Source organism: Oncorhynchus tshawytscha, linkage group LG02 (genome assembly GCF_018296145.1).
Source record: "Oncorhynchus tshawytscha isolate Ot180627B linkage group LG02, Otsh_v2.0, whole genome shotgun sequence".
In the NCBI taxonomy this organism is placed as follows: domain Eukaryota; kingdom Metazoa; phylum Chordata; class Actinopteri; order Salmoniformes; family Salmonidae; genus Oncorhynchus; species Oncorhynchus tshawytscha.
This window is the reverse complement of record NC_056430.1, coordinates 41,983,126-42,127,304: the sequence shown is the minus strand read 5'-3', so window position 1 is coordinate 42,127,304 and position 144,179 is coordinate 41,983,126. Positions and strand designations below refer to the sequence as shown.

The 144,179-nt window shown below is 42.6% G+C and overlaps 3 protein-coding genes across 6 annotated transcripts in view; 2 read left to right on the top strand and 1 right to left on the bottom strand.

The window, feature by feature from the left end:
- cfap20dc (CFAP20 domain containing) overlaps positions 1-57,261 on the top strand; it is a 57,860-nt gene extending 599 nt beyond the window's left edge. Inside the window, exons 1-20 of one of the 3 annotated variants that reach the window (XM_024373874.2) lie at positions 1-410; positions 515-604; positions 2,904-2,997; positions 3,138-3,210; positions 10,631-10,742; positions 12,869-13,022; positions 13,688-13,834; positions 18,815-19,089; positions 19,928-20,054; positions 23,354-23,470; positions 23,606-23,683; positions 30,538-30,947; positions 35,073-35,549; positions 39,107-39,355; positions 40,709-40,770; positions 51,214-51,317; positions 53,547-55,163; positions 55,315-55,415; positions 55,751-55,868; positions 56,319-57,261. The exon at positions 1-410 is cut by the window's left edge and continues 598 nt beyond it. In XM_024373874.2, the coding sequence (XP_024229642.2) occupies positions 390-410; positions 515-604; positions 2,904-2,997; positions 3,138-3,210; positions 10,631-10,742; positions 12,869-13,022; positions 13,688-13,834; positions 18,815-19,089; positions 19,928-20,054; positions 23,354-23,470; positions 23,606-23,683; positions 30,538-30,947; positions 35,073-35,549; positions 39,107-39,355; positions 40,709-40,770; positions 51,214-51,317; positions 53,547-53,668 (2,712 nt within the window). In that variant the 5' untranslated portion in view covers positions 1-389 and the 3' untranslated portion in view covers positions 53,669-55,163; positions 55,315-55,415; positions 55,751-55,868; positions 56,319-57,261. Of the gene's footprint in view, positions 411-514; positions 605-2,903; positions 2,998-3,137; positions 3,211-10,630; positions 10,743-12,868; positions 13,023-13,687; positions 13,835-18,814; positions 19,090-19,927; positions 20,055-23,353; positions 23,471-23,605; positions 23,684-30,537; positions 30,948-35,072; positions 35,550-39,106; positions 39,356-40,708; positions 40,771-51,213; positions 51,318-53,546; positions 55,164-55,314; positions 55,416-55,750; positions 55,869-56,318 lie in introns of those variants that run through there. The other 2 variants (XM_024373881.2, XM_024373889.2) reach the window with 2 other exon arrangements.
- A 6,158-nt stretch (positions 57,262-63,419) lies between these two features.
- LOC112214866 (actin-associated protein FAM107A) lies at positions 63,420-76,329 on the top strand. Of its 2 annotated transcripts, XM_024373910.2 has the most exons (5): positions 63,420-65,197; positions 72,469-72,526; positions 74,525-74,741; positions 74,826-74,982; positions 75,337-76,328. In XM_024373910.2, the coding sequence occupies exons 1-5, from the start codon at positions 65,174-65,176 to the stop codon at positions 75,451-75,453; spliced, it is 573 nt and encodes a 190-aa protein (XP_024229678.1). In that variant the 5' UTR covers positions 63,420-65,173; the 3' UTR covers positions 75,454-76,328. The 2 variants fall into 2 exon arrangements, with proteins under 2 accessions (XP_024229678.1, XP_024229680.1); XM_024373912.2 differs by lacking the exons at positions 63,420-65,197; positions 72,469-72,526 and adding an exon at positions 73,395-73,746 and having other exon boundaries at positions 75,337-76,329.
- A 765-nt stretch (positions 76,330-77,094) lies between these two features.
- camk1a (calcium/calmodulin-dependent protein kinase Ia) lies at positions 77,095-141,194 on the bottom strand. Its single transcript, XM_042299143.1, has 12 exons — positions 141,047-141,194; positions 135,462-135,591; positions 93,977-94,108; positions 91,503-91,577; positions 90,811-90,949; positions 89,102-89,228; positions 88,607-88,682; positions 88,146-88,258; positions 87,258-87,336; positions 84,526-84,613; positions 83,775-83,952; positions 77,095-79,458 (listed from the first exon to the last, which is right to left on the bottom strand). The coding sequence occupies exons 2-12, from the start codon at positions 135,551-135,553 to the stop codon at positions 79,367-79,369; spliced, it is 1,191 nt and encodes a 396-aa protein (XP_042155077.1). The 5' UTR covers positions 135,554-135,591; positions 141,047-141,194; the 3' UTR covers positions 77,095-79,366.
- Positions 141,195-144,179: the final 2,985 nt, after the last annotated feature.

The window sequence follows — 144,179 nt, the reverse complement described above, 5'->3', positions numbered from 1 at the left end:
TAGTGCAGCCTCGTGCTACAGTGTAGCGTCTTGTCACCATGGAGACACCCCGACACAAATGACTAGGGAACTTGACTGTGGATTTTAGCTAGCAGAGTTTGGCATTTGCCAGTTAGCTAGCAAACATTGAAACTCACGGATGAAGAATTATTTCGAGAATTTGCTCTGTTTTGGAACACTCCTGTGGCCAGCGTGCCGACAATCTTTGATTGTAAAGCCAACACTGGACTGATAGCAAGACACATGCATGCCGAGGTTAAATAAAATGACGTTAGCCAGCTAACGTTACTGTAGCCAGCTATTGGAAGTGGTCAAATGCCAGCCCAGAATGTTATCTAGCTAGCTAACATTAGTGGTTGACAAAGGAAAGAAGACATCCTACCTGAAACATGTTTAAGAACGAATATCAGGTAAATCTTAGTTTAACAAATCTTCAATGTACAACATAGCCTGACCGTTACCTCTCAAACACTCACTGTCTGTGTCATGAAAACGAATGGCATTTCCTTCAAAGGGTGGAGCTGCTGTAGAGATCTTCAGTGCACAAGGGAAAGATCCTGTTGCAAAATGGAAACTTTGTGGAGGAAAATCAGCTATAAATAAAGTGAGTTGCATATTGAGCCAGACATATTGCATGATTTTTCCCATTCAATTGTAGGTCGGAAAAATAGCACCCCCCGCTATGCTTCTTCCGGGTCTCTGTCTGTCTCCCTGCCTGTCTACGCCTTAGGTTATACGTTATAAAAGCCAAGCCGATTTAGGCTGTATTGCAAATTAGTGCCTGTCAAATGTGTTCCCCTGAATCAACACTAAGTGTTAATTACTATTACAGGGCACCAGACTAACATTTTACACTTTTAAGGTTGGTGGCACCAGCCCATGATTTGGTCAGACCCAAAGCCTGATCACACCCAAATCATGAGAAATCATCTTATGAAATCATTCATAGTGTTTTACTAATATTAAGAAGTATAATAAATAGACTACTGAGGTAGGCCTATTCATGAAATAAGTTGTTTCACCTAACACGTCCAAGCAGGAATGCATAATTCAAGATGTTTTTATGTGCTAACTAATTCCAATCATTGTCATGAATTTTGGGTTGACAGTGAAACTATAGTTGTTATTCTACTGTCAAAATAGGACTCCAGAATTATTATTTTTTGTTCGTTATAGATTAATTACATACATCTTTATATGCACTAACTAATATCATAGGCATATTAATTTGCGATTACCCATGGGACATTCAGTGCATTCGGAAAGTATTCAGACCCCTTTACTTTTTCCACATTTTGTTACATTAGAACCTTATTCTAAAAATGATTAAATACACACAATACCCCATAATGACAAACCGAAAACATAAAAAACAGATACCTTATTAAGAATTCAGACCCTTTGCTATGGGACTCGAAAATTGAGCTCAGGTACATCCTGTTTCCATTGATCATCCTTGAGATGTTTCTAAAACTTGGAGTCCACCTGTGGTAAATTCCATTGATTGGACATGATTTGGAAAGGCACACACCTTCCTATATAAGGTCCCACAGTTGACAGTGCATGTCAGAGCAAAAACCAAGGCATGAGGTCGAAGGAATTGTCCCTAGAGCTCCGATACAGGATTGTGTCGAGGCACAGATCTGGGGAAGGGTAAAAAAAAATATCTGCAGCATTGAAGGTCCCCAAGAACACAGTGGCCTCCATCATTCTTAAATGGGAGAAGTTTGAGTCCACCAAGAGTCTTTCTAGAGCTCGCCGCCTGGCCAATCAGGGGAGATCGTCCTTGGTCAGGGAGGTGACAAAAAACCCAATGGTCACTCTGACAGAGCTCCAGAGTTCCTCTGTGGAGATGGGACAACCTTCCAGAATGATAACCAAATGTAGCCAGATGGAAGCCACTCCTCAGTAAAAGGCACATGACAGCCAGCTTGGAAATTGCCAAAAGACACCTAAAGACTCTCAGACCATGAGAAACAAGATTCTCTGGGTTGATGAAACCAAGATTGAACTCTTTGGCCTGATTGCCAAGCGTCACGTCTGGAGGGAACCTGGCACCATCCCTACCGTGAAGCATGGTGGAGGCAGCATCATGCTGTGGGGATGTTTTTCAGTGGCAGGGACTGGGAGACTAGTCAGGATTGAGGGAAAGATGAACAGAGCAAAGTACAGAACGATACTTGATGAAAACCTGCTCCAGAGCGCTCAGGACCACAGACTGGGGAAAAGATTCACCTTCCAACAGGAGAACGACCCTAAACACACAGCCAAGATATTGCAGCAGTGTCTTCCGGACAAGTCTCTGAATGTCCTTCTGTTGCCCAGCCATAGCCCGGACTTGACCCCGATCTAACCTCTCTGGAGAGACCTGAAAATATCTGTGCAGCGATGCTCCCCATCCAACCTGACAGAGCTTGAGAGGATCTGCAGAGAAGAATGTGAGAAACTCCCCAAATACAGGTGTGCCAAGCGTGTAGCGTCATACCCAAGAAGACTCGAGGCTGTAATCACTGCCAAAGGTGCTTCAACAAAGTACTGAGTAAAGTGTCTGAATTCTTATGTAAATGTGATATTTCAGCTTTTTATTTTTAATGACTTTGCTAAAATATATAAAAACCTATTTTTGCTTTATCATTATGGGGTATTGTGTGTAGATTGATGAGGGAAAAAAACAATTTCATCCATTTTAGAATAAGGCTGTAACGTAACAAAATGTGGAAAACATCAAGGGGTCTGAATACTTTCCGAATGCACAGTATAGGCCTATGCCTGCGCTATGGCATGTGCAAAAATTGGTCCAGCCCATCTGGCATTTGCCAGAATTGCCAGATGGCCAATCTGCCGCTGCTGATATGAATAACCTGATCATCATAATCTAGCATTTTTGCATTGCTCTACTCTAGGAGTTTGACAAAGAGGTCAAGAGCTTTGTGTACAGTCTGGAGGGGAGCAGCCAAGCTATTAAAATGCAGATGCCAAAGGATGGAAAAATGTCTCGTAAGTCTCAACCATATACTGTTTGAATGAGACCTAAGAATATTGTACCCAACTAGGCCTATTGAAAAAAATAGGGCACGGAGTCTATTACTAATTTACTGTAGGTTGAATAATGTATGTTTGTTTGATTGTCATTCCAGTTGGACTGGTACAGAGATTCTTGGTCCTCCAGGTGAATGTTTCCCAATGTAAAGACTTCTCTACAGAGCTTGTGTAAGTAGCCTACCAGACCAGTATCCTCTTATTTTCACTTACTTCATGGCCTTGCTTCATACCAGAAAAAACACTGTAATCACACATCTTTAACACGGAAGCTGTCTGTCAACCATAATCTAACTGCCCCTGGTCACATTTATTCTCCCTCCTCCCAACATGAGTTGATCATCTATATCCAGCCACTAATTCCTCAGGAAAACAGAGTGACAGTTTTATTGGTTCCAAAAGACATCCATTACCTTTTAATGTAGACATACGCATGCATGCACACAGACTCTGTCTCTCTGTCTCTCTGTCTCTGTCTGTCTGTCTGTCTCTCTCTCTCTCTCTCTCTCGCTCTCTCTCTCTCTCTCGCTCTCATTATAATGACAGTGAGTTAGTATTGGATAATTCTGTAATCTTTTGTCTACTGAAACTTCATTAAGTTAAGAATAAAAGCCCACAGTGGTAGTGTGTCTGAACTGAAGCAATGTGTTTGATAGGACCTGACCATTTTAATGAAGGGACTGACAAGATGTATCTCTGTGACACATTATACTGTGTCACGCTGGGCAGGCACAGGACCTTTATAGTTTGACCCATTAGGAAACTCTGTTCTGCAGGCAGTAGTATATGTAATTATAGTAGCAGATCATCATGTTGAAGGTCGGGTTAGCTTTACACAAAAGGATTACACATTGTTCACAGAGCAGCAACCATATGCACACACATATAAATGCACGCACATGCACACACACTTTAATTAATTCATTCACACATTCTCACACACACACACAAACTTAAACCAGTGTGCTTAGTACACAGTAAAGGAGAGATGGCATACACTCTAAACTCTATGTGTAAGCCTGTCATCCTCAGAAGAATTTCCATAATCAGAATTGCTAAAATCAACACTTCCGATGAGGTGGATATTAAAAAGTTATTATAAACAAAGGTAATCAGGTGTTACATTATCTAGAGTGAGCTCAAATCAAATGTTCTTTTTAATTCAGCAACCTTTTTCTGTTTGAGAGAGACAATAACACATTTGTAAAATTGGCTTTTAGCAAGAAGATAATCCATTGTGCTGCAAAACTCATTTCCAGATTAGAAAACAGGCGCTGGCAGTTGATCATATTCAAAGCCCTGGCTTGATTTGTAGTCACAATAATGAAGAGGGTGAAGTAAGTGAAGCAACAGTCTTGGCTGCACACTTTCTTTGCTGGTAACTTGTAGTTCATTTGGTTGAAATGGAAACTTAATCAGTTTGGGACTTTCGGTCTGCCAAATGTGTTCTTCAAACACTTTTGTGAATTGTTCTAAATTGAGTAAATTATAGGCCTTATTAATGTATTACCGGTGTATATATAGGCCCTATTATGGGCCGATAATAGGCCCTATATCATTGGACAGAGCAGACTTGTTGGTCCCGCTGCAGTGAAAACATTGATGTAATGTCGATGAATTGCATGCATCATCTTTCTGTGTAGTGTTTGTTATTCTGAAGCACTAATTAATAAAGATGCAATAATGGAAAAACGCAGCGTTTCGATTGTGTCCTGGTCACCGGTACCGTGTAATTATGTAAAACTCCAGGCTGGAGAAAATGCAATCCATTAGAGACATTGGTCATGGTTACTCGCTAGTGTTAATGAAGCTATCGTTCAGATGGAGGAGGGGGCTGTGTGGAAAATGGGCCAGAAGAACTACTTTAGGCTTTCAGTTTGCTTCTTTCCCTCTATTTCATAAATTCCTCCTCTCCTACCTACTTTCTCTCTCTCAAACTTCCTCCCTCCCCTTCCCCCCCTCCCTCCCTGCAGATGATGAAGATACACTACAGGACCAAATATATGTGAACATCTCATTCCAAAATCATGTGCATTAATATGGAGTGGGTCACCGCTTTGCTGCTATAACAGCCTTCATTCTTCTGGGAAGGCTTTCCACCAGATGTTAGAACATTGCTGTGGGGACTTGCTTCCATTCAGCCACGAGCATTAGTGAGGTCGGGCACTGATGTTGGGCGATTAGGCCTAGCTTGCAGTCGACGTTCCAATTCATCCCAAAGGTGTTCGATGGGGTTGAGGTCAGGACTCTGTGCAGGCCAGTCAAGTTCTTCCACACCAATCTCGACAAACCATTTATGTATGGACCTCGCTTTGTGCATGGGGCATTGTCCACCAAAAGTACAGTTGGCACTATGCATTGGGGCAGGTAGCGTTCTCCTGGCATCCGCTAAACTGTCGGGACTGTCAGATGGTGAAGTGTGATTCATCATTCCAGAGAAGACGTTTCCACTGCTCCAGAGTCCAATGGCAACGAGCTTTACACCACTCCAGCTGACGCTTAGCATTGTACATGGTGATCTTAGGCTTGTGTCCGGGAGCTTGGCCATGGAAACCCACTTCATGAAGCTCCCGACGAACAGTTCTTGTGCTGACATTGCTTCCAGAGGCAGTTTGGAACTTGGTAGGGAGTGTTGCAACCGAGGTCAGACGATTTTTACACTCTTCGGCACTTAACGGGCCCATTCTGTGAGTTTGTGTGGCCTATCACTTTGCGGCTGAGCTTCTAGGCGTTTCCACTTCATAATAACAGCACTTGCAGTTGACCGGGGTAGCTCTAGTAGGGCAGAAATTGAACAAACTGACTTGTTGGCATCCTATGATGGTGCCACGTTGAAAGTCACCGAGCTCTTCAGTAAGGCCATTCTACTGCCAATGTTTGTCCATGGAGATTGCATGGCTGTGTGGTCAAATGTATACACCTGTCAGCAATGGGTGTGGCTGAAATAGCCAACTCCGCTAATTTGAAGGGTTGTCCACATACTTTTGTATATATAGTGCAGATGAATAATAGCATAGTACATTATGATTGCATTCAGAACTGATCACAGTAATAGTAATTGGTGCTCACCAGTGTAGTACCCTGACATTGGGTGAGGTGAGGAGATGAGATGTTTAATCATATCTGCTAGGCGGAGTAGAGGTAACAGGTGAACACTGTTCCAAAGTCCATTACAGAGGAAAGACATGCTGGGAGACATTGGATGTCCCAAATGGCACCCTGTTCCCTATATAGTTCACTACTTTTGACCAGAGTCCTATGGGCCCTAGTCAAAAGTAGTGCACTATGAAGGGAATAGGGTGCCATTTGGAACTCTGAGAGAGGCTGTTTAGCATTAGGACAGCCATGTTGATAGGCCTTGTCTTAATTTGTGCCTGTGTGAATAGAGGTTAAACACACCATCTTAGCTGTAAGTAGAATAAGGTCGTAATGCTGTAATGCTTTCGTAGGCCAGATAGCTTGATCAGTTGTTAACATGGCGTGTGTGTGTGTGTGTGTGTGTCTGTGTGTCTGTGTGTGTGTGTATTGAGGACGGAGGAGAACCCAAGCCATGTGCCATATTCTTACGTGTTGTTGCTTAGAATCATTTCACGAGTAGGGTTGCAAAACTACCAGTAATTTACCAAAGCTACCGCAATCTTCAGTAATTTCTTCGGTATTTTCGGCAATTCTATGTTTAAATTTCAATATTTTTGTCCATATTGTCCATGAGTTTTTGGTGGATAGACCATATAGTTCAACAGAAAATAGCCTTATTAATAAGGTTGATGTTCGTGCCCCCTTCGTAAATCTAATTAGCATAATACAAAAATCCCCATTAAAATATGTCAGTTTAAGCTAGAGATATCAGTTGGATGCGGCTCAATCCACCGCATCCGCCTATGTAACACTTCCGAAAATCGGTCTTCTCACAAAATCGTCTGAACGGTTTGGCCTAGAAAAACGTTTATTATGACCCCTCCATGGAGAGATGAGAGTCTCAAGAACACGATGGTGTTCTCCGTGTTGCTCTACGACCCCCACACGTGTCTTGGGACTAGTCTGAAGTTGGTACAGCCGATCTGCCAACTTCTGTCTGTCAGTTTGAACTACACCCTAATGTGACCCCTCTGTGTTAAGGTGAAACTCACGAACACGTACATGCCAGTTGTTTTGCTCTAGGATGTCCACAGGCCTCACAAGTCTCGTTTGAATATCCACAATGAACCAGTTGTCAATGTACCAGTTGAAAAAAATGGGGTTAGACAGTATTTATGGAGACTGTTTAGTGACAAAATAAATTAACAAATGTTTCCGGATCAAAAACATTTTTTGACTCATTTTTGATACTTCAAGTGGTCTTAAAATTCTAAATCAAATAGAAAAATTATCCTAGGTATGACCGTCTTTAAAAAAAATGCATATAGCGTATGTCACGCCCTGATCTGTTTCACCTGTCCTTGTGCTTGTCTCCACCCCCTCCAGGTGTCGCTTATTATCCCCATTGTATTTATCCCTGTGTTTCCTGTCTCTCTGTGCCAGTTCGTCTTGTTTGTCAAATCAACCACCGGTTTTGTGTCTCAGCTCCTGCTTTTCCCAGTCTCTCTTTTCTCGCCCTCCTGGTCTTGACCCTTGACTGTCCTGACTCTGAGCCCACCTGCCTGACCACCCTGACCTCGAGCCTGCCTGTCATCTTGTACCGTTTGGACTCTGACCTGGTTTATGAACTCTCGCCTGTACCCGACCTGCCTTTTGCCTACCCCTTTTGCTATAATATATATCGGAGCTCAACCATCTGCCTCTTGTGTCTGCATTTGGGTCTCGCCTTGTGCCCTTATAGCTTAGTAGTACCTCCCCAGCTTTGTCATTAAATGTTTTATTTTAAAATCATATTATTTAATTATTTCATATATTTTACATGTGATAAGGCCACACAGAGGGACATAAATAAGCACAGATACCTGTGATAATCTGAAGTACCAAAAAAAAATGCCATTAGATATCATCTTGTAAAATTCCCCCAAAAACTTGAAAGCTACAAAAATTCTAGTAGTTTACTGGTAACATCTGCAACCCTAATCATGAGTAACATGCTTACTTGCACACACATAACTTAAAATTGTTTAAGTATACAACAGTTTTTCATCAATCTCTATGCCTCAGATCACACAGTCCTCAATTTATGACAAATCCGAACTTGAGTTGGCTCAAGTTGCCGAAAGCTCTCTGTACCCAAAGTAGCAAATGTTTCATTGTTCACATTGTTCAACTGAAGGTTGTGTCAGTTTCGTATCAATGATGCATGTATACTTAATTCAGAAGAACCATATAACCTTGAGACTGAGAGAAATGATTTGTGCTCTGCCTTTGAGCCATTTGGCTTTTAGCCCCCAGTGCTATTATGCTACTAAACTGTAGACGGAATTGCCATGCTATTTATTTTGTACTATGCCCTTTCATCTAAGATGTAACTTACTCTTGCATGTATCCAGAAGGATTTGGTATCACATTTGTTACTTTGAACACCACCAGCCAAGTCAATTTACCAGAAATGGTGGGTCAACAGTGTGTTTGTGTGTGTGATCTCCCCTTGGCTATTAATTTTAAAAAACTTTTTTTTTTACACCTATATGATTTTTTGATGAAATCCTATGTATCTGTGTTTGTCTTTGCAGAGAATGCATGCCATGTACAATGAATGCTGTAAAAGATAAGCCAATATACAAAATGTTATTATAATGACACTTTGTTTGATGTCTTAATAACACACCCTCAGGGGCTTTAAGCTAGCTGTAACATTACATTTTCACCCCTCAACACATCTTCATTCCTCACACAAATTGAATTCTGTTTTAGGGGTGGGGATCGGTAGATAGGTGCTATAATTCAGTGGAGGTGGTGAAAGTGAATTAGCATGTAAATTGATTAATTCCCTCTTCTCTTCTACCCTCCACCTCTAACAATGGAGGGGATGCATCTTATCACGCTGACACAAGGCAATAGATTATGCTCCTGAAAGCTGTGTTCGTGGAAAAATAGGCCAGCTCTCCCTCACTGTTAAAGAGGGAATCCGCATTTGAAACAACAATGGCTTTGGTTAACAGCTGAGGGACGGGCCTGGAGAAATGTTATTTGTTAAAGAGCTATTGATGCAAGGACCATCCAATTTCTAAAAAATTATAGCTGTAAGCATATATTGAGACTACAGTTTTGTGTACATTTAAAATGTTTACAAATATAGGAGAAAAACAAGCTTATATTTTAGGTTTTGACAGTTTAACTAAGCTCATGAGGCATTTACTAATTCTATTCTTCAAGAATCAATGAGTATATATCATCAATTTATATGTCCAAAAATGGATGTAGCAACTGCAGGTTTGTTCCTTTAAAAGATCAATCTTATTTTTCTTATTAAAACATAATGTTTCATTTCACATTTTAGTCATATAGCAGATGCTCTTTATCCAGAGCAACTTACAGGAGCAATTAGGGTTACAATGCATTCAGAAAGTATTCAGACCCGTTGACATTTTCCACATTTTGTTACGTTACAGCCTTATTCTAAAATCAATTAAATTCGTTTTTTACCTCAATAATCTACACACAATAATAACAACCCTATAATGACAAAGTGAAAATGGGTTGAATTCTTTTTTTGTGTGCAAATGTATTAGAAATAAAAACAGATACCTTATTTACATAAGTAGTCAGACCCTTTGCTATGAGACTTGAAATTGAGCTCAGGTGTATCCTGTTTCCATTGATCATCCTTGAGATGTTTAGATTGGAGTACACCTGTGGTAAAATTAATTGATTGGACATGATTTGGAAAGGCACACACCTGTGTACTGTATAAGGTCCCACAGTTGACAGTGCATATCAGAGCAAAAACCAAGCCATTCAGGTTGAAGGAATTGTCCTATAGAACTCCGATACAGGATTTTGTCGAGGGTACCAAAAAAGGATAGCATTTTATTTTTTTGCAGCATTGAAGGTCCCCAAGAACACAGTGACCTCCATCATTCTTAAATGGGAGAAGTTAGGAACCACCAAGATTGTTCCTAGAGCTGGCCGCCCGGCCAAACTGAGCAATCGGGGGAGAAAGGCCTTGGTCAGGGAAGTGACCAAGAACCCGATGGTCACTCTGACAGAGCTCCAGCGGTCCTCTGTGGAGATGGGAGAAGCTTCCAGAAGGACAAACCTCTCTGCAGCACTCCACCAATCAGGCCTTTATGGTAGAGTGGCCAGACTGAAGCCTGAAGTAAAAGGCACATGACAGCCCGCTTGGAGATTGCCAAAAGGCACCCAAAGAAACAAGATTCTCTGGTCTGATGAAACCAAGATTGAACTCTTTGGCCTGAATGCCAAGCGTCACATCTGGAGGAAACCTGCCACCTTCCCTACGGTGAAGCATGGTGGTGGCAGCATCATGCTGTGGGGATGTTTTTCAGTGGCTCTTAGCAGAGGGTTCTACATGGACAAAGGGTTCTCCTATGGGGATAGCCCAAAGAACCCTTTTAGATTCTAGATTTTTTTCTAAGACTTGAAAGTTTATTGTAATATATAATTGCTGTTCACTATTAACTCATGAATTCCTTCACTTGTTTTTCAGGATAACTGATTTAGGTCATCTGAAAAGGAGGCTGTACCTATCCACGGTTCATAAAGAGTTCTCTGCTACACCCTTGCATGCAAGGATACCTTTCGGTCTGAAACGCAACGTTGTGAGTATTGCCCTCGCCTCCACCACTAACATAAGTACAATATATCGAGGTTGATTGTGACTTAAGAAAGTTCTGCAAATTTCTACCAGTTCAAAAGATACTATCCCAGCTTACAATTCTAGGGAGAGAGAACATTTTAGTAATGTTATCTGTAATGTTCTCCTGATGTTTGAGTGTCCAGATTTCTGTTAGTTCTAGGAACATCCTATCGATGTCAGCAAAAAACCTTATGAGAGCCTATTTAGCACGTTTTGGTGTTAGAGTTAGGACAATTCCTTAATGTCAAACATAACTTACCGAAAACTTGGTTACCATGTTCTCAGAATATTCAATATTAGCGTTCAAGACATGTTTCATGGGATGTTGCAAGAACATTTGCGTGTCCTGTTTTCTGAGGGTTCTGAGAATATTCTATCAACGTCACACCAAACATACACAGAACATGGTTGCCATATTCTTAGAATATAAGATATTTATGTTTTAGACACATTTCATGGGAGGTTGCAAGAACATTTGTGTTTTCAGTTTTCTGAGGGTTAGGAGAATCATCAACATCACACCAAACATACACAGAACATGGTGCCATGTTCTCCAAATATAAGATAACATTGCAAGAGCATTCCTGTGTTCAAAGACATTTAAAACATAGGACATTCTATTATGGTCCCCTGGAGGTTTTTGTTTAGTTCCCGGGTTGTTCCGGGTGACTTCCCCAAATACGTTTTTCAGGATGTCGCCTGATGGTCCCAAAGAAACGTTCTCCCCCCCCAAAACAAATTCTGACACTCTTGGCATTCTCTCAACCAGCTTCACCTTGAATGCTTTTTCAACAGTCTTGAAGGAGTTCCCACAACTCTTGAAGGAGTTCCCACAGTATGCTGACCACTTCATATGCTGAGCACTTGTTGGCTGCTTTTCATTCACTCTGCAGTCCAACTCATCCTAAACCATCTCAATTGGGTTTAGTGATTGTGGAGGCCAGGTCATCTGATGCAGCAGTCCATCACTTTCCTTCTTGGTCAAATAGCCCTTACACAGCCTGGAGGTGTGTTGGGTCATTGTCCTGTTGTAAAACAAATGATAGTCCCACTAAGTGCTGACCAGATGAAATGGCGTATCACTGCAAAATGCTGTGGTAGCAATGATGGTTAAGTGTGATTTGAATTCTAAATAAATCACTGACAGTGTCACCAGCAAAGCACCCCACCCCATCACACCTCCTCCTCCATGCTTCACGGTGGGAACCACACATGCAGAAATCATCCGTTCACCTACTCTGCGTCTCACAAAGATACAGCGGTTGGAATCAAAAATCTCATATTTTGACTCATCAGACCAAAGGATAGATTTGGTGTCCTTTAGTAGTGGTTTCTTTGCAGCAATTCAACCACGAAGGACTGATTCACACAGTCTCCTCTTGATGTTTAGATGTGTCTGTTACTTGAACTCTGTGAAGCATTTATTTGGGCTACAATTTCTGAGGCTGGAAACTCTAATGAATGTATCCTCTGCAGCAGAGGTAACATCATAGCGCTTGGTTTTTGCAACTGCACTTGAAGAAACATTCAAAGTTCTTGAAAATTTCTGGATTGAATGACCTTCATGTCTTAAAGTAATGTCGTTTCTCAGAATCTTTCTTATATCTATAAGGATAGACACTTCAGAACAAACTTCCTTTAGATTTTTAGGGGGCGACTATCTGTTGTTTCTTATTGTATCTGTCTCTTTCTTATTCAATGTGTTTGTATGGGTTAAGGTCAAATAAATGTTTTTTTTTAAATTAATTTTTGATACTTCAAGGGGTCTTAAAAATTCAAAATCAAATATAATAATAATCTTTGGTATGACCTTTTTATTACATATAGTTTAGTAGAACAATCACAGTAAAGGTACTTAATTGTTACCCACAAATTATTTGATATTGAGATGAAAACGTCTGCATTGGACCTGTAAAGGAATGTTCTCTAAAGTTATGGGAGCATTTGATGTTAGCTGGGATATTGCTTCAACAAACTTAAAAAAAAAAAAAAAAACAGGGACAAGGAGGAGAGCTGTCAACTGTTTCAATTGCTTTAGATAGTCTGAACAAAACAATTTCCTTCTCTTCCCTCTTTTCTCATCTCTAGTGGTGCAACATGTGCATCGATCTTGTGTCATTCACTAGTGAGCTGTTTAAAGGTGCAGGGTTCTTATCCCTGGATGGAATCACTGTCTCTGCCAGCTGTAAGTTACGGAGAATCTTCACCATGAAGACTGAGCCTGCAGGGGCTTCTGATGGAGGTAAGACATTCAGTCAGTCAGTCAGTCATTCAGTCACACCAAAACACTCTAAACGCTCCATCATGGCAAAACATGTCTTCTTCATTTTTGTCCATTCCATGGATATTAAACTGTACATTTTTATTCTCATGAACATTAGGCCTTTTTGAAAATGGATGCTTGGCCTACCATGGTAGGTTGCTTAAACAGTCATGGTAAGCCGATGTGTATCCTGTGAATAGCCTACATGGTGAATCAATGATACACCCCAGGGTGAGTCCAACCTCACACCTCCATCCCTCACAGAGCATCTCGACAGTGATGTTTGATATGGCACAGCAACACCTTGAGCTGCAGATTACTGGTGTGTGTGTGTGTGTGTGTGTGTGTGTGTGTGTGTGTGTGTGTGTGTGTGTGTGTGTGTGTGTGTGTGTGTGTGTGTGTGTGTGTGTGTGTGTGTGTGTGTGTGTGTGTGTGTGTACACCCACTACACCGCCTGCCAGTTCATCTGGAAAATGGATAGGCCTGGATTTTTACATTTTTTAATGAATTATAATGCAACATGCTTATTTTATATTCCTTGAGAAAGCCAATACCTCCATGATTATGTTTTCAGCTAGATCACTTTTGGTTTATTCATTCTCTTGTTTCATGCGTAGTTTTTTGTTTTTGTTTTCCCTCTGTAGACCTATATATTGGTGTAAATGGTCCCATGGACTCGATCCCTCGGAGCTGCCAGTTTCCCCCTGACGTCCACCAGGTGATCCAGGTAAAGAACATGGAGAGGCTGAGACTGGCAGACCTGAAGACTTGCCCTCACAACTCTGAGTCTGGTGGGTGAGACAACACATCTATGAAGTAAATAGATAAAGAACCTACATCCCTTCTGTGAGGTGTTGGATACAAGTAAAAAAGAAAGTTGCACACTCAAAATCATGTGTGGGTGTGACTTTCTTCATTTGAGAGAACAAATGCTTGCGCTCTGTGTTTATTTCTAAACCCCCTCTTTGGTTGGAACAAGCACGTTATGGTTGGGATAGAGCTTGAGATCTTGTTCATCTGAGTTCTTGAGTGTCAATAGCTAACCAAGTGATTGTCCAATAATAGTAACAATAACCCAGTAATACAAAACAATCAAATCAAGTCCAGTATTTATTTTCATCAAACAGTTCAAGGCTACGTCCATTTTGTTCCGTCTTTGACCAAGAAACAAATAATAATTCAGTTCAATTAATTTCCATATAAGCCAGACTTTTCCATTTGTTTCAAACAGACACCAGTAATTCTCTGAAATTGGTTTGCCCTTTCTGGCTCCTTCTGTTTTTGTTTCCCTGATTGGATATGCTTCATGACTGGCTAAACTCAGCTTCAGACCCCCACATCTAACCAAAGTAAACATAGTCCCATAGTTGCAAACAGTTTTCCATTTATTGAAAGCAGCATATTGCAAATCTTTATCTTTGAAATGTAAAATGTGTTTTGTTTTTCAATATGTCCATAACATGTTTAAAAACAAATAAGCAGTCGAATATAGATTGTGCTTTTCCAGACACTTTTGTTGCATGTAATCAGATAGTTTGCTTGTCTCTCATGGCTTACATAATAATCTGTCAGTTCAGTAATCTCCTGTTGATTCCTGAGCTGCTATCACAGATGGTATGTAAAGTCTAATAGAGTTTCTGAGGGATTAAATACATAAAGACAGGGCCTTAAAGGCATACCCAGGAAGACAGCATCATCAGAGTACAGCAATGCCCATTGGGATTTTGTGGCTTTACATAACCATCCCTATAAGTTTGAAAGGCGGTCAAAGTTCCATTGTTGTTGTTTTGTGTACATTTTTGTTGTTGTTTTATGGTTAAAAGCAATGAAAATCCAGAACAGGCAGTAAGTAGTACTTTAAAGGACTTGCATTTATTCTCACCTAAAAGCTTCCACTCTGCTGCAGGCGGCACAGTGTGATTGTTGCACTCTAAAACCCAGGTGGCCTTTGGAATTTGGCTCGCACATCACCCCGCACCTGTACACCCAGAGAGAGAGAGAACAGCAATTATATGTGTTTATGAGGGAGAAAGACATGCGCCAGTGATTCACGAGCCCCACTCTGCTCCCCTACAGACAGACAGTACCTCTGTGGCCTTTTTATCAGCGCATATTTATTTGTTCTGACAGCTGTCTCCAGCATGTTGAGTCACTTGGCCGTGCCATTAGAAACGAACAGTAATCACATGCACACACACACTTGGACGCATGCATGCATACACACACACACACACACACACACACCAAGAGAGAGAGACACACATGCAATGCACACACTCGTGCACGCACACACCGTTCATTTTCTTGTAAATTAGTTCTCATAATTGGTTGGTCTAGTTATTAGCATAACATGCCTAATAATGATTAAAAGGGATTGCTATTAAAGTAGACATCCAATCTAATTGTGTAAAAAAGACTGTTGCTAATTACTGTTTCTTGAGTTTAGTACATTCGTCAGCCAAACAGCAAATTAAAAGATGAAACATTTATAGAGATTTTTTGTTGTTGTTGAGAGAGAGAACAGTTGAACCAATTGCATGCTTGGTTTTGTCTTTTCAACAATGGTGTGACCTTGTCTTTAGGTTCATCCAATTATCACTAGGCACTTTGCTATGGAAAAGTGTAGGCGGGTTGTTCCCTTTTGGGCAGTGTGGTGAAGAAAACCTTTATTTCCCCTAATTTTAACATTCTGTCATGACGAGCTTTTATGTTCAACTTTTACAACAAAAAAACAATCTCAAGAGGTTATTATTATTATTATTTATTTGTTATATGGTAAGTGCCTATTAAGTGCCAAAGAAAGTAACGGTGTTGAACGTAACAGAGTTGACGATTTCATCTTAAATCAGCCATAAATCCCCTTGTGACAGGGGGAATGGAAGTTTGTTGTATGCAGCAATTAGGGGCAATTGAATGCAAGCTTCACAAAGAAATAAAATATTGTGAAAAAATTATTGCCTGTCTATTTATGGGAAACGGGGTTGGCGTGTAATGCTCGACCCACTCAGTTTTCCACCACAAAACCAGAAAATTGCAAAAAAAAGTAGAACCAGCTCACCTGCTTTCACTATTAGATTTGACATTTTTTGACATTCCAGTCATTTAGCAGACACTTTTATCCAGATTGACCTACAGTAGTGAGTGCATACATTTTCATACTGGTTCCCTGTGAGAATCTAACCCTCAACGCTGGTGTTGCAAGTGCCAGGCTCTACCAAGTGAGTGAGGACTGATGTTTAATGTTTCTTTTGAAAAATCATTTTTAAATAGGAATAGTTTCACCATTATTAAAATGAGTTGTTTTTTTAACCTTAAAATAAATCAATAATCACCTTAAATAAAATAATAATCTTCAGAAACTACTGTATCAAAGCAACAAACTAACAAGGGGTATACAAAAATCTGATTTATTGAATTTTCCATATAGTCTATATTAAAGAGCACTTCATTTAATATAACAGGCTATTAAAATCCAATATTGGTGCATCATTTCTACTTAAAATATCAAAAGGACGCAAAAGGGACTCATGTTGTGGAACGACCCAGGCCTGTAAGTTGTGGTGTTTCAAACCAATCAGACTCAAGCTTCTGCATTTATATAAAGGAAGCTATGGTGCTTATTTCCCACTCCCAATATTTCTCTGATTAGTTATACCACAGTTTATATAACATAGCTACAGTTGAAGTCAGAAGTTTACATGCACCTTAGCCAAATACATTTAAACTCACAATTCCTAGTAATAATTCCTTGTCTTAGGCCTGTTAGGATCACCACTTTATTTTAAGAATGTGAGATGTCAGAATAATAGTAGAGAGAATGATTTATTTCAGCTTTTATTTCTTTCATCACATTCCCAGTGAGTCAGAAGTTTACATACACTCAATTAGTATTTAGTAGCTTTGACTTTAACTGGTTTAACTTGGGTTCAACGTTCCGGGTAGCCTTCCCCAAGCTTCCAACAATAAGTTGGGTGAATTTTGGCCCATTCCTCCTGACAGAGCTGGTGTAACTGAGTCAGGTTTGTAGGCCTCCTTGCTCGCACACGCTTTTTCAGTTCTGCCCACAAATTTTCCATAGGATTGAGGTCAGGGCTTTGTGATGGCCACTCCAATACCTTGACTTTGTTGTCCTTAAGCCATTTTGCCACAACTTTGGAAGTATGCTTGGGGTCATTGTCCATTTGGAAGACCCATTTGCAACCAAGCTTTAACTTCCTGACAGATGTCTTGAGATGTTGCTTCAATATATCCACATAATTTTCCTGCCTCATGATGCCATCTATTTTGTGAAGTGCACCAGTCCCTCCTGCAGCAAAGCAGCCCCACAACATGATGCTGCCACCCCGTGCTTCACGGTTGGGATGGTGTTCTTCGGCTTGCAAGCATCCCCCTTTTTCCTCCAAACATAACGATGGTCATTATGGCCAAACACTTCTATTTTTGTTTCATTAGACCAGAAGACATTTCTCCAAAAAGTATGATCTTTGTTCCCATGTGCAGTTGCAAACCGTAGTCTGGCTTTTTTTGTAGCGGTTTTGGAACAGTGGCTCCTTCCTTGCTGAGTGGCCTTTCAGGTTATGTCGATATAGGACTTGTTTTACTGTGGATATAGATAATTGTGTACCTGTTTCCTCCAGCATCTTCACAAGGTCCTTTGCTGTTGTTCTGGGATTGATTTGCACTTTTCGCACCAAAGTACATTCATCTCTAGGAGATAGAACGCGTCTCCTTCCTGAGCGGTATGACAGCTGCGTGGTCCCATGGTGTTTATACTTGCATACTATTGTTTGTACAGATGAAAGTGGTACCTTCAGGCGTTTGGAAATTACTCCCAAGGATGAACCAGACTTGTGGAGTTCTACAATTTTTTTTCTGAGGTCTTGGCTGATTTCTTTTGATTTTCCCATGATGTCAAGCAAAGAGGCACTGAGTTTGAAGGTAGGCCTTGAAATACATCCACAGGTACACCTCCAATTAACTCAAATTATGTCAATTAGCCTATCACAAGCTTCTAAAGCCATGACATAATTTTCTGGAATTTTCCAAGCTGTTTAAAGGCACAGTCAACTAAGTGCATGTACATTTCTGACCCACTGGAATTGTGATACAGTGAATTATAAGTGAAATAATCTGTCTATAAACAGTTGTTGGAAAAAAATATTGTGTCATGCACAAAGTAGATGTCCTAACCAACTTGCCAAAACTACAGTTTGTTAACAAGAAATTTGTGGAGTGGTTGAATTTTTTTTTAATGACTCCAACCTAAGTCTATGTAAACTTCCGACTTCAACACTGTCCATTTTTTAATCAATCTTGGATGAGAGGGGTGTAATTTTGTTTGTAAATGAATGTGCAGAGGGGTGCTAGTATGCCAATGTAATATCAAGCTCAAATCCATATGTTAAATCAGCTGGAATCTATTTGCAATGTCAGGATATCACTGCCTTTTTACATAGGTAGCGTTTGTCTCTTGCTGTGTTATTCTTAGCCTCGAGTAATATTAATGAAACACAAATAAGTGCAAAGTGGTGACAGCGCGAGTAACAGTTTAATAGTAATAGGCTGATATGCAACATTATGCCTATGTGTAATGTGTTTGAGCTGGTTACTTGAAAATTACACTAAACAGCCAGACATCGCTGTTGATCACTATCACAGTCACGATCACTATCTATTTCCCCAGTATTACATTGAAAGAGATGATCCCATGCGTTGTAAACATTGATAACAAATGAGTATCCAAATGATCCGTTTATTTTTGTACCTTCCAGATCAGTCAGGCAGTGGCAGTGGCAGGGTAGCCATTGCTGCTCGAGGCCCCAAGATCCAGCTGGACGCCTCCCACATCGCATTTGGGTCGAGGGTTTTAGGACCCCCTCCACTGACCGGAAGGAAGAATAGTGGACTCTCAGAGGGACAGGGACAGGACAGGAGGACACAGGACGGGAGGACACAGGACGGGAGGACACAGGACGGGAGGACACAGGACGGGAGGACACAGGACGGGAGGACACAGGACGGGAGGACACACCAGAGCATGAATATGGTAATACTCCCCTGAGAAGGGAGCTTGCTGTCCAAACATGGGTTGATTTCATATATAAATATATTGCAAGGGAGTGCTAGAGTCTTTCTTTTGAATACCCACATGAACACATTTATCATACAATGTGACTATTGCATTTACCAATAGTGTGAAAATAAGTTTTGGGAGGAGCTGTTGTTATTTTATTGTACCGCTGGCCCACTCTCCAAACATAGATATCACATCCACAAAGAGACCTTTGTGAATAGTATTTGAGGAATTCCTGCTTTTGTTTTCTCTTTTTCTCCAATAGTTTGATGATGATAAGAATCAACGGATGCTGTCTTGAGGCACCGGAAGTTATTTGGGTCTTTGACGCATTCTGAACTATTTCTGTATTATTATCCGCCTGTCATATCTCCCATCATTGGAAAGCCTGTGTCTTCTAGGACTCCCGAGAGAGATACGCTCTGTGATCCTCTTTTGTTGGTTTTTGCTTTTCTGTTTCTGCCTTTAGTGCTCTGATTTGATTTATGTTTTATAATATGTTTTTATACCTCTCTCTCTCAATTCAATTCAAATGGCTTCATTGGCATGGGAAACATATGTTTACATTGTAAATAGTAAGCATTACACTCACAAAAGTTGAAAAGGAATAGAGACATTTATGGCTATGTACAGTGTTGTAACGACGTGCAAATAGTTCAAGTACAAACAGGAAAATAAATAAACATAATGTTGCCCTTTTCTTGGGGCAACAGGTTGCAGATCTTGTTCTCTCTCTCTCTCTCTCTCTCTCTCTCTCTCTCTCTCTCCTTCTTTCTCTCTCTCTCTCTCTCCTTCTTTCTCTCTGTCACAGGGGTCTGTATCTGGTGCAAGAACAAATAGAACAGCTGCTTCAGAGAGACATCAGGATCATGGAGACTGGAGCGAGAAACAACCTGTTCCCAGTAGCCAGAAGAATGACTCCGTTTATGAGCTGGCAGGTAAGGACAACACTCTGTCGTCTGTTCCACACAACGTCAAGTAAAAATGCCATAGACATTTACATTCAACTGAAATGCTCAAATCAACCTACAACATTGTTTTACATGTCGATGTTAGGTAACCTTGTTGAACGGCATGTTAGGACAATACTTTTAGAACATAATATTTGAAATTGTTCAAGCTTAGAGAGATGTGGCCGCAGCCATATTGAAACAGCGTAATAGGAATGGTAGAGCGTCCGCGCGCCTACTTTACTCATGGCCTTTGGTATCCGTTCAGCGAGCAAGGTCTAGCTGTGTTAAACATTACAGTAGTTTTGACATGTGCATCTGATCATACTGTGTTTGCCAGCAAGCTAGCTAACAGCAAACAAGGTTAGTAAGCTAGCCAACTGCATGGTAATGAAGTCACTTTTGCAGATCGTGTACACAGATCGTATACACTATGCATGAAACGGTATTCAATATGGTTTGCAGTGAGGGACTTCACTTCAAACCCAGTAGAGGCTAGCAAGCTAGCTGGGCCAGAAACAGCTGGCTAGAAAAGGGAGTATTGAAGCTAGCTAGGTGTCTGATCTAAAAGATTTAGCAACAGACATGTCGGGTTGTTAACAGTGTCCACTCGTATTAAATCAATTGCAGCTAGTTGTAAGATTTATGAGACCAAATTATGTTACCAATGTCCATAGTGAAATCCATAATCCATAGTAAAATCCTGCTCTGTAGCAAGCTGTTCCGATAAACGACACTAGCATGCAAAATATCCATCAAGGATAGCTGAGCATACCGTGGTTTTGGACTAGCTGGCTATGATAGCCCACAACGCACAGTATAATTTTTTGGTCAATTTATCATGCCATATCGCCTGGTTTATGGATCATCAACTAGATTCAGCCACAGGCCAATTTTTTTCTTAAGCAGATGGTCAGGGGACCAGAACATAATTACAAATCATTTGTAAACTGCAGATTGACCGCAAGAAGCACAAACGGATATAATATTTAACTAAAACAGAATAATTTCAAACATTGCTTACATTTGTATATGATCGCATACTGTATATCTCTTTATTATGTGTGGGAATACATTGGAACAGATTTCTAAAATTAAAATCACTCGTTTTATGTTCAACAAGAAAATATATATCTATTTTTAAATAAAAAATGTTTTCTTACATTTTTGCTTAGAAAACTAAAATCACCCGCGGGACAAATTTGTCCAGTGGGCCGCTAGTTGGGGAACCTGACCTAGCTAGTCTATAACAGGAGAGCCTTCTAAAAAGGCACGTATATATTTTTTTATTGTTGTCAAAATGAAAATATTGTCAATGAGGCTACTAACATGCTGTTACGACTTCTAGGAGTAGTGGGTGCGGAGTCAGGCGCAGAGAGACTTCTAGGAGTAGTGGGTGCGGAGTCAGGCGCAGAGAGACTTCTAGGAGTAGTGGGTGCGGAGTCAGGCGCAGAGAGACTTCTAGGAGTAGTGGGTGCGGAGTCAGGCGCAGAGAGCAGAGGGTAAAGGACAACTGTATTTATTCCGGAGAAAAGTAGGTCACGCCAAAACACCAGGCGCATACAATGACCGGCCCGAAAACAGGACACAAACAGTCCGGAGAAATACAAAAATATCACATCCACAAAACGAACAGAGAAACAAGCGGGCCTACTGGGTTTAAATAGCCCACAATCAAAACTTAAACACAAAACAGGTGCAACTAATCAGAAACAACTAAAGGAAACAGAAAAGGGGATCGGTGGCAGCTAGTAGGCCGGCGACGACGACCGCCGAGCGCCGCCCGAACAGGAAGAGGAACAGGAACGAACATCTTCGGCGGGATTCGTGACACATGCATTGTAATCAGGGCTGCCTGTCAGATGAACCAATCAAGTAATGTCGTTAATGACACATTATCAACATGGCAACACACAGCCCTTTTTTAAATGTAACCTTTATTTAACTAGTCAGTTAAGAACAAATGATTTTTTACAATGACAGCCTACACCGGCCAAATTGTTTGCCATCCTATGGGACTCCCGATCACGGCCGGCTGTGATACAGCCTGGATTCAAACCAAGGTGTCTGTGGTGACGCCTCTAGCACTGATGCAGTGCCTTAGACAGCTGCGCCACTCGGGAGCCAGAGTAGTCAAATTATTTTCAATCATTTTAACATAAATATGAGTTTTTCAGCAGTTTTAAGGGTAGGAACATGCTTCTTTATCACATTTGGTTATCGAAATCACCTTAACTTACTAAAATGTTTCAGTTCATCTTTAATACTTTTGTCGTTAAGCAGACACTCTTAAGTGATTTACAGTGCAATCATCTTAAAGTAGCGAGGTGAGACAACCATATATCACAGTCATAGTAAGCATGAGGGTGCTGTGGGATTAATATTTTTTGATGAAGATAGGGCTTCCAGATGTCTGTCGGTGTGGATCCCACACTGTAGTGTCGACTGTTATCATTAGCATCAGCAAATCTCAAATCGTTGTAACAGAAATTCAAGCATGAACTGAGAGTTTTTTTATAGGCCATTAATAATGTGCATGCCACACTACTACAGAAACCATACATTCATTCCATAGTGTGCTTCCCACACTGACCAATAGTCACAATTGTGATTTGGGAAAATCTGAAAAACAACTTCCTCCTTAGTTTTGCCTAGCTTGCTTTATTCAGCCCCGTTTGTCGAATTACTGCTCCCCTAAGAGAAGTTAAATCAGTGTATATTTAATGTACTTTCAACAGCTGTCCTTTTCCACCAAGCTAACTAACCGTAAACACTGGTTCATTAGTACAATGGTATGACAGAATCATTGACTCCCCAACGTTCATCATAGTTCTGGTTTCCCTTTTCAATCTGAGTGCGTAATTGAAATATTACATAAGTATGTCTGGTTAGCATGCTCCTTTATGTGATAGTAATTCAGCCGCACACTGACTCTATACACTCACTGACCTAAATTCTAATATATTAGACTTGGTAATGCAGTACGTTTGAAGTGTGATGGAGTGTATAAGAAGATCATTAAAATATCTAGCTTTAGTTGTGCATAGCTAGCTTTATTTAGTCTGCTGCACTCGCTATTGATGGATTGGATAGAGCTCGTTTTCTGAAATACCTTTTATTGAGAATGAAAGATGGTTTTACTGTGGCATACTATTCAGTACTCCGTAAGCTGTTCCGCTAGCCATTAACAAACTGTTATCTGCTCAGGTTCTAAAGTTGCGTTATGTGTTTGTCAGGCTATTATTGTGACTCGTGTTTTGAATGTAACCTCGTTGTGTAATGTACAGGGAAGCCAGGGAGCCTGCAGCCGCGACCACCTAAAGACAGAGCGTCATCAGACAAGGCACGGTCCAGGAAGCTACGGGTACACAGTGCAGGGAAGGAGAAATTGGCGCCTGGCTCAGGTGAGCTGTGTATGTATAATGAAAGCTTTAGAGAGCCTGTCTGTGTGAAATGGATTGTGTGTCTAAGTGTGAAGTGTGTGAAGTGTGGTGGTCTTAGGGTAGATGTTCTCTTTTCTGTTGTAAATGGACCCATAGACGCTGGACTTAGCCACCATGGAGACAGGAACCAACAACTTTTGACCCCCAGTGAGACGAGTGGAGACCAAACAGAAGGTCAGACACTTCTCTAAACTGACAAACTTTTAAAAAATGGATACAGCCGGGCTCCGGCTAGTGCTTCTGTTTCTGATTTGGGAGTGAAGTGAAGACACTTTAACCCCTTTATCCAGTTCCTACTCCAGAGCAGACATCCAACCATCACAATCTGGAGCTACAGTATGTGGCAGATGGCTTATCTGGCATGACACTTCCAAGGATGGTTCTTACCAAGATTTACTTCCATCTACCTCAATTAATTGGCAAGTTTGGCCAACTTTAGCCATTAGTATATTTGCCTCAGTAGTTTCCAGCTACAGTAATAATACCCAGCTTCTGAAGTCTCACCCATTTCTACACATTGCTAAGGCTATGAAATACTTGTCTGAGTTTTTTTGTTAACCCCCCCACCCCAGCCACACTAAATGCACACTTTTTTTGCTCTAAGCACATTTATGGGCTGTTCCCATCTCCAAAAGCCTGGAGCTGTCCCTGTGCAGTGCAGGAGGCATAACTGCAGCCCTCCCCTCCTACTCTCAGTCTAAGCGCAGTATGTTCATTAATGGTAATGGCACATTAAATAAGAGTCAGAGGCGGAAGTCCTGTGGGTTTGGCTCAGGGTCTTCCACACAGCAGCACAATTAGAAAAGGTGATTATAGTGTTGAGACAAAAGTGCGCTGAATGTTCATAGACACTTCATACCACTGAACTACTAGGCTGCATCCCAAATGACACACTATTTCCTGTATGGTAAGTAGCCTTGCGCGAGCCAGAATGGCTCATAGGAGCAGGAGTCAGTGGCTTGAGGCAGCTTGATTTACAAGTACACCCCTTGGACAGGACAATAGTCTATCACAGGGACTTACTCCCAAGCAGAGAAGCATCAAATCAAATTCAACAAAAAATATTTTTTTATTTCAACTTTATTTAACCAGGGAGGCCAGTTGGGAACAAGTTCTCATTTACAACTGCGACCTGGCCAAGATAAAGCAAAGCAGTGCGACAAATACAACAACACCGAGTTACACATAAACAAACATACAGTCAATAACACAAAAGAAAAGAAAAATAGAAAAATCTATGTGCAGTTTGTGCAAATGTAGAAGGGTAGGGAGGTAAGCAATAAATAGGCCCTAGAGGCGAAAATAATTACAATTTAGCATTAATACTGGAGTGATAGATGTGCAGAAGATGAATGTGCAAGTAGAGATACTGGGGTGCAAAAGAGCAGAAGGGTAAGTAATAATATGGGGATGAGGTAGTCGAGTGTGCTATTTACAGATTGGCTGTGTGTCATGTCCTGACCTAAGTTCCTTTTTTATGTCTCTATTTTAGTTAGGTCATGGCGTGAGTTGGGGTGGACATTCTATGTTGTGTATTCTAGGTTTTGTTTTTCTGTGTTTGGCCTGGTATGGTTCCCAATCAGAGGCAGCTGTCGATCGTTGTCTCTGATTGAGAACCATACTTAGACAGCCTGTTTTCCCACTATGGGTTGTGGTTAGTTGTTTTCTGTGTCTGTGTTTTACCATACAGAACTGTTTGGGTTTTCATTTATTTCTCCTGTTCTTTTGTATTCAGTGTTCGGTTATATTTCATTAAAATATGGACACTTACCACGCTGCGCATTGGTCCGATCTTTCCTTCTCCTCCTCAGAAGAGGAGGAAAACCGTTACACTGTGTACAGGTACAGGTACAGTGATTGGTAAGCTGCTCTGACAGCTGATGCTTATAGTTAGACAGGGAGATATAAGACTCCAGCTTCAGAGATGTTTGCAATTCCTTCCAGTTATTGACAGCAGAAAACTGGAAGGAAAGGCAGCCAAAAGAAGTGTTGACTTTGGGGATGACCAGTGCAATATACCTGTTGGAGTGCGTGCTACGTGTGGGTGTTGCTATGGTGACCAGTGAGCTGAGATAAGGGGGGGGGGGACTTTACCTAACAAAGACTTATAGATGACCTGGTGCCAGTGGGTTTGGCGAAGGATATGTAGTGAGGGCCAGCCAACGAGAGCATACAGGTCGCAGTGGTGGGTAGTATATGGGGCTTTGGTGATAAAACGGATGTCACTTTCTACATCCAGTTTGCTGAATAGAGTGTTGGGGGCTATTTTGTAAATGACATCGTCAAAGTTAAGGATCGGTAGGATAGTCAGTTTTACGAGGGTATGTTTGGTGGCATGAGTGAAGGAGGCTTTGTCACGAAATAGGAAGCCGATTCTAGATTTAATTCTGGATTGGAGATGCTTAATGTGAGTCTGGAAGAAGAGACTACAGTCCGACTGTAGTTGTACAGTTGTTGTAGTTGTCCACATATTCTAGGTCATAAAAATGTTATGCCCCGAATACAACAGGCCTTACCGTGAAATTCTTACTTACAAGCCCTTAACCAACAATGCAGTTCATGGAAAATAGTTATATATTTACTAAATAAATTAAAGTATAAAAAAAAGTACATAACAATAATGAGGCCAAATGCAGGGGCTATCGGTACAGAGTCAATGTGCAGGGGGTACAGGTTAGTTGAGGTAAATTGAACATGTAGGTAGGAGTAAAGTGACTATGCGTAGATAATAAACAGCGTGTAGCAGCAGTGTAAAAAGGGGGAGGCGGTCCGGTACCGCTTGCCGTGCGATAACAGAGAGAATAGTCTAAGACTTGGGTGACTGGAGTCTATGACCATTTTTTGGGCCTTCCGCTGACACCGCCTAGTATATAAAGTTGAAGTCGAAAGTTTACATACACTTGGGTTGGAGTCATTAAAACTAGTTTTTCAACCACTCCACAAATTTCTTGTTAACAAACTGTAGTTTTGGCAAGTCGGTTAGGACATCTACTTTGTGCATGACACAATATTTTTTTCCAACAAGTGTTTATAGACAGATTATTTCACTTATAATTCACTGTATCACAATTCCAGTGGGTCAGAAGTTTACATACACTAAGTTGACTGGGCCTTTAAACAGCTTGGAAAATTCCAGAAAATTATGTCATGTCTTTGGAAGCTTCTGATAGGCTAATTGACATCATTTGAGTCAATTGGAGGTACCTGTAGATGTATTCCAAGGCCTACCTTCAAACTCAGTGCCTCTTTGCTTGACCTCTTGGGAAAATCCAAATAAATCAGCCAAGCCAAAGAAAATGGTGTACCTCCACAAGTCTGGTTCATCCCTGGGAGCAATTTCCAAATACCTGAAGGTGCCATGTTCATCTGTACAAACAATAGTACACAAGTATAAACACCATTGAATCATACAGCCATCATACCGCTCAGGAAGGAGACCCCTTCTGTCTCCTAGAGATGAACGTACTTTGGTGCGAAAAGTGCAAATCAATCCCAGAACAACAGCAAAGAACCTTGTGAAGATGCTGTAGGAAACAGGTACAAAAGTATCTATATCCACAGTAAAACGAGTCCTACATCGACATAACCTGAAAGGCCGTTCAGTAAGGAAGAATCCACTGCTCCAAACCGCCATAAAAAAACAGACTACGGTTTGCAACTGCATATGGAGACAAAGAAGAAATGTCCTCTGGTCTGATGAAACAAAAATAGAACTGTTTGGCCAAAATTACCATTGTTATGTTTGGAGGAAAAAGGGGGAGGCTTGCAAGCCGAAGAACACCATCCCAACCGTGAAGCACATGGGTGCAGCATCATCTGGTGGGGGTGCTTTGCTGCAGAAGGGACTGGTGCACTTCACAAAATAGATGGCATCATGAGGCAGGAAAATTATATTGAAGCAACATCTTAAGACATCAGTCAGGAAGTTAAAGCTTGGTCGCAAATGGATCTTCCAAATGAACAATGACCCCAAGCACACTTCCAAAGTTGTGGCAAAATGGCTTAAGGACAACAAAGTCAAGGTATTGAAGTGGCCATCACAAAGCCCTGACCTCAATCCTGTAGAATATTTGTGGGCGGAACTGAAAAAGTGTGTGTGAGCAAGGAGGCCTGCAAACCTGACTCAGTTACACCAGCTCTGCCAGGAGGAATGGGCCAAAATTCACCCAACTTATTGTGGGAAGCTTGTGGAACGCTACCCAAACTGTTTGACCCAAGTTAAACTATTAAAGGCAATGCTACCAAATACTAATTGAGTATATGTAAACTTCTGACCCACTGGGAATGTGATGAAATAAATAAAAGCTGAAATAAATAATTATCTTTGCTATTATTCTGACACTACACATTCTTAAAATAAAGTGGTGATCCTAACAGACCTAAGACAGAACATTTTTACTACTACTAAATGTCAGGAATTGTGAAAAATTTAGATCAAATGTATTTGGCCAAGGTGTATGTAAACTTCTGACTTCAACTGTAGGTCCTGGATGGCAGGAAGCTTGGCACCAGTGATGTATTGTGCCGTACACCCTACCCTCTGTAGCGCCTTGCGGGCAGATGCCAAGCAGTTGCCATACCGGGCGGTGATGCAACCAGTCAGGATGCTCTCGATGGTGCACCTTTTTGAGGATCTGAGGACACATGCCAAGTATTTTCAGTATCCTGAGGAATAGATGTTGTCGTGCCCTCTTCACGACAGTTTTGGTGTGTTTCAACCATGATAGGTCCTTAGTTATGTGGACACCAAGGAATTTGAAACTCTCAACCCGCTCCACTACAGCCCTTTCGATGTAAATGGGGCCTGTTCAGCCTTCCTTTTCTTGAAGTCCACGATCACCTTTGTCTTGCTCACATTGAGGGGGAGGTTGTTGTCCTGAAGTTCTCTGACCTCCTCCCTATAGGCTGTCTCATCATGGTCAGTGATCAGTGTTGTGTTGATCAATGTTGTGTCGTCAACGAACTTAATGATGGTGTTGGAGTCGTGCTTGGCTACACATTCGTGGGTGAACAGGGAGTACAGGAGGGGACTAGGATTGCACCCCTGAGGGGCCCCGGTGTTGAGTATTCACGTGGAAGATGTGTTGTTGCCTACCCTTACCACCTTGGGGCGGCCCGTCAGGAAGTCCAGGATCCAGTTGCAGAGGGAGGTGTTTAGTCCCAGGGTCCTTAGCTTAGTGATGAGCTTCATGGGCACTATCGGGTACCATTTACAGTCTTTGGTGTGACTTGGCCTGGAATCGAACTCCCAACCTTCCAATCTCTGGGTGGACACTAACCAGAAGGCCACTGAATTAAAATTCCAAATGTAGTGCACTACTGGTTTTAACCAGAGCTCTATGGGTCCTGGTCAAAATAAGTGCACTAAATATCAATCAAATTTATTGATAAAGCCCTTCTTACATCAGCTGATGTCACAGAGTGCTGTACAGAAATCCAGTCTAAAACCCCAAACAGCAAGCAATGCAGGTGTAGAAGCACGGTGGCTAGGAAAAACTCCCTAGAAAGGAGAAATACTCCAGATTTAACAGACTGACCCTAGCTGCCCGACACATAAACTATTGCAGCATAAATACTGGAGGCTGAGACAGGAGGGCTCGGGAGACATTGTGGCCCTGTCCGACGATACCGCCGCACAGGGCCAAACAGACAGAATATAACCCCACCCACTTGGCCGAAGCACAGCCCCCACACCACTAGAGGGATATCTCCAACCACCAACTTAGGGAATAGGGTTTAATTTGGGAAGCAGCCATAGAGCCTAGCTCGCTGAAAGTATTAGGATTCATTAGTTACGTTTGGTCTGATGAGAGTCACTTGAACATAGTGGATGGATGGGCTCTTGAGTGTGTGAATCACAGGAGTTTGGAGACACCTTAATTGGGGAGGACGGGCATGTGGTAATGGCTGAAGCGGAATAAGTGGAGAGGTATCAACATCTAACACATGGTTCCCATGTTTATGATACTATTCCATTCGCTCCATTCCAGCCCTTATCATGAGCTGTCCTCCCCTCAGCAGCCTCCACTGGAGTGAATGAACATGATGTGTTCCAAGTCTGGACCTCTTAAGTGGGCCTGGACTCCATTGGTGAACATTTCACAGCATACGTACACATACAGCCAATGTCATTGTCTGCAATAAGCCAACGCTACTATTAATCAGCTTGGATGACATGCAGTCAGGCCTCTGGAGCAGTGTGTTCCTGCCTGGGTGTTTTCTAATGCCAGGGCCTGTAGACAGACCCCATGGGCAGAGGTATGGGTGTGTGAGCGATGATTCTGCGGCAGAATGGCGCCCACACTACTAATGATGTCGTTTGTGTGCCGGCGGGTGAGCCCCGCTCTACCAAGGCGAAGCGTTTTTCTCCCCCAGTCCCTCCCTGCATACCACAGACAAATACATTTGCAATCGTTTTCAATGCTTCGGCTTCCGCTTATGCATATTTGAAATGCTCATTAAGGCATTATGCCTCTATTAACAAACGCCTGACCAAAATATATACATCTATGCAGGAGTGGAAATTAACGCAGGCCTGCTTTTGGCAACCGTGGCATAATCGAATTAATTTCATTCTGCCGTACTGTGATTAGGCAGTAGTTATTTGCATATATGAAAATGAACCCAGGCAGGCAGAGAACAGCAGGAGGTTTTCCTGATGATGAAGAAATTAAGATGGATCCATTGATCACTGTAATAAGATCTCTGTCATTATTCTGGATTCATCATCACCATTGCTCGTTGACTCAAGAGGGGTTTCTTACACAAGAGGCTTGGGCTGTGCATTAGCAGCCTACACACTCTGATATTGAATACTCCTTATGGATTGTGCAATGCAGGTTAGACATTGTGTTTTCATTGTATGAATTTAGTAAGGTGGAACTTAGTTTTAGTATCAATGATACAGTTGTAGCTAACGATCACGGGACGAGCAAATCGAGTCAACAAGAACCATTGGAGAAGACAATCAGAGCAGTCTCATGTTTTTATTGACTGTAAAGCTGTTGTTGTTGTTATTCTTCTCTTAGACAAGTTGTTGTCTCCCAGACCTGTTGACAAGGACAGAACCTGTTTGGAGCCCTCCAAATCTTCTCCAGAGCTTCTGTCTGGCCAGTCGACCCCTGTCCCTGACCTCCCCCCATCACCATTACCCCTGCAGGACTCGGACAGTGATGACAGTGAAGGGGAGAGTGATGTGAATGAAGTCTCTGAGCCTCAGTTCTCAGTGGAAAACGTGTTCACCTTCTCTTCTTGGCCCCACTCAGCCAAGCGAGGACAGGGACAAGGCTATGGAGACCAGGGACAAGGCCAAGGACATGGAGAGACCTGCTGGACTGAGGAGGCAGCTCAGGCCACTGACACCTACGGCCAGCAGGACACGGGAGGGCACAGGGGGGCCAGGCCAGACGACGACTTCCTCGCCAGCGAGAGTGAGGAGGTATGTCTATGTGTCTCAAACGACTGGGTCTGTTCCAGATTTGCTGGAGGATGAAGAGTACACACACACACACACACAAGACCCTGTGCCCCCTGACACAGTCCTCTCAACATAATTGTTTTTCTTCTTCAAAACATTTAGTTGCTCTGGTACATTTAGCTTCAATAGAAACCTCAATAAAAACCTCAACAATAGGAACCTCAGAGATTGTACAATAGAAACCTCTCTGACCCCCCATGACCCTCAGATCCCCTGAATAAGCAGTCCTACCACCGCCACACAACAACTCCAGTAGGAGCTGCTTCCTTAAAGCAATTGTTTGAAACGGGAAAAAAAGTTATGAGACACTCTATGGGCCAATAAAAGGATCGATTTGAAACTTAACCAAAGCATAAACTAAGTGTATATAATAACTAATTATACTCTTAAATCGTATATCTGAGACCATTAGTGCAAAGTGATTGTGATGTGTTATTGTCTCACCTACTTATCTTAAGATGAATGCTCTAATTGTAAGTCGCTCTGGATAAGACCGTCTGCTAAATGACTCAAATGTAAATATACAATGTAAGAAAGTGTTTACACAGCAATGTAACCCAGTAATAAAGAGCTGCTGATAAAGAGCTGATGAGGAGAATGTTATAAGTAACGAGTACAGAGGCTATTACCGTTAGATGTATTCAAAGGAAAACGAATTGTCTTGACTGTTTTTTAAATTTAAGAAGGAATATAATTATTCAGATTTAAGACTTTCATTAACAGTCAAATTCAGAATAAATGGCGGGTCCTTGAGGTGCTCATTGTTCTTTTCTTGGCTTTGCCTAATGGATTCCACAAGGAGACAAAAAAGCAGTGAGGGTCAGTTCTTTTATACATTCAGTCCATTTCTATATGAAAGAAAAAAATATGATTCAGTTTATTTTTTTATGGGTCCTGTATGAGAAATATAATTCAGTTTGTTGTGTGAGAAACATATCACTCCGCTGGCTCAGACTAGTTAACTTCCATTAGAATTGAGAATATATATTGTTCATCCTCAATTCAGTTGTGTGATAGAGAAAGATAATTTAGTTGTTGTGTTGATCCGTCTCTCTCTCTCTCTCCTCTACTGTCCTGAGGGAAATCAGTTTCATCTTCAACATACATATGCTCTGCTACTGTTAATTAGGCCACTTTGATTGATGTCTCTCTAACTGTGTGTGTGTGTGTGTGTGCGTGTGTGTGTGTGTGTGTGTTAGCTGCTCTGCTAGTCTAGAAGAACATATTGTAAAACCTCTGGAGCTTTCTATTTTTCTTTCAATTCCCATCTTGTTCTGTTTGCTTGTTTTCAGCCAATCATATTACTCTGGGAGACCAAGGTTAATTTGGATAAACAACAGACTAGACAGTAGTCACACAGCATGTTTTAGGTAATTCATGGGTTCAAATATCCAACATCACAGCTTACTACCATATCCACAGGTAGTCCCAATTGGCCTTAAAAAAAACTGTTATTAAACACTGAAAATAGCTTCCTCTTCTCCCTAACCTACAGTACCAGTCAAAAGTTTGGACACACCTACTCATTCAAGGGTTGTTCTTTATTTGTACTATTTTCTACATTGTAGAATAATAGTGAAGACATCAAAACTAACACATATGGAATCATATTATATCCAAAAAAGTGTTAAACAAATCATAATATATTTTGAGATTATTCAAAGTAGCCACCCTTTCCCTTGATGACAACTTTGCACACTCTTGGCATTCTTTCAACCAGATTCATGAGGAAGTCACCTGGAATGGATTTAAATGAACAGGTGTGCCTTGTTAGAAGTTAAGATGTGGAATTTCCTTCCTTCTTAATACGTTTGAGCCAATCAGTTGTGTTGTGACAAGGTAGGGGTGGTATTCAGAAGATTGCCCTATTTGGTAAAAGACCAAGTCCAAATTATGGCAAGAACACATATTTTATATTTGAGATTCTTCAAAATTGCCACCCTTTGCCTTGATGGCAGCTTTGCGCACCCTTGGCATTCTCTCAACCAGCTTCACGCATAATGCTATTCCAACAATTTTGAAGGAGTTCCCACATATGCTGAGCACTTGTTGGCTGCTTTTCCTTCGCTCTGCGGTACAACTCATCCCAAACCATCTCAATTGGGTTGAGGTCGAGCGATTGTGGAGGCCAGGTCATCTGATGCAGCACTCCATCACTCTCCTTCTTGGTCAAATAGCCCTTACACCGCCTGGAGGTGTGTTTTGGGTCATTGTCCTGTTGACAAACAAATGATAGTACCACTAAGTGCAACCAGATAGGATGGCTTATCGCTGCAGAATGCTGTGGTAGCCCTGCTGGTTAAGTGTGCCTTGAATTCTAAATAAATCACTGACAGTGTCACCAGCAAAGCACCTCCACACCATCACACCTCCTCGGTGGGAACTTCACGGTGGGAACCACACATGTGGAGATCATCTGTTCACCTACTCTGCGTCTCACAAAGACATGGCGGATGGAACCAAAATTCCCAAATTTGGACTCATCAAACCAAAGGATAGATCTCTATCGGTCTAATGTCCGTTGCTCGTGTTTCTTGGCCAAAGCATGTCTCTTCTTATTATTGGTGTCCTTTAGTAGTGGTAGACTGACCTTCATGTCTTAAAGTAATGATGGACTGTCATTTCTCTTTGCTTATTTGAGCTGTCCTTGTCATAATATGGACCTGGTCTTTAACCAAATTGGGCTATCTTCTGTATACCACCCCTACCTTGTCACAACACAACCGATTGGCTCAAACACATTAAGAAGGAAAGAAATTCCACAAATGAATTTCTAACAAGGCATACCTGTCAATTTAAATCCATTCCAGGTGACTACCCCATGAATCTGGTCGAGAGAATGCCAAGAGTGTGCAAAGCTGCCATCAAGGCAAAGGGTGGCTACTTTGAAGAATCTCCAATATATTTTTATTTGTTTAACACTTTTTTGGTTACTACATGATTCCATATGTGTTATTTCATAGTTTTGATGTCCTCACTATTATTCTACAATGTAGAAAATAGTACAAATAAAGAAAACCTCTGAATTAGTATGTGTGTCCAATCTCTTGACTGGCACTGTATGTCGGAACCAAAAGACAGATTGCCCTAAAAGTATAACTACATAAAATACAATGTTACCAACGAGGGAAATCAGATTATTCTTCCTTATTTATTCCATGTGTAACTCTGTGTTGTTGTATGTGTCGAACTGCTGTGCTTTATCTTGGCCAGGTCGCAGTTGTAAATGAGAACTTGTTCTCAACTAGCCTACCTGGTTAAATAAAGGTGAAATAAAAAAATAAAATAAAAAATGTATCCCTGATTATTACTAGATAGTTCATTCATATGGACATACTTTTTCGATGCCTCGTCCCAGTGGACATCCACATTCGATGCCTCGTCCCAGTTGGATCATGCTTAGTAAATGGCCATGCCAGAGGTGTTGACTCTAAACTGCGTGAGGCCTCTATCACACCACTGACATCAGTGCCCCACTCAATGACATACGATTCTGAGCATGAAACGAAAATCAGCAGAAGAAAAGGATGAGAAGAGAGGTAAAAGGGAGGAAGAGGAGGAGTGAAGAAGAGTCAATGGGGTTCGGGCTAGGAGTCAAACTTAACATGCCCTATCACCAGGTTGTCCTCATTAGTGAACCAGGAACCAGAGCCGTCTGCTTTCAAGCCAAACTTACCGAGACCATTAGCCGGGATGAAAGCCTAGCGCTTTACACTACTTTAAAGCCATTTTAGCCTCTGCCAGCTAAGCAAGACTAATGTTGAGTCTTTTCAGATAGCCTGCTAATTGCAGGTAATTTGGGACGTGGGATACCAGCCCACGGCTAGCCACCAGTATGGAATCGTACAGTACAGCCGTAGCTGTTTATTAGCTAGCTGGCCGGCACGCGCAATTCTTTTGCATTCATCTGTGGCAGGTTGTGCTATAATTCCCTTCTTGAGGCAGACGTCTTTTTCTTTCAAGGTGTTGTGTCAGTGCCTACTCTGTCCTTTTAGATATGCCTGCCTGGCTACCATTACTCATATTCTAATAATAAAATAAAAAAATAAATCCTATTTTTAAACTGTTCCTCTCTATTTCTCCCAGGAAGAGACCTCCTCCAGGTTCCTCTATCAGAGGTCCAGTGTGTCCCCCAGCCCTGGTACTCCTGGTGTTCCCCCCAGCTCCACCCCTGGTATCCCCGGATCATCAGGCCTAGATGAGGACACTCCGCCCAGAGCACGGCCTGGGTCCAGTGGGTCCAGTGGTGCAGACCGAACATTTACCATAGAGCGAACCCTAACCCACACAGACCCTGCAGGGTGTAAAACCAGGCTGGCTCCCCACACTGACTCCCAAGCATACAGGAGAACATTAGAGGTGCCTGGGATGGTCCCAACCCGCTGCCGGTCACCCTGTCAGGGTACCAGGCAGGGGCAGAGACACAGCAGTCTGGGCCAGTCTGGACCTGGGGGAAGAGAAGGGGGAGCGAGCCAGACTCAGGACAGGAGCAGCAGCAGGACATCACTGAGCAGGAGATCTCTGCGAGAGATCATCCCCCGAGGAGACGCCACATTAGACAAGGTTAGGTACTGTCTGTCTGCAGCCAGGCATTTAGTATTCACAATCACATCCTTATTATCGCACTGTCTTCGTCAGAAGCTCTTACCCGCCCTGTGGGACAGAACAGAAGCACATGATTTACCAAGAGAGAGAAAGTTCTGCTGTTAACTCCGCCATCTTCCATTTCCTCCTATACTTCTCATGTTATAATTAAGTGAGCAGCTGTCAAGTGACCATCAGTCCTGACTGTCTCTTGCCACTCTGGGATGGAGGCCCTGGGTGGAAGGGAGGCCCTGGGTGGGATGAGAGGGAGAGAGCCCCTAGGAGAGAAGGATGAGGGGGGAGTGAGAAAGAGGGAGGGAGAACCTGTCTGAGAGTCTAATTGAGCAGCCAGCCACATGCCTGATGCCACAACCGACGGGGATTTACAGTTGTCAAAACACATCAGATGTGCCACCGTGTGATTCCTCCCCAAGACAACAGACTGATCATCAGTAACTTCAAGTTATAGCCTAGTAGTCACATATACATGACATGGATGTATCATATTCAAGTTATAGCCTAGTAGTCACATATACAGGACATGGATGTATCATATTCAAGTTATAGCCTAGTAGTCACATATACAGGACATGGATGTATCATATTCAAGTTATAGCCTAGTAGTCACATATACAGGACATGGATGTATCATATTCAAGTTATAGTCTAGTAGTCACATACAGGACATGGATGTATCATATTCAAGTTATAGCCTAGTAGTCACATATACAGGACATGGATGTATCATATTCAAGTTATAGTCTAGTAGTCACATACAGGACATGGATGTATCATATTCAAGTTATAGCCTAGTAGTCACATACAGGACATGGATGTATCATATTCAAGTTATAGCCTAGTAGTCACATATACAGGACATGGATGTATCACAAGGGTGAAAGGATAGCATGTCCTCATATTTTCTCTTCAGTCTGCCTCATGCTTTGCTTCTTCAAGCTGAGATTCCAACTAGCTACTTGTGCCTATAGTACTTTATTTAGTTAAACCTAGAGTTCTCTGTGATTGTTTTTCTTCAGTGGTCTGTGTTTACAGTAGTATACTGTATAGTAGTTTTATCAATAGAAAAGCATTGCAAATTCCTGGATTTCCCCATCTGAAAACATGTAGTTACAAGTCTGCCGGTTGAAATGTCCCAGACCAGCTGAAAATAAATCTCTGTTTTGATACAGATAGATACAGTGAGTTTGTCTGTGCGCCTTGTTGATCCTCATTCTCCCACAGACATATCGCCAAAGCTTAATAATAGATAGAAAACAGGGAATCAGTGGCGTGGGTAGAGGGATACACAAAGAGCGAGGGAGTGAGAAGAAAAGAGGGAGCAGAGTGCATGTTGAACGAGGGATGTAGAATTATCACTGGGAACTGTAGGAGAGAACAGTCATTCCCCTTGACCTCTCACAACAGAAGAGAGCCCACTGTTTAATTAAAGATGCGGCGTGTGTCCCAAATGGCACCCTATTCCCTGTAACGTGCAATTCTTTTAACCAGGGCTGTGGGCAAAAGTAGTGCACTATATAGGGAATATGGTGCCGTTTGGGACACAGCCAGGAAAGTCTGAGAAGTCTGAAGAGAGTTTTCAGGGGAGAGGAAAGGTCCCTTTTGACAAAGAGTGGATATGACAGTCATGTGGCTGCCTGCTTTGTTCCAGTCTTTCTTTTATGGTCGGGGTTGACTCCTCTCCGATGCTCAAGTGGTTGCAGTCAGGATGGGCTTAGATAGAAGAGAGTGAGGAAGAGAAGAGAGAGAAGCTTAGATAGAAGAAGAGTGAGTGAGGAAATGTAGAGAGAAGCTTGTTAAAGGGCTTGGCATCGTGCTGTTCAGCTTCTGATGGCATGATGACACGCCGTGTCGCACCCGCCCGCCTGCCTGCCTGTCTCTCCCCTCATCCCTCGCTTCCCCTCATCTCCTCTGCTCACATTAAAGTGTGTGATGTACAGAGCAGAGCAGAGCAGTGATCTAAGAGCAGGTTTGTCAGTCATGCTGTGCTGAGGAGAAGGATTCTGCGATTTAAAATAGAGAGGGTGAGAGAGAGGGTGAAGAGAGGTGGGGGGCTAGCTGTCACACCTTGAGGTGCCCGGGGCTCACTCCCTTCCCGCCTTCCAGCCGCTCCTCCTAAGAGGAACCAGGGGATCCATGATCAGAGCACAGTATTTTGTATTTTTTGAAATATTTTTTAGGGATCCTCATTAGCTCTAGCTGACACAGCAGCTACTCTTCCTGAGGTCCACAAAAGACAGGGGAGTGGAGGGATCCCAAGCCCACAAAGGAGGCCTGCTGCCTGGGTCGCTGATGAGGCTCAGACACCCCCCTCAACCCTCACCTCATTGTAGTGGAACACAGCCCAGTAGCTGCAGTCTTACAACCACTGACACACCCTGCTCCATGTCCCCAGCAGGTAGCCAAGTGAAGGCTGTTGAGCTGTCCTCCCATCAAGTCAAATCAAATTGTATTTGTCACATGCATCAAATACAACAGGGGTAGACTTTACTTCCAAGCCCTTAACCAACAATGCATTTCAAGGAATAGAGTTAAGAAAATATTTACTAAATAAACTAAAGTGAAAAAATAGAATCAAAAAGTAACACAAGAAAATGACATAACAATAACAAGGCTATGGTTAGAGCGTTGGGCCAGTAACTGAAAGGTTGCTGGATAGAATCCCAAAGCTGACAAGGTAAAAATCTGTTGTTCTGCCCCTGAGCAAGGCAGTTAACCCACTGTTCCCTGGGCACCGAAGACTTGGATGTCGATTATGGCAGCCCTCCACACCTCTGATTCAGAGGGGTTGGGTTAAATGCGGAAGACACATTTCAGTTGAATGCATTCAGTTGTACAACTGACTAGGTATACCCCTTTCCCTATATACAGGGGGTACCAGTACTGAGTCAGTGTGGTAGCCACTGAGCTAGCCTATGGTACAGTAGAGTCAGGGTCCTGATTGAAATGTTGTCAGAGAGAGAGAAGACAGAGATGATTGTTGCGGTTCCCACTGGACTGTGAGGCTCTCTTTCACGCAAACAGCCATTGATCCTCTCTTAACCTCCAGGGTTGCCCCAGTTCTTCCTTTCGGACAAAGCCAGTTACCACAGAGCTCCAAGCCTCCTACTGAATCGATAGCTGGACGAGTTACTGTACACACACACACACACACACACACCAATCATGCCAGCCAAGCCACAGGCCAGTGGGTGATATCCAAGCCTGGGCTGGGCCCCGGATGGGAAAACTGAGACATGCTGTTTTAAACACACTGATTACTTATCTTTGTTACACGTACACAGGGGTTGGTTGGGCTCAGGTCATTGACCTGTTTCTTCTTATTGGACGGATCGAACAGAACTTGCTATTTGTGGATGTGATGAAAAAGGATGAATGAGATTCTAGGAATTTGGGGCATGTGCTTGATTACACACCATGGTCAAACCACAAAGCCCATTAAAAAAGCTGTCAAATTCCTTTACTGTAATGTTTGGAATGCAGTATGTAATCTATCTTGATTTTGTTTGTTGTCGAAGGTGGGAGAGGAGAGGGCGGAGAGCAGGCATGAGCCTGTTGGGTCCAGTAGCTGTGATTTGCGTGTGTTGGACAGCCTGCGTATGCAGGAGGAGGAGGAGCTACATATGCTGGCCAGTCTACGGCGGGAGCAGGAGGAAGAAGAGGAGGGGGGAGGAGCAACAGGTCTCAGTGCCTCTCAGATCCACCAATGTAACGTCAGCATCAGCACCAGCAGTGATGAGCCATCCACCTGGACACACATACCTATGGTGAGTCATGTATCCCAAAGATAGGGGACAAATGAAGATGTCTTACTCAGGACGTTTGCCATTGACGTAGGGGGTTAGTGTTGCTCATTTCATACTCACATACTGTAATTTGCAGAAGCAATGAAGTGGGCCCAGATATCTATTATGCCTTCCTATGTCCTTAAGCCCTTATTTACAGGCAGCTCTCCTGAGTGATAAATCAAGGTGCAAATGGGGCTTATTCAAACAAGCTCTCTCTCTCTCTCTTTCTCTCTCTCTCTCTCTCCCAAGCTGGCTGCTCATCTTTGTTGTGGAAAACGCGATCCAAAGATCAGGCAGAGACTAATAGTATATATAATAGTGAATATTTTCATCAAGAAGCTGCAGGGGAGATCCACCTCTGGTTTCACAGGGAAGAACTCAAAGAATAAATGGTTTCATGTCCCTTATATAGTGGGAGGTGATAATACAATCATGTTGTTTAAACAACAGTTATTTCAATACAGCAACAGTTCCGGGAACACAGTGGGCTTGTGTTAGGGTGCAGACACACCAGGAGCCCATGAAAAGCATAACACAGAACATTAGCATAACCCGTGAGAAGTTACATCAGCTCACCCCAATTCTGCCATAACAGCTTGATGTGCTGTGTTCACATTGCTGCTTTTTTGACTGTAACATCAGTGTCACGCTAGGGTATACTCCGTTCTGTTATACTAGAGAAACTGTGTTTCCGTAGCTAGGGCTGACCGTGAGGACCTGTGGAGAGTAAAAATCAACAAACTCTGCATAATCAAAACAGTTGCTTTATAAGAAGGTGTTGAATTTCACAGTTAGCCAATGTTATGTAATTGCCAGCTGAAAAGTACCAGTGGCCTGGTTTTGGCCCCAAGTGAGAGTAGGTCTGCCGGAGCCATGGCCCGGTGAGACACCGGTGCCGTCCCGCGTAGATGGAAACAGAAAAGTATGTTGGGTAAAACACTGGGGTAAATCCTGTATGGAAATGTGCCATTATAAAGTCCTGAGATAAATACTGAGAACCATTGCACTCTGTAGTAACATATGTAGCCACAGCGCCCCCATCAGGCAGCTGAGGGAGGTGCACTGAAGCTTTTTTGTTATTACGCAGATTGTGATTTCACATAATACTGTATGAGATAGTTAGAAAAGATAGCAACATGGTAAATGTGTGTGGCGAGTATCTTTTATGTTATTAGTCTCTGGTGACTGACAGCCTTTAAATTAAAATGTGAGCGGCCAGCCTGCATGTGAGACTGTCTTCTGGGTGCCGAGATTAGAATCTGAATGATTATAGCATCGCTGGTAGATTATGACGTTCTCTTTTCCTCATCCGTTGTGTTCTGTTGTTCTCAGCCGGCCAAACAGGGCCATCACTACCAGAAAGAAATGAACCCACTCTTACACTCCAATCCAAGGTGAGCATACCTCAAATCTTGTCCCCAAAATAAACAACACATAAACAATGTTTTGTCTTTTAAAAAGAGGGCAGAGTTTTTTAAATTTATTATTATTTATTTTATTTCACCTTTATTTAACCAGGTAGACTAGTTGAGAACAAGTTCTCATTTAAAACCTTGACCTGGCCAAGAATAAAGCAAAGCAGTTCGACACATACAACAGCACAGAGTTACACATGGAATAAACAAACATACAGTCAATAATACAGTAGAAAAAGTCTATATACAGTGTGCAAATGAGGTAAGATAAGGGAGGTAAGGCAATAAATAGGCCATGGTGGCGAAGTAATTACAATATACCAATTCAACACTGGAGTGATTGATGTGCAGAAGATGAATGTGCAAGTAGAGATACTGGGGTGCAAAGGAGCAAGATTAATAAATAAATACATTATGGGGATGAGGTAGTTAGATGGGCTATTTACAGATGGGCTATGTACAGGTACTGTGATCTGTGAGCTGCTCTGACAGCTGGTGCTTAAAGCTAGTGAGAGAGATATGAGTCTTCAGCGTCAGTGATTTTTGCAGTTCATTCCAGTCATTGGTAGCAGAGAGCTGGAAGGAAAGGCGGCCAAATGAGGAATTGGCTTTGGGGGTGACCAGTGAGATATAACTTCTGTAGCGCATGCTACGGGTGGGTGCTGCTATGGTGACCAGTGAGCTGAGATAAGGTGGGGCTTTACCTAGCAGAGACTTGTAGATGACCTGGAGCCAGTGGGTTTGGCGATGAGTATGAAGTGAGGGCCAGCCAACAAGAGCGTACAGGTCGCAATGGTGGGTAGTATATGGGGCTTTAGTGACAAAACGGATGGCACTGTGATAGACTGCATCCAAATTGTTGAGTAGAGTGTTGGAGGCTATTTTGTAAATGACATCGCCGAAGTCGAGGATCGGTAGGATGGTCAGTTTTACTGTCAGCATGAGTGAAGGATGCTTTGTTGCGAAATAGGCGACAAAAAATAGCCGATTCGAGATTTAATTTTGGATTGGAGATGCTTAATGTGAGTCTGGAAGGAGAGTTTACAGTCTAACCAGACACCTAGGTATTTGTATTTTTTTATTTATTTTTTTTACCCCTTTTTCTCCACAATTTTGTGGTATCCAATTGTTGTAGTAGCTACTATCTTGTCTCATCGCTACAACTCCCGTACGGGCTCGGGAGAGACGAAGGTTGAAAGTCATGCGTCCTCCGATACACAACCCAACCAGCCGTACTGCTTCTTAACACAGCGCGCATCCAACCCGGAAGCTAGCCGCACCAATGTGTCAGAGGGTACACCGTGCACCTGGCAACCTTGGTTAGCGCGCACTGCGCCCGGCCCACTACAGGAGTCGCTGGTGCGCGATGAGACAAGGACATCCCTACCGACCAAGCCCTCCCTAACCCGGACGACGCTAGGCCAATTGTGCGTCGCCCCACAGACCTCGCGGTCGCGGCCGGTTACGACAGAGCCTGGGCGCGAACCCTGGGACTCTGATGGTACAGCGCCCTTAACCACTGCACCACCCGGGAGGCCAGGTATTTGTAGTTGTCCACATATTCAAAGTCAGAACCGTCCAGAGTAGTTATGCTGGACGGGCGGGCAGGTGCTGGCAGCGATGGGTTGAAGTACATGCTTTTAGTTTTACTTGCATTTAGGATCAGTTGGAGGCAACGAAAGGAGAGTTGTATGGCATTGAAGCTCGATTGAGCGTGGCTTAGGTGCACCCGTGACCAGCTCGGAAACCAGATTGCATAGCGGAGAAGATACGGTGGGATTCGAAATGGTCAGTAATCTGTTTGTTAACTTGGCTTTCAAAGACCTTAGAAAGGCAGGGTAGGATAGATATAGGTCTGTAACAGTTTGGGTCTAGAGTATCTCCACCTTTGAAGAGGGGGATGACCGCGGCAGCTTTCCAAGATTTGGGGATCTCAGACGATACAAAAGAGAGGTTGAACAGGCTAGTAATAGGGGTTGCAACGGCAGATCATTTTAGAAAGAGATGGTCCAGATTGTCTAGCCCGGATGATTTGTAGGGTTCCAGATTTTGACGCTCTTTCAGAACATCAGCTATCTGGATTTGGGTGAAGGAGAAATGGGGAGGCCTGGGCGAGTTGCTGTGGGGGGTGCCGGGCAGTTCACCAGGGTAGGGGTAGCCAGGTGGAAAGCATGGCCAGCTATAGAAAAATGCTTATTGAAATTCTCAATTATAGTGGATTCATCGGTGGTGACAGTGTTTCCTAGCCTCAGTGCAGTTGGCAGCTGGGAGGGGGTACTCTTATTCTCCATGGAGTAAACAGTGTCCCAGAACTTTTTGAGTTTGTGCTACAGGATGCAAATTTCTGTTTGAAAAAGCTAGCCTTAGCTTTCTTAACTGCCTGTGTATATTAGTTCCTAACTTCCCTGAAAGTTGCATATCGTGGGGGCTATTTGATGCTAATGCAGTACGCCACAGGATGTTTTTGTGCTGGTCAAGGGCAGTCAGGTCTGGAGTGAACCAAGGGCTGTATCTGTTCCTTGTTCTAATTTTTCCATTTTTTTTGAATGGAGCATGCTTATTTAAGATGGTGAGGAAGGCACTTTGAAAAAATAACAAGGCATCCTCTACTGATGGAATGAGGTCGATATCATTCCAGGATACCCCTGCCAGGTCGATTAGAAAGGCCTGCTCGCTGAAGTGTTTTTGGGAACGTTTGACAGTGATGAGGGGTGTTCGTTTGACTGCAGACCCATTACGGATGCAGGCAATGAGGCAGTGATTGCTGAGATCTTGGTTGAAAAGTGCAGAGGTGTATTTGGAGGGCAAGTAGGTTAGATTGATATCTATGAGGGTGCCGTGTTTACGGATTTGGGGTTGTACCTGGTAGGTTCATTGATCATTTGTGTGAGAGGGCATCTAGCTTAGATTGTAGGATGGCCCGGGGTGTTAAGCATGTCCCAGTTTAGGTCACCTAGCAGCACGAGCTCTGAAGATAGATGGTGGGCAATCAATTCACATATGGTGTCCAGGGCACAGCTGGGGGCTGAGGGTGGTCTATAGCAAGCGGCAATGGTGAGAGACTTGTTTCTGGAAAGGTGTATTTTTAAAAGTAGAAGCTTGAATTGTTTGGGTACAGACCTGGTTAGTAAGACAGAACTCAGCAGGCTATCTCAGCAGTAGATTGCAACTCCGCCCCCTTTGGCAGTTTCAGGGTTTTTGGTGGTCTTCCTAAGCCAGGATTAAGACACGGCTAAGACATTTGGGTTGACAAAGTGTGCTAAAGCAGTGAATAAAACAAACTTAGGGAGGAGGCTTCTAATGTTAACATGCATGAAACCAAGGCTTTTACGGTTACAGAAGTCAACAAATGAGAGCACCTGGGGAATGGGAGTGGAGCTAGGCTCTGCAGGTCCTGGATTAACCTCTACATCACCAGAGGAACAGAGGAGAAGTAGGATATGGGTACGGTTAAAGTCTAATAGAACTGGTCGTCTAGTGCGTTCAGGTCGGAGAGTAAAAGGAGCAGGTTTCTGGGCACGATAGAATAGATTTAAGGCATCATGTACAGACAAATGTATGGTAGGATGTGAGTACATTGTAGGTTAGCCTAGGCATTGAGTGATGATGAGAGAAATATTGTCTCTAGAAACATTTAAACCAGGTGATGTCATCGCATAAATGGTTGGTTAAGGCATATTGAGCAGGGCTAGAGGCTCTACAGTGAAATAAAACAATAATCACTAACCAGAACAGTGATGGACAAGGCATATTGACATTAGTGATCATAGGTGATCATAGGGGTCCAGTCAGTGGTTGGTCAGGCTGGAGACACAGCGATTCAGACAGCTAGCAGTCCGGGGCTAGCAAGCTAGCAGATGGGCCTTAGAGGGACGTCGTGATGGAGGAAAGTCTGTTTTCGCCTCGTGTGGTTCCGTCAATAGACCAGTCGTGATGGATTAGTAGGGTTCCGTGTAGCAGAGGGGTTCAATTGGCAAATGGATCTATTCAGCTAACAGTCCAATATGCTCGAGACAGCTAGCTGGCCACGGCTAGCAGGCTAGCAGATGGGCATTCAGGGGACGTCGCAACGTATGAGCCGGTTGACTAACCCCCTCGAGCAGATTACGTATTAGGTTGGGTGGAGGAGGTTTCATCCTTTTTGAATTTGCTATCAATACGGGTCCTCCGCCAACTGCTTAAAGGTAGCCAATATGTTCAGCCTGTAAATGATGTAACCTCCCTTTCCATCAAATCTCTTCCGTAACGTTATCTATGATGGGAAATCCGGGAGGTAGGTAGCCTAGTGCTTAGAGCGTTGGGCCAGTAACCAAAAGGTTACTGGATTGAATCCCTTGACAAGGTACAAATCTGTTGTTCTGCCCCTGACCAAGGCAGTTAACCCACTGTTCCCCAGTAGGCCGTAAGAATTTGTTCTTAACTGACTTGCCTAGTTAAATAAAGAATAAATGAAATAATTTACTGATCCTGAAGTGAGAATGGATGGAGGGTGCGTTCATTCTATCTGTCCATTCAGAATCAGTCAAGAGACCCAGGGCATGGAACCCTTCCTGAAGTGTATGAAACCGTACACAACATGTAAATATGAACACATACTAACAGATTCCCACCTGTAGCAGTGCGTCAGTGTCTCATTAGCCAAGGCTGTCCCGGATGATTAGCACCGAGTTAGTTAGTGTTTCCGTTGGCGCAGGGCCCAAACACACAGAGGTCTAATACACCAGTCACCTGGCTGTCATTACTTGGCTGTCATCACCTGGGCTTGGGTCTGGCTCACCTCATCTTACAGGATGCCATTGCCATTACTCATTAGAGCTCATCTTGTCATCCTCTCTGCTCGCCTCTCAATTAGATGCAGGGCTGTTGTCACTCATTAGCACACAGCCCGCTCTCTCGCTCGCTCTGTCTTTATGTTTTCAAATTCTTTGTGTCTCTCTCCCTTTCTCTCTTTCCATCTCTCTCTCTCTGGGGACACACGTGCAGCGCCACCAACATGTTACAAAGGATGACAAAAGTGTTGCATCACCTGTCTCCAGGTTGAATTATGCATTGTTCCTGTTGGCTCAAACATGTCTGATTTATTGATGAAAGGCAGGGAAGGCTTCCTGGTGTATATATCTCTGTCCCCATGATGTATTAAGTGCTCCTTTGTGGTGTTAAACCACATGACTGTTGAATGAACCTGGTAACAAAATTGCAGTCACGTAGGCTAGTGTTTTTGAGGTTCAATTTTGTTTGTATTATACTTCTGTTTCATTTCACTCAAGTTCCTAAACCTTCTGTCCTTGAGACTGTCTCTGTCTTTCAAATGTTCAGACTGAGTGCTTGTGTTTCTGCTTGACTGCGCCCTGAAGCAGATTTGAGTACACTCTTAGAAAAAAAAGTGCTATCTAGAACCTAAAAGGGTTCCCATAGAACCGTGTTTTCTAAGAGTGTACTCAAGTATAGGCTTATATTTTTTAAGTATAGGCTTGTTAACCGAACCCTATCCACTAGTGGCCTGTATTTACTACAGCAATACTACAAACACTAGATAGGTGATGACTGAATGTGTGTTACTGTATTCAAGTACAGCTGCAATGGATCTGAGAGGTGTGGGATGTGGCACGACAACCAGCTTTAATTATCTCTCTGTCAGTGGAAATCTTGTCTGTTCTTTCTCTTCTCCTCTCTTTTATTCTTTCTTTCTTTTGTATTCAGACAGACCCCCAAAGGTGTTTTGTGTTCTGAAAGCCCAAAAGTGAAACCTTTTGGTCTTAAGTGTCCTGACTGGCACCATTGTCTGCAAGGCTCCACTGTCAGTTATTTGGAGTGGTAAAGTTTGACAGTTGAAACGGTGCTGCTGCTCCCTGCTGTAGTTTTGTCAGTGCTTTTCTGACACATTTACCATGTTCCACTGTGTGTGATATCTGTGCCTTCTGCCTCTGGCTGGTAAACAAGCGTTGCATCTCCTAATCACCCTGTCATGGAGAAATGGAGATATTCTCACTGAACATAGAATCTGATGCATTCTCACTGAACACAGAATCATCTTTTTACAAAGTCTATTTTCAAAAGAGATAGAAGTGCCAACATCCGTTTTCTTTCGTCTCCAGCTCCAAGCACAGATGTACTGTAGGAGTATACCCAGCAAACCAGGAATATTGGCAGAACATTAGCTAAGATTACCATGAAGTTCTAGTTAGGGTTTTTTCTAAAATCAGGATGACAACATCTCAAAATCTTTCAAATAATGTTTTTGATAACAATTTTTTTTTTTTAGGTTTGAAATTAAATGTTCTCTTAACATAAAAAATATTTTTAAAATCCCAGCAAATCAACGTTTTAAAGAACTCAGACAGGCTGTTCTGTCAACATCAAACTCATTTTTTGTGCAATCTGATACAAATATTATCTGAATGTCAGCACAACTGGACAGTTTTTCTGTTTGTTTGTTTTTTTGTGTGTGTTTTTGGAACCTCTCTTGTCATATCCCCACAATGTTCTCACCTAAATAAGTATTTTAGGTACTTTTAAAGAACAGACAAAATGTGTTCTGGGAACGTTCTGGCAACATCAGGCTTATGTTTTATACAAACATTGTATAATCATCAGCACAACTGGACAGTTTTTGTGTTATGAGAACATTTGCCGCAACCTAACGAATGTTCTGGGAACCTCTGCAGAACCAATTTTGGTTTGCTGGGTACACTATAGATAATGTTTTTGTTTTTTTACACTAACCTCAAGGTAAAATACTTACTAAAAGGGACCTTCATCTTCTGTCAGGTAAAAAAAGGCTAATTTATTTCCTCCCATCCCCAGTTCACTTTTATGCCATGAATATAATGACTTAACAATTCAATCTACAGTCTCTCGTCCAGTCCCACTTAACAATTTCCTCTCCCTGCAGGTAGGTAGCTGCTGTCTGCAGCGTTGAGCTGCGTTGTCCTTGAAAATAGCTTCCATTAAATCTGCCTGTGCTTTGTGCCTCCCAGTGTGGAGTCAGAGGGAAGTGGGAGGGTGTAAATGGCTCTGGTGGGGGAAGGAAATATTATTTGGAATATATTTGATTTTAGCTTCGGTCTGGAGAAGAAGTGATGATGTATTTCTAAGGGACACAATGGGGGAGGGTTACTATCTAGTCCTTGAAGTTGAAATTGAAAATCAAGTAGGATCTATATCTGACAGAGGTATAGAATTGCTGTATTTGTGAGTGTGTAGATAGATGTATTTACAAAAAACTAACTCAGTGGAAGCATGTTGTTTTCCCAGTTTAGAGATTGAAATTCGAGACATCCATATTTTACCTAAATGTATTCCGCAGCCACACTGTTAGAATGGAGGAGAGAGTTACACATCTCAGTCAAGTGATGATATCATATCAACTTATAGTGACTGTTCATTTTGAATATCAAAGATCAGAGCTAACTGGTGGAAGAGAAGGGGAAACCAAGACATAGAGGAAAGCAACTATACCTCTCCAATGGAAAATACTTCTTAGCTGGTATCACGTTCACAAATGTCCTAAAACCTGTGGACAGTTTACTTTCGGATGTGTTCAAACTATCAGTGACTTACTTGACTCATTCCTTTTAGCTCCTAGTTGAACAACTGGCCTCAAGCCATCAATAAGACAGGGTCTTTTTGAGATTGTCAACTAGGAATCAACTTCAACCATAAAGGTGCCGTTCTGAAAGTCAGAGTTTAGGAGACAGGGGGCTAAAAGTAGTGGGAAGGAGATAGCCTTTGGTTCAGTTCTGTCTGTTGCATTGACCTCTGATATAAATGGGAGAGAGAGAGAGCCCTGCTGGTAGCAGTACGGTGACACACACAACACACACACACATATACACACACACACGCTGATGCAGTCTGCAGTGCTCCTTCACCCCCATCTCTCGTGTGTAGGAGGAAGAATATTGCTCCTCTCAGTACGTCTGTCCCCCAGCAGTACAAGGTGTAATACTGTCCCTCTGACTACCACAAAGACTAGTGACACTCAATTTTAACAATTCAATCCATTTTAATCCCACTTTGAAACATGATGCCACTTTGAAAATAGATTAAACCTTTGAGAAGAAAATAAGTTAAATTCAAAACTTCATAAACCTCCCATGATGTTCTCTGAAACAACTTTTATCCTGAGGCAAAGAAAGTACAAAAAAATTGAAGACTAGCTTAAAGGCGATACTTATCTGGATGGTGTCTAATGTAGTAATTTACTATACAATGATACTGTCTTGCCTATTTTTCTCCAGTTTCCACCATACATCACTATATACTTACATTTAATTGTTTAATTTCTAACTCCAACGGTAGTGCTGGAAGGGGAGAATGGAGCACAGGGAAGGCAGTATACGGGCCTCTTGCATATAAACTGAGTTTAAATGTTTTTGGCTAAAGTGTATGTAAACTTCTGACTTCAACTGTATATTTGGCCTTGTGTTTTAGGTAATTGTCCTGCTGAAAGGTGAATTTGTATCCCAGTGTCTGTTAGAAAGCAGACTGAACCAAGTTTTCCTCTAGGATTTTGCCTGTGCTTAGCTCTATTCCGTTTATTTTTATTTGCCTCAAAAATAATCCCTAGTCCTTGTCGATGACAACCATACCCATAACATGATGCAGCCACCACCATGCTTGAAAATATGAAGAGTGATACTCAGTGATGTGTTGTGTTGGATTTGTCTTGTATTAAGTACAAAACATAATTTCTTTGGCAATTTTTTTTGCGGAGTTACTTTAGTGCCTTATTGTAAACAGGATGCATGTATGTGGTTGAATCTGTGCTTGAAATTCACTACTCAACTGAGAGACCTTACGTGTGTGTGGTATGTGTGGGGTACAGAGATGGGATAATCATTTTAAAATCATATTAAACACTATTATTGCACACAGAGTGAGTCCATGCAACTTATTATCTGACTTGTTAAGCAAATGTATTTAGGCTTACTATAACAAAGGGGTTGAATAATTATTGACTCAAGACATTTTAGCTTTTCATTTTAGGGAACCACACATGCGGAGATCATCCGTTCACCTACTTTGCGTCTCAAAGACATGGCGGTTGGAACCAAAAATCTCAAATTTGGACTCATCAAACGAAAGGACAGATTTCCACCGGTCCAATGTCCATTGCTTGTGTTTCTTGGCCCGTGCAAGTCTCTTCTTATTATTGGTGTCCTTTATTAGTGGTTTCTTTGCAGCAATTCGAACATGAAGGCCTGATTCACACAGTCTCCTCTGAACAGTTGATGTTGAGATGTGTCTGTTACTTGAACTCTGTGAAGCATTTATTTGGGGTGCAATCTGAGGTGCAGTTAACTCTAATGAACTTACCCTCTGCAGCAAAGGTAACTCTTGGTCTTCCTTTCCTGTGGTGGTCCTCATGAGAGCCAGTTTCATCATAGCACTTGGTGGTTTTTGTGACTGCACTTGAAGAAACTTTCAAAGTTCATGAAATTTTACGCATTGTCTGACCTTCACGTCTTAAAGTAAAGTAATGATGGACTGTCATTTCTCTTTGCTTATTTGAGCTGTTCATGCCATAATATGGACTTGGTCTTTTACCAAATAGGGCTATCTTCTGTATACCATCAGGACCTTATTGGCTCGAACACATTAAGAAGGAAAGAAATTCCACAAATGAACTTTTAACAAGGCACATCTTTTAATTGAAATGCATTCCAGGTGACTACCCTATGTAGTTGGTTGAGAGAATAACAAGAGTGTGCAAAGATGTCATCAATGCAAAGGCTTGCTACTTTGAAGAATCTCAAAAAGAAAATATATTTTGATTTGTTTAACACTTTTTTGGTTACCACATGATTCCATATGTGTTATTTCATCATTTTGATGTCTTCACTATTATTCTACAATGTAGGAAATAGAAAAAATAAAGAAAAATCCTTGAATCAGTAAGTGTATCCAAACTTTTGATTGGTACTGTGGTGTACAGACACTTGTGTGAAATCACAGCATGTGTCTGTGTCTGACAAATGGTCCTACAGACAAGTTCTCGGTTGTTGAGCCAGTTAGAACAGAACAGATGAGATGGGCTGGGAGGCCTAAGGGCAGTGGACGGGGAGGTTCGTGATGGCCCATGGTGGTCTAGTCTAAAGAACAAAAGAGATGGGAGGCTTTAGTGGGCCTCATGGAAAGATCATCAGGTGCGATCCCTACAGTATTTTATTTCACCTTTATTTAACCAGGTAGGCTAGTTGAGAACAAGTTCTCATTTACAACTGCGACCTGACCAAGATAAAGCACAGCAGTTCGACACATACAAAGTTTTCTGATTGATTAAAACTGTCCTCCTTTTTTGACATTATCCGCTATTCACAAATTGTTAATTGACCTACACCGCAACTAATATTATGAATTCCTAATTGTCTGATAGCATCTCTGTAGTGATGACTGTGTTCTGATGCCTATTGCCTCTAGGGAATGGATGGATGTCCTCAGCCCTCCCATTATTTCTCCTAGCCAGAAAAAAGGCAAGGGGTCAGAGGGCACAAGGGACCATCGGAGTGGACCCCCGACCAGAGGTGCAGGCTTGGCTCAACACCTCCAACACCAAACTCCTTGTCCTACACACACACATACACGTAAACCTATAGAATCCATATTGTTTTTTATTATTCTCAGAAACCTGTGAAATGGCACCACCGTCACATTCTGCTAATGGAAATGTTTCACAGGTGTCAGAAGTTAGGCAGGCTGAAATGTTAAGGCTCTCTTTAAAGAAGACACAGGGTGGAAACGAGGCAGAGCGAGGAGACCCAAAAAAACTAGGACCAATTAGGGCTATAGATCCCAGGAGGCTGCAGCTTTCTGTTCTCCCCGTGACTCCACAGGTCAGAGACAGTCTCGTTACAAGGCTGCGCTTCCAAAGACACGCCTGCCGGGGTTAATTGGCAAAACCTTTCCAATTTACAACATCATTTTAAACCTCTGACACATTGTGTCTCATAATTAGTTTTCATTATCATCCATTGGAGTTTCCAATTAGACACAATGTTTCTCCCAGAGCATTCCATTACCTTTTTAAGTAGTTAACTGCCCGTCAATTTAACAACTAAAATAATGGCGGTTAAAGCAAGGGGTTGGAAATTACATCACCTTTTTTATTTAACAGCTTTCAGAATGTGTCTGTGCGGTTTTCTGAGGTATGAGGATCCTAAACGTGGCTGTGCTGATTGATGTGAAGAGAGTGTCTGAAATGGCAGAGGAGAAGTTAAGATTCTCCTGGGTCCCAAGGCCAGCAGACCCTTACAGCCTCCCAGGAACCATTTAAGTCCACTAAATAGTTCTGTTCACAGGGTAGTAGGGGTACAGATTCATGGCTTAAACTGCTCGGGTCTGGTGTTGGCTGTCTCTTCAGTCGTGCACTTACAGTTCATACACGGTCTTGTTCAGTTCTCGCCAAAAGGAATATTTCCTATGAGGAAATCGGAACGCTTGTTCAGTACAAAGGAGGCTGGTGGGAGGAGCTATAGGAGGATGGGCTCATTGTAATGGCTGGGATGGAGTAAATGGAACAGAGTCAAACGTGGTTTCCATGTGTTTGATGTGTTTGATATAGGGTTGCAAAAAGAGGGTATATTATTGGAAACTTTCTAAGTTTACCAGTAAACTACCAGAATTTTGGTATATTTCAAGGATTTTATGTCATCTATCACAAGACATCTAGTGGCCCTTTTGGGTACTTAAAATTATCACAGGTGTCTGTAATAATCACGTGTAAAATATATTAAATAAGATGATTTTAAAATAAAAATAGAATGACAAAGCTGTAAAACATTATCTTAAATATAAACCATCAACTTAGTGAACACCATTGGTGTTTAATATGAGGGCTTCAGCATGAAATATCCTTTATATTTTTTTTGACACATTTGATTTATTTTACTATGCCAATATGTATTTGATGTCAATATTTTGGCGTCAAACTGGTGTCAGTTGTGAACCCAGTCAACAGTTAGAAGAGTTGCAGAGTTAATTGAAAATAACGCCATTGTTTTTCATTAATTAGGCTATTTCTCTTGAATGATATGGTCTATCCACTAGAAACTCATGGACAATATGGACACAGATATAATAAAATAATACTATATATGAATTTAAAAAAGTTATTCAGGTATAAATTACCAAAGTTAATTACAAAACTTTGGTCAATTCCAGGTAGCTTTACAACCCTAGTTTGATGCCGTTGCATTTATTCCATTTCAGCCATTACAATGAGCCCGTTCTCCTATAGCTCCTCCCACCAGCCTCCTCTGGTTCAGTTGTACACTATATATACTATATGGGGGGTAATTTATAATGTAGCGTGCTAAATGACCGAGTGGCGCAGCGTTCTAAGGCACTGCATCTCCGTGCTAGAGGCATCACTGCAGACCCTGGTTCGATCCCTGGCTGTATCACAACTGGCCGTGATCGGGAGACCCATAGGGCGGCACACTAATTGGCCCAGTGTCGTCCTGGTTAGGGGAGGCTGGGGTAGGCCATCATTGTAAATAAGAATTTGTTCTTAACTGACTTGCCTAGTTAAATAAAGGTTCAAATAAAAACATGTAAATGCAACCTTTGCAATCTCATCAAAAGGTTTGGCACTTCTGAGAAAAAAAATGACAAAGGAAATAAAAAGGGTTGGGCCTCTTAATGTAACCGGTTAAGGTGTTGGAATAGTAGGGAGCCAGGTTGACGTCCCAGTCGGGCTACCCCCCCTGGTTATGGTATGTCATAACTGCATGTTCCTCCTGTTTGTGTTTCAGGGGCTGATGGATCAGTGAATGGGGGAAATGAGGATGAGGAGGAGTACCTGAATCTGCTCTATGATCCCTCTCTTAACTGCTACTTTGATCCCCAGTCTGGGAAATACTATGAGCTGGTTTAATTCATCAAGCTTTTTGATGAGCAAAATGCAGGAAAAGAACAGAACAGGCATGTTCACTGCTGGAAAAATAGATTTTTTTTTGTTTTACTTAATTACGCTTTTCTGAACTATTAACGAGCCTTAGAAAATATTTATACCATTCTGTTATCCTCGGTTGTATTTAATTTGGAATGGTGAGGATGCTCTTGTTATTAATTGTTTATACAGTGATGTTTTTAAGTGTTCTGTACTGTATAGTGTGTATGCAGTAGTGTGTGTGTCATGTGTGTCCTCTACACATATTTGTGATTAAATGTGTTTGTTTTACCCTTGGCTCAAATGTTTTTGTCCTTTGTTCAATTTAAGTGGTTAGACTTAGCCAGGGGCGGACTGGGAGAAGAATTTGGCCCTGGCATTGGATCCACGCCAGCCCACGTCACTGTGTGCGCCGCCAACTCGCCGTATCTGTCTCAGCATCTTCTCTGTTGTCACTCTGTGCTTCTTCTTGTTCTCTGTTTGTCTTGCCTGTATGCTTAACCCTTATACATTATAAAAGCCAAGCCAATGAATTAGGCTATATTGCAGACGAGTGCCTGTCAAATGTGTTCCCCTGAATCAACAGTAAGTGTTAATTACTATTACAAGGCATCAGACTAACATTTCCCCTGGTGGCACTGGTGCCACTAACTTTTACAGTTGGTGGCACCGGCACATGTTTTAGTCTGACCCAAATCATGAGCAATCATCTTATAAAGTAATTCATAGTGCTTTATTAATATATAAGTATAATATATAGACTACTGAGGTAGGCCTATTCAAGAAATTAGTTGTTTCACCTAATATGTCCAAGAAAAAAATATTTTGGTGTGTGTCAATTTCAACCAGCCCATCTAACAATAAAAGTATCCAGCCCATCTGGCATTTTCCAAAAGTGCCAGATAGCCAATCCGCCCCTGGACTTTGCCTACACAAGACTTACAAGACAAATCAGGACTGCACTTAAATAGATTATCTTCATTTTTCCTGCATTCACTCTATTACTATGGACAATACATTTCTGTTGATTTCACTGCTTATAAATGTTAATATTATATTATAAACATTTATTTCAGACAATTTCCCCCAAAAAATATTCCTACAATTTATGCAGCCCGTTCATGGAATTTGTACTTTTCCCCATTCAAAAAACATGCAAAACTCAATCATGCAATATAGCCTACCTTTACAGTCTTGTCCTCTCGAACTTCCCTAAATAAGGCATTCCATCTCCTCCAATCAGAAATGCCTTTCGTTTCCACGTAAACAGGTGAAAAACCCAACCAGGAAGTAAACAATAATGGCGATGACTTCAAGAAAAATAGTTTCTAATGTTTTAAAACTATTTATTCTTTTCTTTATTCAACAAACATTTTGTGAGAGACCCACCACTAGTTTATCTTCAACCCAGAAGTTATCGGAGGACAGGAATGAGATCCATATGAGAAGTGTCACCCCCACCAAGTCGTCAACTCAACAGGTGAAGTAGCTGTAGCGTATCCGTTGTCTGCCAATGTAATCGTTGTTGACAGTTGTACAGTATGCGCATACCTAGGCATTCGGTTAAATGGCAATCACATTTGTGACATTTCATTTCTCAAATTAAATTCCATATCTTTGTCATTCAATAGGCAAGACTGCACCCGGGGGTCATTGCAGCTGTGATATTCGTTACATTTGCTGCAGTTCTTGCTGCAGTTTTTATCATCAGAAAATACTGCTTTCCCCGCAGGTATTTGTGATATTGATATGGATCATCAATAGAGCTGTGTTGGCTTTTCTATTTTAGATCATTATAGATCTTAATATCATGAAAGACAACATCAAACATGTTGCCTGCCTGGAGGTCCAGTATTCTGGATGTTGGCTGCATGTCAATATGAATGGAGCCTTTTAAGGATTTATGATTGCCTTCATGAGGTTGTTCATTATGCTCATTTTATGTTATTTCATCAATGAGTAAACTTGCTTATCAGGTGTAGTGCCCAGGGTACTATCATAATGAACTGCTTAAGTCATAGTCTCAATAATAAATCATGGAAATGTTAAACAGTGTTTTCTTTTCAGCGAGGCCGCATACAGGTACTCAGTGCTGAGGCGGATGGAGGCTGAGGGGTCAGGAGGAACTGAGGAGGAGGAGGAGGACGGGCCCGGGCCCTACACACTGGGGGAGGACTCTGATGAGGTTGGTGGACCTGGTCCTGTGTCTGTCATCCTCGTCACTATAGTGGTATAGGGTGAAGTTGCCCCAGGACTCTTGGGTCAGTTTTGCATTTTCCCTACTGATGATTAAGGTTAGGATTGGGGGAAGAGAAGCTGATCCTAGATTTGCATCTTGGGGAAACATTACCCCTGAGCCACTATAGTCTACTCCAGAACACCTGTCTTAATCAGGGGATGGGGAAAATTACATTTTAGAGACTAGAAAAGTTTTGGCAACACCTAAGTTATACCATAGGCTATACGATAGTAATTTTACCTGCATGGACAGTACTTGGCTGCTAAACATTGGGACATGACAGGCCATTTATTTCATAGGCCTAGTCTACTATATATTTTTTTCAGGGTTTGTGGGTGTTTTTGCTGTGATAAGAGATCTAGTCGTGTCTTTCTTTTCTTTTCTCCCCTCCAACAGGATATGTTGGAGTGAATCATCATTCGGATGACACTGCTCTGCGCTCAGGTTAGCTGAGGTCGACTGTGAAGTGTGTGCCGAAATGGCTGGGCTCTTTTGCATTGACTAGTTACAACATGGCTATTATCCACTGATGCTGGTTCTAATTCAGGGAATTGTTGTCATGACATGCATACCTTATTCTACACATCTAGACTGTTAATAATATTTGTAAATATATAACCGATACCAATGGCAAGCAGACCAAAATAACCATTCTTCACAAGTATAGAAGCTGTGTCTGCACTGTATACCGCAATCAACTCGTTCTATTTGTTACTGACCTCTTCAAGCACTGTTTCAGTTGTTGAGTATTGTTTTGTCATCTTTAAGTATTATTCACACATTTAATGTAAAGTATGTGGTACTATGTTAACGTAACACAGCGGCCCAGGTTTTGTCTTTAAGACACAAGCTGTTGTGGTTACGTCCTTTAATTATTAGTATTTTTTTGTCATTTAGCTCTTATCCAGAGCGACTTACAGTAGTGAGTGCATACGTTTTTCGTTGTTTATTTTCTTTTTTTTATATTGTACAAACATGTTGTATAAATGTATTTCCCCCTGAGCAGAAATTAATATGTCAATCAATCAATCAATCAATCAAATGTATTTATAAAGCCCTTCTTACATCAGCTAATGTCACAAAGTGCTGTACGGAAACCCAGCCTAAAACCCCAAACAGCAAGCAATACAGGCGTAGAAGCACGTGTTTGCCGTTCTGTGTTTAGTGTTTGCCGTTCTGTGTTTAGTGTTTGCCGTTCTGTGTTTAGTGTTTGCCGTTCTGTGTTTAGTGTTTGCCGTTCTGTTTTGTGTTTGCCCTTCTGCACTTAGAAATGAAATCATGTACAGTACCGTTTCTGTGAGTTTCTTCAGTGCTTATCAATAAAGAGACGCTCTGCTCACCTGGCATTATCAACCACACCCCCACACCTGTGTATGCTAATCACATAAACCAACAATCCAAAGGGTAAATATGGAATCAAGGAAGGGAGCGATTCCAGTAACAATAACGCCATCAGGCCAGTGTATGCCCTCTTGTCCTGTATGCCCTCTTGTCCGTTGGCCCATTCCCAATCACACTGCTGTGTTCTCCGTTAGGTGTTTGATTTCAACACTAGAGGACAGTAAAGGTATGGCAAAAGTAAATAGAACTGCTAAAGCTGCCTTTCTCAGGTGAAAGGTCTCATTGTGTTGTATTGTTTGATCAAATATCCGTTGTCGTGTCCTCCACGGTGTGGCCATCTTGTTTATATGGTGGGTGTGGGCATATTACCATATCCTGGTTTCACAATGTAGCTTACAGGAGTGTTGGCATTTACTCTATACTATAGGCTACAGGATAATCACTCTTGGTTCTCTATTGAGGTTGAACACTGCTGTAGGTTTTACAGGATGACGGTGGAAGTGGGGACTGTTGCTTGAGCTATACAGCATGACAGAGGAGAGTACTCCAGGCTGTCAGGAAATACTTCAGGAATCTCTTCTTCCAGTGTAAAGAACTGCCAAAATACCAAGGAATTGTCTTCTAATTGGCTGTTGAGATGAGACCAAGAGGTGAGAGCTCTGCTTTTGCATGGTATGGAAATGTTTTGAATAAGTTAAATGTGATTGAGTGTGGAATTTGCATTATCTCATATGTGTTGTTGTGGTTGTGGTTGCTAGACATTGTGTATGCTGTTACTTTCCTCATCATCATCCTCGTTATGTGGGGAATCTATACCAACCCACCCTACATCCATCAGAGAGCAAGGGTTATACAACAACATATCTTTGGTAAGATCACTCTTTCTCCATATCTATTTCTGTGTGTATCTTTTGCCCTCTACTTAATCATTTTTCCCCTCAATATAATAGCACTGTGTTGTGTTTCTCTTATTTCAGGAGCTCAAAGAGCAACTGTGGTCACTGCTGGTAAGTGTTTCAAGCATTTCCATTTCAGCTATTTCCCGTCTATCTTAATAGTATCAATCAATCTTCATAGCTGAACATGCCGAATATTCAATACATGCCAAATGCTGAATACAAAAGTAAAATATTCTGCGGGAATAATTTATTATGAAGTAAATAGTTGAACTTCAAAGTGATACAGACAGTTCAGAAGTGTCTCTTATGATGTCTGAAGTTTTCTCTTTGTCCCTGAACCCTCTGTCGCCTATCAGTCAGTAATCTTTAGCTATTCACAGCCTCCTCCCTCACTTCTTGAAAGTAAAGCAGTACTCTGTTTCATCAGATCTAGGAGTGTGATAGTGCTGGTTCTAAAGGAGAGAGATGTAGGAGGGGGGTCCTACATATGAATTATGTCTCTCATAATATGATTTTCTTAACTTTGCATTCATTTAAACTTTGTATCACACTTTGTATCATGTGTAACACTTTGAATCACATCTGAATTAGGTTTCCATCTACACACAGTACCAGTCCAAAATTTGGAAACACCTACTCAGTCAAGAGTTTTTCTTTATTTTTTACTATTTTCTACATTGTGTAGATATTTTGACTACCTCATGAATCGGGTTGAAAGAATGTCAAGAGGGTGCAAAGCTGTCATCAGGCAAAAGGTGGCTACTTTGAAGAATCTCAAATATATTTTGATTTGTTTGCCACTTTTCTTGGTTACTACATGATTCCATATGTTATTGTGTTATTTCATAGTTTTGATGTCTTCACTATTATTATACAATGTAGAAAATAGTTTTTTTTTTAATTAAGAAAAAACATGGAAGGAGGAGGTGTGTCCAAACATTTTGACTGGTACGGTGGGTTGCTTGACTGGTTGTATATGAGACTTATCATAAGGATGTGTGTTACAGCTGGATGAGTATGTTGTTTTCTCCGTTGGTTTCTAAATATATCATTTCAACACATATCTGTCTGTGCCTGTATTTGTCAGCTGTGCCTGAAATCTCCCATCCAAAATGCAGCCTTTCCAAAAACTGCCCTATCGACCATTTTGCATTTCAAATCAAGAGTGGAGCAGCGACTGTTGTGGGCCCAAAGATCTGCTTTGATGGTAACATGTATGTGTGTTCTTAACCAATTTACATTCATATTGTTAACAGAAATGGACTTATTAGCTAGTGATTAGTGAGCAAGACAGAAATATTTGAATGCAGCCCACCCCTACTTTAAACGTGTCCCAAATTTAAACGTGGATATTTTCACCAAACTTTTGCATGACACTTCAGCTATTGCACATGTGATTGCTACTCCAGCTCTTTGTGTTTGCAGTCTTGTGACATGTGAATCTCATCTCCATAGTGTTATGAGTGGTGTGATGAACAACGTGGGACCAGGCCTGAACCTAGTGCTGGTGAATGGTGAGCTCAGCTTCTCCTAACTTCACCACACATAAGCTGTGATGCACATAGACACACTGCTATGGAGTGAATGATTGGATTGTGCAAAAGGGAAATGGGATCAGACATGCCTGACTTGTTATGCAATGTGCACCTCTTGTTTTCATAGGTGAAAATGGGAAGATCGAAAAATTTGACTACTTTAACATGTACTCTGGAGGTAAGGGCAGTTATAAGGATGCAACATTCAAAAGGCACTCGCACACCTGAGCTATCTTTGTTGCAGGTCAACGGTAACAATTGAATACGATACTAGCAAGAGCAGCGTGGGGGTATCACTGCTCTTTATTAAGCTTTACGTATCGGCCTCAAGGCCTTCGTCAGAGCAAGGTGTCTGGTGACATGACTGAATACAAACAGTGCAGCTATTCCCTCCGCAAGGCTATTAAACAAGCTAAGCGTCAGTACAGAGACAAAGTAGAATCTCAATTCTTCAGACACAAGAGGCATGTGGCAGGGTCTACAGTCAATCACGGACTACAAGAAGAAATCCAGCCCAGTCACGGACCAGGATGTCTTGCTCCCAGGCAGACTAAATAATTTTTTTGCCCGCTTTGAGGACAATACAGTGCCACTGACACGGCCTGCAATGAAAACATGCGGTCTCTCCTTCACTGCAGCCGAGGTGAGTAAGACATTTAAACGTGTTAACCCTCGCAAGGCTGCAGGCCCAGACGGCATCCCCAGCCGCGCCCTCAAGAGCATGCGCAGACCAGCTGGCCGGTGTGTTTACGGACATATTCAATCAATCCCTATACCAGTCTGCTGTTCCCACATGCTTCAATAGGGCCACCATTGTTCCTGTTCCCAAGAAAGCTAAGGTAACTGAGCTAAACGACTACCGCCCCGTAGCACTCACATCCGTCATCATGAAGTGCTTTGAGAGACTAGTCAAGGACCATATCACCTCCACCCTACCCGACACCCTAGACCCACTCCAATTTGCTTACCGCCCAAATAGGTCCACAGACGATGCAATCTCAACCACACTGCACACTGCCCTAACCCATCTGGACAAGAGGAATACCGATGTGAGAATGCTGTTCATCAACTACAGCTCGGCATTCAACACCATAGTGCCTTCCAAGCTCGTCATCAAGCTCGAGACCCTGGGTCTCGACCCCGCCCTGTGCAACTGGGTACTGGACTTCCTGACGGGCCGCCCCCAGGTGGTGAGGGTAGGCAACAACATCTCCTCCCCGCTGATCCTCAACACTGGGGCCCCACAAGGGTGCGTTCTGAGCCCTCTCCTGTACTCCCTGTTCACCCACGACTGCGTGGCCACGCACGCCTCCAACTCAATCATCAAGTTTGCGGACGACACAACAGTGGTAGGCTTGATTACCAACAACGACGAGACGGCCTACAGGGAGGAGGTGAGGGCCCTCGGAGTGTGGTGTCAGGAAAATAACCTCACACTCAATGTCAACAAAACTAAGGAGATGATTGTGGACTTCAGGAAACAGCAGAGGGAACACCCCCTATCCACATCGATGGAACAGTAGTGGAGAGGGTAGCAAGTTTTAAGTTCCTCGGCATACACATCACAGACAAACTGAATTGGTCCACTCACACAGACAGCATCGTGAAGAAGGCGCAGCAGCGCCTCTTCAACCTCAGGAGGCTGAAGAAATTCGGCTTGTCACCAAAAGCACTCACAAACTTCTACAGATGCACAATCGAGAGCATCCTGGCGGGCTGTATCACCGCCTGGTACGGCAACTGCTCCGCCCTCAACCGTAAGGCTCTCCAGAGGGTAGTGAGGTCTGCACAACGCATCACCGGGGGCAAACTACCTGCCCTCCAGGACACCTACACCACCCGATGTTATAGGAAGGCCATAAAGATCATCAAGGACATCAACCACCCGAGCCACTGCCTGTTCACCCCGCTATCATCTAGAAGGCGAGGTCAGTACAGGTGCATCAAAGCTGGGACCGAGAGACTGAAAAACAGCTTCTATCTCAAGGCCATCAGACTGTTAAACAGCCACCACTAACATTGAGTGGCTGCTGCCAACACACTGACACTGACACTGACTCAACTCCAGCCACTTTAATAATGGGAATTGATGGGAAATTATGTAAATATATCACTAGCCACTTTAAACAATGCTACCTTATATAATGTTTACATACCCTACATTATTCATCTCATATGCATACGTATATACTGTACTCTATATCATCGACTGCATCCTTATGTAATACATGTATCACTAGCCACTTTAACTATGCCACTTTGTTTACATACTCATCTCATATGTATATACTGTACTCGATATCAGCTACTATATCTTGCCTATGCTGCTCTGTACCATCACTCATTCATATATCCTTATATGCATATTCTTTATCCCCTTACACTGTGTATAAGACAGTAGTTTTGGAATTGTTAGTTAGATTACTTGTTGGTTATTACTGCATTGTCGGAACTAGAAGCACAAGCATTTCGCTACACTCGCATTAACATCTGCTAACCATGTGTATGTGACAAATACAATTTGATTTGATTAGGATGCAAAAGCGACATGCATTCTATATTCTGATGGAAATGTAAAGGTAGAAATTATCTTGTTTTTTCATCTAAATTACATTTTTTTTCCCCTACGTTCTCCAAAAAGAAACAAAGGCCATCTTGGACTTCTTAAAGATGATTAAACCCGGAATGATTGTTCTGGTGGCATCTTTTGATGATGCAGCGACAAAGTAAGTTTAAACTAGTGGTGGGCAGTGGGCACCAATATCGATCATTTGATATGATATCGATATATCGTTTGATGTTAATATATGAGCAAGGCATATTGTGATATCGGTTTATCCTTCCTGTTAACCTACACTATAATGTGAAAAAAAAGCATAAATGGCTCTTCCTGTATGCACAAAACCCTCTCACAGACCTTCTCACAGGCTGTCTACTTAGTATTCATAGCATGCCTGCTGAGTCATCACTCGGTAGATGGGCCTCCCATTGTATTCAGCCTGGGTGGGTAGGTTAGGCTCCCAGAACATTCACACCTGGCCCAATGAGCAAACCGCAAACAGATGTCTGGACTTCCCAGAGCAGAGACAGTTCTAAATGTTTTTTTTTTGTAAACCAATATATTGTATCAAGATAAAAATGCAACTGATATAGATTTTCCATATCGGTGCCCATTTCTAGTTTAAATAAATTCAAACATTCATAAATCAATATTCATTTTACATCCTGTTTTCAAATTAGAACAGTCACACATCCACTCTGACCCTCAATCTCTCCTCAGGATGACTGATGAAATCAGGAACATATTTGCGGGACTGGGAAGCAGCAGTATCAAGGATGTCAAATTCAGAGACAGCTGGGTCTTTGCTGGAGGCGCTGGGACAGAACAGAAAAGCCCCTTTGAGAAGGTGAGAGAGCATTTGTAGCAACGACACTGTCTACAACAAATATCAAGATCAATCGATATAAAATCCCTATTCTGTCCAGCAACATTTTTGCAATACTACTACACAATTATATAGTAGATACTATAGTACTATAAGCTCTCTCTACTTTTGTAATAAAGCAGATGGTATATAGTGTGACAGGTTCTTTGATGAAACTACAGTGTGATGATTTCCTATCTTCTTTTGTTCAGCTGACTGCCAATAATCAGAAGACCAATATTTACGGAAACTGGCCAGAGGTGGTGGAAATAGCCGGCTGCTTCCCCAGGAAGATCTGACTAGACATCCCATACAGAAATCTCCGAGTATACTGATCTAGAATCATGTCCATCCTATCCATGTATTGTTATTCATTATTATGTCAAAGGCTAAACAGATCCTGAATCGGTACTCATACTATATGAGACGTTTTATAAGTACAGGCCTTGATAGACTTCCTATGAAAATGGTTCCGGACTGGCTTGATGATTGACAGATCAAACAAACCACTGTCAGGATCACTCACCTTTAAGGAACAACTTCTCTGTTAAGACTGGGCATTCATTGTGTGTTTTTTCATGTCAGATTATTATGGTTACATAATTTTTTGCAAAATAGAGTAGTTTCAAAGTATGTAAAACAATTAAAAAAAACTTGTTTTTAAGAAATTCGAGAGATGTTGTTTCAAATTAAATAATGAATCTTGGGCTCCCTCTATGGGATTTTTATTGAACTACAGTTCATGAATTGTACTGTACTTTTAGTATTGTCATAATCCCGGGCCTAATTTGAAATGCGCTGTCTTTTGTGTAGCATCATACTTTTCCCTGGAGAAATGACTTACCTCATTCACTTTTGTGTGTTTAGCGTGGTAGCACAACTATTTTGGGAGGGAGGCACCTCTCATTGGTTGACTAGATCGAAGGATCAAAAATCCATCTATGTCAGCCCTCCCTATCATTGTGAAGCAGAATTCACCAAGCGTTGGATTGTTCACCCACTAATAGGGAACGTGAGCTGGGTTTAGACTGTCGTGAGACAGGTTAGTTTTACCCTACTGATGATGTGTTGTTGCAATAGTTGTTGTTGATGTGTTGTTGCAATTCCATCTCTACCTAATCCCTGTTGTTGGTGTTTTCCAGGACTCCCTTGCCTGGTTCCAGATCTGTTTGTGCTATAATGTGAATTCCTTGTCACTCATTATCATGCCACACATGCGCATGTTTGGCGTGACAATGAAACAGACTGGCACCCAGGCTAAGGACTCCCTGGATAGCAGTGGCAATTGCTAGTGAGTGGATTACCTAGGTTAAATAGATAAATGAATGGTGTAGTGGCCAGCTAGACCTTCCCTGGCTGCACAGAGCACCAATATGCCCCCCCATTACCGTATGCAAACCGGCTGCTCCGTCAACCTCAATTAGCCTAATCTGCCCTGGACCCCCCTTAAGCTTTGGAGAGTGGCGAGTGGGGACCACCGGTTACCCATGAACAGGTGGTCAGGAGTTTTTTTTCTTTGATGTTATTCTTCTTAATTATCTAATCTCTACCTCCATTTGTTTCTGTTTCTCTCTCTCTCTATCTCTTTCTCACAAACCCCGACGCTGACTCTTCTCTCGCTCTCCTCAGTTATCTCCTTTCCTTGCAATCTCTTACCCTCTCAACCAAAATATCAACTGCTCCCTTCTCTTTCCTTCTCAAGCTTCTCCCCACCTACCCCCCTTTCTCACCCCTCTCTCTTTCTCTAGGCTCTCTTCCTCCCCCCACTCCTAAAGAGGCAGACCTCTATGTTTCTCTCATTTGTTGACGGGCTTGGTGTGATGAACGGCTGGTGAATTCCCTAGATTTAATGCGCCCTCTCTGAGACTGGTGTCACGCATTAGACGACGGTAGGGTTGTCAACTTGTCCTTGGTCCTGGGGGAGTCCATTCCTCCCTGCTCTCCTCTCCTTCACTAGAGACCAGCTCGAGTGAAACTTCAGAACAAGTGAAACTTCAGGAGCTGTACAGACTCACCTACTCTTGCCGAGGATCTCAGCTCATCCTGAGGCCATGGGAGTCACCCACGGAAAGAAAGTAAGTAACTATTATGTTTCCTTCCTCATTTTATCACTTCTGATTTGACACGACGCTGGACTCTGACAAATCTCAGGTCACATGGTCAGCTTGCAGGGTGGTGCTGCAGAGACATGCATTACAGTGCCGTGCGAAAGTATTCGGCCCCCTTGAACTTTGCGACCTTTTGCCACATTTCAGGCTTCAAACATAAAGATATAAAACTGTATTTTTTGAGAAGAATCAACAAGTGGGACACAATCATGAAGTGGAACGACATTTATTGGATATTTCAAACTTTTCTAACCAATCAAAAACTGAAAAATTGGGCGTGCAAAATTATTCAGCCCCTTTACTTTCAGTGCAGCAAACTCTCCAGAAGTTCAGTGAGGATCTCTGAATGATCCAATGTTGACCTAAATGACTAATGATGATAAATACAATCCACCTGTGTGTAATCAAGTCGCCGTATAAATGCACCTGCACTGTGATAGTCTCAGAGGTCCGTTAAAAGCGCTGAGAGCATCATGAAGAACAAGGAACACACCAGGCAGGTCCGAGATACTGTTGTGAGGAAGTTTAAAGCCGGATTTGGATACAAAAAGATTTCCCAAGCTTTAAACATCCCAAGGAGCACTGTGCAAGCGATAATATTGAAATGGAAGGAGTATCAGACCACTGCAAATCTACCAAGACCTGGCCGTCCCTCTAAACTTTCAGCTCATACAAGGAGAAGACTGATCAGAGATGCAGCCAAGAGGCCCATGATCACTCTGGATGAACTGCAGAGATCTACAGCTGAGGTGGGAGACTCTGTCCATAGGACAACAATCAGTCATATATTGCACAAATCTGGCCTTTATGGAAGAGTGGCAAGAAGAAAGCCATTTCTTAAAGATATCCATAAAAAGTGTTGTTTAAAGTTTGCCACAAGCCACCTGGGAGACACACCAAACATGTGGAAGAAGGTGCTCTGGTCAGATGAAACCAAAATAAAACTTTTTGGCAACAATGCAAGATGTTATGTTTGGCGTAAAAGCAACACAGCTCATCACCCTGAACACACCATCCCCACTGTCAAACATGGTGGTGGCAGCATCATGGTTTGGGCCTGCTTTTCTTCAGCAGGGACAGGGAAGATGGTTAAAATTGATGGGAAGATGGATGGAGCCAAATACAGGACCATTCTGGAAGAAAACCTGATGGAGTCTGCAAAAGACCTGAGACTGGGACGGAGATTTGTCTTCCAACAAGACAATGATCCAAAACATAAAGCAAAATCTACAATGGAATGGTTCAAAAATAAACATATCCAGGTGTTAGAATGGCCAAGTCAAAGTCCAGACCTGAATCCAATCGAGAATCTGTGGAAAGAACTGAAAACTGCTGTTCATAAATGCTCTCCATCCAACCTCACTGAGCTCGAGCTGTTTTGCAAGGAGGAATGGGAAAAAAGTTCAGTCTCTCAATGTGCAAAACTGATAGAGACATACCCCAAGCGACTTACAGCTGTAATCGCAGCAAAAGGTGGCGCTACAAAGTATTAACTTAAGGGGGCTGAATAATTTTGCACGCCCAATTTTTCAGTTTTTGATTTGTTAAAAAAGTTTGAAATATCCAATAAATGTCGTTCCACTTCATGATTGTGTCCCACTTGTTGTTGATTCTTCACAAAAAAATACAGTTTTATATCTTTGAAGCCTGAAATGTGTCAAAAGGTCGCAAAGTTCAAGGGGGCCGAATACTTTCGCAAGGCACTGTATGTTAATAGACTGGAAATGTTAAACAACTATTCTAATTCAATTTGATGTGTCTGTAAGCCCAAAAAGGCCTGAAGGTCTATGACACTTGCGAGCCATAAAACCTGAGGCAATTATTTTTTAATTGTAATTCATGTTTTGAACCTCAACCAGATTGAAAGTTAATGTTTGTCTCTGAATGAACATCTTTCATCGAACCTGTTTCATAGAATAAAGAATTACAGAAACTTTTGGTTTCCATCTTAGGCCAGAGATGCTTCATTGGCTATTTACAAATTTGTTAACAGTTCAAATGAGCCGTAGAAACCCACCGGAGCACACACTGGATGAATCAATGAAATGACGTTGAACCAATGTGAAGTAAACGATGAATTTGACGTCTGTGCCCAGTGGAACCTTCTGAAATATTCTGACAGCAATTGAAAGAGTGACAGTACGTTTTGTCTGGACCTTCAAGCTTTATATGTAACCCAAAATAATTGTGTGTCTGTGTGAAACAACACGTAGACTAGACCCCGTAAGAGCAGCATGTTTACCCCAGAGCGAAGGTCCTGCTGTTGTGTCACAATAATGGTCTACGCACAGCATCTTCTCCCAGAGGTTAGCCAATCAGTGGCAATACCACCTCATTATCTAAAGAGCATTGAACCAACGGAGATGCCATTACTACAGCTCAACCAGATGTACACACACGTTTTCTCCTCGTATTCATTAGCAGGGTTTGGGTCAATTCCCTTTGAACAGTGATGCTATCGCTAAACCTCAACAAGATTATAGACTACACTCTCCTGGTATTCATTTAGATGACATCATGTTAGCATTACCTTCACTGAACTCTTACAATACTACAGCTCAACAAAAGTATCGACTCGTCTCCTGTTAGGGATGGATCCAAATGGACAGAATGGGTACATGGAGGAAAATCGGTGAGGGTCATGCTTTTTCAATTTCAGAAAATGGCAAAAAGCACAGGCCTATCCCTTGTTAGCTTAAGATTTTTAAGAAAATAAAACAGATCTGATAATATAAAGTGATCTATAACAGCGCTTTGGTCCGTGATGCTTTATGCTAGAAACAAGCTGTAAAATACCAGGGAAAGACTCGACTCCGTTGCATATGGGGATATCATTCTTTCCTTTCTTTAACATTCAGAGGCTGAGCTACAACCTTCTATATCTAATTCTGTCACTATCAATTGATTACGCTATTCACTTTATGTACAGTAGAAGATGTTTAAACACAGACAGCTTCTAGGGAAACACTCCTTGATCTTCTCTCATTGGGTTAAGCCAAGAGTAGCCAGCAGTTAAAGCTTACATTTTTCTGCATCTGGCAGTTGAAGCTTACATTTTTCTGCATCGGTAGGCCTACTGTCTGGGTTGGAAAGGTAGGCCTAACTTTTTAAAGTACCATTCTCAGATTCCTACTGATGTCTCAGATTTAACTATTTGCAAACAGGGACAGTTTCTGTGGCAATTTTGATTTGGCATTGGGAAATAGGCCTATGTGTCCATTTTATCATATCTATCTATCTAATTTTTGCCTGTAATTTAGGTAATTTGTGTGGAATTATAAAATATTCTGCTAATATGTAAAATTACGTAAAAAATGTTTATAAAATACTTTATTTCTCGGACCTGCAAATACGATGATAGATTCATGCAATGCTTTTACTATAAAGGAGATCTTTCCACCCCTACCATTGTCTACGGTGGTCTGTGAAGCCTCAACCTGGCCCACTGCCCTGTGTGCTATTACAATTCCTGCGATGCCATGTAATGCTTTAAGGATGAAGAACAATTTCTAAAATGGCATATCTAAGGCTCGAGTCTGTCCCGGAAATGAGGGTAAATGGTAAGGATGTTTTGTTTGAATTATTATTTTGGGTATAGAGGATTGTCACTTCTTTTTTTTTCTTTAAGTGCTCAGGGCGGGTTTAGGCCAAATATATTTTGCTGAAGGGAGGGCCATCCGTTTTCATTTGAGGGCCAATTTTCTCCATGTAACCTCTTATAATGAATCAAATTCACTCCCTTAGTCAATAGCTGATCATGTCAGTATCCGGGTTGGGCGGTCAATACCATTTCAATTTAGTCATTTGTAGTGGTGGATCAGGACAAAATGACAAAGAAGCTTAAAATACCAGTACACCACTGCCAATAGGTAGACTGAGTCGCTGTGTATAAAGTTAGCCAGCCCCTTCAATATTTCATGAAAATCTGCTGTTGCGACATACATTTTTTTATTTTCAATTAATTATATATATACCCATAAAAAAACATTGAGTATACAGTGGGGGAAAAAAGTATTTAGTCAGCCACCAATTGTGCAAGTTCTCCCACTTAAAAAGATGAGAGAGGCCTGTAATTTTCATCATAGGTACACTTCAACTATGACAGACAAAATGAGAAAAAAAATCCAGAAAATCACATTGTAGGATTTTTAATGAATTTATTTGCAAATTGGTGGAAAATAAGTATTTGGTCAATAACAAAAGTTTATCTCAATACTTTGTTATATACCCTTTGTTGGCTATGACAGAGGTCAAACGTTTGCACACTGTTGCTGGTATTTTGGCCCATTCCTCCATGCAGATCTTCTCTAGAGCAGTGATGTTTTGGGGCTGTTGCTGGGCAACACAGACTTTCAACTCCCTCCAAAGATTTTCCATGGGGTTGAGATCTGGAGACTGGCTAGGCCACTCCAGGACCTTGAAATGCTTCTTACGAAGCCACTCCTTCGTTGCCCGGGCGGTGTGTTTGGGATCATTGTCATGCTGAAAGACCCAGCCACGTTTCATCTTCAATGCCTTTGCTGATGGTAGGCTTTGTTACTTTGGTCCCCGCTCTCTGCAGGTCATTCACTAGGTCCCCCCCGTGTGGTTCTGGGATTTTTGCTCACCGTTCTTGTGATCATTTTGACCCCACGGGGTGAGATCTTGCGTGGAGCCCCAGATCGAGGGAGATTATCAGTGGTCTTGTATGTCTTCCATTTCCTAATAATTGCTCCCACAGTTGATTTCTTCAAACCAAGCTGCTTACCTATTGCAGATTCAGTCTTCCCAGCCTGGTGCAGGTCTACAATTTTGTTTCTGGTGTCCTTTGACAGGTCTTTGGCCATAGTGGAGTTTGGAGTGTGACTGTTTGAGGTTGTGGACAGGTGTCTTTTATACTGATAACAAGTTCAAACAGGTGCCATTAATACAGGTAACGAGTGGAGGACAGAGGAGCCTCTTAAAAGAAGAAGTTACAGGTCTGTGAGAGCCAGAAATCTTGCTTGTTTGTAGGTGACCAAATACTTATTTTCCACCATAATTTGCAAATAAATTCATAAAAAATCCTACAATGTGATTTTCTGGATTTTTTTTTTCATTTTGTCTGTCATAGTTGAAGTGTACCTATGATGAAAATTATACAGGCCTCTCTCATCTTTTTAAGTGGGAGAACTTGCACAATTGGTGGCTGACTAAATACTTTTTTGCCCCACTGTAACTTATAGAAGCCTCGTGAGCTTACGTTCAAATGTTGTACCCCATCAGAACTCAAAATATGAGCTTGTTTTACTTCTTTGTTTGTAAACAATGTACTGTAAATGTAAACAACTACTGTACAGCCTCAAAAAAAATTCTTTATTCAATCCGTATCACGGAAATTGAGCGTGACAGTGTGGTGTGATTGAAATTGAAAGGCACTGTTCCCGCGTCAGCGGAGACTGCATTTACAGTGAACACCGCATATTTCGTCTCAATCTGAAATGACCTTTGCGTTTCCAGCACACAATCTGTAACGCTTCAGCGATACAGACTGAGTAGAGCCCATAGTCAAAACTATAATGTTGATATCATGGATGGTCAGTCCTTGTATCCATAGCTCTGTCCATGACGTTTTTAGAGTGGTTACATTTCTCAAGGTCCGTCTCTCCACTGTTGACCACATCAGTGGTGGTGAGGCATTGTCATCGTTTGAAATGCAGATTTCCTTTCTTTGAACTATAGTTATGCTGCGCCAAACTCAGGCCATAAGAGATGCTGTCTGGCTGACCTCCACCTCAGGCAACATATGTACATGTAGACGAATGCAATGAACCACCGGATTCTGTTTAGCTTTCATTTAAAACAAAGTTGGACTTGCTTTTAATCTGTTGCAACAGTATGTCCAGCAGAAGGATTTAATCTGAGGTACACTCAGTGGCCAGTTCACGAAAATGGTTTGCTCCTACAGACAGTCACGTGGCCTTGGCTTGCTATATAAGGCAGGCAGACGGGCATCAAGGCATTCAGTTACTGTTCAATTGAACGTTAGAATGGGCAAAACGAGTGACTGAAGCGACTTTGAGCATGGTATGATCATCGGTGCCAGGCACAACGGTTCCATTATCTCAGAAACGGCCGGCCTTCTGGGCTTTTCACACACGACAGTGTCTAAGGTTTATCAAGAATGGTGTGACAAACAAAAAACATCCAGTCAGCTGCAGTCCTGTGAGCGAAAACAGTTTGTTGATGAGAGGTCGAAGGAGAACGGCAAGAATTGTGCAAGCTAACAGGCGGGCCACAAATAGTAAAGTAACAGTTCAGTACAACAGCGCTGTGCAGAAGGGCATCTCGGAACACAAGTCCTTGTCGTCCTTATCACAGATGGGCTATTGCAGCAGACGACCACACCGGGTTCCACTCCTACCAGCTAAAAACAAGAAGAAGTGGCTCCAATGGGCACGGTATCACCAAACAACGCCTGGTCCGACGAATCCCGATTCATGTTGCGTCATGTTGATGTCAGAGTCGGGATTTGGTGTAAGCAGCATGAGTCCATGGCCACATCCTGCCTGGTGTTAATGGTACAGGCTGGTGGCGGTGGAGTAAGGGTGTGGGGAATGTTTTCCTGGCACACATTAGGTCCCTTGATACCAATTGAGTAATGCTTCCATACCCTGAAGAATTCAGGCTGTTCTGGAGGCAAATGGGGTTCTGACCCAGTACTAGATGGATTTGCCCTAAAAAACTGGCCACTGATTGTATATTGCTCCTCTAAACAAGGCTTCATATTGTATTGAAAAAAATAATTGTATTGAACGTTATTGCCAGTAACTACGGCCTGTTGTTTGTGGTTTTGTCAGTAATGAGGTGGATGGCAGGCCTCCACAAGGGCCTCTCCTCTCGGTTCACTGGTCATCTGGGTCTGTAGCTGCCCCTTCACATCACAAGGGCCTCTCCTCTCGGTTCACTGGTCATCTGGGTCTGTAGCTGCCCCTTCACGTCTGGTCTAACACAAACAACAAAGGACCATTGTTGAGCTGATTGTCCATTGGGACATTCAAAATGAGTAGGATGTGATCACCTTATGAAAGATATCCTCGGAATTAGACCATTCAAAATGTTTGTGAAAAACATGGTATGAGAGAGAGATGGGTGAGAAACATGGTGAGAGAGAGAGAAGCTGGGAACGACATTACTGTGAAACATTCTGCTGTATTCTTTGGTCTGACAGTTCCTCTGACAGTTTCTCATGTGGTTGATTGTGTTTTATCTGTTGACAGAGTGAACACCACCACCAAATCTCTCCCACAAGAAGTAGAACACCTCTGAAGGGAACAGGTGAGAACAATCTGTTATCCGATTAGAATAGAATAAGAATACATCACTTAACATCTACCTGTATTGTCATTGGACAATGAAGATGTAGGGCAGTTGTCCCAGACACAGGTTAAATCTAGTCCTGGACAGAAAACGCAGGCTCAATGGAGAATCTCCATTGAAAGTCCTTACTAGTCCGGGACTAGACGTAATCTGTGTCCGGGTCACCAGCCTGTAGTGTCTATCTACCACGAGGCGCGTGGAGGTGCTTTGTGATACTGTAAATCCCTAACCATATTGTGATGGGTGTAATTATGTAAATAGGTCCGGCAGTTGGCTTCCAGTGAGGAGATTTAAACAGGGCGGGGCTCGAGCCCTGGGTAATCCAACCTAGAGGGCGAGGCACAGAGCGGAGAGCAGGGAGAGGGGAGGTAGAGGGACAGTGGAGAGAGAGAATGGAGGGATCAAAGTCACAAAGCGAAGGGGAGGGAGAGGGAGAGAGGGTAGAGGAGGGAGAGAGGGTAGAGGAGGGAGAGGGGAGATAGAGGGACAGTGGAGAGAGAGAGTGGAGGGATCAAAGTCACAAAGCGAAGGGGAGGGGAGGGAGAGGGAGAGAGGGTAAAGGAGGGAGAGGGAGAGAGGGGAGAGGGGAGATAGAGGGACAGTGGAGAGAGAGAGTGGAGGGATCAAAGTCACGAAGGGGAGGGGAGGGAGAGAGGGTAGAGGAGGGGAGGGAGAGAGGGTAGAGGAGGGAGAGGGAGAGAGGGTAGAGGAGGGAGAGAGGAGATAGAGGGACAGTGGGGAGAGAGAGAGTGGAAGGATCAAAGTCACAAAGCGAAGGGGAGGGGAGGGAGAGGGAGAGAGGAGAGGAGGAAGAAGAGAGGAGAGGAGGAGGGAAAGAGGAGATGATGTATGGAGAGAGAGAGGGCTGTAGCGAGGCTACAGGACAACCTGAGCAGTCATGTGACTGACTGGCAGCTAGAGGTGTGGCCAGGGCTGGAGGTGGGGCTGAGGTGGAATGGAGACAGAGGTGTTAGGGTAGTGGAGCAGGGAGTGGCTATGGAGGTAGGCTCCCAGACCAGCCCAGCTCTGGCCAGACCTCTGGATTCATAGTGCCAGTGATAGCTTTGCTAGCTTACTTATCACTAGCCGGGCTCTGGGCTCCATAGAAGAGATGGATACTAGCAGTGTCATCCCAAACAGAACACCAGGGAGGCAGAGAGAGGGACTGGTCAAGTCAGGTAAGGGACCTATAGATAATTTCACAGTGAGAGAAACAACTGCAGAAAGAGTAGCTTTTCATAGGAACTGATTGATGATTGGTGTAAAAAGGGCATCATGTGTTGGGTTTGTGAGTACATCATAAATTAATGATTCGATATTGGGTTGATGGGTGTTGATGATCATGTTTCCATCCCTCTGGAAAATCACGGAGGCAAACTTTGTATTTATGCAAACACTTTGTAAATATGGTCCTTGGAGTTTGATAGTGAAATGTATAACCACAACATGTGCACAATAAGCTGGTGCAATAGGACACCTGTCGTTCTATGTAGTTCTGATATGGAGATAGCTAATGCCCTAACTTGGTCCTAGATCTGCTTGTACTGTACAGCCAACTCCTATGATGTTTCCCATTTCAATAACCGTAGGAGTTGGCAAGACAGCACAAACAGATCTGGGTCTAAGCTACTAATGGATCACTGTTGTCCATGCCAAGGAATAGAACATAAGCTTAACACACCATAACGGACCTCTCTCCCATAACAAACAGCTGTGGTGCTATAAACAGAACAAAATGACCTGTTTAGCTGATTCTGCTGCTATGATGCAACTGGAGTGTGTCTGGCCAGCGGAAAAGGGACATGATTTTAGTTGTGTAATATGTAATGTTAGTAAGTGATGTAACCTCTGTCATCATTTCTGCTCCTGTCTAATACGAGGCTTACGGACATGTTTTTAAAACGAGGATGTGAGCTCAGGCAAAACGTTCAAGTTGACTTTGTCTCTGTCCCCCAGCCTCAGCCCACACTGGCCTGCTGTCGGACCAGGATGGAGAGCAGGGTCAACGTGCAGAGGACCAAGAGCAGGGGAAGTCGGGTGGATCACCACCTCAGCCAGAGAGTCAGGAGGAGGGCAGAGACCTTATCATCCAGCCCAAGAAGCGCCTCAACCTGGTCAGAGTCTCCAAGAGCCACCAGGAGCTCCACAGGGAGTTAAGGATGACACACAAGAGGTAGGTCTTGTACAGGGTAGCCCAAGCGTGCGCGCTGCACATAGCTGCAAACACGCTTCAACAGTCCTATTTGTTCTCTGTCAGAGGTCCCTGTCTGGATGTGAAGCCGGAGCTCCAGCGTGTTCTGGAACAGAGGAACTGGGAACAGGGGATGAAACAGAGGAGAGAGGCAGAGGAGGAGAAGAAGAACAGGTCTCCTCTCCAACAGGAACTGCTCAAGAGGCACCAGAGGCTGGAGGAGGTTGGTATGCGTCATGTCAAAGTGGTGGAGACTGCCTTTGCGGTAAACGCTGTGCATGTCGGCAATACTTTGGCGATTACGGCTTGAATCCAGCCCCTTACGTTTGCGTCTGTCTGACTTGTCAAAGTTGACATGTTTCGCACTGTGCACAGCTTCGCTCATGCATGACTAGCTCATTTACATACAATGCTCATTATTAAAATGTAAGATGGAGTCAAAGCAGACATGACTTATTCAGTTCCTGCAAACCTTACATACTGTGTCCTGTTGGGTTGAAACTTGTACATACACATGGTATGCAGTCCTATCTACTTCTGTATTCAATGACTGTCAGTGTCCATCTGTTCCCTGCAGCTGGAGAGGGAGCTAAAGGCACAGCAGGAGGGCCTGCAGAGTTCCCCAGAGTTCATCAGAGTTAAAGAGAGCCTGAGACGCACCACCATACTGGATCTGGGAGAGAAGGTAGTTTAAAAGGACTGACGGGAAGATGCGTAACGTATGGCTAGAGTGGCGTTGGGGTTGTTTTAGCATCTACATGAGGTAAGGATAGGATGGTGTGGATAAATGATTACATGGAGGTGAAGGAAGACTGACATTGAGCTATTTGATTGGGTTGACAGTTGGTGGGATAGTGTGATTGGCATAGTTCAGCTAGATAGTTCAGGACAACAGTGATCCATTAGTAGCTTAGACCCAGATCTGTTTGTGCTGTCTTGCCAACTCCTACAGTTATTGAAATGGAAAAACATCATAGGAGTTGGCTGTACAGTACAATCAGATCTAGGACCAAGTTAGGGCATTAGCTATTAGCATGGGAGTGCAGATGGATGCACGCATGGTGCAGATTGGTACCTGAACATGTCATCGGCCACACGTCTTCTACGGAAGAGCCTACTGCATGAAGGTAACCACCCCTTGTCCAATTGGCCTTTTGAAGAACATCTTTATTTGTTCCAATTAGGGATCGACTCCCTGCTAGCCTGGTCCCAGGTCTGTTTGTTGTCTTGCCAACTCCAATATTATCTTCCATGACAACAACCATAGGATCTGGCTATACAGCACAAACAGATCTGGGACAAGGCTGGCCCCTCCCATCCTCTGAGAGACTTGACGTTAGGTTAGTCATTTGTCTCTCATGCCAACCACCTCTGACACAGAGCACCCCTTTAACCAGGGATCTTACGTTACGTACAATGAGTGAACGTAACGTTTTTCATTTCATGCCTATAAAGTGTTCACATTGATTGTATTCGTGGAATATTTTTATTTATTTTTTATTTTACCTTTATTTAACTAGGCAAGTCAGTTAAGAACAAATTCTTATTTTCAATGACGGCCTAGGAACAGTGGGTTAACTGCCTGTTCAGGGGCAGAACGACAGATTTGTACCTTGTCAGCTCGGGGGTTTGAACCTGCAACCTTCCGGTTACTAGTCCAACGCTCTAACCACTAGGCTACCCTGCCGCCCCAATATGTTGATATACTGTATCAGTAGATGTATTTCTAAAATAATATTACATTTCCTATTTGTTTGTTAATAAGTTTACAGTATTTTTTTACCTGTCGTAAATGTTCAGAGTCATTTTATATTATTAGCAGTTTTGCAACTGGTCTATGACCAGTTGTTATTTCTTAAATAATGGTTCCGTCCTGTCCTTCCCTGATCCTCTCACGTACACATTCTCTATGCAAATCAGCAGAACATACATCATTCACCTAGTGACAACAGTGAATAATAATGTTTAACACTTCGGATGACAGTGTCCTTGGAAATGTGTACTTTGTCATAAATAAAAGGACATTAAACATGAATAAAGTGCATTTTGTATTTTATCTGGACACAAAGTGTAAGACAGCATCCCATGTCTGCTGTACCATACATACGTCCTCTATTATCCACACTCAGGTACAGTATATACTGCCCCATCAGATGGCAGAATAGGACGCATGTACTGTATTACCGATGGTATTATTATAATATACCATAACCCTCACCGTTCAAGTCGTCCCTACCTATTTGTTTTATTCTGTTTGGTGCCTAATGAACGTGACCCTGACTGAATTTTTATTTTATTTTTTACAAATGACAGTAAAATGACAGTACACACAATGCATAGACAAGGAAGTTTAATTTAATTTCCTGCGATCATATCTCCTCCGATGGTACAAATCATTATCTCCTTTCATACATGTTGATCAATAACCCATGATGCATTGCATCCATACATTAGTAGCTCAAAACAGCTTTTACAAAAAAAGGATATAGAATATAGAATATATATATATATATATATAAATATAAATATATGTATATATATATAATATACACGTGTTTCTTTATGCATTTAAATGTTTGTCATGAGTCAAATAAATCCGTTTTTGTTTTTTACAAATCGGAACCAAGGGGAAACAAAACCAAGGAAAAGTTCAACAGAAGGTCTATACCAAACAAATGAACTCAGGTTATTAGGTTAACAAAGTCACCAACAGCAACTACACCAAACATATAACATGAAGCCCTTCACACATGGTTTGCATATTTTCCACTCTGCAGTCAGTCGGTCACTTATAAAGCCAAAATGATTGCCTTCTATGACTGGCCAACATCTTTCGACCAATTATAACCTCATGAAGTCACTGCTAAGGACCAAACACAGGTCACCATTGCCCTAAACCAGTTCCAACTATAAGGTTTTGCCTAGCAGTACCTCTGATTCAACTAAACAATAAGGATTTGGTATCCAATCTGAACAGCCGTTTGGCATGAACAAAACAGATTACAATAGGCTTCCCCAGTTGGCTTTCCATTGTCAGCCTTACTGATGTGTTGAAACCGTAATCATATCAAGTAACACTGTACTTTGAGATTTTTAATCAGACTGCATTCTGTCTTGTCATTGCAGTTAGAGAACTGGTTTCTCGTTCCTAAACAAACGCTCAAAGTATTTGAAATATTTCAAACAGCATTTTAACTGAAGTCTGTCGTGTTCACTCAACATGTTTTATGTTACAATCAAAACTGTTACACAGTACCAGGGCAAGGGAGAGGTCAGGGACCATTCAGTATGTTGAGACAAACTACAAAACCTTAAGTGGACAAAACAAATAAAGACTCCCACAACGACTTATAGAACATCCTAGAGTTGTAATTTAAACTAAATCAACATGGTTACCAGGGAAATGGTGCCAGTGTGCCACTGGGGTAGAGATATGACCATCATATGGACAATGCAGAGGTTAAGGTAAAGTTACAGTTCAGACTGTGCTGCAACGTACATACGTTGTCAACAAAAGAACATCTGACTGGTGATTCTCACTTCACATTATATCGTTTTCAGAATTACATTATTCAGAATTACATTATTCAGAATTACATTATTTTTTTTTGATCAGGACAACAGAGTAGTAATAATAATCATACACGTGTGTTTTTTTAAATATTTATATGTTGATCATCATTCATGTAAACATATTATAACCAGGTCATGCAGACGGTAGACCGATACTTCTTCCACAAGAGAGAGGTGCACAGTACAGAGCAGACAGTGAACACACACACTGAGATCCCTCCCACCACAAAGGATAGGGGTGTAAAATCGGCGGCACGTTTAAATGATCATAACATTTAGGGACCTTTGCGGATAGAGTTGCCATGCATACAACTGACTTGATTCCTTATCAAGAGTTTATTTGCAAACCACTCCTAACTGAAATGGTCTCAACATCAAACCATGTGCCCCAACTCACATGTTAAGTGGGTGTGGTTACTATGGACATGCTCATTGGCTGAGAGGGTTATAGGATTAATCTGATAGGCTATACAGTCCGTTTGTTGTCATAGGGATCTCAGTGTGAACCTCTGGTAACAGAACAGCCATAAGATTTTTTTTCTCCCTTTTATATCCACACATTTCACATTTTATCATCCAACCGAAGCATGCAGATGCCTCGAACCAGAAGCGCTTTTTACGACCCCAGTCTGAACCAGAATACAGAGTCAATCCAGAGTCCTGCAGTCAACTCACTCATAAACTCTGAAGTGTTTCTGATGGGGATGGAAGCATCAAAACTGAAACAAACACAGGTAAGATACGGATGATTTATGATCCAAATGGAACAATCGAAGAAGAAAAATAAACATTACAATGGAAAGAAGAAAGTAGTAGTGGTTTGAATGTTGATGATGAACTGGTATTGGTTTCAGTGATACGGAAACAAATGGTCTTTTGTGCCTGGAAACTATGCCTGGCTGGTTGTGTCCCTCTAGTGGACACAGCCTGTCATAACATCACTCTGCATTCATGGCCAGACTGGGCCGGCTCTGGGTGGCTCCATAGAAACATACGTATCCCCATGGCGACAGAGGGGCGGGGTCTGTGGCTACTCAGACGCGACTTGCTGGCCTGCAGCAGTAGGTGCAACTCCTCAGACTGTCCCGGTCGGCACTGCCTTCTGCACTCCCGCGCCGCTGCGACACTGGAGAGGAGAGGAGAGCTTGATGACAGGGACAGTACTCCACAGTGCTGTACTAGAGTCACAGGAGGTTGGTGGCACCTTCATTGGGGAGGATGGATCTGTGGTAATGACTGGAGTGGAATCAGTGGAATGGTATCAAATACATTAAAACCTGTTAAGGAGGCTGCGAATTTTCGCAGCTTTTTGTTAAAAATCGCGCAACATTTCAGCGTCCTGCTACTCATTCCAGGAATATAGTATATGCATATGATAAGTGTGTGTGTATAGAAAAACAGTCTCTAAAACTGGTTAAATAACATAACGTGTTTAGGAGTCAAAATCCTTCGAAAAACTGTTCACCAAAAACACAAAAATAATATTCATCCGCCAGTCAATGTATTGTCTAAGGCTGAAGAAAATACATGGGGATCCCCTGTAAACACCTACAGCTTCCACACGATGTCGCCAGTGCTGGCATTTTCAGGCTCCTTTATCCTTGGTTTGGTGACGTATAGGCACTTCCTTTCTTGGGGCTCACCACAGGATGTTATGAAAGTGAAAACATGGAGTATGATTTCAAGACTTGCTGCTATCGAATACAGATCGCCCCGTGATCAATTTGATAGATTATTAACGTTTATAAATACCTAAAGTTGGTTTAGAAAAGTAGTTTGAAGTGATTTGTAAAAGTATATAGGCAACTTTTGTAATTTTAAAAAGTGACGTTGCGTCTTGTAAAGGGGCATTTTTCTGGATCAGACCGGTCTTCAGCAAATCACATTTTGGGTATACAATGACGGATTTAATCGGGAAAAAGACCCAATTGTGATGTTTATGTGACATATAGGAGTGCCAAGAAAGAAGCTTGTCAAAGGTAATGAATGTTTTATATTTTATTTCTGCGTTTTGGGTAGCGCCGGCTACCGCAAAATCTGTTGTTTTGTTGACGGTCTGGTATTCTGGGGGTGCATGCTATCAGATAATAGCTTCTCATGCTTTCGCCGAAAAGCATTTTACAAATCTGACTTGGTGGCTAGCTTCACAACGAGTGTAGCTTTAATTCAGTACCTTGTATGTGTGTTTTAATGACAGTTTGAGTTTTATCGAAAACTATAGGTGGCGCTCTAAAATTTCCGCTGATTTGATCCCGCCACAGGGACCTAGTCCATAACAACACATAGTTTCCAGGTGTTTGATGCCATTCCAGTTGCTCTGCGCCAGTCATTATTATGAGCCCTTCTTCCCTCAGCAGCCTCCTGTGACTAGAGTACTATACTACTAGAGTACCAATAGAGTACTGTACACAACAATGTACTTGCTCAGAGGCTCCACTGGTGGTGCGACCTGGCAAAGATAAAGCAAAACAGTCTAAACAGTCTAATCTATATACAGTGTGTGCAAATGAGGTAAAATTAGGGAGGTAAGGCAATAAATAGGCCGTAGTGGCGAAGTAATTACAATATAGCAATTAAACACCGGAGTGATAGATTTGCAGAAGATGAATGTGCAAGTAGAGATACTGGGGTGCAAAGGAGCAAAATAATAAATAACAATATGGGGATGAGGTAGTTGGATGGGCTATTTACAGATGGGCTATGTACAGGTGCAATGATCTGTGAGCTGCTCTGACAGCTGACGCTTAAAGTTAGTGAGGGAGAAATGAGTCTCCAGCTTCAGTGATGTTTGCAATTCGTTCCTGTCATTGGCAGCAGAGAACTGGAAGGAAAGGCGGCCAAAAGAGGAATTGGCTTTGGGGGTGACCAGTGAAATAAACCTGCTGGAGCGCGTGCTACTGGTGGGTGCTGCTATTGTGACCAGTGAGCTGAGATAAGGCGGGGCTTTACCTAGCAAAGGCTTAATGTGAGTCTGGAAGGAGAGTTTACAGTCTAACCAGACACCTAGGTATTTGTAGTTGTCCACATATTCTAAGTCAGAATCGTCCAGAGAAGTGATGCTGGACTGGTGGGCAGGTGCGGGCAGCGATCGGTTGAAGAGCCTGCATTTAGTTTTACATGCATTTAAGAAAAGTTCGGAGGCCACGGAAGGAGAGTTGTATGGCATTGAAGCTCTTTTGGAGGTTAGTTAACACAATGTCCAAAGAAGGGCAAGAAGTATATAGAATGGTGTCGTCTGCATAGAGGTGGATCACCAGCAGCAAGAGCGACATCATTGATGTATACAGAGAAAAGAGTCGGCCCGAGAATTGAACCCTGTGGCACTGAAACTGCCAGAAAACGGGACAACAGGCCCTCTGATTTGACACACTGAACTCTGTCAGAGAAGTAGTTGGTGAACCAGGCGAGGCAGTCATTTGAGAAACCAAGGCTGTTGAGTCTGCCGATAAGAATGTGGTGATTGACAGTCGAAAGCTTTGGCCAGGTTGATGAATATGGCTGCACAGTATTTTATTTTATCGATGGCGGTTATGATATCGTTTAGGACCTTGAGCGTGACTGAGGTGCAACCATGACCAGCTCGGAAACCAGATTGTATAGTGGAGAAGGTACGGTGGGTTTCGAAATGGTCATTGATCTGTTTGTTAACTTGGCTTTTGAAGACCTTAGAAAGGCAGGGTAGGATAGATATAGGTCTGTAACAGTTTGGGTCCAGAGTGTCTCCACCTTGGAAGAGGGGGATGACCGTGGCAGCTTTCCAATATTTGGGGATCTCAGACGATACGAAAGAGAGGTTGAACAGGCTAGTAATAGGGGTTGCAACAATTACGGTGGATAATTTTAGAAATAGAGGGTCCAGATTGTCTAGCCCAGCTGATTTGTAGGGGTCCAGATTATGCAACTCTTTCAGAACATCAGCTATCTGGGATTTGGCTGAAGGAGAAATGGGGGACGCTTGGGCAAGTTTCTGTGGGGGGTGCGGGGCTGTTGACCGGGGTAGTGGTAGCCAGGTGGAAAGCATGGCCAGCCATAGACAAATGCTTATTGAAATTCTCAATAATCGTGGATTTATCGGTGGTGACAGTGTTTCCTAGTCTCAGTGCAGTGGGCAGCTGGGAGGAGGTGCTCTTATTCTCCATGGACTTTAAAGTGTCCCAGAACTTTTTGGAGCTACAGGATGCAAATTTCTGTTTGAAAAAGCTAGTCTTTGCTTTCCTAACAGCCTGTGTATATTGGTTCCTAACTTCCCTGAAAAGTTGCATATCGTGGGGGCTATTTGATGCATATGCAGTACGCCACAGGATGTTTTTGTGCTGTTCAAGGGCAGTCAGGTCTGGAGTGAACCAAGGGCTATATCAGTTTCTGGTTACATTTTTTTTAATGGGACATGCTTATTTAAAATGGTGAGGAAAGCACTTTTAAAGAATAACCAGGCATCCTCTACTGACGGAATGAGGTCAATATCCTTCCAGGATACCCCGGCCAGGTCAATTAGCAAGGCCTGCTCGCTGAAGTGTTTTAGGGAACGTTTGACAGTGATGAGGGGTGGTCGTTTGACCGCAGACCCATTACGGAAGCAGGCAATGAGGCAGTGATTGCTGAGATCCTGGTTGAAGACAATAGAGGTGTATTTAGAGGGCAGGTTGGTCAGGATGATATCTATGAGGGTGCCCGTGTTTATGGATTTGGGGTTGTACCTGGTAGATTCATTGATGATTTGTGTGAGATTGAGGGCATCTACTTTAGATTGTAGCATGGCTGGGGTGTTAAGCATGTCCCAGTTTAGGTCACCTAACAGTACGAGCTCTGAAAATAGATGGGGGCAATCAATTCACATATGGTGTCCAGGGCACAGCTGGGGGCTGAGGGGGGTCTATAACAAGTAGCAAAGGTGAGAGACTTGTTTCTGGAAAGGTGGATTTTTAAAAGTAGAAGCTAGAACTGTTTGGGTATAGACCTGGAAAGTAAGACAGAACTCTGCAGACTATCTCTGCAGTAGATTGCAACTTGTCCCCTTTGGCAGTTCTATCTTGTCGGATGGACATTTCTGGATTTTTGGTGGCCTTCCTAAGCCAGGATTCAGACACGGCTAAGACATCCGAGTTGGCAGAGTATGCTAAAGCAGTGAATAAAACAAACATAGGGAGGAGGCTTCTAATGTTAACATGCATGAAACCAAGGCTTTTACGGTTACAGAAGTCAACAAATGAGAGCACCTGGGGAATGGGAGTGGAGCTGGATTAAACAATACATCACCAGAAGAACAGAGGAGGAGTAGGATAAGGGTACGGCTAAAGGCTATAAGACCTGGTCGTCTAGTGCATTTGGAACAGAGAGTAAAAGGAGCAGGTTTCTGGGCACGGAAGAATAGATTCAAATCTATAGAAAAGATAGAAAGCATGAGAGTCTGAGGGGGACAGGCTCAGTGTTTGTCTCACTTACAGCTCTCCTCCTCTACCCCCGGTCCCTCTTCCTCCTCCTCCTCCTCGTCCTCCTCCTGCAGCAGGAGTGCTTGGGCGTGACAGGGGCTGGTGGGGGTGATCTGGCTGGGGCCCTCTAGGCTGGTACCCAGCTGCAGTCTCCGCATGTGTCTCACCACCGCTGTGGCGTTGAATGCTTGCTATATGGGGGGAGAGGGGGAGGGAGAGGGGGGAGATGGGATAGGGGGAAAGAAAGAAAAGGATAGAGCAAAAGAAAGGGGAGAGAGAAGGGAAATAGAGAGAAGAAAGGGGGGGTGGAAGAGAAGAGGAACGGGGTTGGGAGAGAGGGGGAGGGAGTTGAGAGAGAGACAATGGGAAGGGATTGAGAGAGAGAGAGAGAGAGAGAGAGAGAGACATTTGAAATGTCTTTATTCTTTTTGAACGTCTGTGAGTGTAATGTTTACTGTTCATTTTTATTGTTTATTTCACTTTTGTTTATTATCTACTTCACTTGCATTGGCAATGTTAACATATGTCTCCCAATGCCAATAAAGCCCTTAAATGGAACTGAAATTGGAGAGAGAGAGAGAGAGAGAGAGAGAGAGAGAGAGAGAGAGAGAGAGAGAGCTGAAGATGAGAAATGCACAGTGATTTATCCAACCACCATAAAAAACTGAGGAACCATATAAATTAGAGAGAGGACAGAGAGAGATAAATTAATAAAAAGCGTAAGAACATGAGAGTTATCAAAGATGTGATTTTGAGTCACTGACCTTCCATTTACTTTTAGCAAAGTTCTTCTTGATCTGAGCACTGACAGACTCATGGATGTTTTTATCAAGAGCTGTGTCTCCACAGATCCTGCAAATCAAAAAAGAGAGATGAGAGCAGGGTGGGGCAAGCTGTCTGAAGTTTGGGATGTGGGACGTAGGCATCGTAGCCTGGTTAAACCAGCCTGGACCTTATGCCAGAATGCATTGAAGGGCTTGAAGTGTCTCTCTAAGGTCTTAGAACGCATTCAGAGACAACGCTATCGCATTATTGGAACTCCCTACAACTCACTCCCATTCAGATGGGATGAAGCCCTACAACTCACTCCCATTCAGATGGGATGAAGCGCTACAACTCACTCCCATTCAGATGGGATGAAGCGCTACAACTCACTCCCATTCAGACGGGATGAAGCCCTACAACTCACTCCCATTCAGACGTGATGAAGCCCTACAACTCACTCCCATTCAGATGTGATGAAGCCCTACAACTCACTCCCATTCAGACGTGATGAAGCCCTACAACTCACTCCCATTCAGACGGGATGAAGCCCTACAACTCACTCCCATTCAGACGGGATGAAGCCCTACAACTCACTCCCATTCAGACGGGATGAAGCGCTACAACTCACTCCCATTCAGACGGGATGAAGCGCTACAACTCACTCCCATTCAGACGGGATGAAGCCCTACAACTCACTCCCATCTCAGGAGAGCAGACGGGATGAAGCCCTACAACTGACTCCCATCTCAGGAGAGCAGACAGGATGAAGCCCTACAACTCACTCCCATTCAGACGGGATGAAGCGCTACAACTCACTCCCATTCAGACGGGATGAAGCCCTACAACTCACTCCCATCTCAGGAGAGCAGACGGGATGAAGCCCTACAACTGACTCCCATCTCAGGAGAGCAGACAGGATGAAGCCCTACAACTCACTCCCATTCAGATGGGATGAAGCCCTACAGCTCCCTCCCATTCAGACGGGATGAAGCCCTACAACTCACTCCCATTCAGACGGGATGAAGCCAAGACCTTCAAAGTCAAGACCTTCAAAGCACTCCTGCATGACCACATAAGTCCACTCAGTGGTGCTAAGTACTTACTGTATACTTTAAAGTAAAGTATAAATACTTTAAAGTACTACATACATAGTTTTATGGGGTATCTGTACTTTACTATTGATATTTTTACAACTTTTACTTTTACTTAAAATAATGTACTATTTACTTAACAGGACAGGAAAATCGTCCAATTTACGAACATATCAAGAGAACATCCCTGGTCATCCCGCTCATCTGGCGGACTCACTGAACACAAATGCTTTGTTTGGAAATTATGTCTGAGTGTTGGAATGTGCCCCTGGCTGTCCGTAAATAAAAACATTTTAAAATGATTCCGTCTGGTTTGCTCTCTCAATTTGAAATGGTTTATACTTTTAATTTTACTTTTAATACTTAAGTATATTCTTGCACTTACATTTACTTTTGATACTTAAGTATATTTAAAACCAAATACTTTTACTCAAGTAATATTTTATTGCGTGACTTTCACTTTTACTTGAGTCATTTTCTATTAAGGTATCTTTACTTTTACTCAAGTATGAGATTTGGGTACTTTTTCCACCACTGAGTCCACTGCACAAAGTTCTACCCCCTACTGTACACAGAGGCAGTATGATCTGAGGAGGCATTACTCTTTTGCAACAACCAGAGTTCTTTCTTGCCAAGAGCTCTCAAACTATGCAAATGTATTGCTATATCACTAAAGACATTGATATGCATATTTATTGATTTGGTGGTATGCCATTTTGTTTTTTATGACTTATCACTTATTGATGATGTACTGTTCATAGAGTTAGGCTGATCATATATTTTACTTGTGTTTATTTTCTTATTTTTATACGTCTTTTATGTAAAAGGTAACTGCCAAAATAAAGGAAACATCTAAATAAATGAGGGATACAAAGCATATTGAAAGCAGGTGCATCCACACAGATGTGGTTACTGAGTTAATTAAGGAATTAACATCCCATCAACAAAACACCAAATGATGAAATTTCTCGTGGAAGAATAGTGTCGCATCCTCGTAGAGTTCCAGACACTTGTAGAACCCATGTCAAGACGCATTGAAGCTGTTCTGGTTCGTGGTGGCCCAACCCCCTATTAAGACACTTTATGTTGGTGTTTTCTTTATTTTGGCAGTTACATGTATGTTTCTGCACATGAACCAAGATGTTCAGATAAACCTCAACCTAAGCTGAGGTTATGGTGTACCGGAATGTGGGCATGAAGCTAGGGTTGGGGTTGCGGTCAGGGTTGAACCAGGATGTGGACATGAAGCTAGGGTTGGGGTTGCGGTCAGGGTTGAACCAGGATGTGGACATGAAGCTAGGGTTGGGGTTGCGGTCAGGTTCAGGGTTGAACCAGGATGTGGACATGAAGCTAGGGTTGGGGTTGCGGTCAGGTTCAGGGTTGAACCAGGATGTGGAAATGAAGCTAGGGTTGGGGTTGCGGTCAGGGTTATGGTTGACCTAGGATGTGGAAATGAAGCTAGGGTTGGGGTTGCGGTCAGGGTTATGGTTGACCTAGGATGTGGAAATGAAGCTAGGGTTGGGGTTGCGGTCAGGGTTATGGTTGACCTAGGATGTGGACATGAAGCTAGGGTTGCGGTCAGGGTCAGGGTTGAACCAGGATGTGGACATGAAGCTAGGGTTGGGGAAAGCTTGTAGTACCAGGGGTGTTGAAGTGCTTGATCAGTGGTATATCTCTTCATGAAGTCTTTCTCCATCAGGTGACAGATAAAGTCTTTAGCTGAAATTAATCAAAACAGTTTCAAATCATTACTGAACATTCACATTGTTGAATCCTTACCAATTTACACTATCTCCAGATACACTACATGACCAAAAGTATGTGGACACCTAATCGTAAACACATCTCATTCCAAGTCATTGGCATTAATATGGAGTTGGCCCCATCTTTGCTGCTATAACATCCTTCACAGTTATTATGCTGATGTTCCAAACTGCATCTAGAAGCAACTCGGTAGTGAGTGTTGCAACCAGGGACAGATGAGTTTTATGTGCTAAACACTTCAGCACTCGGCAGTCCCATTATGTGAGCTTGTGTGGCCAACCACTTCGCGTTGTTGCTCCAAGACTTTTCCACTTCACAATAGCAACACTTACAGTACAGTTGACCGGGGCAGCTCTAGCAGGGCAGAAATTTGACAAGCTGACTTGTTGGAAAGGTGGCATCCTATGACGGCATCACGTTGAAAGTCACTGAGCTCTTCAGTATGGGCCATTCTACTGCCAATGTTTGTTTATGGAGATTGCATGGCTGTGTGCTTTATACACCTGTCAGCCACGGGTGTGGCTGAAATGGCCAACACCATTCATTTGAAGGGATGTCCACATACTTGTGTATGGTACAGTACAATCAATGGCTTACAAATCCACACAAAGTAGACATGGTATTCATTCACAGTCCAATGCAATCTGTCTTTGAAACGAGTGCAGATCATTGAAAAAGAATTCATGATTTTATTGTTTTTTGTGTGTGATCCTCTTTGACTTTTGTCTATTATCAAAAAAAAGTCAAAAGTGTGTTTAAGATACCTGAATCGGAGATGTCATCCCAGTAAGGAGAGTCAAACTCATACTCTGCCTTCAGTATCTGCTCAAACAGCTTAGCATCGTTCTCGTCGTAAAACGGAGGGTAGCCACACAACCTGAAAGAGTTCATATGACATGAGGGAACACTTTTTTCTCCATACATCGAACGCAGTTAATAAAATCTCCAATTTAAATTTGGTTGAAAGGATGTAATATCACTGTAGTGCTATTAAGTGCCAAGAGTCCTAGCCATAGATCGACCATACCAATACGACCATACCAAATAACGTGGGGGTGTGAAGATCATTGAAGGACACGGACAGGACCATTTAAGAAATGTACAACTTTTGGTACGAGCTGCTCGAGCGAGTGTTCTATAACAGATGTTTAAATGCACAAGCACCAGTCAGTACACAGAGTATGAGACACTGTATTTGTGTTAGAGGACTAAGCAGATAACTTACAGAATATAAGAGATGACTCCGATGGACCAGCAGTCTACTGCTTTGCTGTACGGTTTCTGAGCCAACACCTCAGGAGCTGCCAACAACATGAAACCGCGAAGTCAGAGGAGGAGAGAGGAAGAGAGGGGGAGTCAGAAAGACAGAGATGGAGAGAGATTTGGTGAAAAACAGAGGGGCTGAGAGGGAGAAAGACAGAGAGGGAGAGTGTGATTGAGAAAGACGGAGGGACTGATTGCTACATTGAAGTTCTTGTTTTACCCTCTCAATCAGAGCTCTAGTGGGTTACATCACACACACACACACACACACGAGAAAGACAGAGAGAGCTTTTGAAGGACTAACAGTTGATACAATAGCACTCCAACATAAATGGCATGTGAGGAGGTTGTGAATGGATCAGGGAGAGAAAGAGGGGGGGTAGTGAGAGAGATCACGCATGCACACACCCACAAACACATGGACACACACACACTCATGCACGCACAGATCTCTTACCCACGTATCCTGGGGTCCCACAGGCTGTAGACATGACACTGCCTGTATCCTCGATCTTAGACAGGCCGAAGTCACTGATCATGATCTTAGAGTCTTCGTCCATACTGTAATACAACAGATTCTCTGGCTAGAGAGAGAAAAGAGACAAAAGAAAGTCAGAGAGAGGGGGGAGTGTGGAGGGGAGAGAGTGAGAAAGCGAGAGACAGGGAGGGAGAGAGAAAGAGAGACACGGATAGAGAGAGAAAGAGAGACACGGATGGAGAGAGAAAGAGAAGCAGAGAGAAAGAGAGCGAGAGAGAAAGAGAGAAAGGAAAGAGAGAGAGTGAGAGAGAAAGAGAGAAGGGAAAGAGAGATAGAGTGAGAGAGAAAATTAGGGTATGACGTTATGATAAAAAGTGAAAAGATTACAACTGGAGCTTTGAAGCTTTTCTTACAGAAACAATGATTCCGGTAAGAAATAATTGGCAAGAAAAGTTGTTGAGGGAGTACATTGACACCTCTTCTTCCAGCCTGGGATGTGGCAGCATGCCTAAACCTGAGGGAGGATCTGTTGCATTCCCATGTTCAAATGGTCAAATGGTGATTGCTTGGCAACATTGCACCAACAGCTGTATCCATGTAAAATATTTAAATATGAAAATTATAATTTGGCAGGAGAGGAGTAAATTAACCTAGATTTCCAGCTTTCTCACATTGGTGAACACGAGACATGGATGTGTGGCAATGCAAGACAACGGGTAATTGGAGTGGTTGTTATTTTTGAGTACTAATCTAATGGACAGCATTAGATTCTACAGGAATCATGACCATTTCACAACAGTACAAGATCTCATCAACTGACTCTCCAAGGAGGGAAACAAGCAGACCGGCCCTATGTAGGATGACCCTGTGTAGGATGACCCTGTGTAGGATGACCCTGTGTAGGATGACCCTGTGTAGGATGACCCTGTGTAGGACGACCATGTGTAGGACGACCATGTGTAGGACGACCATGTGTAGGACGACCATGTGTAGGACGACCCTGTGTAGGATGACCCTGTGTAGGATGACCCTGTGTAGGATGACCATGTGTAGGATGACCATGTGTAGGATGACCATGTGTAGGACGACCATGTGTAGGACGACCATGTGTAGGGACGACCATGTGTAGGACGACCATGTGTAGGATGACCCTGTGTAGGAGACCCTGTGTAGGGACGACCCTGTGAAGGATGACCCTGTGAAGGATGACCCTGTGTAAGACCAGTAGGATGACCCTGTGAAGGACGACCCTGTGAAGGATGACCCTGTGAAGGATGACCCTGTGAAGGATGACCCTGTGAAGGATGACCATGTGTAGGATGACCCTGTGTAGGATGACCCTGTGTAGGATGACCCTGTGTAGGATGACCCTGTGTAGGATGACCATGTGTAGGATGGCCATGTATGGTATGTCCATGTCGTGGAGGTGTGTGTATGTATGTGTATGGGCGTTAGGGTCAATTATCTTTCAGTTCCAGACAATTCAGGAAGTACACCGAAATTCCAAATCTATTCAATGCTTTTCAATGAGTAACATTTAGAATTTCTGAATTCACTGGAATTTAAATGGGTTTGACGCCAACCCCGGTTTGCGTGCATTTGTGAGTGTGTGTGTGTTTGTGCATTTGTGAGTGTGTGTAGGCACGTGTGTGCATGTGTGAGTGTGTGTGAGTGTAGAGTTGCCATACCTTCAGGTCCCTGTGTACGATGCCCATGTCATGGAGGTATTTGACAGCGTCCAGAATCTGGTGGATGAGTTGGCTGGCGTCTCTCTCCGTGTAGAAACCCTTCTCTACGATGCGGTCAAACAGCTCCCCTCCCGACACCCTGACAGAGACACACATCCATGATACTAAAAATGGGACCCGATGCTTCCCTGATTGGCACACAACATCAAGGACTTAGATTGGCAGTAAGGCCCTGTGATAAGACTAGTGTCCTGTCCAGTTGGTGTACTTGTACATCAAGCTGCCTCATGCTACAGAAAGGGGATAGGCCCTTACTCCTCCTATAAGCAGTTCCCGGCACGCACTAGCCAATGCTACTTACGTATAATACTTACTTACAGGTGCAGGACAAAAAGAAGGTCCTATACATACAGAAGGAGGGAATGTCCGCTCACTGTTTTGCTTCTACCAAACACAATATTTGAAGAAAGGAAAAACGTCTTCAACTCTTACCCCACACGAGTCCAGCAATCTGTCCCGGATTCATGACTTATTTCTTATTTCATGACAGTATTTCTACCAGAACACTGAATAAGAAGGGGGGAGAGGGGTGGCAGAGATAAAGAGAGAGAGAGAGAGAGAGAGAGAGAGAGAGAGAGAGAGAGAGAGAGAGAGAGAGAGAGAGAGAGAGAGAAAAGAAAGAGCCGACTCACAGCTGCATGACCAGGTACAAGTGGGATGTGCTCTCAAATATATCCTCCAGTGAAACAATGTTGGTGTGCTTGATTCTGAAAAAGAAAGAAAGACACAAAGAAGACAGAAAGACAGGGATATTATTATGACAATATACACTGAGTGCACAAAACATTAAGAACACCTGCTCTTTCCATGACATAGACTGACATCGACTGAATCCAGGTGAAAGCCATGATCCCTTATTGATGTCGCTTGTTAAATCCACTTCAAATCAGTGTAGAGGAAGGGGAGGAGACAGGTTAAAGAAGGAGTTTTAAGACTTGAGTCATAGACTGTGTATGTGCCATTTCAGAGGGTGAATGGCTAGACAAAATATTTCAGTGCCTTTGAACGTGCCAGGTGCCGGTTTGTGTCAATAACTGCAACCGCTGCTGGGTTTTTCACACTCAACAGTTTCCTGTGTGTGTCAAGAATGGTCCACTGCCCAAAGCTCATCTAGCCAACTTGACAACTGTGGGAAGCATTGGAGTCAACATGGGCCAGCATCTCTGTGGAACGTTTGACACCTTGTAGAGTCCACGCCCAATGAATTGAGGCTGTTATTGAGGGAAAACGTTCAACTCAATTATTAGGAATGTGTTCATTACATTTTGGATTACTCAGTGTACAGTACTATGCTGCAAGGTGTCTCACTCTCAATACTGTCATGTGATCACCAGGTGGCACCATTGCTCTGTTTAAGAGTGTGTAGGAGTACCATACACAAAGCCTCATCCCATAAATACAGAACTTGTAATATCGTGGGGTCGGTTGTTTTCTTCTCACACCAAAACGACCAGTAGTCTCTGACAGATGAGTGTTTCATCATCTCTATTCAGAATATATGGATATATATTGGAGACAGCTCCTGTCGTTGGCTGAACACACCAGTGTCCATGTCTCCATGCAGCACCACTGACGAGAGAGAAGCGAGCCAGTTAGGGGGAGTTCTATAGTGACTGAGGGAAATACACTGGCAGGAACATCACTGGTAATACACAAGCCAACAATGAGACATCCAAGGCTGAGGCAGGACATTGCTCTGTTGTTATACTTTAAGCATGCATGTAGGCGATATGTGACACTGTGTGTTGTTGCTGTAAAGAAAAGAGAGAGGATGGAGGAGAGAGGATGTCAATGTGTATGTCTATGAGGATGTCTCTCTCCCTCCCCTCAATTCTATTTCTCCCTCGCACTGCTGCAGGGAACTCACACACACGCACACACACGTGCGCGCACATCATCTCCCCCCGCCTCTGTATGTGCTGTTGCCCTAGCAACAAGGACACTAAAAATAGGTTTATATTCTTTACTCCTGACATTTCCGGTGCACAATCCTGGTGTTTCTACTGACAGGACACATATATAAAACATATTGTATCATGCATCCAGCCAGTCCCCCTTCTCCACTGGCATTCACTGCTTAACATCAGTTTGTCTGCCGTACATTACCATGAGCCAATAGATAGATACCATGCTGTCAATTCTTTACAGTGACAGATCCTGTGTGTTATTTAAGCAATAAGGCCCAAGAGGTTGTGGTATATGGCCAATATAGCACGGCTAAGGGCTGTTCTTATGCACAATGCAACGCGGAGTTGCTATTTGCTTTATTGCTATTATTATCTGATTACCGACATAATTAGAGCAGTAAAAATAAATGTTTCATCATACCCGTGGTATGCCACGGCTGTCAGCCAATCAGCATTCAGGGCTGAAACCACCCAGTCTATAATTTCAATTTTACATTTGAGTAAATTACCAGATGCTCTTATCCAGAGCGACTTACAGGGGCAATTAGGGTTGAGTGCATTGCTCAAGGGCATAGCAACAGATGTTAGACCTAGTCTGCTCGGGGATTTGAACCAGCAACCTCTCGGTTACTGGCCCGACCGCTAGGCTACCTGCCACCTTCAGCCTCTTTCCTGAACCTGCACGTAAATGAGTATTAAAATATTTTCATGACTGATGATGGGGAAACGACCTGGTATTCATTATTAAAGCTGGAATCTGCAGTTGCTACACCCATTTTTGGACGTATGAATTATTGATATGTAGCCATTGATTCTTGAAGAATAGGCTATAACTTAGAAATGCCTCATGAGCTTAGTTCAACTGTCACTTCCACCAGAACCCAAAATAGAAGTTGGTATTACTCATGTTTGAAACAATGTAAATGTAAACAAACATCGTATCGCCTCAAAACATGGTTTAAACTATAATGTTGATATCATGGATGGTCAGTCCTTGCACCCATAGCTATGTTTATGCATTTGAGAATGATTACATTTCTTCAGGCCCATCGTTTAGCATTTTACCAAAACAGAGGCGGGGTGGCCACTTTGTTATTGTTTCAACTGCGGATTCTAGCATTAAGGATATCGGGTTGTGTGGTGGTGTGGTGTGGTGTAGTGGGCTGTGTTTTGTTGCGTTAATTCTCTATGTTACTGACCTGTGCAGCACAGCAATCTCATTCTCGATGTTGTTCTCCTTTCCCTGCAGAGCCTTCTTGGGGATACACTTGATGGCCACCAGCCTCTGGGTCCCCTTCTCCTCCGCTAGCACCACCTCCGAGAACGCCCCCCTGGAGCACAGTAAACACACGTATTCCCAAAAAATATGACACACACTTACAGTTCCACTTACTAACTGCAAAGACCAATCCAAATACTGTACATTAAATATGTGTTAAATATGCGTTGCTGAAGGTATGTCACCAATGAAAAAGTGAGGCAGTTAGTGTTGGTCCCTAGAACCCAAGTCAATAAGGCCTGCTTGTCTCAAAGGTGGGTTACTAAAACGATAGTGACATTTTAATAAGAGGAAAGGGTCTGGTCCCAAATCAATAGGTAGACTTCTTGGGAAATAAGGCGTGTGGATCACTTTGCACAAAGAGTGTTCGCACGTGAGCTGCATGACTCATGGTGGGGCGAGTGTGGCTACAGAAAGAGCCTCCCTTCCTCCTCAGGGCGGGTGAGGGTATCCCCCATAGATCCCCATGGCCTAACCAGGCACAACCTGTCCAACACATTCCCCATGGCCAGCCACTACTACCATGCACAGTCTGTCCACCATCTCTCCCACGAACGTAGGCTCTCTCCACCCAGGGAGGGCCTCCCCGTGGCTGCTATAACCAGGCACATCGTGTCTGTCCCTAACCCCATGCCAGTAGCACCTCTCTACCCATGGACGGTGTCCCCATGGCCACCCTCTAATAAGGCAGATCCTGTTTCTCTCATCCTATCCCTCCCAGTAGCAGAACAGGTTCTCTCCACCCAGGGAGGGTTTCCCCATGGAGGACTAGCTACTATAACCAGGAACATCACATGCACTCCAGGCTCTCCACAGCTGTGTGTGTCATGGCAGCCAGGTCCTGTGGGGTTCAGGGCAGAGGAGAGGCTGGATAAACAAAAACACAAGTGTTTGCTCATTCATCATCACTAGCCATCCACATTACCCATCCCAACCCCAATCCTGCCTGACTCCCACAAAAAATAACCATTGAAACAGCACTCCATCTATCTATATGTATATCTATATCTATATGTATATCTATATCTATATGTATATCTATATCTATATGTATATGTATATCTATATCTATATGTATATCTATATCTATATGTATATGTATATCTATATCTATATGTATATCTATATCTATATCTATATATATATATATAGCCAGTCTCTCTCACTGCTATTTGGGATAGCGCAGTGTTTTTGGTTGCCCCCACTACCACCTACCTGTTAGTCTCAAAGTTCACATGGCAAACGGTTTTAGAGGCACTACAGCAATGTCACCATTGTGAATTATTCAATAGGCCACCCACACACACAGCCATGTGCACGCACATCAGAAACAGATGCGGTTAGAGACAGATGACGATGAAGACGTGTACACTCACGTTACCAGCTATTATACAACCCCGCAAAAAAAATCTCTCTTTTCAGAATCAAGCACACCAACAGTGTTTTACTGGAGGACATCTTTGAGAGCACATCCCACTTGCAGCTGTGATATCTCTCTCCCCCCCGTTAAACAACACTCACACACACAACTTGATGCTATTATTTATTCAATTATATAGTAGGAATATTTCCTTGTAGAAGGAATGCAACAAAAAAAGAACAACCCAGTAAACCCACATAACAGTGTGGTTGGTATCGAGCTAAAACATGCACTGATGGGCACGCACATTCACAGAGAACTGGGGCGTTATGGTAATTCTATCACTTGTTCTGGTCAGTTCCATCCCTCCCTGCTACAGGGCATGAGGGTGAGTGGAGGGTCAGTTACGGTGCTGAGGTTCTGAGAAAATCAACATAAAGGCCCCTCTATCCCATTTGGTGAGCCTGACAACCTAATTTGGCCGACAGCACATCTCTTCATCTCTTAATTGTAAATCGCTCTGGATTAGGGTCCCTTAAATTACTAAAATGTCAATGTTAATTGAAAGCATGTAAACTTTACGGTTCTCAGCCTCTGTCACGAACAACCCTGCACTGCTGTCGGGTACATTGGCACACCACTTTCACTCACTGGCCATCACTGAGCTGAGCATTACACCAACCACACACACAACACACGGGCACGCACAGGCACACACACTTACATAACTTAAAACTAAGTTACATAACTTAAATGTAATATATTCTAATCCTATGCATTCTGTTGAATTCCCATATCTTGTTTGCTCCCCCCTTGCATTCATTTTGAAAGTCGCTGTAAGTCCTTGACTCCCCGTGATGAGACTTCCTGCCACCCATGGCCCTCAGTCTTGTGCTCAATGAGCCAGTGGGGCAGAAAGGGTTGCGTGGTTAGGCTGATTCCAAAAAGAGGGGATCAAATCTCACGCATTCACTGCACTTCCCCTTCCACATAATTGTCTTCAAATTTAGCCTGCAAGCAACAAAATCCAATAAAGTTGCACTTCTCATCGACCTGGAAAAGGAGACAAGCCATTGCTTTATTTGTGCTGTTCGACCCAGAAAAAAACTCTATATTCGCACTGTACCTATAAAGTCTGCCCTGGCCTGTTTTACAGTAAATGTTAACTGATATTTTATCACTAGGACACAAAGCCCTCTCGTAGTCTGTCAGTAAAATCCTAATGGCCTGTGCCTGGCAACCCCTAAAGACCACTGAGCTGAGGGCCTGAGGCCCATGAAAGGGACAATCAAGGAGGAGTGTATGGCTCACTCCCTCCCTCAACCCAGAGAGCTAAACATAGTGTAACTAACTATCACACACACAGATGAGGTCCATTTCAACCGAGGACAGGATTAGAAGCAGATGTGCATCTTTACTTAGCTGGTGAATTGCACGCACACACACACACACACACACACACACACGCACACACTATCGTTCAAAGGTTTGGGATCTCTTAGAAATGTCCTTGTTTTTGAAAGAAGAGCACATTGTTGGTCCATTAAAATAACATCAAATTGATCAGAAATACAGTGTAGGCATGGTTAATGTTGTAAATTACTATTGTAGCTGGAAACGGCTATTCTTTTATGGAATATCTACATAGGCATACAGAGGCCCATAATCCGCAACCATGACTGTGTTCCAATGGCACGTTGTGTTAGCTAATCCAAGTTTATAATTTTAAAAGGCTAATTGATTATTAGAAAACCCTTTTGCAATTATGTTAGCACAGCTGAAAACAGTTGTGCTGATTAAGGAAGCAATAAAACTGTCCTTCTTTAGACAATTTGAGTATCTGGAGCATCAGCATTTGTGTGTTCGATTACAGGCTCAAAATGGCCAGAAACAAAGACTTTCTTCTGAAACTTGTCAGTCTATTCTTGTTCTGAGAAATGAAAGCTATTCCATGCAAGAAATTGGCAAGAAACTGAAGATCTCATACAACGCTGTGTACTACTCCCTTCACAGAATAGTGCAAACTGTCTCAAACCAGAGTAGAAAGAGGAGTGGGAGGCCCCAGTGCACAACTGAGCAAGAGAACAAGTACATTAGAGTGTCTAGTTTGAGAAACAGACGCAGTCCTCAAATGGCAGCTTCTTTAAATAGTACCCGAAAAAAAACAGTCTCAACGTCAACAGTGAAGAGGCGACTGGGATGCTAGCCTTCTAGGCAGAGTTGCAGAGAAAAAGCCATATCTCAGACTGGCCAATAAAAAGAAAAGATTAAGATGGGCAAAAGAACAGACACTGGACAGAGGAACTCTGCCTAGAAGGCCAGCATCCCGGAGTCGCCTCTTCAACTGTTTGCCATTAGTGGAAATACATTTTATTGTTGCCAAAAGTTTGCCGCAGATTCACCACTAGTGGCAAACATTTGCAAACTTCTGGTAACATTGTTTTGCACACTATTTATGTCACGATCGTCGTAAGAAGCGGACCAAAGCGCAGCGTGGTGTGAATGCATAATTTAATAGATGATGAAAAACACAAAGTAAACTGTACAAAAACAATAAACGACCGTGAAGCTATCATAAGAACTGTGCTGACACAAGCAACTAACATAGACAATCACCCACAAACAAACAGTGAAACCCAGGCTACCTAAGTATGATTCTCAATCAGAGACAACTAATGACACCTGCCTCTGATTGAGAGCCATACTAGCCCGAAACATAGGGCGGCAGGGTAGCCTAGTGGTTAGAGCGTTGGACTAGTAACCGGAAGGTTGCAAGTTCAAACCCCTGAGCTGACAAGGAACAAATCTGTTGTTCTGCCCCTGAACAGGCTGTCATTGAAAATAAGAATTTGTTCTTAACTGACTTGCCTAGTAAAATAAATAGAAATCCCAAAATCATAGAAAAACAAACAGACTGCCCACCCCAACTCATGCCCTGACCATACTAAATAACAACAAAATAAAGGTCAGAACGTGACAATTTAATTTTCAACAAACTTGCCGCAATAAATTATTTTTTCTAAGGGGATATTATATCTATACTTTGACTCCAAGTATCGATAAATGTTAATTTTTGCTAGAGTTGGCTAACGCTAGTCGACTATACTTGCGGCAAAACTTTTTTCCATCCTATAACCTGTTCTCAATCTACTTTTTAAATAGTGAGCCATGTTTCCAGTACTTTTATTGCCATGACTGATCAAACATTTTCTCATGCTCTCATCTCTCTGCAGCAGACTTACAGTATAGAGACATACAGTATAGAGAGCAATATGTTTGGAACATCAAATAGCAATAAAATCACAATATTGAATCACAATACATATAAAATCGTGAGAATAGCAATACATATTGTATCGGCACTTAAGTATCATGATATTGTATTCGTGAAGTCACTGGCAATTCCCAGGTCTAAAACGGAAGCTTAGCAGCGATCTGAAAAACAATACATACTGGTATTTAAATCATTTATAGAATAACACGACTACTACAGATGATTGCTTATAACACTTCCAGTATGCCACAATATTGATATTATCCTTAGCAATGGTGACACCAACACCATCTCAGATATGTGGGTTGAGAGAATAATTTCCCAAAATGGAGAATGGATTAAATTTGCCATAGATAAATATGCAGGCCAGCGATGGTTCAGCTAGTGTAATGTGTCTCTAGTGCAGTGATCTGAGTGCACACAAGAATATGAGTGGTGAGTGAGAATGAGAGGCAGAGAGGAAAGGAGGCTGTGTTTAACCTAGGTTGACATGCAGGGGGAGAGAGAGGGGGGAGGAACGGAGCGTGACAGACCGCGCGCAGGCACACATGCACGCACAGAGTCTGTAGAAACATCACTAGCCTTTTAGCTCTGAGCTTGTAAGCTTTCCATCATTAGCATGGGAATAAATCTCAGCCATGAGAGAACTATCGCAACCATCACCCAACCGAGCCCAAATATTTGGTGCACAAACATATGGATTGAATACACATGCAGTACACACTGTTCATACACGCACAGTAATACACTGGCTTGTAGTCAATGTTTGCCATTAGCTATTGATGTAAACCTGAGTCCCTGGGGTCTCTCATATTACCAAAATATTGTAGTGGCCAGTGCCAATATGTGTAATGATACCGGTGTGCTTTTAGAATCCACATCCAAATAGACATGTACTGTATGTGGTGATGTCTTCTCTACTCTATAATAGCTTCATTAACTTATCAAATCAAACAAGTGTTGTGAGCCAAATGCAAATTCATATACAGATCTGCCATCTTAAGGATCCGCCCCTTTTTTCCCCAATTTTCGCCTAAAATGACATACCCAAATCTTACTGCCTGTAACTCAGGCCCTGCGGCAAGGATACGCATATTCTTGGTACCGTTTCAAAGGAAACACTTTGAAGTTTGTGGAATTGTGAAAGGAATGTAGGAGAATATAACACAATAGATCTGGTAAAAGATAATACAAAGAAAAAACAACCGTTCTTTTGGGGTTAAATACAGAGACTTCAGAAAGTATTCATACCCCTTGACTTGTTCAACATTTTGTTATGTTACAGCCTGAATTGTGTCACTGGCCTACAGACAATACTCAATAATGTCAAAGTGGAATTATGTTTTTAAAAATGTTCTAATTAATAAATGAAAAGCTGAAATGTCTTGAGTCAATAAGTATTCATCCCCTTTGTAATGACAAGCCTAAATAAGTTCAGGAGTAAACATTTGCTGAACAAGTCACATAATAAGTGTCATGGGACTCACTCTGTGTGCAATAATAGTGTTTAACATGATTTTTTTTATGACTACCTCATCTCTGTACCCTACACATTCAAAAATCTATAAGGTCCCTCAGTCGAGCAGTACATTTTAAACACAAATTCAACCACAAAGACCAGGGAGGTTTTCCAATGCCTCACAAAGAAGAGCACCTATTGGTAGGTGGGAAAAATAAAAATAATTGAATATCCCTTTGAGCATGGTGATGTTATTAATTACACTTTGGATGGTGTATCAATACACCCAGTCATTACAAACATACAGGGAGGAAGGAACCGATCAGGAATTTCACCATGAGGCCAGTGGTAACTTTAAAACAGTTACAGAGTTAAATGACTGTGATAGGAGAACACTGAGGATGGATCAACAACATTGTAGTTACTCTACAATGCTAACCTACAGTGCCTTCGGAAAGTGTTCAGACCCCTTGAATTTTTCTACATTTAGCCTTATTCTAAAATGGATTTTAAAATATTTTTAAAATCCTCAGCAATCTACACACACTACCCCATAATGACTAAGCGAAAAACAGGTTTTTAGAAATCTTTGCAAATGTATTAACATAAGTATTCAGACCCCAAAATATCTAAACCTGTTTACTTTGTCATTGTGGGGTATTGTGTAGATGAGGAAAAAAACAATGTAATATATTTTAGAATAAGGCTGTAACCTAACCAAATTTGGAAAAAGTCAAGGGGTCTGAATACTTTCCGAAGGCACTGTAAATTAAAGAGTAAAAAGAAGCAAGCCTGTACAGAATTGTAAAAAATCCAAAACATGCATCTTGTTTGCAATAAGGCACTAAAGTAAAATTGCTAAATATTTGGCAAAGAAATTACCTTTACGTCGTGAATACAAAGTTTAACTTTTGGGGGCAAATCCAACACAAATCTTCAAGCATGGTGGCTGCATTATGTTAAGAAACGGAATAGAGATAAAATTCTAAATCAAATAGCTAAATTATCCATGATATGACCATCTTAAAACAATTACATATGTTAGCATCAGGAAATTAAAATGAGCCTTGTGAGCTGGCTGAAAATGAGCAGTTATCTTTCTCTGCATGCGGGTGCAGTGGAGTCATTGGATCAGGGCTTGCTATCAAAATGATGTTCTCAAATCAAATCAAATGTATTTATATAGCCATTCGTACATTGGCTGATATCTCAAAGTGCTGTACAGAAACCCAGCCTAAAACCCCAAACAGCAAGCAATGCAGGTGTAGAAGCATGGTGGCTAGGAAAAACTAACTAGAAAGGCCAAAACCTAGGAAGAAACCTAGAGAGGGACCAGGCTATGTGGGGTGGCCAGTCCTCTTCTGGCTGTGCCGGGTGGAGATTATAACAGAACAGAATGTTCTCTCTCGCTTGTGCAAACACTAGGCCTCGGTCCTATTACTGCAACATTCAAATGTACAAAAATGGATCTAAAATGCAGCCATACACATCAACAACCATTGTTTTATATAGCTTAATAACACAACATGTATATTGGTCTCCACTGAGCTACGACATACAAGTGTCTAGTGCAGGACTCACCAACCTTGTTCCTGGAGAGCTACTGTCCTGTAGGTTTTCACTCCAACCTGATTCTAATAATTAGCTGGTTGATAAACTGAACCAGGTTAGTTACAACTGGGGTTGGAGCGAAAACCTACAGGTGGGTAGCTCTCCATGAACAGGGTTGGAGACCCCTGGTCGAGTGTATCCTAAGTTTACGGATTAACTCAAAAGTAACTCAATACCCCGATTGACTTGATGTAGTTACACATTTCAAATATGGACAGTCAAGGGTTGTTTTACTCCCCATCTTGATTAGAAATGTCCATACCAGACACTTTTGGATAACATTATAGGAAACTAATCAAATAAGTCAGTAGGCTACACCAACATTAGGTTCCAGTCATACAAAGTGTAGGGTAAATTGCAACAGTAGATTTAAACGAGGAAATACTTTATTTATATTGTACGGAATGCTTGTCAAATAAATCAATCAGCCTTACTCTGTTCAAAAAGGACTTAGTTGTTGCAATGACAATACCAACCAGAGGGCAAACATATCTTGAAAGACTGTGGTTACAAGCACCTTTTATGGAGCAGTAGAGGTGCCCAATAATGGTTGCAATTAAGATCAGCTGTGTGGGTGAATTTAGCGTGAATGTATGGTTCAACGAGACATCAACTGGCGATAATAAGGATGCTTGCTGCCTTTTGAGGAAGATTTTCGATGTAGGGTGTCAAAATTGGCATGTCCCAATCCCATGTAGGAGGCTATCCCATAACACCTTGCGGCGCACCGGGGAAAAAATGTGAATTAATGACCGACAGAAATCCCTGCTTGGGAACACTTTCCAGAAGAATAATAAATCATTTGGAAATGTAAGTGTAACGTTTATTTATTCACAAAATTATGTTTACATGTTCAACAAATTACTTTCATTTGAATTGTGAATTCAAATGTTGAGTAACTGGTGTTTAAGAGTTCGTTGCTAAGCTAGCTAGCTAACACGCTGGCCACGACTGCCAGCGATCTCATCCCGTTTATATCGGCTGTTTTCGAGATGAACACCCTAAACTAACTAGTCGTAGATTCAGCAATGTCTCAATTGTGAAGAACCAGACAGTTTTTTAAATTTTTTATCCTGAATTGGTGAACTTGCTAGACAGCAAATCGTTTTCAGGTACTAAAGTGGGCACCTGATCGCGTTTCACTCCATTGCATTGGCTTGGCAGGAGAAAACAGTCCTGCCCAATAGCCAGCCAAGTTATTTGTACATCCTGTTGATGAGTCTGCAGCATTGAAGGTCCCCATGAAAACAGTGGGCTCCATCCTTCTTATATGGAACCATCTGACTGGCCAAACTGAGCAATCGGGGTAGAAGGGCCTTGGTCAGGGAGGTGACCAAGAACCCGATGGTCACTCTGAAGGAGCTCCAGAGTTCCTCTGTAGAGAATCTTCCAGAAGGACAAACCTCTCTGCAGCACTCCACCAATCAGGCCTTTATGGTACCGTGGCCAGTCGGAAGCCACTCCTCAGTAAAAGGCACATGACAGCCCGCTTTGAGCTTGCCAAAAGCCACCTAGAGACTCCCAGTTCATGAAAAACAAGATTCTCTGGTCTGATGAAACCAAGATTGAACTCTTTGGCCTGAAGGCCAAGCGTCGCGTCTGGAGGAAACCTGGCACCATCCCTATGGTGAAGCATGGTAGTGGCAGCATCATGCTGTGGGGATGTTTTTCAGCGACAGGGAAAGGGAGACTAGTAAGGATCAGGGAAAGATGAATGGAGCAAAGTACAGAGAGAGACTTGATAACCTGCTCCAGAGCGTTCAGAACCTGAGACTGAGGCCGAAGGTTCACCTTCCAACCGGACAACAACCACAGCCAAGACGATGCAGGACTGGCTTCGGGACAAGTTTCAATATCCTTGAATGGCCTAGCCAAATCCCGGACTTGAACCCGATCGAACATCTCTGGAGTAGAGGTCGACCGATTAATCAGAATGGCCGATTAGTTGGGGCCGATTTCAGGTTTTCACAACAATTGGAAATCGGTATTTCTGGACACCGATTTGGCCGATTAAAAAAATGATATACTGTATATATATATATATATATATATTTTTTACAAATCTTTATTTACCTAGGCAAGTCAGTTATTAAGAACACATTCTTATTTTCAATGACGGCCTAGGAACAGTGGGTTAACTGCCTCGTTCAGGGGCAGAACGACAGATGTTTACCTTGTCAGCTTGGGGGGATTCAATCTTGCAACCTTACAGTTAACTAGTCCAACGCTCCAACCACCTGCCTCTCATTGAACTCCACGAGGAGCCTGCCTGTTACGCGAATGCAGTAAGCCAAGGTAAGTTGCTAGCTAGCATTAAACTTATCTTAAAAAACAATCAATCAATCATAATCACTAGTTAACTACACATGGTTGATGATATTACTAGTTTATCTAGCGTGTCCTGCGTTGCATATAATCAATGCGGTGCGTATCGTTGCTCCAATGTGTACCTAACCATAAACATCAATGCCTTTCTTAAAATCAATACACAGAAGTATATATTTTAAAACCTGCATATTTAGCTCAAAGAAATCCAGGTTAGCAGGCAATATTAACCAGGTGAAATTGTGTCACTTCTCATGCGTTCATTGCACCCAGAGTCAGTGTATATGCAACAGTTTGGGCCACCTAATTTGCCAGAATTTTACGTAATTAGGACATAAAATTGAAGATTGTGCAATGTAACAGGAATATTTAGACTTATGGATTCCAACCGTTACATAAAATACGGAACGGTTCCGTATTTCACTGAAAGAATAAATGTCTTGTTTTCGAGATGATAGTTTCCGGATTCGACGATATTAATGACCGAAGGCTCGTATTTCTGTGTGTTATGTTATAACTAAGTCTATGATTTGATAGAGCAGTCTGACTGAGCGGTGGTAGGCACCATTCATTCAAACAGCACTTTCGTGCGTTTTGCCAGCAGATCTTGGCAAGCACAGCCCTGTTTATGACTTCAAGCCTATCAACTCCCGAGATTAGGCTGGTGTAACCGATGTGAAATGGCTAGCTAGTTAGCGGGGTGCGCGCTAATAGTGTTTCAAACGTCACTCGCTCTGAGACTTGGAGTGGTTATTTCCCTTGCTCTGCAAGGGCCGCGGCTTTTGTGGAGCGATGGGTACCGCTGCTTCGAGGGTGGCTGTTGTCGTTCGAGCGGTCCTACCTGGTTCGAGCCCAGATAGGAGCGAGGAGAGGGACGGAAGCTATACTGTTACACTGGCAATACTAAAGTGACTATAAGAACATCCAATAGTCAAAGGTTAATGAAATACAAATGGTATAGAGAGAAATAGTCCTATAATAACTACAACCTAAAACGTCTTACCTGGGAATATTGAAGATTCATGTTAAAAGGATTCACCAGCTTTCATATGAGCAAGGAACTTAAACGTTAGCTTTCTTACATGGCACATATTGCACTTTTACTTCCTTCTCCAACACTTTGTTTTTGCATTATTTAAACCAAATTAAACATGTTTCATTATTTATTTGAGGCTAAATTGATTTTATTGATGTATTATATTAAGTTAAGTGTTCATTCAGTATTGTTGTAATTGTCATTATTATAAATAAATAAAATTGTCCGATTAATCGGTATCGGCTGTTTTTGGTTCTCCAATATTCGGTATCGGCGTTGAAAAATTATAATCGGTCGACCTCTACTCTGGAGACCTGAAAATAGCTGTGCAGCAACGCTCCCCATCCAACCTGACAGAGCTTGAGAGGATCTGCAGAGAAGATTGGGAGAAACTCCCCAAATACAGGTGTGCCAAGCTTGTAGTGTCATACCCAAGGAGACTCTATGCTGTAATCGCCGCCAAATGTGCTACAACAAAGTACTGAGTAAAGAAAGGGTCTGAATACGTATTACATTTACATATTTCAGATTTTTAATACATTTGCAAACATTTCTAAACCTGTTTTTGCTTGGTTATTATGTGGTATTGTATGTAGATTGGGGGGAATCATCCATTTTAGAAAAAGGCTATAACCTAACAAAATATGGAAAGTCAAGGGATCTGAATATTTTCCGAAGGCACTGTAGATAATTATAACAAATCAAATGTTATTGGTCACATACACATGGTTAGCAGATGTTATTGCGAGTGTAGTGAAATGCTTGCTGTGGAATTGTTAGACTACAAGTTAGATATTGCTGCACTGTCGGAACTAGAAGCACAATCAAGAATATATACAAATATATGGATGAGCAATGACAGAGCGGCATAGGCAAGATGCAATAGATGGTATAAAATACAGTATATACATGAGATAAGTAATGCAAGATATGTAAACATTTTTAAAGTGACTAGTGATCCATTTATTAAAGTGGCCAATGATTTCAAGTCTGTATGTAGGCAGCAGCCTCTCTGTGTTAATGATGGCTGTTTAACAGACTGATGGCCTTGAGATGTTTTTCAGTCTCTCGGTCCCAGCTTTGATTCACCAGTACTGACCTCGCCTTCTGGATGGTAATGGGGTGAACAGGCAGTGGCTCGGGTGGTTGTTGTTCTTGAAGATCTTTTTGGCTTTCCTGTGACATTGGGTGCTGTAAGTGTCCTGGAGGGCAGGTAGTTTGCCCCCAGTGATGTGTTGTGTATACCGCACCACCCTCTGGAGAGCCTTGCGGTTGTGGGCGGTGCAGTTGCCGTACCAGGTGGTGATACAGCCCAACAGGATGCTCTCAATTGTGTATCTGTAAAAGTTTGAGGATTTGGGGTGATAAGCCAAACTTCTTCAGCCTCCTGAGGTTGAAGAGGCGCTGTTGCGCCTTCTTCACCACACTGTCTGTGTGGGTGGACCATTTCCACCTTCTCCACTGCTGTCCTGTCTGTGGACAGGGGGGTGCTCCCTCTGCTGTTTCCTTAAGTCCATGATCATTTCCTTTTGTTTTGTTGATGTTGAGTGCGAGGTTGTTTTCCCGCCCTCACCTCCTCCCTGTAGCCTGTCTCGTTGTTGTTGGTAATCAAGCCTACTACTGTTGCGTCTGCAAACTTGATGATTTGAGTTGGAGGCGTGCAAGGCCACGCAGTCAGAAGTGAACAGGGAGTACAGGAGGGGGCTGAGCATGCACCCTTGTTGGGCCCCAGTGTTGAGGATCAGCGAAGTAGAAATGTTGTTTCCTACCTTCACCACCTGGGGCCGGCCCGTCAGGAAGTCCAGGACCCAATTGTACAGGGTGGGGTTGAGACTAGTGATGCACTGATATGACATTTTTGGCCGATACCAATATCCATTATTTTCCTTGCCAAAAAAAAAACGATACCGATTTTATTACAATTTGTACAGTTAAATAGTTAACACACATAGACGCAGCGGTCTAAGGCACTGCATCTCAGTGCAAAAGGCGTCACTACAGTCCCTGGTTCAAATCCAGGCTGTATCACATTTGGCCATGATTGGGAGTCCCATAGGATGGCGCACAACTTGCCCAGCGTCATCCAGGCTGTCATTGTAAATAACTGACTTGCCTAGTTAAAGGTTACACACACACACACACACACACTGACCAAAAAGTTATTTTGTTGGCATTTACGTATGTCCCCATTACCAGTAAATCATAATCAAAAACCTGTTTCTTTCACTTACTTGCTGTGCTGTTTCGTTGTTCAGTCATTTCATTCTCAACCAGGATTTCTATGGAACGCTGTTTGGGTTTTTAAAAGATACACTATTTGACGTGTCAAATAATACGACAATCTGATTCAGTAGCTACAGTTAGCGAGCTAACTATATAGCTAGGTGTCATCTAAAATAACCTTAATTTATAAGACAGTTACTTGATTAATGGTGGTCGGACCCATCTATGTGAAGCTAGCCACAATAAGGATTAGCCACAATAATGGACTTTGCGGTTAGCCTTCAAAATAAAAGCATGGCATAATTCTACTACTTGTATTCATTTGCATCACTCAATGACACTTATTTTGAAGGCAAACCGCAAATTCCACTTGGGGGCTATTTTGTAAATGACATCGCCGACGTCAAGGATCGGTAGGATAGTCAATTTTACGAGGGTATGTTTGGAATGAGTGAAGGATGCTTTGTAGCGAAATAGGAAGCCGATTCTAGATTTAATTTAGGATTGGAAATGCTTAATGTGAATCTGGAAAGTGAGTTTAGTCTAACCAGACACCTAGGTATTTGTAGTTGTCCACATATTTTAAGTCAGAACTGTCCAGAGTAGTGATGCTAGTCGGGCGGGCCGGTGCGGGCAGCAATCGGTAGAAGAGCATGCATTTAGTTGTACTTGCATTTAAAAGCAGTTGGAGGCCACGGAAGGAGTGTTGTATAGCATTGAAGCTTGTTTGGAGGTTTGTTAAGTGTCCAAAGAAGGGCCAGATGTTTATAGAATGCATAGAGGTGGATCAGAGAATCACCAGCAGCAAAAGCGACATCATTGATATATAGAGAGAAAATACTGGTCCCGAGAATTGAACCCTGTGGCACCCCCATACAGACTGCCAGAGGTTCGGACATCAGGCCTTCCAATTTGACACACTGAACCACACTGAGAAGTAGTTGGTGAACCAGGAAAGGCAGTCATTTGAGAGTCCAAGGCTGTTGGGTCTGCCGACAAGAATGTGATGATTGACATAGTAGAAAGCCTTGGCCAGGTCGATGAAGGTGGCTGCACAGTACTGTCTTTTATCGATGGTGATTATGATATCGTTTAGGACCTTGAGCGTGACTGAGGTGCACCCATGACCAGCTCGGAAACCAGATTGCGTAGTAGAGACGGTGGGATTCTAAATGGTCGGTGATCTGTTTGTTTACTTGGCTCTCGAAGATTTTAGAAAAGCAGGGCAGGATGGATATAGGTCTATACCAGTTTTGGTCTAGAGTGTCTCCCCCTTTGAAGAGGGGGATGACCGCGGCAGCTTTCCAATCTTTGGGGATCTCAGAAAATACGAAAGAGGTTGAACAGGAAGGTAATTGGGGTTGCAACAATTTTGGAGGATAATTTTTAGAAAGATAGGGTCCAGATGATCTAGCCCAGCTCATTTGTAGGATCTAGATTTTACAGCTCTTTCAGAACATCAACTGTCTGGATTTGGGGGAAGGAGAAGCAGGAGGGGGGCTTGGGCAAGTTTCTGCAGGGGGTGCAGAGCTATTAGCCGAGGTCGGGGTAGCCAGGTGGAAAGCATGGCCAACTGTAGAAAAATGCTTCTTGAAATGATCGATTATTGTGGATTTATCGGTGGTGACAGTGTTTCCTAGCCTCAGTGCAGTGGGCAGCTGGGAGATGGTGCTCTTATTCTCCATGGACTTTAGTGTTCCAAAACTTTTTAGAATTAGTGCTACAGGATGCATATTTCTGTTTGAAAAAGCTAGCCTTAGCTTTCCTATCTGACTGTGTATGTTGGTTCCTGACTTCCCTGAAAAGTTGCATATCGCGGGGGCTATTCGATTCTAATGAGGAACGCCACAGGATGTTTTTGTGCTCGTCAAGGGCAGTCAAGTTGGGGGTGAACCAAGGTTTATATCTGTTCTTAGTTCTACATTTTGTGAATGGGGCATGCTTATTTAAGCACTTTTTAAAGAGCAACCAGGCATCCTCTACTGGTGGGATGAGGTCAATATCCTTCCAGTATACCTGGGCCAGGTCGATTAGAAAGGATTGCTCGCTGAAGTGTTTTAGGGAGCGTTTGATATTGAGGGGTGGTCGTTTGACCTCAGATCCATTAAGGACGCAGGCAATGAGGGAGTGATTGCTGAGATCCTGGTTGCAGACAGCAAAGGTGTATTTAGAGGGCAAGTTGGTCAGGATGATATTTTTTTTTTTTTTTTTTTTTTTTTATTTCACCTTTATTTAACCAGGTAGGCCAGTTGAGAACAAGTTCTCATTTGCAACTGCGACCTGGCCAAGATAAAGCATAGCAGTGTGAGCAGACAACACAGAGTTACACATGGAATAAACAATTAACAAGTCAATAACACAGTAGAAAACAAAGGGGGGAGTCTATATACAATGTGTGCAAAAGGCATGAGGAGGTAGGCGAATAATTACAATTTTGCAGATTAACACTGGAATGATAAATGATCAGATGGTCATGTACAGGTAGAGATATTGGTGTGCAAAAGAGCAAGTAAATAAATAAAAACAGTATGGGGATGAGGTAGGTGAAAATGGGTGGGCTATTTACCAATAGACTATGTACAGCAGCAGCGATCGGTTAGCTGCTCAGATAGCTGATGTTTGAAGTTGGTGAGGGAGATAAAAGTCTCCAACTTCAGCGATTTTTGCAATTCGTTCCAGTCACAGGCAGCAGAGTACTGGAACGAAAGGCGGCCAAATGAGGTGTTGGCTTTAGGGATGATCAGTGAGATACACCTGCTGGAGCGCGTGCTACGGGTGGGTGTTGCCATCGTGACCAGTGAACTGAGATAAGGCGGAGCTTTACCTAGCATGGACTTGTAGATGACCTGGAGCCAGTGGGTCTGGCGACGAATATGTAACGAGGGCCAGCCGACCAGAGCATACAGGTCGCAGTGGTGGGTGGTATAAGGTGCTTTAGTGACAAAACGGATGGCACTGTGATAGACTGCATCCAGTTTGCTGAGTAGAGTGTTGGAAGCCATTTTGTAGATGACATCGCCGAAGTCGAGGATCGGAAGGATAGTCAGTTTTACTAGGGTAAGCTTGGCGGCGTGAGTGAAGGAGGCTTTGTTGCGGAATAGAAAGCCGACTCTTGATTTGATTTTCGATTGGAGATGTTTGATATGAGTCTGGAAGGAGAGTTTGCAGTCTAGCCAGACACCTAGGTACTTATAGATGTCCACATATTCAAGGTCGGAACCATCCAGGGTGGTGATGCTAGTCGGGCATGCGGGTGCAGGCAGCGATCGGTTGAAAAGCATGCATTTGGTTTTACTAGCGTTTAAGAGCAGTTGGAGGCCACGGAAGGAGTGTTGTATGGCATTGAAGCTTGTTTGGAGGTTAGATAGCACAGTGTCCAATGACGGGCCGAAAGTATATAGAATGGTGTCGTCTGCGTAGAGGTGGATCAGGGAATCGCCCGCAGCAAGAGCAACGTCATTGATATATACAGAGAAAAGAGTCGGCCCGAGAATTGAACCCTGTGGCACCCCCATAGAGACTGCCAGAGGACCGGACAGCATGCCCTCCGATTTGACACACTGAACTCTGTCTGCAAAGTAATTGGTGAACCAGGCAAGGCAGTCATCCGAAAAACCGAGGCTACTGAGTCTGCCGATAAGAATATGGTGATTGACAGAGTCGAAAGCCTTGGCAAGGTCAATGAAGACGGCTGCACAGTACTGTCTTTTATCGATGGCGGTTATGATATCGTTTAGTACCTTGAGTGTTGCTGAGGTGCACCCGTGACCGGCTCGGAAACCAGATTGCACAGCGGAGAAGGTACGGTGGGATTCGAGATGGTCAGTGACCTGTTTGTTGACTTGGCTTTCGAAGACCTTAGATAGGCAGGGCAGGATGGATATAGGTCTGTAACAGTTTGGGTCCAGGGTGTCTCCCCCTTTGAAGAGGGGGATGACTGCGGCAGCTTTCCAATCCTTGGGGATCTCAGACGATATGAAAGAGAGGTTGAACAGGCTGGTAATAGGGGTTGCGACAATGGCGGCGGAAAGTTTCAGAAATAGGGGGTCCAGATTGTCAAGCCCAGCTGATTTGTACGGGTCCAGGTTTTGCAGCTCTTTCAGAACATCTGCTATCTGGATTTGGGTAAAGGAGAACCTGGAGAGGCTTGGGCGAGGAGCTGCCGGGGGCAGAGCTGTTGGCCGAGGTTGGAGTAGCCAGGCGGAAGGCATGGCCAGCCGTTGAGAAATGCTTATTGAAGTTTTCGATAATCATGGATTTATCGGTGGTGACCGTGTTACCTAGCCTCAGTGCAGTGGGCAGCTGGGAGGAGGTGCTCTTGTTCTCCATGGACTTCACAGTGTCCCAGAACTTTTTGGAGTTGGAGCTACAGGATGCAAACTTCTGCCTGAAGAAGCTGGCCTTAGCTTTCCTGACTGACTGCGTGTATTGGTTCCGGACTTCCCTGAACAGTTGCATATCCCGGGGACTATTCGATGCTATTGCAGTCCGCCACAGGATGTTTTTGTGCTGGTCGAGGGCAGTCAGGTCTGGGGTGAACCAAGGACTGTATCTGTTCTTAGTTCTGCATTTTTGAACGGAGCATGCTTATCTAAAATGGTAAGGAAGTTACTTTTAAAGAATGACCAGGCATCCTCGACTGACGGGATGAGGTCAATGTCCTTCCAGGATACCCGGGCCAGGTCGATTAGAAAGGCCTGCTCACAGAAGTGTTTTAGGGAGCGTTTGACCGTGATGAGGGGTGGTCGTTTGACTGCGGCTCCGTAGCGGATACAGGCAATGAGGCAGTGATCGCTGAGATCCTGGTTGAAGACAGCGGAGGTGTATTTGGAGGGCCAGTTGGTCAGGATGACGTCTATGAGGGTGCCCTTGTTTACAGAGTTAGGGTTGTACCTGGTGGGTTCCTTGATGATTTGTGTGAGATTGAGGGCATCTAGCTTAGATTGTAGGACTGGCGGGGTGTTAAGCATATCCCAGTTTAGGTCACCTAACAGAACAAACTCTGAGGCTAGATATCTAAGAGGGTGCCCATGGTTACGGATTTAGGGTTGTACCTGGTAGGTTCCCTGATAATTTATGTGATCTTGAGGGGATCTAGCTTAGATTGTAGGATGGCTGGAGTGTTAAGCATGTCCCAGTTTAGGTCACCTAACAGTACGAGCTCTGAAAATAGATGGGGGCAATCAATTCACATATGGTGTCCAGGGCACAGCTGTGGGCTGAGGGGGGTCTATAACTTCTGGCGCCGACAGAGATGGCCGCCTCGCTTCGCATTCCTAGGAAACTATGCAGTGTTTTGTTTTTTTACGTGTTATTTCTTACATGAGTACCCCAGGTCATCTTAGGTTTCATTACATACAGTCGAGAAGAACTACTGAATATAAGATCAGCGTCAACTCACCATCAGTACGACCAATAATATGTTTTTCGCGACGCGGATCCTGTGTTCTGCCTTTCAAACAGGACAACGGAATGGTTCCCATGCAGCGACCCAAAAAAACGACTCCGAAAAAGAGGGAAACGAGGCGGTCTTCTGGTCAGACTCCGGAGACGGGCACATCGTGCACCACTCCCTAGCATTCTTCTCGCCAGTGTTCAGTCTCTTGACAACAAGGTTGATGAAATCCGAGCAAGGGTAGCATTCCAGAGGGACATCAGAGACTGTAACGTTCTTTGCTTCACGGAAACATGGCTCACTGGAGAGACGCTATCGGAGGCGGTGCAGCCAGCGGGTTTCTCCACGCATCGCGCCGACAGAAACAAACATCTTTCTGGTAAGAAGAGGGGCGGGGGCGTACGCCTTATGGCTAACGAGACATGGTGTGATGATAGAAACATACAGGAACTCAAATCCTTCTGTTCACCTGATTTAGAATTCCTCACAATCAAATGTAGACCGCATTATCTACCAAGAGAATTCTCTTTGATTATAATCACAGCCGTATATATCCCCCCCCAAGCAGACACATCGATGGCTCTGAACAAACTTTATTTGACTCTTTGCAAACTGGAATCCATTTATCCGGAGGCTGCATTCATTGTAGCTGGGGATTTTAACAAGGCTAATCTGAAAACAAGACTCCCTAAATTTTATCAGCATATCGATTGCGCAACCAGGGGTGGAAAAACCTTGGATCATTGTTACTCTAACTTCCGCGACGCATATAAGGCCCTGCCCCGCCCTCCTTTCGGAAAAGCTGACCACGACTCCATTTTGTTGATCCCTGCCTACAGACAGAAACTAAAACAAGAGGCTCCCACGCTGAGGTCTGTCCAACGCTGGTCCGACCAAGCTGACTCCACACTCCAAGACTGCTTCCATCACGTGGACTGGGAGATGTTTCGTATTGCGTCAGATAACAACATTGACGAATACGCTGATTCGGTGTGCGAGTTCATTAGAACGTGCGTTGAAGATGTCGTTCCCATAGCAACGATTAAAACATTCCCTAACCAGAAACCGTGGATTGATGGCAGCATTCGCGTGAAACTGAAAGCGCGAACCACTGCTTTTAATCAGGGCAAGGTGACTGGTAACAGGACCGAATACAAACAGTGCAGCTATTCCCTCCGCAAGGCTATCAAACAAGCTAAGCGTCAGTACAGAGACAAACTGGAATCTCAATTCAACGGCTCAGACACAAGAGGCATGTGGCAGGGTCTACAGTCAATCACGGACTACAAGAAGAAATCCAGCCCAGTCACGGACCAGGATGTCTTGCTCCCAGGCAGACTAAATAACTTTTTTGCCCGCTTTGAGGACAATACAGTGCCACTGACACGGCCTGCAACGAAAACATGCGGACTCTCCTTCACTGCAGCCGAGGTGAGTAAGACATTTAAACGTGTTAACCCTCGCAAGGCTGCGGGCCCAGACGGCATCCCCAGCCGCGCCCTCAGAGCATGCGCAGACCAGCTGGCCGGTGTGTTTACGGACATATTCAATCAATCCCTATACCAGTCTGCTGTTCCCACATGCTTCAAGAGGGCCACCATTGTTCCTGTTCCCAAGAAAGCTAAGGTAACTGAGCTAAACGACTACCGCCCGTAGCACTCACTTCCGTCATCATGAAGTGCTTTGAGAGACTAGTCAAGGACCATATCACCTCCACCCTACCTGACACCCTAGACCCACTCCAATTTGCTTACCGCCCAAATAGGTCCACAGACGATGCAATCTCAACCACACTGCACACTGCCCTAACCCATCTGGACAAGAGGAATACCTATGTGAGAATGCTGTTCATCGACTACAGCTCGGCATTCAACACCATAGTACCCTCCAAGCTCGTCATCAAGCTCGAGACCCTGGGTTTCCGACCCCGCCCTGTGCAACTGGGTACTGGACTTCCTGACGGGCCGCCCCCAGGTGGTGAGGGTATGCAACATCTCCACCCCGCTGATCCTCAACACTGGGGCCCCACAAGGGTGCGTTCTGAGCCCTCTCCTGTACTCCCTGTTCACCCACGACTGCGTGGCCACGCACGCCTCCAACTCAATCATCAAGTTTGCGGACGACACAACAGTGGCTTGATTACCAACAACGACGAGACGGCCTACAGGGAGGAGGTGAGGGCCCTCGGAGTGTGGTGTCAGGAAAATAACCTCACACTCAACGTCAACAAAACTAAGGAGATGATTGTGGACTTCAGGAAACAGCAGAGGGAACACACCCCTATCCACATCGATGGAACAGTAGTGGAGAGGGTAGCAAGTTTTAAGTTCCTCGGCATACACATCACAGACAAACTGAATTGGTCCACTCACACAGACAGCATCGTGAAGAAGGCGCAGCAGCGCTCTTCAACCTCAGGAGGCTGAAAAATTTGGCTTGTCACCAAAAGCACTCACAAACTTCTACAGATGCACAATCGAGAGCATCCTGGCGGGCTGTATCACCGCCTGGAACGGCAACTGCTCCGCCCACAACCGTAAGGCTCTCCAGAGGGTAGTGAGGTCTGCACAACGCATCACCGGGGGCAAACTACCTGCCCTCCAGGACACCTACACCACCCGATGTTACAGGAAGGCCATAAAGATCATCAAGGACATCAACCACCCGAGCCACTGCCTGTTCACCCCGCTATCATCCAGAAGGCGAGGTCAGTACAGGTGCATCAAAGCTGGGACCGAGAGACTGAAAAACACCTTCTATCTCAAGGCCATCAGACTGTTAAACAGCCACCACTAACATTGAGTGGCTGCTGCCAACACACTGACACTGACTCAACTCCAGCCACTTTAATAATGGGAATTGATGGGAAATTATGTAAATATATCACTAGCCACTTTAAACAATGCTACCTTATATAATGTTACTTACCCTACATTATTCATCTCATATGCATACGTATATACTGTACTCTATATCATCGACTGCATCCTTATGTAATACATGTATCACTAGCCACTTTAACTATGCCACTTTGTTTACATACTCATCTCATATGTATATACTGTACTCGATACCATCTACTGTATCTTGCCTATGCTGCTCTGTACCATCACTCATTCATATATCCTTATGTACATATTCTTTATCCCCTTACACTGTGTATAAGACAGTAGTTTTGGAATTGTTAGTTAGATTACTTGTTGGTTATTACTGCATTGTCAGAACTAGAAGCACAAGCATTTCGCTACACTCGCATTAACATCTGCTAACCATGTGTGTGACAAATAAAATTTGATTTGATTTGATTTGAACAAGCGGCAATGGTGAGAGACTTGTTTCTGGAAAGGTGGATTTTTAATAGTAGAAGCTCGAATTGTTTGGGCACAGACCTGGATATTATGACAGAACTCTGCAGGCTATCTCTGCAGTAGATTGCCGACAAGTTCTATCTTGTCGGAAAATGTTGTCGTTGGATGGAAATTTCTGGATTTTTGGTGGCCTTCCTAAGCCAGGATTCAGACACTGCTAGGACATCAGGGTTGGCGGAGTATGCTAAAGCAGTGAATAAAACAAACATAGGGAGGAGGCTTCTAATGTTAACATGCATGAAATCAAGGCTTTTATGTTACAGAGGTCAACAAATGAGAGCGCATGGGGAAGGGGAGTGGTGCTGGGGGCTGCAGGGCCTGGGTTAACCTCTACATCACCAGAGGAACAGAGAAGGAGTAGGATAAGGGTATGGCTAAAGGCTATTAGAACTGGTCGTCTAGTGCGTTCAGAACAGAGAGTAAAAGGAGCAGATTTCTGGGCGTGTGATAATAGATTCAAGGCATAATGTACAGACAAGGGTATGGTAGCATGTGAGTACAGTGGAGGTTAACCTAGGCATTGAGTGACGATGAGAGGTTTTGTCTCTAGAGGCACCAGTTAAGCCAGGTGAGGTCACCGCATGTGTGGGGGGGTGGGACAAAAGCGCTATCTAAGGCATATTGGGCTGGGGGCTCTACAGTGAAGCAAGACAATAATCACTAACCGAAACAGCAATAGACAAGGCATATTGACATTAGGGAGAGGCATGTGTAGCCGAGTGATTATAGGGTCCAATGAGTAGCAATAGGTGAGTCAGGGAGCCGATTCAGTAGTCGCTACTACGCTAGGCGAGCTGGAGGCATGGCGGTTCAGACAGTTAGCAGATCAGGGTTAGCAGATGGGCCTTCGGTGACATCGCATCGGAAGAGCCTGTTGAGGCCACCTCGGACAATTATGTCGCCAGACCAGTCGTGATGGATCGGCGGAGCTCCGTGTCGGCAGTGAAGGGTCACGGCCAATTGGCAAAAGAGGTATTGTAGCTTAAGAAATTAGCTGGTGGACCTCTTCGGCCAGCTGCGAGATGGGCCTAGCTCGAGGCTAGCTCAAGGCTAACTGATGCTTGCTTTGGGACAGAGACGTTAGTCAGGAGTAGCCAGTCGGATTGCAGCTAGCTAGCTGTGATTCTCCAGTGTAACTGTTCAGAGCTTGCGGTAGGAATCCGGAGATGTGGTAGAGAAAAAGCAGTCCGATATGCTCTGGGGTGATATCGCGCTGTGTTGACTGGCAGGTATTGACCGAGCTTAGGCTGGCTGGTGTCCGAGTTAACATTGAAGACCGCTAGCAGTGGATAACTGACTAGTAGCTAGTTAGATGGGTAGCTTCTGATGGGGGTTCCAGTTCTTAAGTATAAAAATAGCAGATCCGTACCACATTGGGTGAGGCGGGTTGCAGGAGAGTATATTCAGTCCGTAAATGTGAAGTGAGATTAAAATATATTTTAAATAAAAGAAACCATATTTACACGGGACAGGACGGAACAAAACACACGTCTGACTGCTACGTCATCTTGGAAGCAGATGCCTACTGCCTAGTAGAAACCAAGGCTGTTGGTTTCATCACATCATCAGGTGATGCTGCCTTCGAATCTCGGCCCAAATGGCAGTAACCTGCTGGAAAAGTACTACCTACTAAGGTAGTTGCCTTGGTAGCCAGTAGGCATCTTCCTTTTGGATTGGTTAAATGTTAACAGTAGGCTACACGAATAGTTTCCATTCATACAGTGTCAAAACGATTGCTCAGCACTGGTCACGAACTCTTGATGCTTGAAGCTGAAGAGTGCTGATTAGACCACTGCGCTATGGTGTGCCTCGCAGAGTGGAGTCTGACATTCACAACGTCTATGCAATGGCACCATGCAATGCACCATGCAATGCACCCTGGGCTGAAGAGGCAGACAAATAGGATACATGTCGTGGAGCTTTGGTTAAATAAAACATTTCTCGAGGTAGGAATATCACAAAAATATGATTAATGGCTCATTCGAGAGAAGACAACCTCCCGCGTTATGACATCGGCCATGTATGATAAACGCTTTTGCGATCTAAAAGTTCCTATTAACTTCCAGTGTAGTGAGCGCAGCTTTATCACAATGGCACATCATACCGGCTGAGTTTCTGCCTGCTTGAACAGCAATAGCTCAGATACACATGAAAACAACATGAAATTACCCAGGGAATCGATAGAACATAGCTCAGAAATGCACAAAAAACAATAACATTCAATGTGGGAGTTTCTTTCCTTTTTAAGGGAGGAAAGACTGGATTCCCAACTGCCACACAATAGTGTGCCGTTTGGAACGCAGCCTCTGTCACGGAATACAGTAGCTAGTTGCAGCCTCTCCAGCATGTGCCCAGAGTTTGCTTGCCAGCCCGCAACACTACATGGTGTATTTAAAGAAGGCACTCCATCTCTTTCCCATTGATGGATGCTTGCTGAGGTGGCAAACCATTATCATGAGTGTACAAAACATTATGATGCTCTTTCCATGACAGACTGATGAGGTGAAAGCTATGATCCCTTATTGATGTCACCTTCAACCACTTAAATCAATGTAGATGAAGGGGAGGAGACAGTTTAAAGAAGGATTTTGAAGCCTTGAGACAATTGTGACATGGATTGTGTGTGTGCCATTCAAAGTGAATGGGTAAAACTAAACATTTAAGTGCCTTTGAACGTGATATGGTAGTAGGTGTCAGGCCGAGTGTTGAGAACTGCAACGCAGCTGGGTTTTTCATGCTCAACAGTTTCCAGTGTGTATCAAGAATGGTCCACTACCCAAAGGACATCCAGCCAACTTGACTGTGGTAAGCCACGAAATCCCTAGTTTGAAAGCCTGTTTTTCTGGAAGCTGTGATGCGCCATTTTCCTCCATGTGGGCCAGCCCCCTAGCAATTTGAGTTCCGGCCAATGCGACTCAGCCCCTGACCATTTGAGTGACAGCTAGCAAGATCCACACACAGCAGAGCGAGAGAGCGCAATGACGTGGTGCATATACTGTATGTGACGGAGTAAGCCATTTTTGGTGACCACTTTTGGCTCGTGAGAGCTACCTTCAGAACTACTGGCTAAAAAGTATACAAAAGTACCAGATTTTGTATCAACTGGTGACATTTATATTAAGTTTATCAAAAGGTGGTCAAATATATAATAGTCAGGTACAAAGGAAAGATCAGAAGTTCTCGCGATTTGAGAAAAACTAACATCAGACTGATGGATGGCTGTCTGTCGATTCCACATGATTCAGGTGCTTCCTTCCAGGCAGCCAAAACCATCTCCCACCCCTGATCCTCAGCCAAAACCATCTCCCACCCCTGATCCTCACCCAAACATCACCCCCCAACTCAACAACCCCCATCCCTACATATCCCCCTGATTCGCACAGTATTTGCTTTTCCCCCCTCTAATAGCGGGGGATGATTCTGACATGAATTAAGCGTGTGTAAATGGAATGTAATTCCCTTTTCTACAGATGCGTCGTATTCTAACCTTGACACAATTCCCTCATTCCACCACCTTTCCGTGTGATAAAACAATGAATTAGGTCGAGCAACCTGTCGGTTCCAAATGGAAGAACTTTATTTCTTCTGATAGAAATAACACCATTCTCCATGCACTGTTATTTACAGATTGATGAGAACTATTGATACGAGCTAGGTAAATGAGTAAGTCGTCTGGATAAGGGGATTGTAAATATACACTGAGTGTATAAAACATTAAGGACACCTGCTCTTTCCATGACAGACTGACCAGGTGAATACAGGTGAAAGCCATGATCCCTTATTGATGTCACTTGTTAAATCCACTTCAATGAGGGTAGATGAAGGGGACGAGGCAGGTTAAAGGAAGATTTTTTCGTCTTGAGATAATTGAGTCATAGATTGTGTATGTGCCATTCAGAGGGTGAATAAGCAAGACAAAATATTTAAGTGCCTTTGAACGGGGTATTGTAGTAGGTGCCAGGCCCCCCCGGTTGGTGTCAAGAACCCCAAACGCTGCTAGGTTTTCCACACTCAACAGTTTCCTGTGTGTATCAAGAATGGTCCACCACCCAAAGGACATCCAGACAACTTTTAACTTAGGTTCACTGGACACAAATCATTTAGCAGCAATACTGAAGCATGTCAACATATCACCTTTTCCACAGGGAAGTTTATGAAATTGAGGCCGAAATTGAGACCCAAACTATAGGCTTCTGTATCCATGCACAAATGACAGTATAGCGCCAAACCGGAGTTGATTTTGATTTCTATAATGTTTTAGTTATATGCCCAGACGTCGCTGTATTTCTTCTTAATTCTTCTTATTTCTTCTTTCTTACGCACCTGCATAAGGTAAGTCTGAATACCAACTACTGAGAAGTGCGTAGGGAAGGCATACATTTCCTACGTCTGAATGTGATCCATAGAGAACATTTTCCTACACCAGAACAATATTTACTTTCTGTGCGGGTGTGTTAATTGGTTTGTGTGTGTGCATTAGCGTTGTTGGATTCTAGCTTGAAATATACTTATTCGTGTTACCATAACAAAACTTTGATTACTTCACATGTGTAAGAAATGCATATGTTGGGGGTCAAGGAAGGGTGAAGAGGTACTTGGTGTGTGGAAAGTTACTGAGTGATATGGAAAGTGAGAAAAGGGGAAGTGCAGGAAGTTCATATTCTGTTCAAATATTATTGTTGAATATGAATGTTCCTAAGGATAGAGGTAAAGGTCAACAGTCAAGTTTCAGTTCTTGATAAGGCAAGCCAGTTGCTGCGGAACCAGGACCATGGGGAATGTGGAACTCAACTAGAGACCAGGTCAACAGTTTGAAGAGATGCTGCTGGAAGAACATCTCCCACACATACTCACTTCCACACCCATGAGGGTCCAAGAGTTAAGCAGGGCCATGACAAAGAGGGAGGAACCTACTGTGTTTCCACCAATCCTTCTTTGGTGTTAGGTCATCTTAGACATGCAAGGAGGTGACTCTGCCTAGTTGGAATGCATAACAATTTGTTTGTGTGGTTTGTATGTTGTCTTGGCAGCTGTATGACTCAGTGGGGTGAATAAACTTGGTTTGAGCTTTTTCTAGTCATTGGCGTTCACGTGTGGGCATATGGTCACTGCTCTCTTAACAATTTCAACCCAACCCCTCAATTCCATTCCTCTCACCTCGTGTTGTGAACATGATAATGCAACATACATTTACCACCCACGAGTACCAGACCAGCGCCTAACGATGCTAATATATTTCCTATAGCTACTGTTCCAATAACAAATCATACTGTGTCACAGCTGCTCTGGACCTGAATCCTCTCATGTAAACTCATCAGATAGCAGTGGGTGTTTTCCAACATTGATGATTAGTCTACCATGCGTATGAGAACGATTGTCCCAACTCCTAACCATACGTCATTATCCCCCTTGACTTACTGTGCTGCTGTGAAATTGACAATCTTGTACTGTCATTCCTTCATTACTCTATGGACTAGAATAGATTCTAAAAAGACGGACTGATAGACTAGAAAAGTAGGAAGAATTCATATCCACAATGCTTTTCAACTGGTCTCTTACAGCTGCCATGACTCTAGCAAGCGAGATTACTTTGCAACAAATGATTTTCATGATTGACAGTTATTATGGTTGTGAAAAAAAGCATCTCATAAGACTCATTTTAGATGTCGAAATGACAAGAACAGCAATAAAGTAATGCCGTGATGGAGTGTTGTACAGTGCAGGAGTCAGGATGAAGCCAATCAGAGGAGTAGTCGGACTGCTAGCATCCCTCTCATCCACTCCCTCCCTCCCTCTGCCCTCTCTTTCCCCTTCGCCTCCTCTCCTTCCCCTCCCTTCATTTACAGCCTTCAGGAAGAGGAGAAACATTTGGGGTGACTATGAGCCCCAGCCTCCAGATGATCCCATTTAGGAGAGCTTGAGTCAACAGGAGAGGGGATCTTACTGTGTCTTACAACACATTCATCTGCCTAACGAAAAAAAGTAACTTCTGTCTCCATAGTGACTGACTGCATGCAGAAAACTCTCTCTCGCTGTTGTCAAGACTACCAGATCGCTATGACCTCCGAGCAGTGCAACACAGTTAGACATGCAGGGATCTTTCTTTCCATTAGGCCTTGACTACTGATTGGCTAAAAGCAAAACAAACAGGGAAACATGAGTCAAACACGTCAAAAGCTGGCTGGAGTTCTCAGTTTATTATGTACACCACCCAGTTCACAAATGGTTAGCTCCTACAGACAATGAGTCACGTGGCTGTGGCTTGCTATATAAAGTAGGCAGACAGGCATTCAGTTACTGTTCGATTGAATGTTAGAATGGGCAAAACGAGTGACCTAAGCGACTTTGAGCATGGTATGATCATCGGAGCCAGGCACAACGGTTCCAGTACCTAAAACGGCCAGCCTTCTGGGCTTTTCACACACTACAGTGTCTAGGGTTTACAGAGAATGGTGCGACAAACAAAAAACATCCAGTCAGCGGCAGTCCTGTGGGTGAAAACAGAAGAATTGTGTAAGCTAACAGGCGGACCACAAACAGAAAAATAACGGTGCAGTACAACAGTGGTGTACAGAACGGCATATCGGAACACACAAGTCGTTGGTCCTTGTCACAGATGGGCTATTGCAGCAGACAACCACACTGGGTTCCACTCCTATCAGCTAAAAACAAGAAGAAGCTGCTCCAGTGGGCACGCAATCACCAACACTGGACAATTGAGGAGTGGAAATACATTGCCTGGTTCGATGAATCCCGGTTCCTGCTGAGTCATGCTGATGGCAGTCAGGATTTGCCGTAAGCAGCATGGCCCCATCCTGCCATTGTCAAAGGTACAGGTTGGTGGCAGTGGTGTAATGGTGTGGGGAATGTTTTCCTAGCACACGTTATGTCTCTGGATACCAATTGAGCAACGTTTCCATGTGTGGAAAAATTCAGGCTGTTCTGGAGGCAAAGGGGGGTCTGATTCAGTACTAGATGGATGTACCTAATAAACTGGCCGCTGAGTGTATAGTCTTCTCTACAGGTGAACTCAGTGTGGTTCACTTAATTTTTGATGCAATGTGAACACTCCAAAGGAACTCAGATGCCTTTTAAAAGAGCCCCCGAAGCAAACCGAACGGATACCACCTCAAGGTGGTCAGTTCGGTTTGCTTGAATTCCGCAGACCGGTTCCCTTTTTTTTAGGGCAATGTGAACACCAAGATGTCCAGGTTCGCTTGTCATTATTCCCGCACCACACACACTAGACTACTGCAACACCGTTTCCCCTGCCATAACCCTTCACATTAGTAACCACAAAAGAGAGAAAATTATGTGAAGGCTCGTGAATTTTTTGTTGTTGCTTTTTGGATATTGATTAGCAATTGTCAAGGATGCACAGGAATTTCAAAATATGTGTGGAGTTTTGTACTGACAATGTTCAGATTATTTGTTTGCAACATGTGATCTATAGGGTAAGAAAGCTTCATAAACTGTTGATTCAATTGTGTGGTTTAAATAGTGAGAAGACAACATATTTGGTGAGAATCACAACATTAGGTACCACATCCTTGCAACCCAGGACTCTTGGGATGTCCCAACTTACGTTACCCCATTGAAGTTGACATTTAAAATGGCTAAGGTTAGGTAAGGGTTAAGGATTTAGGGTAGGGATAGGGATGTCCCAAGGATCGTGTATAGCACTAATCACAAAATTAATGCTAGCTCTTGAAAGGGCAGTGTACAATTTTCAATTACAGTATTATTTAATCTGCAGTGTTCCTCTACTATGTATTATGTTACCAATAATGTTTACATGGTAATATTATCTTCTGATAATATCTGGTATATCTCGTCTTTTAACTAATCGCAATCTATTCGTTTTCAAAATGTAAGTAGGTATATTTAGCTGTCCGATAACACCATCTGATGGCATGGCTTACCCTGCACTTCATAAAAACCCAGAGTGTATTTAGTGAATGTTGGAAAAAGATCTTGGTTCCTTTCTAAACAGCCATGTGAACGCACAGAGGACTCGGACCACAAAATGGATGAAGAGAACTGGCAAAAGAGTCCTCATTCAAAGGCAAACTAAAAATGTGTCAAGTGTAAATACTAAGAGAACTGGAAGCTAATAGTTTGAATTTAGTTACAAAATAAGACATACTAATTATAATCTAAATATAATATTTACATGTAAAAATGACTGGTAAACAGGATAAATGGCAGAAGAAGAATTGCAGATTAAATCATGTTTAAATTGAAAATAAATAATGAAACATGTTCAATTTGGTTTAAATAATGCAAAAACAAAGTGTTGGAGAAGTAATATGTGCCATGTAAAATATGTGCCATGTAAAAAAGCTAACGTTTAAGTTCCTTGCTCAGAACATGAGAACATATGAAAGTTGGTGGTTCCTTTTAACACGAGACTTCAATATTCCAAGGTAAGAGGTTTTATCCCTAGGTTTTATCCCTAAGTCTAGGGTGGCATCCCTAAGTCTAAATATTCTTGTTACTTTGCACAACCTTAAATGTATGTCATAATTACGTAAAATTCTGACAAATTAGTTCGCAATGAGCCAGGCAGCCCAAACTGTTGCATATACCCTGACTCTGCGCAAGAGAAATGACACAATTTCACCTGGTTAATATTGCCTGCTAAACTGGATTAGTAGTTATAACTAGTGATTATGATTGATTGTTTTTTATAAGATAAGTTTAATGCTAGCTAGCAATTTACCTTGGCTTCTACTGCATTCGCGTAACAGGCAGATTACTCGTGGAGTGCAATGGTTAGAGCGTTGGACTAGTTAACTGTACGGTTGCAAGATTGGAACCCCTGAACTGACAAGGCGAAAATATGTTGTTCTGCCCCTGAACAAGGCAGTTAACCCACAGTTCCTAGGCAGTCATTGAAAATAAGAATGTGTTCTTAACTGACTTGCCTAGTTAAATAAAAGTTATAAAAAATAAAATAAAAATGTATTTAAAAAATAATCGGAAATCGGCGCCCAAAAATACAGATTCAGTCCGATTGTTTTGAAAACTTGAAATCGGCCCTAATTAATCGGCCATTCTGATTAAATCGGTCGACCTCTAGTCTTGAGATGCTTTGGAGCATTCACACTTTCTTTTTTTAATTACGCGAACCGCAAATGAGTTCCCAAAAATTGTTTAAAAGGGACAGAAATTTATTGGGATGACTCATGTACCACAAAGTCATAAAGTCCGATTGTAAACCTAATCCAAACCTTAACCACACTGCATACCCTAATGCATAAACCTAACCTAAAATTAAGACCATTTCATAAATATTTATGATATAGCCAATTTTGACTTTGCAGCTGGACAATCGAACAGAAATCACTCAGTTATGCCGACAGGGCAAGACTCATGACAATAAACGTCAACCTGTGTTTCACCTCCATGTATGAAGTGCACTAAACTTGAACAATTAACAACTCCTGGAAGGCCCCTCCCTTTGCACGACCAATGTGTACAGTATTTGACATGATAGATTATTCTGAGGCGAGGAGTTTAAACACTGAGCACGGTTACATGCACACAATAATACAATTATTGTGGATAGTCAGATTAATATACAGTGGGGCAAAAAATGATTTAGTCAGCCACCAATTGTGCAAGTTCTCCCACTTAAAAAGATGAAAGAGGCCTGTCATTTTCATCATAGGTACACTTCAACTATGACAGACAAAATGAGAAGAAAAAAAATCCAGAAAATCACATTGTAGGATTTTTTATGAATTTATTTGCAAATTATGGTGGAAAATAAGTATTTGGTCAATAAGAAAAGTTTCTCAATACTTTGTCATTGCCAACAAAGGGTATATAACAGAGGTCAAACGTTTTCTGTAAGTCTTCACAAGGTTTTCACACACTGTTGCTGGTATTTTGGCCCATTCCTCCATGCAGATCTCCTCTAGAGCAGTGATGTTTTGGGGCTGTTGCTGGGCAACACAGACTTTCAAATCCCTCCAAAGATTTTCTATGGGGTTGAGATCTGGAGACTGGCTAGGCCACTCCAGGACCTTGAAATGCTTCTTACGAAGCCACTCCTTCGTTGCCGGGGCGGTGTGTTTGGGATCATTGTCATGCTGAAAGACCCAGCCACGTTTCATCTTCAATGCCCTTGCTGATGGAAGGAGGTTTTCACTCAAAATCTCACGATACATGGCCACATTCATTCTTTCCTTTACACGGATCAGTCGTCCTGGTCCCTTTGCAGAAAAACAGCCCCAAAGCATGATGTTTCCACCCCCATACTTCACAGTAGGTATGGTGTTCTTTGGATGCAACTCAGCATTCTTTGTCCTCCAAACACGACGAGTTGAGTTTTTACCAAAAAGTTATATTTTGGTTTCATCTGACCATATGACATTCTCCCAATCTTCTTCTGGATCATCTCCAAATGCTCTCTAGCAAACTTCAGACGGGCCTGGACATGTACTGGCTTAAGCAGGGGGACACGTCTGGCACTGCAGGATTTGAGTCCCTGGCGGCGTAGTGTGTTACTGATGGTAGGCTTTGTTACTTTGGTCCCAGCTCTCTGCAGGTCATTCACTAGGTCCCCCGTGTGGTTCTGGGATTTTTGCTCACCGTTCTTGTGATCATTTTGACCCCACGGGGTGAGATCTTGCGTGGAGCCCCAGATCGAGGGAGATTATCAGTGGTCTTGAATGTCTTCCATTTCCTAATAATTGCTCCCACAGTTGATTTATTCAAACCAAGCTGCTTACCTATTGCAGATTCAGTTTTCCCAGCCTGGTGCAGGTCTACAATTTTGTTTCTTGTGTCCTTTGACAGCTCTTTGGTCTTGGCCATAGTGGAGTTTGGAGTGTGACTGTTTGAGGTTGTGGACAGGTGTCTTTTATACTGATAACAAGTTCAAACAGGTGCCATTAATACAGATAACGAGTGGAGGACAGAAGAGCCTCTTAAAGAAGAAGTTACAGGTCTGTGAGAGCCAGAAATCTTGCTTGTTTGTAGGTGACCAAATACTTATTTTCCACCATAATTTGCAAATAAATTCATTAAAAATCCTACAATGTGATTTTCTGGATTATTTTTTTCTAATTTTGTCTGTCATAGTTGAAGTGTACCTATGATGAAAATTACAGGCCTCTCTCATCTTTTGAAGTGGGAGAACTTGCACAATTGGTGGCTGACTAAATACTTTTTTGCCCCACTGTAGTTTGTCTAAAATGTTTACATTCTTGGCAAGAAGAACGATTTCCATAATAATCCTATTTACATGAACACATCTGAAAAAGCCTTACTGATCTGACTTTTGATAAATGCTGAAAATCAGCAATCAAAAAAAAGAGTTCTACCACCATGACCATGTTATTTTTGCTAAACCTTTTTAACCTTTTTAATAAGTTTGGACATATAAAGTTTGTGATAACTATTTCTAAGATGCATACTTAAAGTTTTTCCGAAGCCACTTCACTCGCACATAAGAGGGAGGTTTGCACTACCGGTGCTGGCATATACACAGATCATATACACCATTGAAATGCAGATGAAGAAAACCAAGTGTTTTAATCGGTGTATGCTTACTTCTATTTTGACCTTACGCCGATTAAGATAAACAGAGTAAGGTGTTTACATGACTATTTCCATACTCAGCCTACTGTCATAATCAGTTTTTAATACTGCAGTATTAGTGTGCATGTAAACATACTCACTGTGAATCCCAGAGAACACCCACTGGGCACAAACTGGTTGAATCAATATTATTTCAAAATGTAATTTGTCAATGTATTGTGACGTGGAACCTATGTGAAAAATACATTGGTTTTGAAAAAAATTATCCAAATTGTTGTTGTTTTGAGGGTGGGATTTCAACCACAGGATTATGCCATCATTGTAACCCATTTTCAACAAAGACAAACCTTGTATAAAATGTTGAATTTGTATCTTTGAAACAATGTCCACTATCAGAAAAAAAAACTACATGCCGGCAGCACTTCTTCCTGGAGAGTTGATCCATCTACAGCTATTAATTTGGTCTCCCATCCAGGGATTTAACCGAGCCCAGCTTAGTTTTGATATTTGTCACTGAGTACTAGCAATGTGCAATCGTGAGAATGATTATTGAGAGATCTCTTAATAACTAAATATATTCACTGTCGCTATCAAAGTCATTCAAAAGGGTCAGTTTAACAGAGCATATTACATGTGACCATACTCTATCACTTATATCAACAATGATACTATTTAGGCCTATATAGCATTTGCAAAGTCATCAAGAGCTTTTGTTTCAATTCCACCCAGGGTTCAACTAAAAAGAGACAATACATGCCTAGGGTTTCAAGCTTTGTTTGGTTTCAAATGTAATCTTCAAGTTAATCATTAATATGTTGGATCCAACTATTCTCAACCAAAAATCAAAGGTAAATAATAGGTCTAAATCAAATATTATTTAAAGTGCATTTAAAGTTGAAACAGATTGTCCTATTCTTTAACTTTGATTTTTGGATGTGTCACGCCTGCTCCCGCTCTACCTCCCTGGCGCGCGAAGGGGCCAGGCTCCCCAGCATTACGCACTCCTGCCACCGTCAGTAAACACACCTGCCTTTCCCCGTCACTCGCATCAGCGATTACTGGACTCACCTGGACTCAATCACCTCTGTCATTACCTCCCCTATATCTGTCTGGTTCCCCACTGCAGTATTACTTGTCATATGTCCTTGTTAACCCGTGTGCTGATGCTGTTCCTGTTTTGTTGCCTGACTGTTCCGTATTAAAATGTCAACTCCCCGTACCTGCCTCTCATCTCCAGCGTTGGTCCTTACAGGTTGAGCTGGAGACGTGAATCCAACATATCAATATATTATTTTGTAGACAAACTGGATATTGAATTGTGTTTGGTTGTCACCGCAACCAAACATTAACATTTGAAGGAGATATATCTTCTGCTTGGACAGTTCCATCTGTGCCGCGGACTTAGTCTGGCTTTAAATCCTATTTTGTCTAGAAATTTAGAATTGATATGTTGGATTCAAATCTCCATCTCAACGAAAAATCTAAGGTAAAGAATAGGAGTAAATCAAACATTATAGTTTGATTAGATTTAGTCTTAAAATTAGATTGTTGGTTGAGAGACATGTGAATCCAACATAAAAAATATATACATTTGTAGACAAACTGGAATTAAAGTCAGTAGCACAAAAGATACATCTCCTTAATGTTGATAAATGGTTGCGTTGACAACCAAACAACTTTTGTAATATAGTAAATAGTCAACATTTAAGGCTCTTACAAATTAATGTAGCAGTATTTATTCAATCGTAAAATGAGCAGCACATCCATGGACACATTTTGAGGTTAGCCTACAGTAACTATAAATGTCTTCCTACGTATGTAATCATAGAAAATGTGCATGTTCAACATAGCATGCAAAGAGCTGCAGATCTGTGGAGATCTTCACAATTGCTAAAACAATCTGTGCAGGACCTCGAACATCATTGATATCTTGCACTATGAACTTTTAATCTAATCTCAACTTCAGTCCCGGTCATTTGGTTGTGCTATTAGATGAAACAATGATTACACATTAAATTGTTGTATAAATACAAAATATCTGACATTGTATTCCCTTTTCAACTTTGTGTTTTTTAAGTGGTTGAAAGTGCAGTGATAACATTTAGATGACAACTAAACCAAAAATCTGACCGTTTTTTCATCGGAATTTGGTTGTGCTTTTCGATGGTTGAAAGCAGTGATAACACATTGGGAATTCAACAAATTTCTGGCTGTCTTTTTGAGTGGGTGAATCAAAGGTTGAAATCTCATTGAACAACATCTCAACCAAATATGACCCATATTTCCACATTGAAATGACGTGATGTGCCCAGTGGGCAGAGTTTGGTTTTAAAAGAAACAGTAGTTTACAATGTAACATGCTATTCTTCCTAACACTTAGTACCTGGGTAGGGTAGCCATGTGTTTAGAGCATTAGGCCAGTAACCGAAAGGTTTCCGGATCAAATCCCGAGCTGACAAGGTCAAAATCTGTCGTTCTGAGCAAGGCAGTTAACCCACTGTTCCCCGTGGATGTTGATTAAGGCAGCTCCCTGCACCTCTCTGATTCAGAGGGGTTGGTTTAAATACGCAAGACACATTTCAGTAAAAGGAATTCAATTGTACAACTGACTAGGTATGTCATTTTCTTATTAACACACTATGATTCAATACGGTGCTCTGGTCTGGTCCTAGTCACATAACAACACTACCACATCTTCCCACAGTCTGAGTGTGTTTCAAACAAAGAGCAATTCATTACATTAAACTCACCATCCATTCCACAGAAACTTGTTTTGTCACATTTGTATCCCACTCAAGACCAGGAAAATACATAGATATAATAAATTTTTTCACAATGTTCAACAAACAAACTTAGATGATCAGTCATCATCAGATATGATCAGGCATAATTCCATGCCACTTACAGTGCATTCGGAAAGTATTCAGACCCCTTGACTATTTCCACATGTTGTTGTCTTGATTGTGAGCTTAGGGCCGTTGTCCAGTTGGAAGGTGAACCTTCACCCCAGTCTGAGGTCCTGAGCGCTCTGGAGCAGGTTTTCATCAAGGATCTCTCTGTCCTTTGCTCCGCTAATCTTTGACTCGATCCTGACTAGGCTCCCTGTCCCTGCCACTGAAAAACATCCCCACAGCATGATGCTGCCACCACCATGCTTCACGGTGGGGATGGTGCCAGGTTTCCTCCAGACGTGACGCTTGGCATTCAGGCCAAAGAGTTCAATCTTGGTTTCATCAGACCAGAGAATCTAGCTTCTCATGGTCTGAGAGTCTTTAGGTGCCTTTTGGCAAACTCCAATCCGGCTGTCATGTGCCACTTTACCATAAAGCACTGATTGGTGGAGTGCTGCAGAGATGGTTGTCCTTCTAGAAGGTTCTCCCATCTCCACAGAGGAACTCTAGAGCTTTGTCAGTGACCATCAGGCTTGGTCAGGGAGGTAAGAACCCATCTCCACCAATTGCGCAGTTTGGCCGGGCGACCAGCTCTAGGAAGAGTCTTGGTGGTTCCAAACTTCTTCCATTTAAGAATGATGGCGACCACTGTGTTCTTCAGGAGCTTAAATGCTGCAGAAATGTGTTACCCTTCCCAGATCTATGCATTGACACAATCCTGTCTCGGAGCTCTACGGACAATTCCTTCGACCTCATGACTTGGTTTTTTCTCTGACATGCACTGTTAACTGTGGGACCTTATATAGACAGCTGTGCGCCTTTCCAAATCATATCCAATCAATTGAATTTACCACTGATTGTAGAAACATCTCAAGTATGTTCAATGGAAACAGGATGCACCTGAGCTCAATTTCAATTCTCATAGCAAAGGGTCTGAATACTTATGTAAATAAGGTATTTCTATTTTTATTATACATTTGCAAAAATGTCTAAAACCGGTTTTTGCCTTGTCATTATGGGGTAAAAAAAATATTTTTCATCCATTTTAAAATAAATCTGTAATGTAACAAAATATGTAAAAAAATCAAGGGGTCTGAATACTTTCCAAAGGCACTGTACATAGTGACATACTGTATTTCAAAAATCAAATAAAAACAACACCCACTGAATGATAATTTGTTTTATAGATCCAGATGTTATCAACCCCACATGTCCACAAGGACAGTTTGTACAACAGCCGGGTCCTAACACAAGAGGAATGTCAGGATTAAACCATAAAACCCGAATACAATATTTCCTAATTAATTAATTAACTCCATACCCTGAATTCCTGGATAAACTGAATTCAGTAATCTCTCTGGGAGCGTAAGGAGCTTTCCGTCAACACATACAGTGGGATTATATTTTGCTCTCTGCCAGGTCTCACTGGGAACACTGACAACAGGGAGGGAAGATTGGTTACGAGGTTTTCATTGGAACAAGGCGATGCTACCCTCCTGGTTATTCACTCCTTAAATCCTGCTTATATAAGACTTTAAAAAAATAATATCTCAATATTCTGTCAGGCTCCACATTACTGTATTGAATTATCTATCCAATGTTATTGGAAAAAAAGAGAATTAACAACTTTAAGGTTGAAATATCTGGATAAAGATTGTTGTTCACTGTTTAACACTGATGTGGTGATCTGCTTCTCTCACGTTGATGCAACATTGGGATGAATATGGTGTAATACCGGAACTGTATATGACTGACTTGTCTCTCTACTTACTTTAGCTTTCCCCATTCGGCTACATCAGGTCTGATATACTGTAAGGGACCACCTCCTTATCCATCAAACAGTGGTTGAGTCCCAAATGCCACCCTATTCTCTATATTCTCTACTTGTGTGAACTGACTGAAACATCATGTGATGATCCTAGGCTTCATATGTGCTTCAAAGTTTGGACCATTACAATGTCTACTGAGAAATGTTTTATAAATGTGAAAATGTTTAAAAATTAAACAATGCATAAGAACGTGTTCTCTGTCTGATCACAAACACATTGACAGAAGAGCAATGGTCTGAATAAGACCACATAAGACAGTGACCGTAATGCCGCAGTCAGACCATCTTGCCTTTGGCATCTGAGAGACCAGGCATCCTTATAATGACTATATCCGAGAGGGGCGGATCTGCCCACGTCGCCTTATATCTACCCACTATACCCGAAGGATAGAGTACATTGCATTCTACCCCAAGCAGAGACATGCTAAGGTACACATACGCACTGTGGGAAGGCAAACAAGGATACATTTTTAAGTACAAATTCTAAATTTAACTACTCAAGGATATAAGGGAGTTCTCCTTCTTCATTATAGGATCGCTATGGTTCTCCTTCTCAGAACATCCAAGCCGTGCTCCAGAAAAAGGCCAAAATATGTTGAAAAATGTTGGCCCCATGATCACATCCAAGTGTGTGTTATTACCGCGAATGACATCCATGTCACCCTTGCAGAAAAGAAGATTCGAACCTCAAGGGTGTTTCCTGGTGAAATGAAATGTATTCTTCTCACCCTGTTTTTCATTGGCTCCTTTTTTCATTTCCCCCTCTTTGCTCCTCTCATGAGCTGCTGTTACTGGGCCATTTGTCCTGGATGCTCTATGCTCTGTTCTCACTGAGACACTATAAATAAATACAATGATGGCCAAGAACACCAATCTCTCTGGAAAGTTAAACATACAATACTTCTCCTTGCACATCTCTCTCCCAGCATTGAGAGTTATATACAGTGCGGTCCGGAATTATTGGACCCCTTTATGAAGATAAGCAAAAAACTGCATAAAATGAACAATTATGTTATTTTATATTAATACAATTCCTCAGAAAAATAGATTTTGTTTAACAAGTAATACAATTTTTTTTTAAAGGATAGGAGTAAGAATATTTGATCCGTTGTTTTCAAGCACCCTCCCCTTGCGAGGATAACGACACAGAGCTGTTTTCTAAAATGTTTTATGAGGTTGGAGATTCTTTCCAGATCCTAGATAATTAGGGCCCTATAAAATCTGCGTTGCGGAGAATGCGGACGGAATCCAGGAATCTAGACATTAAATGGAATTCAACAACATACTTTTTTTTTTATTCGTAGAAAAATCAACTAAATGTATTGAATTTATTAGAAAATGCATTCATCTGCCCAAGTTTAACATAAAAAAATGCATAAAAAGCCTCAGTGAGTCATATTTTACTTCAACTTTCTGAAGAGGCAAAGTCACAGGAATCAAATAATCTAATAAAATTTCATGTCACCTGCGCCAAATACAAATGCTTGTTTACAAGCCCTTAACCAACAATGCAGTTTTAAGAAAATAGAGTTAATAAAACATTTACAAATAGTCTGGCTGGCCATTTGATTTAAATGTTCAGCAGTCTTATTGCTTGGGGTTAGATGCTGTTAATGAGCCTTTCGGTCCTAGACTTGGCACTCCAGTACCTCTTGCCGTGTGGTAGCAGAGAGAACCGTCTATGACTTGGATGACTGGAGTCTTTGACAATTTTTTGGGCCTTCCTCTGACACTGCGTGCGCACGCATTTGTCTACCGCTTTGTGTTGCCGTTAGTGATAATACTAATGTAATGGCAAACTTCTTCTGGTAGATGGAAAGGCTTTCCCAAAAACCTCAATTAAATGTTAACTACAAAGTAGCCTATGCCTAATTGGCAGAATGATATAATGATTATTTGCATCAATCCAGCCTTTTGTTTTACAACTCTGCAATCACATGAGTGCTACAGAAACATTGCTAACCAAACAACGGTCCTTTGCTGGTGTGCAGTTGAACTAGGGTAAATATACCCAAAATTCAAAATTTCCGATTTTTCCCAGACCCCAAAAGGGGTCTTCTGGTGTGGTTTAAGCATTGTTGTGGGCTTATAACATCCACTTTTGTTTGTTTTTCCTATTAAGAAAGTATGATTTTGAGATTGAAAAACAGAAACCTGGAAAAACTAAAACAAAAAATGGAATGAGGCAAAAAATAACTGATTTAATAGGGCCCTATTGATATCCTTAGTCTGTGGTTATGGACTTGATGTGTGCTTGGGGTTATTTTCTTGCAGGAAGATTCACTTGCATTCAAGTTTCAGCCTCCTGGCAGAGGCAACCAGTTTTTTTGGCTAAAATGTCCTGGTACTTGGTAAAGTTCATGAATCGGTTGACCTTAACAAGGGCCCCAGGACCAACAGAAACAATGTAGCCCCACAATATCAAAGATCCACCACCATATTTTACAGTCAGGGTGAGGTATTTTCTGCATATGAATTGTTCTTTCAAAAGGCCATTGGTCCTGGGGTGCAACAGCATCATGAACATCACCAAGTACCAGGACATTTTAGCCAAAAACCTGGTTGCCTCTGCTGGGAGGCTGAAACTTGGCTGCAAGTGAATCTTCCAGCAAGACAACATCCCAAGCGCACATTTACAAAGAAATGTGTTAATTGACCACAAAAATCAACATTTAGCAATGACCATCTCAGTCTCCGGACATGAACCCCATTGAAAACCAGTGGTTTGAATTGAAGAAGGCAGACGAAGGATATCAAGGATCTGGAAAGATTCTGTATAGAGGAATGGTCTAAGATCCCTCCCAATGTGTTCTCCAGTCTCATAGAAAAAGGCTCAATGTCATTCTCCACTAATTTTGACCCTTATTTTGGAGGGATTTTTGATATTACTTGTTAAACCAAATCTATTTCTCTGAGCAATTGTATTAGTATACATTTTTCCATTTCTTTAGCATACAATATATCTCAGTATTTGTATCATTTTTCTTTTATACACAGTCATTTTTTTGCTCATCTTTATCAAGGGATCCCATCATTCCGGACCCCACTGTAGCTATTACTGTAACAGTGGTGTCAGAACACTTACGTTCCCAGAATTTCTTTGAAGTCGTAGTTTTCTTTGATGTCTGACGTCTTCTTTTTCCATCCATTCCCGTCCTCTAGATCTCCAAGGGGCATCCTATCCTAAACTGTCAATCCGATCGGCCAAGGGAGAACTGTGGAGGAATAAAGTGGTGGACAGTCAGGCAGAAAGCGTAGCATCACCATTTCCTAGCTCACATTTCTCAGGCAAAAAGTAAATCCACCTTCAAGGAAAAACTAAAGAACATCTAATGCAATCAACCATATGACTGGACAGATACTAAACCCAGAGAGCATTCGCTGAATGTTAAATATACTACCGGTCGGGTATTAAATATACTACCGGTCGGGTATTTTAATTATCTGCAATGTCTACTTGGAAATGTCTTAATGTAAATTGTAATTGTTTGTAATATCTATTTAGTTCTGTGTTGGACCCCAGGAAGATTAGCCGATGTTATGCATGGCGTCAGCTAATGGGGATCCTAATCAAATTCAAAGTTAGCCAGAAAACCCTGCTCACTGGAAAAGACACACACAACACACACACAAATAAGGAATAGGATGCCATTTGGGAAGCAGACATGGTGCTAAACCAGATGTATGGATCAATATTGGAGATTTAAAGCACTTTCCAATGCCGTCTCCCTTTAGTATGTAATTCATTACAACTCAAAGGACATTCCAATCGATAAATTACCAGAGTAAAGAGTGATCACCACTTGAGATTGTGTATTTACCACAAGGCTAAGAGAAGGAAAGAGAGCGAGAAATGTGGTTATAGTTTCTGTATACAGTATATTATACGGAACAAAAATATAAATGCAAGATTATTTTTATTTATTTAACTAGACAAGTCAGTTAAGAACAAATCTTATTTACGATGACTGCCTAGAAACAGTGGGTTAAGTGCTTTGTTCAGGGGCAGAACGACATATTTTTTACCTTGTAAGCTAGGGGATTCAATCTCACAACCTTTTGGTTACTGGCCCAGGAACATTTTCAAAGATTTTACTGAGTTACAGTTCATATAAGGAAAATCAATCAATTGAAATAAATTCATTAGGCCCTAATCTATGGATTTCACATGACTGGGCACGGGCGCAGCCCAGCCAATCAGAAGGCTTTATTACAGACATAAATACTCCTCAGTTTCATCAGCTTTTCGGGTGACTGGTCTGGAGGTCGTGGGCTGGCGTGCTTACAAGTGATCTGCGGTTGTGAGGCCGGTTGGACGTACTGCTAAATTCTCTAAAATGACGTTGGAGGCGGCTTATGGTGGAGAAATTAACATTCAATTCCCTGGCAACCACTCTGGTGGACATTCCTGCAGTCTGCATGCAAATTGGATCTTCCCTCAAAACCTCAGACATCTGTGGCATTGTGTTGTGCATTTTTGTTACACATTTTAGTAACCTTTTATTGTCCCCAGCACAAGGTGCACCTGTGTAGCGATCGTGCTGTTTAATCAGCTTCTTGATATGCCACACCTGCCAGGTGGATGGATTATTGTGGCAAAGGAGAAATGCTAACTAACAGGGATGTAAACACATTTGTGCACAACATTTTTGAGAAATACGCTTTTCCTGCAAATGGAACATATTTTTACATTTTTGTTCAATATATATATATATCACGGATGGGCAACTGGCAGCCCGCGGTCCTACCCATTTCATAAATAGATAGTCAAAATCGTATGTCCTAGGTTGCAAAAATATAGAGTTCCAAACTGCCTCTGGGAGCAACGTCAGCAATAGAACTGTTTGTCGGGAGCTTCAAGAAATGGGTTTCCATGGCCAAGCAGCCGCACGCACACAAGCTTAAGATCACCATGCGCATTGCCAAGTGTCGGCTGGAGTGGTGTAAAGCTCGCCACCATTGGACTCTGGAGCAGTGGAAACGTGTTCTGTGGAGTGATGAATCATGCTTCACCATCTGGCAGTCCGATGGATGAATCTGGGTTTGGCGGATGCCAGAAGAACGCTACCTGCCACAAAGCATAGTCCAAACTGTAAAGTTTGGTGGAGGAGGGATAATGTCTGAGGGTGTTTTTCATGGTTTAGATGAGGCCCCTTAGTTCCAGTGAATGGAAATATTAACTCTACAGCATACAATGGCATTCTAGAAAATTCTATGGTCCCAACTTTGTGGCAACAGTTTGGGGAAGGCCCTTACCTGTTTCAACATGACAATGCCCCCATGCACAAAGTGAGGTCCAAACAGAAATGGTTTGTCGAGATAGGTGTGGAAGATCTTGACTGGCCTGCACAGAGCCCTGACCTTAACCCCATCGAACACCTTTGGGATGAAATGGAATACCAAATGCGAGCCAGGCCTAAACATCAGGGCATAAACTCACTAATGCACTAATGGAAGCAAGTTCCTGCAGCAATGTTCCAACATCTGGTGGAAAGCCTTCCCAGAAGAGTGGAACCTATTATAGCAGTGGGACCAACTCCATAGTATTGTCCATGATTTTGGAATGAGATGTTCGATGAGCAAGCGTTCACATACTTTGTCATGTAGTGTGTGTGTATATTGTTTAACACTTTTTTGGTTACTACATGATTCCATATGTGTTATTTCTTAGTTGTTGGTGTCTTCACTATTATTCTACAATGTAGAAAATAGTACAAATATAGAAAACCCCTTGTATGAGTAGGTGTTCTAAAACTTTTGACCGGTAGAAATAATATATGTGTGTGCATTCGGAAAGTATTCACACCCCTTCCCTTTTTCCACATTTTGTTACGTTACAGCCTTATTCTAAAATTGATTAAATAAAAAAATGGTCCTCCTCAATCTACGTACAATACCCCATAATGACAATGTGAAAACAGGTTTTTAGACATTTTAGCAAATATACCAGGAATTAAAAACAGAAATACATTATTTATATAAGTATTCAGAACCTTTGCAATGAGACTCGAAATTGAGCTCAGGTGCATCCTGTTTACATTGATCATCCTTGAGATGTTTCTACAACATGATTGGAGTCCACCTGTGGTAAGTTCAATTGATTGTACATGATTTGGAAAGGCACACACCTGTCTATATAAGGTCCCACAGTTGACAGTGCATGTTAGAGCAAAAACTAAGCCATGAGGTTGAAGGAATTAGCCGCAGAGCTCCATGACAGGCTTGTGTCGAGGCACAGATCTTGGGAAGGGTAGCAAACATTTCTGCAGCAATGAAGGTCCCCAAGAACAAAGCGGCCTCCATCATTTTTCAATGGAAGAAGTTTGGAACCACCAAGACTCTTCCTAGAGCTGGCCAAAATGAGCAATCAGGGGAGAAGGGCCTTGGTCAGGGAGGTGACCAAGAACCTGATGGTCACTCTGACAGAGCTCCTCTGTGGAGATGGGGGAAACTTCCAGAAGGACAACCATCTCTGCAGCACTCCACCAATCAGGCCTTTATGGTAAAGTGGCTAGACAGAAGCCACTCCTCAGTAAAAGGCACATGACAGCCAGCTTGGAGCTTGCTAAATGGCACCTGAAGGACTCAGACCATGAGAAACAAGATTCTCTGGTGTGATGAAACCTGAATGCCAAGCGTCACATCTGTAGGAATCCTGGCACCATCCCTACGGTGAAGCATGGTGGTGGCAGCATCATGCTGTGGGGATGGTTTTCAGCAGCAGGGACTGGGAGACTAGTCAGGATAGAGGGAAAGATGAATGGAGAAAAGTATAGAGATCCTTGATGAAAACCTGCTCCAGAGCGTCAAGGACCTCAGACTGGGGCAAACGACCCTAAGCACACAGCCAAGACAAAGCAGTAGTGGCTTTGGGTCAAGTCTCTGAATGTCCTTGAGTGGCCCAGCCAGAGCCCACACTTGAACCCGATCTCATCTCTGGAGAAACCTGAAAATAGCTGTGTAGTGAAGCTCCCCATCCAACCTGACAGCTTGAGAGGATCTGCAGAGAAGAAGGGGAGAAACTCCCCAAATACAGGTGTGTCATGCTTGTAGTGTCATACCCAAGAACGCTTGAGGCTGTAATCGCTGCCAAAGGTGCTTCAACAAAGTACTGATAAAGGGTCTGAATACTTATGTAAATTAGATATGTATTTTATTTTTAATACCTTTGCAAAAAAAAAACTGTTTTTGCTTTGTCATTATGGGGTATTGTGTGTCGATTGATGAGGGAAAAAAACATTCATACATTTTAGAATAAGGCTGTAACGTAACAGCCAAGGGGTCTGAATATTTTGAATGCAATGTATATGCACTGAACAAAAATATAAAACACAACATGCAACAATTTCACTTATCTTCGGATAATATTGTTCAACATCCAAGAGTCAACACTGGAATCTGATGGATGAAATAATTTTTTTTTTAAGTGCAGGAGACATTGGCGGGCAGTAGGCTCAAGTAGTCCCATCCACCATAATTAGGATGGGATGTTTCATTTCGTGAAGTGTATAACTAGGAGATTTAGCAGTACAGTTTTTATTAATTTCACACACTTTGACTGTAGATTTTAATGAGGTGAAAAGAAGTTGAATAAGGCAAAGGTCAAACATACTTGTTTAGGGAGATTTCTCTGGACCCTAACATCTGTTGTACACCTGCAAACCTCTCTACAACTGTCTTTCATGCCAACCTATCGAGAACTGATGATGACCATTACCCTATTGGCAAAGTCCTAGCGTGTAGCACAGTGCAGTAGTCACATGGAAACGTGTGGCAGTCCTGGACATTATTGCTTTATGCATGAATAGTAGTATAGTATTGCATCTTTCAAAGAGTAAGGAAAGCCATAGGATTACAGCAGAATGTCACCATTAACACAGGAAATATGCAATATCTTGTTCCATAGCCTCAGTTCTTCTAGCTTTATTCGATTTCCAACAGTACAAGACTTGAAATGTAAGAAGAAATAGATCTGATATCGAAAATAATAGAATAGGGCTGCATTTACACAGGCAGACCAATTCTGCCCTTTTTTTCACTAATTGGTCTTTTGACCAACCTGATCAGCTCTGAAGAATATCGGATGTGAAAAGATCGCATGTAAAAAAAGCTCTGAAAAATACCTGATATGAAAGATCTGATGTAAATTAGTGAAACAAAGATCAGAATTGGACTGCCTGTGTAAACGCAGCCAAGTACTTACTTCACTGTCAATTATGTGAGAAACTGGCAGGTTTTCATAGGCACGATTAGGCTATCAATGACAACGGTAGGCCTACAATAGCAGACGGGTTAAGAAATGTAAAATATTATCATATAGACTAATCTGTCAAACACAGGTAGCCTACAAGTATAGCGCACATCAATAGGCGATGGTTGGAATCAAAATACAAGGTGTATGGGTGTACATAAACATTCTGAATGTTCAAGGGTAGGCTATAGTCCAGCGAGAGTATAAAACGGCTATAGTCATAGATGGATATGCATTGTAGGCTAAGGTAGTACGTAGAAGACATTACAAAATCGAACATGCGCCAGTTGGATAGACAGGCTATAGAATAGTCTACTGCGACATTATTAGCCTACCCGAGGACACAAAAAAAAAACGCTATGTGTAAAATGTGGTTAGCCTATGTTTTATTTTGCGTCCAAATTCAATGCAAATCTTACCTGAATGCGCAAAGCTCAAGAATCCCTTCTCCCTCTCAATGGGCTGTTTGGCTCTATGCGCAGCGCTATATCAGTTGAGGCTGCTGGTCTCGCGCCTGACGTCAAAGAAGGGTATTGGCTTCACAGCTCAGGAAATCAAACAGCCCTAAATCAACCACAGCTAAAAAGTAGCCTACTGGACTTACTTAACCATTGTGTGGTGTTCATGTTTTTGTTATCCACCCAATGTTCGCGGGTCTGTTTGACCCACAGCATTATTGGGTTTTTAAAACAATACAGCCATAACAATTTACGTAAAAATACTTAATACTTATATGTTGACTTATATCAATTACAAGCAATATAGACAGCATACATGGTTAATATTTTCCAGATCACATTTATCAATAAAATCACTATTCGTTTTTTTAAATTAAAATAATAATTAAGACATGGGTGGAATAAATCATGTTAATATTGAACAAATAGAAATGAAACAAGGTTTTCATCACTATTGATGTTTATTGCTTTGAACTGAACAAATTGGAAGGACACATTTTACATACAGTATTTTATGGAAACGATAAATGAGCCCCATTGAACACAAATTAATGCGGGTCTACACACCACATGAGGGACAGAGATTTACTATGTGTGTTGCAAATGTATTTCTTAGACTTTATGCATGTGTACTGTGTCTTCCTGTCCTTCTTGGGCCCACACACATCGCAGTGCTTCTTCTTGTTGCTACAGGCTGCAATCTAGAATGATGAAAACACTTAGTTCAGGAATTTTACTAACATCTCACTCACATATATAGTTACAGAGGCCAAGGTAGGAGAGTCAGACACACACACATGCAACAACATCACTCACACTTCCGGAGTTGTTGGTTCTGTGGGACGGATGGATGGGCGGATGGAGCACCAGCATCCTCCTCCTGAATCCTCCTTACAATGGCTGCAGAAGCTGGTGTCCTTGGGATATGTTGCCTCCTCTGGATTTTAGGTCCTATCAATGCCTTGTCCAGATCCTCGAGAAAGAGCCGTCTCCTCTGGAGCTTCCTTCTGTTCCAATCTGGGTTCAACACCATCCAGATGACAAACGCGTTGCAGGGCGAGATGTCCAAGATGTTGAAGAATATCACAAGTGGCCAGCGTACGGTTCTTCTTTTGAAGCTGTAGCCAGTCACCAGCGTGTCTAAATTGTTCACCCCTCCTATTGTGACATTGTAATCCATTATGATTTCTGTTTTGTGATGTTCCTGGCCACAAATTTACCCATCCCTGTGCAGCGTACTCATGAGTACCACATTTTTGCCTTTCTTTGGCACATAGGACACTAGGGACGTGTCGGCCGTGAACATAAACTTAGAGGAATTGATAGGCCTGTTCCGTGTATTCAACAGCTGAGGTTGGAGCTCTGGCTTGTTTTTTTGTACTGTTCCTACCATCGTCAGCTTCCTGTTGAGGAGCTTCTGTCCCAGCTTCTGCAAAGTAAAAAACTTATCGCATGTGATGTTGTGGCCATGTAGTCCCTCTGTCACGTCCAGGACAAACCGCATCCCTTGGTTCTTCTCTGGGGCTCCTATCTGGCTTCCCTGTATCCACTTGCAAGTTCCACATATATGATGAAGCAGCATCACAGGCAGCCCATATCTTGATTCCATATTTTGCGGGTTTAGATGCTATGTACTGCCTGAAGGGGCAGCAGCCCCTAAATAGCATAAGCTGCTCATCAACAGTAATGTTGGGCCCTGGGTTGTAAAACAGGGGAAGACGGTCCACCCACTGACTTGACTGCAGCTAGCTTGTCTCTCTGCCGCCGAGCTGGTCTGGTGTCTCGGTTATTGAAGAGGATAATCTTGGAAATAATGTGGAAGTTTTCCAAAGACATTGTTGCACAGAAATGTTATCTGACCGTGTCTGCATCCCACAGGGATTCTGTGGATTCCCCATTGGATCTGAAAACACCAGCAAGAATAAGAACCCCAAAGTATGCATGTAAATGAGTTTGGTCCATCTCCTTCCAAAAACACCTTTCCTCCAAATTAGTGCAGTCCAGAGTGTTTTTGTGAATGGTGTCTGGGATGAACAGTTCAAAAGAAGACTTTATGTCCTGTACGTGAGTATCAGCATCGGACATGGTATCATTCTTATCACATTGACCGCCATGCGGGGTGGCTCATTCCGTGGGCAATAAGACCATTCAATTTCACAATATTTTGACATTCATATTTCTCCTCCTTCAGGCTGCTGACGGGCTGTTCCTGGGGCTGGCTTCTGACTGGCTGGTCCTTGGTCTGGCTGAGAGTCAATCTCATCCTCTTCTTCCAACTCACTGCCGGACTCAGAATTGACGGAGACATGATCCACATATTCTGAATATTCTTCATCTTCCAAAGTGGAAGATGCTCCTACCACACCAGCTTCTCTCTCTGCAAAAATTATTTCTAAGGACCTCTGAGCAGAGATTATTTTGACCATACTGATAATGTATTGTAATAACTCTGTGCAGGTTCCCGCAATACATTGTGTAGTTTCACACTCTACAAAGGGTAAAGAGTGTGATAAAAGCAGGACACAGCACCAAAAACCTGTCTGTATCCCTGCCTATTTTGAAACAGCAGGCCCAGGGAGGAGGAAGACAGAGTGAAGGCACACAGCAAACTTTTTTCATTTTTACTTGTTTTCACCTACACACACACACTTTTCCACACTTTTATTACCCCCAGGTCCAGTGGACCCAAACACCACATATGCAATATAAATGTGTATGTGTTCTTTTACATGTTCTTCACAGAAAATGAGCCAAGGCCAATGAGTCTCAGGTTGAAAAAAATATTCATTGTATCATTTTTCTTTCAGTAAACATTGAAAATGGGTCCCAAAGACACAAACACCTCACAAGGGTTGAATCAATATAGCCTGGCATCAAGAGCCTGGCATGCAGGTTTTAAAGCTACCGGTAGTTTACCAAAGGTAGCGGAATCTTCTGTCATTTCATAATTAACAGGTATCTATGGTAACTTCGGTAATTTACACTTGAATAACATTTATTTTATTATATAACAGGCCTGATATATAGGCTAGTATTACTTTTTTATATCCGTGTCCATGAGTTTCTAGTAGATAAACCATATGGTTCAAAAGAA

Coding starts and splice junctions, on each gene's coding strand:
- LOC112214866 (XM_024373910.2), top strand. CDS start 65,174: ATGGGAGTCACCCACGGAAAGAAA. Junction 74,742..74,825: donor TTAAGGATGACACACAAGAG/GTAGGTCTTGTA, acceptor GTTCTCTGTCAG/AGGTCCCTGTCTGGATGTGA. Junction 74,983..75,336: donor GGCACCAGAGGCTGGAGGAG/GTTGGTATGCGT, acceptor TGTTCCCTGCAG/CTGGAGAGGGAGCTAAAGGC.
- camk1a (XM_042299143.1), bottom strand. CDS start 135,553: ATGCCCCTTGGAGATCTAGAGGACGGGAATGGATGGAAAAAGAAGACG. Junction 90,950..91,502: donor TTGTACCTGGTCATGCAGCT/GTGAGTCGGCTC, acceptor TGTCTCTGTCAG/GGTGTCGGGAGGGGAGCTGT. Junction 89,229..90,810: donor TCGTACACAGGGACCTGAAG/GTATGGCAACTC, acceptor TTCTCTCTCTAG/CCAGAGAATCTGTTGTATTA.